Genomic DNA, 144,179 nt, shown 5'->3' with positions numbered 1-144,179 from the left:
AGGTGCTGTTATGGTTTTCTGTCTCTTTAAGAGACAAGTCGTGGGGCTGGAGAGATGGCTCAGAGGTTAAGAGCATTGCCTGCTCTTCCAAAGGTCCTGAGTTCAATTCTCAGCAACCACATGGTGGCTTACAACCATCTGTAATGAGATCTGGTGCCCTCTTCTGGCCTGCAGGCATATACACAGACAGAATATTGTATACATAATAAATAAATAAATTAAAAAAAAGAGACAAGCCATGCCCATGTCCTCCCCAGTCCGCTGAGGCAGGCTGATCTTCAGCTTCAGGCCTGAGCTTGCTGTCTTTTCCATCTTCCTCTCGGAGAGGCAGCTTCACTTTTGCCTCTCTCCCCACTTCTCTGCCTCCCCCTTCTGTCTCTGTCTCTCTCTCCTCTCCTCTTCTCTTCTCCTCTCTCTCTCTCTCTCTTTACCCCCTTCACCCTTTTCCCTCCACAACCCCTTGAATAAATATTCAACCTCACTCTGCAAGTTGTGTCTATCCATGTCTCTGTCTCCTGCCTGGCTGCCATGTGTCTCCCTGCCTGGGACCAGCCACTGCTCGGGGACCGGCAGCCATCTCTGCCTGGGACTGGCTGCTCCCAGAGCCCACTGCCTGCCACCACACAGCCCGCCACCACCATTTGGGACCTACAGCATTTCTGCTGCCTACTACCACCTGGGATCTTGCAGCATTTTTTAAAAAATATAAAAGGTGCGGTCTGCTGTCCTTTACTGGGGAAGTTGGCCACTCTGACTGCTGCTGTATTTGGCATAGTTTTCATTCATCTGTTTATTTTTGTAAAATAGTGAAGCAATGTACCAGGTCCAGTTGGACATTATTAAAACTTTTATAATCCCCATAAATAATGCCATACTTGATGAAAACATTGATGATTTAGAATTTTCATTGCATTACTTAAAAAAGGATTTACTTATTTTTATTTTATGTATGAGTGTTTTGCTTGCATGTATGTATGTGTACCACGTGAATGCGGTGCCCATGGGAGTCAGAAGAGGGCACTGGATTCCCCTGGAACTGGAGTGATGGATGATTTTATGTAGCCATGTGGGTGCTGGGATCTGAACCAGATCCTCTGCTGTGTAGTCAGTGCTCTTAACCACTGAGCCATTTCTCCAGTCCCCTCATTAGATTACTTATTGGATACATGATTTACCCTAAAATTAACAATGTGGAAACTTAAAAAAAAACCCACATGTCTTGTTAAAAGCCCAGCTTCAAGTAACTATACATATTAATTTTGGTGGTCTGAGTCATTTATTTGGGAATAGGGGATCTTAGGGCTTTGTATGCATGGTGAGTTTGTGAGTCAGGCCTCTGGGAAGACGAGCTGGGTATTGATCCAACTTGACTTTTAACCAAAGCAGTTGAATCTTGGAGTTGCTGTTAAGACCATCTCCACACTTCTTTACAGTGTGTCTGACCACTCTCCTTTCTTGGTTCTTCCAGGTTTCAGTGGTTCGAGTTTTCTCAATCCTTCGATCAGCTGCAAGAGAGAACAATATGTACTGCCAGGAAGCTTAGGATTCTCTCTGGCTGATGTCTTATTTACACCATGATTTAGCCTGGAGCTTAGGCAGGAATCTAGCCCTGGGTCCTCTGAGTGAGCATGGCTCCTTTCATCTCCTCTGTCTCGAGTCTCTCTTCTGGCTCGGTGGTAGGTTGGGCTTTGAGGGAGCACAGGGAAGAGAGGTCCAGCATGAGGTGAGTGAATGAATGCCTCAGGGAGTCTTTTCTGGCTCTGAGGCTGGAGGATTGGTCTAGGGGCTCCCGAAGAGAGAGGACCCCCTATACCTGCAAGGTCTGCCTTCTTGTGGTTGGGATAGCGGTCTTTAGGGCATACTGTGATAAGAAGTCATGAAGACGAGACACAGGCTTTCAGAGGAGTAGCATTCTGAGAGGGGAAAGGAGGCAGGACAAGGTGAGCTGTTGGAGGAGACATAGGCCAGTTAATTCAAGAAATTAGAACATTGTGGGGAAACTTAAACAACACAGAAAGGCTTTGCACAGATAATGCTTCATGCCTGTAATCCTAGCACTCAGGTGACTGAGGCAGGAGAATTGCCAAGAATTAGGAGCCCATCTGGACTATGGTCCTAGTTTGTTTTGACTGTCAATTTGACCCAGTTTGGAATCATTTGAGGAAATCTCAATTAAGGGAACATCCAGGTCAGACTGGTGTCTTGATTAAAGATTGATGTCAGAGACCCAGCCCCAGCCCACTGTAGGCAGCCATTCGCAGGCAGGTGGGTCTGGGCTGTGGAAGAAAGCCAGCTGAGCAGGAACCAGAGAACCCCCCAGTCAGCAGCATGTCTCCATGCCTCCTGCTTCTGCAGTTCCTGCTCCGACTTCCCTCATGTACCGTGACCTGAAATTCTAAGTCAAAGAAACTCTTTCCTCCCTTTGATGGCTATGTCTGGAATGAGCCAAAACTCAAGTAGATAGATATACCTGGGGAGGATTTTTCTTAATTAAATCATTTGAAGTGGGAAGATTCATCTTAAATCCAGGTCTTTTGAAGTGGGAAGATCCACCTTAAATGTGGGCCACGTCTGGTGGCAGCCTATATATAAAGGGCATAAAAAAGGAAGCTTGTTCTCTTTGCCTACTTGTCCTTGCTCTTGCGAGCAATTCATTCCTTCACAGCATTAGAGCCTACTTCTTTGGGATTCCTTAGCTATTATAGACCACCTGAGATATCCAGCCTCAGGGAATGAACAACTACTGGATCCTTGGACTTTACATTGGTAGGCAACACTTGTTGGGTTAGTGGTTACATAGCCTGTAAGTCATTCTAATAAATCCCCCCCCCACCCCATGCAGTCAGTTGCGGCGGACTTCTCGACCAGCAAGAAAGAACAACCACCACACAAGGATTCTTCTCAGATCACGCTTTATTGGAGTGCCCTTGGTTGAGAGAGAGCATGAAGCAAAGGGGGCCCGAGCGCACTAAGGCAGCTGCTTATATATGGAAATTGGCACACGGGTCGCCCTGTGATTGGCTGCCACCAACAGCTGCCACCAGACTGCATCAGGATAGGCCCAAGGACCCTTAACCACCTTGCATGCGGGAAGCAGGGGACACGCAGCTCTCAAAGGCTTAGCCAAATATGGAGTTGTTTATTTCCAACAAGACAGGATGTCGGCGCCATCTTGTAACAGCGATCCTGTCCGGCTCACTACAGTTCCCCCTTTCTTTTATAAAGACAAGCAGCTATTAAGTGGAGGGCATCAGGTCAGAGTCCAACCATGGTGTCAGATCTAAAGGAGAAGGGACTGGGACAAGGAGAGACCCTTCTCTTGAATGGTGAAGCAATTTACCTCTCCTGGGAACAGAGGGGTGCCTTATGATATTTAGGTCGAGTGGGGACCAGGCCTTTTTCCCCCCTTACCCGTCCTAGGATTCCCAGTATCCTGTCTTAGGTTGGGGGATGTCTTGCCACAAGTCACCCATCCTTGGAGCTCTTCAAATAAAAGGTATCTAGCGAGATTTAAAGTAAGCAGATCACAGGGCACCCTGTCTTAGGCCATGTGGAGTGCAATTCTTGTGCCTGGTACCATGGTATGTTGAGCTGGTTTCTACAACCTCTGTATGGTGTGTTGTTCAGGCGAGGGCTCCACAATATCTCCTGTCATTGGGCCCCTGTGTCAATCATTAATGGAAAGACTGTGAGGAGCTCCTCAAATAAAAGATATAATGATATAATTTTGGGCACCAATAACTCCATCTCCAGACAAGAAGAAAGGGCATTTTCCAAACCCAGTATTCACCTTTAGTCTGGCCTTTGGTATATCTCCTTCCTAAATGCCTACTCCATATAAAATTACGTGTGCTGCCTGCCAACAATTAGGGCAGTGTAAAAGGGATCAAAATCTAAAATTCTTAGCATATGCATTAAACCCAAACATTCTACAGCGTATGTCAAACCTTTCCCAACATCTATAAGCAGTTACAAATATCATTAGATCAATTGCAGTAAGAGCACAATGACATACATTGTTGTTATTAAATACCACCAGTTCCAGTCTCTGAGCAACAGTGACAGGAACCCCAATCTTTCCCCTTCCTAAGTGAAGAGGGGTTAATATTTTAATTAAAATGAGTTCTGTGTCCCAAAGATTAAAACTGTTAGATGTTTAGTCTGCATCTTAGTTTCAAAGCAAACCAGAATTCAAACTGCAGAAGGAGCTCAGCATTAGTGCTTCAGGGCAGGTGGGATTTCTGAGTGAGGTGAGCTGGATTCAGCTATCTGGAGCACATCCTGGCACTTATCTCAGCCAGGTCTCCCTGGACTCTTGAGGCAGAATGACACCCTGCAGAGTGGGGTAGCAGGTTCTGTTATCAGGCACTCCTCTCCTTGGGGGCAGGGAAGACAGGACCAAGGACCTCTCCCCAGTCACCTCTGGAACTCCTCTGTGGGCATCTGCAGCCTCAACATCATATCCAGCTTTTATTTTCTTTTTGGGAAAAAAGCATAAACATATCCTCGACCCCAAATATATATAGGTCGGGTTTTTTCATAATGCATTGCAAGGGCTTTTCCACCTTGCCCTAGCAAAGTTTAGCTTGGTGTTATCACGTCAGATCCGTTTGCATCAGGATCTGTTGGCAACTTTTATGAGCTGCTTTGAAGGAGCCTTGTTATGCTCCACAATTTTTTTTTATTAGCCATATATGCAGTTCTTCCATTAGAAGAGCCATTTGTAAAATTTAGCATAAAATCCTTTAAGGGATTTTTTTGCTATAACATTAGTAAAATACAGTTGTGTGAACTGTAGCAATGATCATCTGGGAAAAGATTATTGTTTTTGCCTTTGAATTGAGCAAACATAATTGTCCAGGAATCAATCTTAAAATTATCAATGAATCTATTATTTAGTATAAGAAACATTGATCATAGTCAATATTGTCAGACCACTTTTTCACCCATTTTAAAAAATATATGAAGAACTCAGGAAATTAGTTATTAAAAATTAATCCAATAAAAATATTTGTTGCAGACCCAAACTAAAAATTCTCAACAGACGAGCTTAAAAATGACTGAGAGACACCTAAAAAATGTTTAAACATAACATCCTTTAGCCCTCAGGGAAATGCAAATGAAAATTCTGAGATTTTACCTTATCCTTGTAGAAATGACCAAGATTAAAAATTATTGCTAACAATTTATGCCTAAGAAAATGTGGGTAAAGAAAAAACTCCATTGCTGGAAGTGTGTAAACTGACACAGTCATCTTTGGATCACACATCGTATTGAAAAACCTGAACAAACCAGACTCTCCCAGCAGGAAGAGAAGAACCAAAAATCCAGGACTAGCCTGATGTTCAGCGACCCTGCATCAGGAACTAGCTGAAGACAAAACCAGACTGCAATCCTGGTAACAATCCCAATAAACAGTGAGTCTCCCCAGTGAGATTATCATTGTACTGTTTTAGGAACTAGCCCAAGAGAAAGCCAGACCATATCTTGAGAATAATCTTGAGAAACAGGGAGTTTCCCCCTGCAGGTACTACTGTTTTAGGAACTAGCTGATTATGACCTTGGGAGTGGTCCCGAGGCAGGGAGCTGTCCTCCTGCGACCACCACTGGATTTTTGGAATTTATGACCCTCCCTGATCATAGGGCTGTGGCCTCTTTTCTTAAAAATTCTTTTTCCTGCCAGGCGGTGGTGGCGCACACCTTTAATCCCAGCACTCGGGAGGCAGAGGCAGGCGGATCTCTGTGAGTTCGAGACCAGCCTGGTATACAAGAGCTAGTTCCAGGACAGGCTCCAAAACCACAGAGAAACCCTGTCTCGAAAAACAAAAACAAAAAAAAAAAATTCTTTTTCCTGGTCATTTGGGGTCGAACTCCTCCCCCGCCAACCAAGGCCATGTGTGCATGACCTCAGCAAGGACGGCCTCCAGCGAGCCACCTGGGGGCCCCGCGCCATCCCTAGACCCGAGTGAAAGTTTCCCCAGCATTGGGAATCTCCCATCATGTCTATTTTTAAAAATTAGGCAAATATCTACCTCAAAACTTAGCAATACCCCTTTTGGGCCTAAATACAAAGTTGTTTAACCACAAGAACATGTGCTCAGCCTTGTTGGAGGCGTGGCTGAGCAGAGCAGCTGGGCCCGACCATTTAAACTGGTCCTGCTGTGCTTCTATGCCCTGAGGCCCACGCTGGGAGTGGCCTAGCGTTCTAGCCTTGTCGGTCCTCAAGGCAGGTCCCGTGTTTGTAGCTTTGCAGACCCTCAGTGCTGCTTGGCCTTGGAGCCACAGCTGTTCACATTCTACAAAATCTGGAGGCCTCGGTAACTCGAACCCTAAGAATATAATTCCCTTCCTTAGCATATCTTGTTCAGCAGCAAAATCCAGATCTCTACCAAGCCTGTCCCAGGATGACACATTAAGATTGCCAGAGGCGGCAAACCAAGGTGCAACTGTGTCACCTTCAGCCAAAAACCTCTCCAAAGCGCTCTGTAACAGCTCATTAAGAGCTAGAAAAATCAGGTGTGTTGTTGAAGCGCCCATTCTAAAATCCCATTCTTCCTTTTAGTTTCATTTTAAACCTTCCACTTTGGTCGTGGCTATACTTTCACTTTTATCCGTCCGCTATAGTCCACGGCCCTATTACCTCCACTCTCCCTTCTTCTACCGGCAAGAGCAGAAAACCCGCTTTTTGTTGCGGATCCCCAATCTTTACCTTGAGGATACTTTAAACCGTCTGCTTTGGTCGCAGCTCTATTACTTCCACTCTCCCTTCTACCGGCGAGAGCAGAAAACCCGCTTTTTGTTGCGGATCCCCAATCTTTACCTTGAGGATTATTTGGTGCACCCGTTGACTGCAATCAGCATACTTGGAAAGACTTACCGACGTCACCACTCCGCGTGTTGAGTTCTGAATCCTCTTCGGCCCCTCGCCTGGCGACCAAAGTTCCCGGGGTTTCGGCACCAGCTGCAGCGGACTTCTTGACCAGCAAGAAAGAACAACCACCACACAAGGATTCTTCTCAGATCACGCTTTATTGGAGTGCCCTTGGTTGAGAGAGAGCATGAAGCAAAGGGGGCCCGAGCGCACTAAGGCAGCTGCTTATATATGGAAATTGGCACACGGGTCGCCCTGTGATTGGCTGCCACCAACAGCTGCCACCAGACTGCATCAGGATAGGCCCAAGGACCCTTAACCACCTTGCATGCGGGAAGCAGGGGACACGCAGCTCTCAAAGGCTTAGCCAAATATGGAGTTGTTTATTTCCAACAAGACAGGATGTCGGCGCCATCTTGTAACAGCGATCCTGTCCGGCTCACTACAGTTCCCCCTTTCTTTTATAAAGACAAGCAGCTATTAAGTGGAGGGCATCAGGTCAGAGTCCAACCATGGTGTCAGATCTAAAGGAGAAGGGACTGGGACAAGGAGAGACCCTTCTCTTGAATGGTGAAGCAATTTACCTCTCCTGGGAACAGAGGGGTGCCTTATGATATTTAGGTCGAGTGGGGACCAGGCCTTTTTCCCCCCTTACCCGTCCTAGGATTCCCAGTATCCTGTCTTAGGTTGGGGGATGTCTTGCCACAAGTCACCCATCCTTGGAGCTCTTCAAATAAAAGGTATCTAGCGAGATTTAAAGTAAGCAGATCACAGGGCACCCTGTCTTAGGCCATGTGGAGTGCAATTCTTGTGCCTGGTACCATGGTATGTTGAGCTGGTTTCTACAACCTCTGTATGGTGTGTTGTTCAGGCGAGGGCTCCACAATATCTCCTGTCATTGGGCCCCTGTGTCAATCATTAATGGAAAGACTGTGAGGAGCTCCTCAAATAAAAGATATAATGATATAATTTTGGGCACCAATAACTCCATCTCCAGACAAGAAGAAAGGGCATTTTCCAAACCCAGTATTCACCTTTAGTCTGGCCTTTGGTATATCTCCTTCCTAAATGCCTACTCCATATAAAATTACGTGTGCTGCCTGCCAACAATTAGGGCAGTGTAAAAGGGATCAAAATCTAAAATTCTTAGCATATGAATTAAACCCAAACATTCTACAGCGTATGTCAAACCTTTCCCAACATCTATAAGCAGTTACAAATATCATTAGATCAATTGCAGTAAGAGCACAATGACATACATTGTTGTTATTAAATACCACCAGTTCCAGTCTCTGAGCAACAGTGACAGGAACCCCAATCTTTCCCCTTCCTAAGTGAAGAGGGGTTAATATTTTAATTAAAATGAGTTCTGTGTCCCAAAGATTAAAACTGTTAGATGTTTAGTCTGCATCTTAGTTTCAAAGCAAACCAGAATTCAAACTGCAGAAGGAGCTCAGCATTAGTGCTTCAGGGCAGGTGGGATTTCTGAGTGAGGTGAGCTGGATTCAGCTATCTGGAGCACATCCTGGCACTTATCTCAGCCAGGTCTCCCTGGACTCTTGAGGCAGAATGACACCCTGCAGAGTGGGGTAGCAGGTTCTGTTATCAGGCACTCCTCTCCTTGGGGGCAGGGAAGACAGGACCAAGGACCTCTCCCCAGTCACCTCTGGAACTCCTCTGTGGGCATCTGCAGCCTCAACATCATATCCAGCTTTTATTTTCTTTTTGGGAAAAAAGCATAAACATATCCTCGACCCCAAATATATATAGGTCGGGTTTTTTCATAATGCATTGCAAGGGCTTTTCCACCTTGCCCTAGCAAAGTTTAGCTTGGTGTTATCACGTCAGATCCGTTTGCATCAGGATCTGTTGGCAACTTTTATGAGCTGCTTTGAAGGAGCCTTGTTATGCTCCACAATTTTTTTTTATTAGCCATATATGCAGTTCTTCCATTAGAAGAGCCATTTGTAAAATTTAGCATAAAATCCTTTAAGGGATTTTTTTGCTATAACATTAGTAAAATACAGTTGTGTGAACTGTAGCAATGATCATCTGGGAAAAGATTATTGTTTTTGCCTTTGAATTGAGCAAACATAATTGTCCAGGAATCAATCTTAAAATTATCAATGAATCTATTATTTAGTATAAGAAACATTGATCATAGTCAATATTGTCAGACCACTTTTTCACCCATTTTAAAAAATATATGAAGAACTCAGGAAATTAGTTATTAAAAATTAATCCAATAAAAATATTTGTTGCAGACCCAAACTAAAAATTCTCAACAGACGAGCTTAAAAATGACTGAGAGACACCTAAAAAATGTTTAAACATAACATCCTTTAGCCCTCAGGGAAATGCAAATGAAAATTCTGAGATTTTACCTTATCCTTGTAGAAATGACCAAGATTAAAAATTATTGCTAACAATTTATGCCTAAGAAAATGTGGGTAAAGAAAAAACTCCATTGCTGGAAGTGTGTAAACTGACACAGTCATCTTTGGATCACACATCGTATTGAAAAACCTGAACAAACCAGACTCTCCCAGCAGGAAGAGAAGAACCAAAAATCCAGGACTAGCCTGATGTTCAGCGACCCTGCATCAGGAACTAGCTGAAGACAAAACCAGACTGCAATCCTGGTAACAATCCCAATAAACAGTGAGTCTCCCCAGTGAGATTATCATTGTACTGTTTTAGGAACTAGCCCAAGAGAAAGCCAGACCATATCTTGAGAATAATCTTGAGAAACAGGGAGTTTCCCCCTGCAGGTACTACTGTTTTAGGAACTAGCTGATTATGACCTTGGGAGTGGTCCCGAGGCAGGGAGCTGTCCTCCTGCGACCACCACTGGATTTTTGGAATTTATGACCCTCCCTGATCATAGGGCTGTGGCCTCTTTTCTTAAAAATTCTTTTTCCTGCCAGGCGGTGGTGGCGCACACCTTTAATCCCAGCACTCGGGAGGCAGAGGCAGGCGGATCTCTGTGAGTTCGAGACCAGCCTGGTATACAAGAGCTAGTTCCAGGACAGGCTCCAAAACCACAGAGAAACCCTGTCTCGAAAAACAAAAACAAAAAAAAAAAATTCTTTTTCCTGGTCATTTGGGGTCGAACTCCTCCCCCGCCAACCAAGGCCATGTGTGCATGACCTCAGCAAGGACGGCCTCCAGCGAGCCACCTGGGGGCCCCGCGCCATCCCTAGACCCGAGTGAAAGTTTCCCCAGCATTGGGAATCTCCCATCATGTCTATTTTTAAAAATTAGGCAAATATCTACCTCAAAACTTAGCAATACCCCTTTTGGGCCTAAATACAAAGTTGTTTAACCACAAGAACATGTGCTCAGCCTTGTTGGAGGCGTGGCTGAGCAGAGCAGCTGGGCCCGACCATTTAAACTGGTCCTGCTGTGCTTCTATGCCCTGAGGCCCACGCTGGGAGTGGCCTAGCGTTCTAGCCTTGTCGGTCCTCAAGGCAGGTCCCGTGTTTGTAGCTTTGCAGACCCTCAGTGCTGCTTGGCCTTGGAGCCACAGCTGTTCACATTCTACAAAATCTGGAGGCCTCGGTAACTCGAACCCTAAGAATATAATTCCCTTCCTTAGCATATCTTGTTCAGCAGCAAAATCCAGATCTCTACCAAGCCTGTCCCAGGATGACACATTAAGATTGCCAGAGGCGGCAAACCAAGGTGCAACTGTGTCACCTTCAGCCAAAAACCTCTCCAAAGCGCTCTGTAACAGCTCATTAAGAGCTAGAAAAATCAGGTGTGTTGTTGAAGCGCCCATTCTAAAATCCCATTCTTCCTTTTAGTTTCATTTTAAACCTTCCACTTTGGTCGTGGCTATACTTTCACTTTTATCCGTCCGCTATAGTCCACGGCCCTATTACCTCCACTCTCCCTTCTTCTACCGGCAAGAGCAGAAAACCCGCTTTTTGTTGCGGATCCCCAATCTTTACCTTGAGGATACTTTAAACCGTCTGCTTTGGTCGCAGCTCTATTACTTCCACTCTCCCTTCTACCGGCGAGAGCAGAAAACCCGCTTTTTGTTGCGGATCCCCAATCTTTACCTTGAGGATTATTTGGTGCACCCGTTGACTGCAATCAGCATACTTGGAAAGACTTACCGACGTCACCACTCCGCGTGTTGAGTTCTGAATCCTCTTCGGCCCCTCGCCTGGCGACCAAAGTTCCCGGGGTTTCGGCACCAGCTGCAGCGGACTTCTTGACCAGCAAGAAAGAACAACCACCACACAAGGATTCTTCTCAGATCACGCTTTATTGGAGTGCCCTTGGTTGAGAGAGAGCATGAAGCAAAGGGGGCCCGAGCGCACTAAGGCAGCTGCTTATATATGGAAATTGGCACACGGGTCGCCCTGTGATTGGCTGCCACCAACAGCTGCCACCAGACTGCATCAGGATAGGCCCAAGGACCCTTAACCACCTTGCATGCGGGAAGCAGGGGACACGCAGCTCTCAAAGGCTTAGCCAAATATGGAGTTGTTTATTTCCAACAAGACAGGATGTCGGCGCCATCTTGTAACAGCGATCCTGTCCGGCTCACTACAGTTCCCCCTTTCTTTTATAAAGACAAGCAGCTATTAAGTGGAGGGCATCAGGTCAGAGTCCAACCATGGTGTCAGATCTAAAGGAGAAGGGACTGGGACAAGGAGAGACCCTTCTCTTGAATGGTGAAGCAATTTACCTCTCCTGGGAACAGAGGGGTGCCTTATGATATTTAGGTCGAGTGGGGACCAGGCCTTTTTCCCCCCTTACCCGTCCTAGGATTCCCAGTATCCTGTCTTAGGTTGGGGGATGTCTTGCCACAAGTCACCCATCCTTGGAGCTCTTCAAATAAAAGGTATCTAGCGAGATTTAAAGTAAGCAGATCACAGGGCACCCTGTCTTAGGCCATGTGGAGTGCAATTCTTGTGCCTGGTACCATGGTATGTTGAGCTGGTTTCTACAACCTCTGTATGGTGTGTTGTTCAGGCGAGGGCTCCACAATATCTCCTGTCATTGGGCCCCTGTGTCAATCATTAATGGAAAGACTGTGAGGAGCTCCTCAAATAAAAGATATAATGATATAATTTTGGGCACCAATAACTCCATCTCCAGACAAGAAGAAAGGGCATTTTCCAAACCCAGTATTCACCTTTAGTCTGGCCTTTGGTATATCTCCTTCCTAAATGCCTACTCCATATAAAATTACGTGTGCTGCCTGCCAACAATTAGGGCAGTGTAAAAGGGATCAAAATCTAAAATTCTTAGCATATGCATTAAACCCAAACATTCTACAGCGTATGTCAAACCTTTCCCAACATCTATAAGCAGTTACAAATATCATTAGATCAATTGCAGTAAGAGCACAATGACATACATTGTTGTTATTAAATACCACCAGTTCCAGTCTCTGAGCAACAGTGACAGGAACCCCAATCTTTCCCCTTCCTAAGTGAAGAGGGGTTAATATTTTAATTAAAATGAGTTCTGTGTCCCAAAGATTAAAACTGTTAGATGTTTAGTCTGCATCTTAGTTTCAAAGCAAACCAGAATTCAAACTGCAGAAGGAGCTCAGCATTAGTGCTTCAGGGCAGGTGGGATTTCTGAGTGAGGTGAGCTGGATTCAGCTATCTGGAGCACATCCTGGCACTTATCTCAGCCAGGTCTCCCTGGACTCTTGAGGCAGAATGACACCCTGCAGAGTGGGGTAGCAGGTTCTGTTATCAGGCACTCCTCTCCTTGGGGGCAGGGAAGACAGGACCAAGGACCTCTCCCCAGTCACCTCTGGAACTCCTCTGTGGGCATCTGCAGCCTCAACATCATATCCAGCTTTTATTTTCTTTTTGGGAAAAAAGCATAAACATATCCTCGACCCCAAATATATATAGGTCGGGTTTTTTCATAATGCATTGCAAGGGCTTTTCCACCTTGCCCTAGCAAAGTTTAGCTTGGTGTTATCACGTCAGATCCGTTTGCATCAGGATCTGTTGGCAACTTTTATGAGCTGCTTTGAAGGAGCCTTGTTATGCTCCACAATTTTTTTTTATTAGCCATATATGCAGTTCTTCCATTAGAAGAGCCATTTGTAAAATTTAGCATAAAATCCTTTAAGGGATTTTTTTGCTATAACATTAGTAAAATACAGTTGTGTGAACTGTAGCAATGATCATCTGGGAAAAGATTATTGTTTTTGCCTTTGAATTGAGCAAACATAATTGTCCAGGAATCAATCTTAAAATTATCAATGAATCTATTATTTAGTATAAGAAACATTGATCATAGTCAATATTGTCAGACCACTTTTTCACCCATTTTAAAAAATATATGAAGAACTCAGGAAATTAGTTATTAAAAATTAATCCAATAAAAATATTTGTTGCAGACCCAAACTAAAAATTCTCAACAGACGAGCTTAAAAATGACTGAGAGACACCTAAAAAATGTTTAAACATAACATCCTTTAGCCCTCAGGGAAATGCAAATGAAAATTCTGAGATTTTACCTTATCCTTGTAGAAATGACCAAGATTAAAAATTATTGCTAACAATTTATGCCTAAGAAAATGTGGGTAAAGAAAAAACTCCATTGCTGGAAGTGTGTAAACTGACACAGTCATCTTTGGATCACACATCGTATTGAAAAACCTGAACAAACCAGACTCTCCCAGCAGGAAGAGAAGAACCAAAAATCCAGGACTAGCCTGATGTTCAGCGACCCTGCATCAGGAACTAGCTGAAGACAAAACCAGACTGCAATCCTGGTAACAATCCCAATAAACAGTGAGTCTCCCCAGTGAGATTATCATTGTACTGTTTTAGGAACTAGCCCAAGAGAAAGCCAGACCATATCTTGAGAATAATCTTGAGAAACAGGGAGTTTCCCCCTGCAGGTACTACTGTTTTAGGAACTAGCTGATTATGACCTTGGGAGTGGTCCCGAGGCAGGGAGCTGTCCTCCTGCGACCACCACTGGATTTTTGGAATTTATGACCCTCCCTGATCATAGGGCTGTGGCCTCTTTTCTTAAAAATTCTTTTTCCTGCCAGGCGGTGGTGGCGCACACCTTTAATCCCAGCACTCGGGAGGCAGAGGCAGGCGGATCTCTGTGAGTTCGAGACCAGCCTGGTATACAAGAGCTAGTTCCAGGACAGGCTCCAAAACCACAGAGAAACCCTGTCTCGAAAAACAAAAACAAAAAAAAAAAATTCTTTTTCCTGGTCATTTGGGGTCGAACTCCTCCCCCGCCAACCAAGGCCATGTGTGCATGACCTCAGCAAGGACGGCCTCCAGCGAGCCACCTGGGGGCCCCGCGCCATCCCTAGACCCGAGTGAAAGTTTCCCCAGCATTGGGAATCTCCCATCATGTCTATTTTTAAAAATTAGGCAAATATCTACCTCAAAACTTAGCAATACCCCTTTTGGGCCTAAATACAAAGTTGTTTAACCACAAGAACATGTGCTCAGCCTTGTTGGAGGCGTGGCTGAGCAGAGCAGCTGGGCCCGACCATTTAAACTGGTCCTGCTGTGCTTCTATGCCCTGAGGCCCACGCTGGGAGTGGCCTAGCGTTCTAGCCTTGTCGGTCCTCAAGGCAGGTCCCGTGTTTGTAGCTTTGCAGACCCTCAGTGCTGCTTGGCCTTGGAGCCACAGCTGTTCACATTCTACAAAATCTGGAGGCCTCGGTAACTCGAACCCTAAGAATATAATTCCCTTCCTTAGCATATCTTGTTCAGCAGCAAAATCCAGATCTCTACCAAGCCTGTCCCAGGATGACACATTAAGATTGCCAGAGGCGGCAAACCAAGGTGCAACTGTGTCACCTTCAGCCAAAAACCTCTCCAAAGCGCTCTGTAACAGCTCATTAAGAGCTAGAAAAATCAGGTGTGTTGTTGAAGCGCCCATTCTAAAATCCCATTCTTCCTTTTAGTTTCATTTTAAACCTTCCACTTTGGTCGTGGCTATACTTTCACTTTTATCCGTCCGCTATAGTCCACGGCCCTATTACCTCCACTCTCCCTTCTTCTACCGGCAAGAGCAGAAAACCCGCTTTTTGTTGCGGATCCCCAATCTTTACCTTGAGGATACTTTAAACCGTCTGCTTTGGTCGCAGCTCTATTACTTCCACTCTCCCTTCTACCGGCGAGAGCAGAAAACCCGCTTTTTGTTGCGGATCCCCAATCTTTACCTTGAGGATTATTTGGTGCACCCGTTGACTGCAATCAGCATACTTGGAAAGACTTACCGACGTCACCACTCCGCGTGTTGAGTTCTGAATCCTCTTCGGCCCCTCGCCTGGCGACCAAAGTTCCCGGGGTTTCGGCACCAGCTGCAGCGGACTTCTTGACCAGCAAGAAAGAACAACCACCACACAAGGATTCTTCTCAGATCACGCTTTATTGGAGTGCCCTTGGTTGAGAGAGAGCATGAAGCAAAGGGGGCCCGAGCGCACTAAGGCAGCTGCTTATATATGGAAATTGGCACACGGGTCGCCCTGTGATTGGCTGCCACCAACAGCTGCCACCAGACTGCATCAGGATAGGCCCAAGGACCCTTAACCACCTTGCATGCGGGAAGCAGGGGACACGCAGCTCTCAAAGGCTTAGCCAAATATGGAGTTGTTTATTTCCAACAAGACAGGATGTCGGCGCCATCTTGTAACAGCGATCCTGTCCGGCTCACTACAGTTCCCCCTTTCTTTTATAAAGACAAGCAGCTATTAAGTGGAGGGCATCAGGTCAGAGTCCAACCATGGTGTCAGATCTAAAGGAGAAGGGACTGGGACAAGGAGAGACCCTTCTCTTGAATGGTGAAGCAATTTACCTCTCCTGGGAACAGAGGGGTGCCTTATGATATTTAGGTCGAGTGGGGACCAGGCCTTTTTCCCCCCTTACCCGTCCTAGGATTCCCAGTATCCTGTCTTAGGTTGGGGGATGTCTTGCCACAAGTCACCCATCCTTGGAGCTCTTCAAATAAAAGGTATCTAGCGAGATTTAAAGTAAGCAGATCACAGGGCACCCTGTCTTAGGCCATGTGGAGTGCAATTCTTGTGCCTGGTACCATGGTATGTTGAGCTGGTTTCTACAACCTCTGTATGGTGTGTTGTTCAGGCGAGGGCTCCACAATATCTCCTGTCATTGGGCCCCTGTGTCAATCATTAATGGAAAGACTGTGAGGAGCTCCTCAAATAAAAGATATAATGATATAATTTTGGGCACCAATAACTCCATCTCCAGACAAGAAGAAAGGGCATTTTCCAAACCCAGTATTCACCTTTAGTCTGGCCTTTGGTATATCTCCTTCCTAAATGCCTACTCCATATAAAATTACGTGTGCTGCCTGCCAACAATTAGGGCAGTGTAAAAGGGATCAAAATCTAAAATTCTTAGCATATGCATTAAACCCAAACATTCTACAGCGTATGTCAAACCTTTCCCAACATCTATAAGCAGTTACAAATATCATTAGATCAATTGCAGTAAGAGCACAATGACATACATTGTTGTTATTAAATACCACCAGTTCCAGTCTCTGAGCAACAGTGACAGGAACCCCAATCTTTCCCCTTCCTAAGTGAAGAGGGGTTAATATTTTAATTAAAATGAGTTCTGTGTCCCAAAGATTAAAACTGTTAGATGTTTAGTCTGCATCTTAGTTTCAAAGCAAACCAGAATTCAAACTGCAGAAGGAGCTCAGCATTAGTGCTTCAGGGCAGGTGGGATTTCTGAGTGAGGTGAGCTGGATTCAGCTATCTGGAGCACATCCTGGCACTTATCTCAGCCAGGTCTCCCTGGACTCTTGAGGCAGAATGACACCCTGCAGAGTGGGGTAGCAGGTTCTGTTATCAGGCACTCCTCTCCTTGGGGGCAGGGAAGACAGGACCAAGGACCTCTCCCCAGTCACCTCTGGAACTCCTCTGTGGGCATCTGCAGCCTCAACATCATATCCAGCTTTTATTTTCTTTTTGGGAAAAAAGCATAAACATATCCTCGACCCCAAATATATATAGGTCGGGTTTTTTCATAATGCATTGCAAGGGCTTTTCCACCTTGCCCTAGCAAAGTTTAGCTTGGTGTTATCACGTCAGATCCGTTTGCATCAGGATCTGTTGGCAACTTTTATGAGCTGCTTTGAAGGAGCCTTGTTATGCTCCACAATTTTTTTTTATTAGCCATATATGCAGTTCTTCCATTAGAAGAGCCATTTGTAAAATTTAGCATAAAATCCTTTAAGGGATTTTTTTGCTATAACATTAGTAAAATACAGTTGTGTGAACTGTAGCAATGATCATCTGGGAAAAGATTATTGTTTTTGCCTTTGAATTGAGCAAACATAATTGTCCAGGAATCAATCTTAAAATTATCAATGAATCTATTATTTAGTATAAGAAACATTGATCATAGTCAATATTGTCAGACCACTTTTTCACCCATTTTAAAAAATATATGAAGAACTCAGGAAATTAGTTATTAAAAATTAATCCAATAAAAATATTTGTTGCAGACCCAAACTAAAAATTCTCAACAGACGAGCTTAAAAATGACTGAGAGACACCTAAAAAATGTTTAAACATAACATCCTTTAGCCCTCAGGGAAATGCAAATGAAAATTCTGAGATTTTACCTTATCCTTGTAGAAATGACCAAGATTAAAAATTATTGCTAACAATTTATGCCTAAGAAAATGTGGGTAAAGAAAAAACTCCATTGCTGGAAGTGTGTAAACTGACACAGTCATCTTTGGATCACACATCGTATTGAAAAACCTGAACAAACCAGACTCTCCCAGCAGGAAGAGAAGAACCAAAAATCCAGGACTAGCCTGATGTTCAGCGACCCTGCATCAGGAACTAGCTGAAGACAAAACCAGACTGCAATCCTGGTAACAATCCCAATAAACAGTGAGTCTCCCCAGTGAGATTATCATTGTACTGTTTTAGGAACTAGCCCAAGAGAAAGCCAGACCATATCTTGAGAATAATCTTGAGAAACAGGGAGTTTCCCCCTGCAGGTACTACTGTTTTAGGAACTAGCTGATTATGACCTTGGGAGTGGTCCCGAGGCAGGGAGCTGTCCTCCTGCGACCACCACTGGATTTTTGGAATTTATGACCCTCCCTGATCATAGGGCTGTGGCCTCTTTTCTTAAAAATTCTTTTTCCTGCCAGGCGGTGGTGGCGCACACCTTTAATCCCAGCACTCGGGAGGCAGAGGCAGGCGGATCTCTGTGAGTTCGAGACCAGCCTGGTATACAAGAGCTAGTTCCAGGACAGGCTCCAAAACCACAGAGAAACCCTGTCTCGAAAAACAAAAACAAAAAAAAAAAATTCTTTTTCCTGGTCATTTGGGGTCGAACTCCTCCCCCGCCAACCAAGGCCATGTGTGCATGACCTCAGCAAGGACGGCCTCCAGCGAGCCACCTGGGGGCCCCGCGCCATCCCTAGACCCGAGTGAAAGTTTCCCCAGCATTGGGAATCTCCCATCATGTCTATTTTTAAAAATTAGGCAAATATCTACCTCAAAACTTAGCAATACCCCTTTTGGGCCTAAATACAAAGTTGTTTAACCACAAGAACATGTGCTCAGCCTTGTTGGAGGCGTGGCTGAGCAGAGCAGCTGGGCCCGACCATTTAAACTGGTCCTGCTGTGCTTCTATGCCCTGAGGCCCACGCTGGGAGTGGCCTAGCGTTCTAGCCTTGTCGGTCCTCAAGGCAGGTCCCGTGTTTGTAGCTTTGCAGACCCTCAGTGCTGCTTGGCCTTGGAGCCACAGCTGTTCACATTCTACAAAATCTGGAGGCCTCGGTAACTCGAACCCTAAGAATATAATTCCCTTCCTTAGCATATCTTGTTCAGCAGCAAAATCCAGATCTCTACCAAGCCTGTCCCAGGATGACACATTAAGATTGCCAGAGGCGGCAAACCAAGGTGCAACTGTGTCACCTTCAGCCAAAAACCTCTCCAAAGCGCTCTGTAACAGCTCATTAAGAGCTAGAAAAATCAGGTGTGTTGTTGAAGCGCCCATTCTAAAATCCCATTCTTCCTTTTAGTTTCATTTTAAACCTTCCACTTTGGTCGTGGCTATACTTTCACTTTTATCCGTCCGCTATAGTCCACGGCCCTATTACCTCCACTCTCCCTTCTTCTACCGGCAAGAGCAGAAAACCCGCTTTTTGTTGCGGATCCCCAATCTTTACCTTGAGGATACTTTAAACCGTCTGCTTTGGTCGCAGCTCTATTACTTCCACTCTCCCTTCTACCGGCGAGAGCAGAAAACCCGCTTTTTGTTGCGGATCCCCAATCTTTACCTTGAGGATTATTTGGTGCACCCGTTGACTGCAATCAGCATACTTGGAAAGACTTACCGACGTCACCACTCCGCGTGTTGAGTTCTGAATCCTCTTCGGCCCCTCGCCTGGCGACCAAAGTTCCCGGGGTTTCGGCACCAGCTGCAGCGGACTTCTTGACCAGCAAGAAAGAACAACCACCACACAAGGATTCTTCTCAGATCACGCTTTATTGGAGTGCCCTTGGTTGAGAGAGAGCATGAAGCAAAGGGGGCCCGAGCGCACTAAGGCAGCTGCTTATATATGGAAATTGGCACACGGGTCGCCCTGTGATTGGCTGCCACCAACAGCTGCCACCAGACTGCATCAGGATAGGCCCAAGGACCCTTAACCACCTTGCATGCGGGAAGCAGGGGACACGCAGCTCTCAAAGGCTTAGCCAAATATGGAGTTGTTTATTTCCAACAAGACAGGATGTCGGCGCCATCTTGTAACAGCGATCCTGTCCGGCTCACTACAGTTCCCCCTTTCTTTTATAAAGACAAGCAGCTATTAAGTGGAGGGCATCAGGTCAGAGTCCAACCATGGTGTCAGATCTAAAGGAGAAGGGACTGGGACAAGGAGAGACCCTTCTCTTGAATGGTGAAGCAATTTACCTCTCCTGGGAACAGAGGGGTGCCTTATGATATTTAGGTCGAGTGGGGACCAGGCCTTTTTCCCCCCTTACCCGTCCTAGGATTCCCAGTATCCTGTCTTAGGTTGGGGGATGTCTTGCCACAAGTCACCCATCCTTGGAGCTCTTCAAATAAAAGGTATCTAGCGAGATTTAAAGTAAGCAGATCACAGGGCACCCTGTCTTAGGCCATGTGGAGTGCAATTCTTGTGCCTGGTACCATGGTATGTTGAGCTGGTTTCTACAACCTCTGTATGGTGTGTTGTTCAGGCGAGGGCTCCACAATATCTCCTGTCATTGGGCCCCTGTGTCAATCATTAATGGAAAGACTGTGAGGAGCTCCTCAAATAAAAGATATAATGATATAATTTTGGGCACCAATAACTCCATCTCCAGACAAGAAGAAAGGGCATTTTCCAAACCCAGTATTCACCTTTAGTCTGGCCTTTGGTATATCTCCTTCCTAAATGCCTACTCCATATAAAATTACGTGTGCTGCCTGCCAACAATTAGGGCAGTGTAAAAGGGATCAAAATCTAAAATTCTTAGCATATGCATTAAACCCAAACATTCTACAGCGTATGTCAAACCTTTCCCAACATCTATAAGCAGTTACAAATATCATTAGATCAATTGCAGTAAGAGCACAATGACATACATTGTTGTTATTAAATACCACCAGTTCCAGTCTCTGAGCAACAGTGACAGGAACCCCAATCTTTCCCCTTCCTAAGTGAAGAGGGGTTAATATTTTAATTAAAATGAGTTCTGTGTCCCAAAGATTAAAACTGTTAGATGTTTAGTCTGCATCTTAGTTTCAAAGCAAACCAGAATTCAAACTGCAGAAGGAGCTCAGCATTAGTGCTTCAGGGCAGGTGGGATTTCTGAGTGAGGTGAGCTGGATTCAGCTATCTGGAGCACATCCTGGCACTTATCTCAGCCAGGTCTCCCTGGACTCTTGAGGCAGAATGACACCCTGCAGAGTGGGGTAGCAGGTTCTGTTATCAGGCACTCCTCTCCTTGGGGGCAGGGAAGACAGGACCAAGGACCTCTCCCCAGTCACCTCTGGAACTCCTCTGTGGGCATCTGCAGCCTCAACATCATATCCAGCTTTTATTTTCTTTTTGGGAAAAAAGCATAAACATATCCTCGACCCCAAATATATATAGGTCGGGTTTTTTCATAATGCATTGCAAGGGCTTTTCCACCTTGCCCTAGCAAAGTTTAGCTTGGTGTTATCACGTCAGATCCGTTTGCATCAGGATCTGTTGGCAACTTTTATGAGCTGCTTTGAAGGAGCCTTGTTATGCTCCACAATTTTTTTTTATTAGCCATATATGCAGTTCTTCCATTAGAAGAGCCATTTGTAAAATTTAGCATAAAATCCTTTAAGGGATTTTTTTGCTATAACATTAGTAAAATACAGTTGTGTGAACTGTAGCAATGATCATCTGGGAAAAGATTATTGTTTTTGCCTTTGAATTGAGCAAACATAATTGTCCAGGAATCAATCTTAAAATTATCAATGAATCTATTATTTAGTATAAGAAACATTGATCATAGTCAATATTGTCAGACCACTTTTTCACCCATTTTAAAAAATATATGAAGAACTCAGGAAATTAGTTATTAAAAATTAATCCAATAAAAATATTTGTTGCAGACCCAAACTAAAAATTCTCAACAGACGAGCTTAAAAATGACTGAGAGACACCTAAAAAATGTTTAAACATAACATCCTTTAGCCCTCAGGGAAATGCAAATGAAAATTCTGAGATTTTACCTTATCCTTGTAGAAATGACCAAGATTAAAAATTATTGCTAACAATTTATGCCTAAGAAAATGTGGGTAAAGAAAAAACTCCATTGCTGGAAGTGTGTAAACTGACACAGTCATCTTTGGATCACACATCGTATTGAAAAACCTGAACAAACCAGACTCTCCCAGCAGGAAGAGAAGAACCAAAAATCCAGGACTAGCCTGATGTTCAGCGACCCTGCATCAGGAACTAGCTGAAGACAAAACCAGACTGCAATCCTGGTAACAATCCCAATAAACAGTGAGTCTCCCCAGTGAGATTATCATTGTACTGTTTTAGGAACTAGCCCAAGAGAAAGCCAGACCATATCTTGAGAATAATCTTGAGAAACAGGGAGTTTCCCCCTGCAGGTACTACTGTTTTAGGAACTAGCTGATTATGACCTTGGGAGTGGTCCCGAGGCAGGGAGCTGTCCTCCTGCGACCACCACTGGATTTTTGGAATTTATGACCCTCCCTGATCATAGGGCTGTGGCCTCTTTTCTTAAAAATTCTTTTTCCTGCCAGGCGGTGGTGGCGCACACCTTTAATCCCAGCACTCGGGAGGCAGAGGCAGGCGGATCTCTGTGAGTTCGAGACCAGCCTGGTATACAAGAGCTAGTTCCAGGACAGGCTCCAAAACCACAGAGAAACCCTGTCTCGAAAAACAAAAACAAAAAAAAAAAATTCTTTTTCCTGGTCATTTGGGGTCGAACTCCTCCCCCGCCAACCAAGGCCATGTGTGCATGACCTCAGCAAGGACGGCCTCCAGCGAGCCACCTGGGGGCCCCGCGCCATCCCTAGACCCGAGTGAAAGTTTCCCCAGCATTGGGAATCTCCCATCATGTCTATTTTTAAAAATTAGGCAAATATCTACCTCAAAACTTAGCAATACCCCTTTTGGGCCTAAATACAAAGTTGTTTAACCACAAGAACATGTGCTCAGCCTTGTTGGAGGCGTGGCTGAGCAGAGCAGCTGGGCCCGACCATTTAAACTGGTCCTGCTGTGCTTCTATGCCCTGAGGCCCACGCTGGGAGTGGCCTAGCGTTCTAGCCTTGTCGGTCCTCAAGGCAGGTCCCGTGTTTGTAGCTTTGCAGACCCTCAGTGCTGCTTGGCCTTGGAGCCACAGCTGTTCACATTCTACAAAATCTGGAGGCCTCGGTAACTCGAACCCTAAGAATATAATTCCCTTCCTTAGCATATCTTGTTCAGCAGCAAAATCCAGATCTCTACCAAGCCTGTCCCAGGATGACACATTAAGATTGCCAGAGGCGGCAAACCAAGGTGCAACTGTGTCACCTTCAGCCAAAAACCTCTCCAAAGCGCTCTGTAACAGCTCATTAAGAGCTAGAAAAATCAGGTGTGTTGTTGAAGCGCCCATTCTAAAATCCCATTCTTCCTTTTAGTTTCATTTTAAACCTTCCACTTTGGTCGTGGCTATACTTTCACTTTTATCCGTCCGCTATAGTCCACGGCCCTATTACCTCCACTCTCCCTTCTTCTACCGGCAAGAGCAGAAAACCCGCTTTTTGTTGCGGATCCCCAATCTTTACCTTGAGGATACTTTAAACCGTCTGCTTTGGTCGCAGCTCTATTACTTCCACTCTCCCTTCTACCGGCGAGAGCAGAAAACCCGCTTTTTGTTGCGGATCCCCAATCTTTACCTTGAGGATTATTTGGTGCACCCGTTGACTGCAATCAGCATACTTGGAAAGACTTACCGACGTCACCACTCCGCGTGTTGAGTTCTGAATCCTCTTCGGCCCCTCGCCTGGCGACCAAAGTTCCCGGGGTTTCGGCACCAGCTGCAGCGGACTTCTTGACCAGCAAGAAAGAACAACCACCACACAAGGATTCTTCTCAGATCACGCTTTATTGGAGTGCCCTTGGTTGAGAGAGAGCATGAAGCAAAGGGGGCCCGAGCGCACTAAGGCAGCTGCTTATATATGGAAATTGGCACACGGGTCGCCCTGTGATTGGCTGCCACCAACAGCTGCCACCAGACTGCATCAGGATAGGCCCAAGGACCCTTAACCACCTTGCATGCGGGAAGCAGGGGACACGCAGCTCTCAAAGGCTTAGCCAAATATGGAGTTGTTTATTTCCAACAAGACAGGATGTCGGCGCCATCTTGTAACAGCGATCCTGTCCGGCTCACTACAGTTCCCCCTTTCTTTTATAAAGACAAGCAGCTATTAAGTGGAGGGCATCAGGTCAGAGTCCAACCATGGTGTCAGATCTAAAGGAGAAGGGACTGGGACAAGGAGAGACCCTTCTCTTGAATGGTGAAGCAATTTACCTCTCCTGGGAACAGAGGGGTGCCTTATGATATTTAGGTCGAGTGGGGACCAGGCCTTTTTCCCCCCTTACCCGTCCTAGGATTCCCAGTATCCTGTCTTAGGTTGGGGGATGTCTTGCCACAAGTCACCCATCCTTGGAGCTCTTCAAATAAAAGGTATCTAGCGAGATTTAAAGTAAGCAGATCACAGGGCACCCTGTCTTAGGCCATGTGGAGTGCAATTCTTGTGCCTGGTACCATGGTATGTTGAGCTGGTTTCTACAACCTCTGTATGGTGTGTTGTTCAGGCGAGGGCTCCACAATATCTCCTGTCATTGGGCCCCTGTGTCAATCATTAATGGAAAGACTGTGAGGAGCTCCTCAAATAAAAGATATAATGATATAATTTTGGGCACCAATAACTCCATCTCCAGACAAGAAGAAAGGGCATTTTCCAAACCCAGTATTCACCTTTAGTCTGGCCTTTGGTATATCTCCTTCCTAAATGCCTACTCCATATAAAATTACGTGTGCTGCCTGCCAACAATTAGGGCAGTGTAAAAGGGATCAAAATCTAAAATTCTTAGCATATGCATTAAACCCAAACATTCTACAGCGTATGTCAAACCTTTCCCAACATCTATAAGCAGTTACAAATATCATTAGATCAATTGCAGTAAGAGCACAATGACATACATTGTTGTTATTAAATACCACCAGTTCCAGTCTCTGAGCAACAGTGACAGGAACCCCAATCTTTCCCCTTCCTAAGTGAAGAGGGGTTAATATTTTAATTAAAATGAGTTCTGTGTCCCAAAGATTAAAACTGTTAGATGTTTAGTCTGCATCTTAGTTTCAAAGCAAACCAGAATTCAAACTGCAGAAGGAGCTCAGCATTAGTGCTTCAGGGCAGGTGGGATTTCTGAGTGAGGTGAGCTGGATTCAGCTATCTGGAGCACATCCTGGCACTTATCTCAGCCAGGTCTCCCTGGACTCTTGAGGCAGAATGACACCCTGCAGAGTGGGGTAGCAGGTTCTGTTATCAGGCACTCCTCTCCTTGGGGGCAGGGAAGACAGGACCAAGGACCTCTCCCCAGTCACCTCTGGAACTCCTCTGTGGGCATCTGCAGCCTCAACATCATATCCAGCTTTTATTTTCTTTTTGGGAAAAAAGCATAAACATATCCTCGACCCCAAATATATATAGGTCGGGTTTTTTCATAATGCATTGCAAGGGCTTTTCCACCTTGCCCTAGCAAAGTTTAGCTTGGTGTTATCACGTCAGATCCGTTTGCATCAGGATCTGTTGGCAACTTTTATGAGCTGCTTTGAAGGAGCCTTGTTATGCTCCACAATTTTTTTTTATTAGCCATATATGCAGTTCTTCCATTAGAAGAGCCATTTGTAAAATTTAGCATAAAATCCTTTAAGGGATTTTTTTGCTATAACATTAGTAAAATACAGTTGTGTGAACTGTAGCAATGATCATCTGGGAAAAGATTATTGTTTTTGCCTTTGAATTGAGCAAACATAATTGTCCAGGAATCAATCTTAAAATTATCAATGAATCTATTATTTAGTATAAGAAACATTGATCATAGTCAATATTGTCAGACCACTTTTTCACCCATTTTAAAAAATATATGAAGAACTCAGGAAATTAGTTATTAAAAATTAATCCAATAAAAATATTTGTTGCAGACCCAAACTAAAAATTCTCAACAGACGAGCTTAAAAATGACTGAGAGACACCTAAAAAATGTTTAAACATAACATCCTTTAGCCCTCAGGGAAATGCAAATGAAAATTCTGAGATTTTACCTTATCCTTGTAGAAATGACCAAGATTAAAAATTATTGCTAACAATTTATGCCTAAGAAAATGTGGGTAAAGAAAAAACTCCATTGCTGGAAGTGTGTAAACTGACACAGTCATCTTTGGATCACACATCGTATTGAAAAACCTGAACAAACCAGACTCTCCCAGCAGGAAGAGAAGAACCAAAAATCCAGGACTAGCCTGATGTTCAGCGACCCTGCATCAGGAACTAGCTGAAGACAAAACCAGACTGCAATCCTGGTAACAATCCCAATAAACAGTGAGTCTCCCCAGTGAGATTATCATTGTACTGTTTTAGGAACTAGCCCAAGAGAAAGCCAGACCATATCTTGAGAATAATCTTGAGAAACAGGGAGTTTCCCCCTGCAGGTACTACTGTTTTAGGAACTAGCTGATTATGACCTTGGGAGTGGTCCCGAGGCAGGGAGCTGTCCTCCTGCGACCACCACTGGATTTTTGGAATTTATGACCCTCCCTGATCATAGGGCTGTGGCCTCTTTTCTTAAAAATTCTTTTTCCTGCCAGGCGGTGGTGGCGCACACCTTTAATCCCAGCACTCGGGAGGCAGAGGCAGGCGGATCTCTGTGAGTTCGAGACCAGCCTGGTATACAAGAGCTAGTTCCAGGACAGGCTCCAAAACCACAGAGAAACCCTGTCTCGAAAAACAAAAACAAAAAAAAAAATTCTTTTTCCTGGTCATTTGGGGTCGAACTCCTCCCCCGCCAACCAAGGCCATGTGTGCATGACCTCAGCAAGGACGGCCTCCAGCGAGCCACCTGGGGGCCCCGCGCCATCCCTAGACCCGAGTGAAAGTTTCCCCAGCATTGGGAATCTCCCATCATGTCTATTTTTAAAAATTAGGCAAATATCTACCTCAAAACTTAGCAATACCCCTTTTGGGCCTAAATACAAAGTTGTTTAACCACAAGAACATGTGCTCAGCCTTGTTGGAGGCGTGGCTGAGCAGAGCAGCTGGGCCCGACCATTTAAACTGGTCCTGCTGTGCTTCTATGCCCTGAGGCCCACGCTGGGAGTGGCCTAGCGTTCTAGCCTTGTCGGTCCTCAAGGCAGGTCCCGTGTTTGTAGCTTTGCAGACCCTCAGTGCTGCTTGGCCTTGGAGCCACAGCTGTTCACATTCTACAAAATCTGGAGGCCTCGGTAACTCGAACCCTAAGAATATAATTCCCTTCCTTAGCATATCTTGTTCAGCAGCAAAATCCAGATCTCTACCAAGCCTGTCCCAGGATGACACATTAAGATTGCCAGAGGCGGCAAACCAAGGTGCAACTGTGTCACCTTCAGCCAAAAACCTCTCCAAAGCGCTCTGTAACAGCTCATTAAGAGCTAGAAAAATCAGGTGTGTTGTTGAAGCGCCCATTCTAAAATCCCATTCTTCCTTTTAGTTTCATTTTAAACCTTCCACTTTGGTCGTGGCTATACTTTCACTTTTATCCGTCCGCTATAGTCCACGGCCCTATTACCTCCACTCTCCCTTCTTCTACCGGCAAGAGCAGAAAACCCGCTTTTTGTTGTGGATCCCCAATCTTTACCTTGAGGATACTTTAAACCGTCTGCTTTGGTCGCAGCTCTATTACTTCCACTCTCCCTTCTACCGGCGAGAGCAGAAAACCCGCTTTTTGTTGCGGATCCCCAATCTTTACCTTGAGGATTATTTGGTGCACCCGTTGACTGCAATCAGCATACTTGGAAAGACTTACCGACGTCACCACTCCGCGTGTTGAGTTCTGAATCCTCTTCGGCCCCTCGCCTGGCGACCAAAGTTCCCGGGGTTTCGGCACCAGCTGCAGCGGACTTCTTGACCAGCAAGAAAGAACAACCACCACACAAGGATTCTTCTCAGATCACGCTTTATTGGAGTGCCCTTGGTTGAGAGAGAGCATGAAGCAAAGGGGGCCCGAGCGCACTAAGGCAGCTGCTTATATATGGAAATTGGCACACGGGTCGCCCTGTGATTGGCTGCCACCAACAGCTGCCACCAGACTGCATCAGGATAGGCCCAAGGACCCTTAACCACCTTGCATGCGGGAAGCAGGGGACACGCAGCTCTCAAAGGCTTAGCCAAATATGGAGTTGTTTATTTCCAACAAGACAGGATGTCGGCGCCATCTTGTAACAGCGATCCTGTCCGGCTCACTACAGTTCCCCCTTTCTTTTATAAAGACAAGCAGCTATTAAGTGGAGGGCATCAGGTCAGAGTCCAACCATGGTGTCAGATCTAAAGGAGAAGGGACTGGGACAAGGAGAGACCCTTCTCTTGAATGGTGAAGCAATTTACCTCTCCTGGGAACAGAGGGGTGCCTTATGATATTTAGGTCGAGTGGGGACCAGGCCTTTTTCCCCCCTTACCCGTCCTAGGATTCCCAGTATCCTGTCTTAGGTTGGGGGATGTCTTGCCACAAGTCACCCATCCTTGGAGCTCTTCAAATAAAAGGTATCTAGCGAGATTTAAAGTAAGCAGATCACAGGGCACCCTGTCTTAGGCCATGTGGAGTGCAATTCTTGTGCCTGGTACCATGGTATGTTGAGCTGGTTTCTACAACCTCTGTATGGTGTGTTGTTCAGGCGAGGGCTCCACAATATCTCCTGTCATTGGGCCCCTGTGTCAATCATTAATGGAAAGACTGTGAGGAGCTCCTCAAATAAAAGATATAATGATATAATTTTGGGCACCAATAACTCCATCTCCAGACAAGAAGAAAGGGCATTTTCCAAACCCAGTATTCACCTTTAGTCTGGCCTTTGGTATATCTCCTTCCTAAATGCCTACTCCATATAAAATTACGTGTGCTGCCTGCCAACAATTAGGGCAGTGTAAAAGGGATCAAAATCTAAAATTCTTAGCATATGCATTAAACCCAAACATTCTACAGCGTATGTCAAACCTTTCCCAACATCTATAAGCAGTTACAAATATCATTAGATCAATTGCAGTAAGAGCACAATGACATACATTGTTGTTATTAAATACCACCAGTTCCAGTCTCTGAGCAACAGTGACAGGAACCCCAATCTTTCCCCTTCCTAAGTGAAGAGGGGTTAATATTTTAATTAAAATGAGTTCTGTGTCCCAAAGATTAAAACTGTTAGATGTTTAGTCTGCATCTTAGTTTCAAAGCAAACCAGAATTCAAACTGCAGAAGGAGCTCAGCATTAGTGCTTCAGGGCAGGTGGGATTTCTGAGTGAGGTGAGCTGGATTCAGCTATCTGGAGCACATCCTGGCACTTATCTCAGCCAGGTCTCCCTGGACTCTTGAGGCAGAATGACACCCTGCAGAGTGGGGTAGCAGGTTCTGTTATCAGGCACTCCTCTCCTTGGGGGCAGGGAAGACAGGACCAAGGACCTCTCCCCAGTCACCTCTGGAACTCCTCTGTGGGCATCTGCAGCCTCAACATCATATCCAGCTTTTATTTTCTTTTTGGGAAAAAAGCATAAACATATCCTCGACCCCAAATATATATAGGTCGGGTTTTTTCATAATGCATTGCAAGGGCTTTTCCACCTTGCCCTAGCAAAGTTTAGCTTGGTGTTATCACGTCAGATCCGTTTGCATCAGGATCTGTTGGCAACTTTTATGAGCTGCTTTGAAGGAGCCTTGTTATGCTCCACAATTTTTTTTTATTAGCCATATATGCAGTTCTTCCATTAGAAGAGCCATTTGTAAAATTTAGCATAAAATCCTTTAAGGGATTTTTTTGCTATAACATTAGTAAAATACAGTTGTGTGAACTGTAGCAATGATCATCTGGGAAAAGATTATTGTTTTTGCCTTTGAATTGAGCAAACATAATTGTCCAGGAATCAATCTTAAAATTATCAATGAATCTATTATTTAGTATAAGAAACATTGATCATAGTCAATATTGTCAGACCACTTTTTCACCCATTTTAAAAAATATATGAAGAACTCAGGAAATTAGTTATTAAAAATTAATCCAATAAAAATATTTGTTGCAGACCCAAACTAAAAATTCTCAACAGACGAGCTTAAAAATGACTGAGAGACACCTAAAAAATGTTTAAACATAACATCCTTTAGCCCTCAGGGAAATGCAAATGAAAATTCTGAGATTTTACCTTATCCTTGTAGAAATGACCAAGATTAAAAATTATTGCTAACAATTTATGCCTAAGAAAATGTGGGTAAAGAAAAAACTCCATTGCTGGAAGTGTGTAAACTGACACAGTCATCTTTGGATCACACATCGTATTGAAAAACCTGAACAAACCAGACTCTCCCAGCAGGAAGAGAAGAACCAAAAATCCAGGACTAGCCTGATGTTCAGCGACCCTGCATCAGGAACTAGCTGAAGACAAAACCAGACTGCAATCCTGGTAACAATCCCAATAAACAGTGAGTCTCCCCAGTGAGATTATCATTGTACTGTTTTAGGAACTAGCCCAAGAGAAAGCCAGACCATATCTTGAGAATAATCTTGAGAAACAGGGAGTTTCCCCCTGCAGGTACTACTGTTTTAGGAACTAGCTGATTATGACCTTGGGAGTGGTCCCGAGGCAGGGAGCTGTCCTCCTGCGACCACCACTGGATTTTTGGAATTTATGACCCTCCCTGATCATAGGGCTGTGGCCTCTTTTCTTAAAAATTCTTTTTCCTGCCAGGCGGTGGTGGCGCACACCTTTAATCCCAGCACTCGGGAGGCAGAGGCAGGCGGATCTCTGTGAGTTCGAGACCAGCCTGGTATACAAGAGCTAGTTCCAGGACAGGCTCCAAAACCACAGAGAAACCCTGTCTCGAAAAACAAAAACAAAAAAAAAAAATTCTTTTTCCTGGTCATTTGGGGTCGAACTCCTCCCCCGCCAACCAAGGCCATGTGTGCATGACCTCAGCAAGGACGGCCTCCAGCGAGCCACCTGGGGGCCCCGCGCCATCCCTAGACCCGAGTGAAAGTTTCCCCAGCATTGGGAATCTCCCATCATGTCTATTTTTAAAAATTAGGCAAATATCTACCTCAAAACTTAGCAATACCCCTTTTGGGCCTAAATACAAAGTTGTTTAACCACAAGAACATGTGCTCAGCCTTGTTGGAGGCGTGGCTGAGCAGAGCAGCTGGGCCCGACCATTTAAACTGGTCCTGCTGTGCTTCTATGCCCTGAGGCCCACGCTGGGAGTGGCCTAGCGTTCTAGCCTTGTCGGTCCTCAAGGCAGGTCCCGTGTTTGTAGCTTTGCAGACCCTCAGTGCTGCTTGGCCTTGGAGCCACAGCTGTTCACATTCTACAAAATCTGGAGGCCTCGGTAACTCGAACCCTAAGAATATAATTCCCTTCCTTAGCATATCTTGTTCAGCAGCAAAATCCAGATCTCTACCAAGCCTGTCCCAGGATGACACATTAAGATTGCCAGAGGCGGCAAACCAAGGTGCAACTGTGTCACCTTCAGCCAAAAACCTCTCCAAAGCGCTCTGTAACAGCTCATTAAGAGCTAGAAAAATCAGGTGTGTTGTTGAAGCGCCCATTCTAAAATCCCATTCTTCCTTTTAGTTTCATTTTAAACCTTCCACTTTGGTCGTGGCTATACTTTCACTTTTATCCGTCCGCTATAGTCCACGGCCCTATTACCTCCACTCTCCCTTCTTCTACCGGCAAGAGCAGAAAACCCGCTTTTTGTTGCGGATCCCCAATCTTTACCTTGAGGATACTTTAAACCGTCTGCTTTGGTCGCAGCTCTATTACTTCCACTCTCCCTTCTACCGGCGAGAGCAGAAAACCCGCTTTTTGTTGCGGATCCCCAATCTTTACCTTGAGGATTATTTGGTGCACCCGTTGACTGCAATCAGCATACTTGGAAAGACTTACCGACGTCACCACTCCGCGTGTTGAGTTCTGAATCCTCTTCGGCCCCTCGCCTGGCGACCAAAGTTCCCGGGGTTTCGGCACCAGCTGCAGCGGACTTCTTGACCAGCAAGAAAGAACAACCACCACACAAGGATTCTTCTCAGATCACGCTTTATTGGAGTGCCCTTGGTTGAGAGAGAGCATGAAGCAAAGGGGGCCCGAGCGCACTAAGGCAGCTGCTTATATATGGAAATTGGCACACGGGTCGCCCTGTGATTGGCTGCCACCAACAGCTGCCACCAGACTGCATCAGGATAGGCCCAAGGACCCTTAACCACCTTGCATGCGGGAAGCAGGGGACACGCAGCTCTCAAAGGCTTAGCCAAATATGGAGTTGTTTATTTCCAACAAGACAGGATGTCGGGGCCATCTTGTAACAGGGATCCTGTCCAGCTCACTACAGTCAGTTTTGTTCCTTTAGAGATCTGTGACCAATATAACCCCCATAAGTTTCTTTTGACTGTGGTGTTTGCCACAGAAACAGAAAGCAAACCAGAAGAGCAGCACAGTGAGTAAGAGCCAGCCTGTGCTACATAATAAAACCCTATTTCAAGAAATCAAAAAAGGGCTACGGAGACAGGAGGCTGAGTCAGGAGAATTCCTAGATGTACAAGGACAGCCAGTCTGGTGTAGACTGCGGAAGGATAAGAAAGAGATTCTGTCTCAAACAACACAGATGGCAAGGACCGATAGTGAGTTTGTTTTCTGATCTCCACATATATGACCTTTACACTGTGGCACTTGTGGGCCTATATTTACACACACACACACACACACACACACACACACACACACACACACACCACATAGAGAGAGACAGAGACAGAGAAATTGAAGAACTAAAGATCCAAAAAGGACTTTTTGAACTAAAAGTCGTAGTTTGTTAGCTAAATCTAATCCAATAGATGAGCCAGAGGAGGGAGGTCACTGTGGGGGTGACTACCCTGGAAGCTGAAATGAAGATGGAACTTGACTCAGTGAAGTCAGCAAGTGTAGGGATGCAGGTGGGAAAGAGTGAGAAATGTGGGTGCAGGCTTGAGACCCGACAATGGGAATGGAAGACAGGGAAGGAGGGAGTCCTCCCCTAAACGATAAAGGAGAGTGCCCCCTAACATCAACCAACCTCATCCTTAAAAATAAGCCAGTCAAATAGATAACTTAAAGACAAAAACCGTATGTCTAGATTCAGCAAAACTGAGCAAAAAGTGGCTTCCTCGTCCCCAGCTTGAAGCTCTCATGCATTCTCCCCATCTGTCGCCATCCTACACCAGGGAGGGACGAGCATTGAGCAGTCAATGAACTTACTATAACACATGATCACTCCTCCATTTAGGGCTCGCTGCTGGTGCCCTACAACCTATGGGTGGGGGAAAGGTTCCATGACCTCTGTCCATTGTTATGTTCTCATAGATGGTGACATCACTGCCTTCAAACTCATGTGTCCTTTCCCAACCCCTGGTAACCAAAAAAAGAAGTGTAATAAAAATGATTAATTTACAGTTGTGGCTACTTAACTCCCCCAACTCCCGAATATTTTGAAATGCGTACTGAAGAATTTGGATTAAATGAGGGTTATCTGGGATTCGAATGAGTGTACCTGGGTAGTGTGAATTGGGAGAATCTATGGAAAGGAATTTCTACATGTTGACAAACTTTGGACCATGAGCTCTGCCTCCTGTGGTCTAGGCCACCTCTGTTCAGATCAGCTATCTGGATTGAGGACTCTGATGATGTCCTGAAACGGGCTCTTGGAGCAATTGTGCCTTCTCCAGGAGTTAGTGGATGGTGATACCCAGTTTCTGCAGGTCAGGGAGACTGTGGTCCCCAGTGTTAACTTAGGACTTGAATTCCAATGGCTCTGAGGGTCAACCACACACCTGCTGTGGAAAGCAGTGGTTCCAGCGTTCGAGAGGTGGAAATGTCCCTGTGAGATCAGCCACCATTGCCTTCCACTTTCCACTCAGTGAAGTACACCTTCCCACTTGCTTCAGGGGACATAATTAATATTTAGAATAGGACAGTGCTGCTGGGTGGTGGTGGCACACACCTTTAATCCCAGCACTCAGGAGGCAGAGGCAGGTGGATCTGGTGAGTTCGAGTTTGAGACCATCTTGGCCTATGAGAGCTAGTTCCAGGACAGGCTCCAAAGCTACAGAGAAGCCCTGTCTCGAACCCATCCCCCTCCGCCCCCCCCAAAAAAAAGAAAAGAAAGAAAAACAAAAACAAAAAAAGAGAATTGGATAGTGCTGGTTTTGTTTAAAAAAATCGGTACGCATTGTTGGAGTTTGGTGACTCAGCCCATAGTTTTATGCCTCCTTTGAAAATAATGGAAATTGCCTTGAAGCAGAGAGAAAGAGCCCGTTTCTTGTCTTGTACTTCTTGTTCTTAGCTTTCCTTTTTTTTTTATTAAAAAATTTACTTTTCATTTTGTCAGGAGCCAATTTCCTCCTAAAATCATTACAGGAACCATCACCCTGGGGAGTCTGCAGAGAACCCCACACCCCTAATTGTGTTAGGAATCGTTTTATTGACAGAGCCTACCCCACACCCAAATTGGCTGTTAATGTTAGCAGAATCCATCCCACATCCAAACTATCTAAAGAACTAGGTGTATCAACTCGTGACTTCCTGGCCTAGGTGACCTGACTGAAGGTAACCTCCTGGCTACGTGACCAACACGGACCATGTGACCAACGTGAACCACGCGGCAAGAGCCCAGGCCCCTGTGCCCATCCCCCAACTCCTTACCCTATATAAGCTGTACCCTGTCTCTAATAAACTGAGGCTTTGACAAGAACCCTGCTTAGCCTCCTTCCTCTCTCTCAGCTCATATCTTCCAGATAGTGCCTCTCTGGGACCCTGGAATAACTGAACTGCCAGGCGGGTTACTAACCCTAGACTAAGTAACCCGCCAAGGCAATCAACATCATTTTGCATCCCAACCCCAGTTCCCCCTTCATCCCCTTCCCATGCCTCTTCCCCATCTCCCCCCTTCCCATCTCTAATCCACTCCTCAAAGGGGGGTAAGGCTTTCCTTGGGGAGTCAACAAAGTCTGGCATACCAACTTGAGGAGGACCAAGCCCAGCCTCCCCACATCCTTTATCAAGGCTGAGCAAAGTATCCTACCATAGGGAATGTGCTCCAAAAAAGCTAGTTCATGCACCTGGGATGTCCTGGTGTCACTGCCAGGGCCCATGCCCCAACAGATCAAGCCACATAACTGTCACTCACATTCTAGTTTGGACCCATGCAGGTTCCTCAGCTGCCAGTCTGTAGTCTGTGAGCTCCCACTAGCTTGGGCCATAGCAGCATTCTTTGTAATGGCCAGAACCTGGAAACAACCTAGATGCCCCTCATCCAAAAATAGACAAAGAAAAGGTGGCACATTTACACAGTGGAGTACTACTCAGTGGTAAAAAACAATGACATCTTGAAATTTTCAGGCAGATGGACAGAACTAGAAAAACAAAACAAAATATAAACGTCCTAAGTGAGGTAATCCAGACCCCAAAAGACAAACACGGTATGTGTTCACTTGTAAGTGGATATTAGATGTAAAGCAAAGGATAACCAGGCTACAGTCCACAACCCCAGAGAAGGTAGGTAAAAGGGAGGACCCTAAGAGTGACACACAGGGAGGCCCCAGAAAGGAAAGCAGTTAAGATCTCCTGGGTAAACTGGGATGGGGAAGAAGGGAAGGCTTAGGGGATGGGAACAAGAAGGAACAAGAAGGGGTAGGGATGGAGGGGAAAGCAATGAAAGAGATGTCTTATAGAGGGAGCCATTATGGGATTAGGGAAAAACCTAGTGTTAGAGAAATTCTCAGGAATCCACAAGGATGACCCTAGCTAAGACTCCTAGCAATAGCGGAGAGAGTGTCTGGAAGGGCCTTCCCTTTTAATCAGATTAGTGACTGCCCTAATTGCCATCATAGAACCCACATCCAGTAGCTGATGGAAGCAGGTGCAGCACTGGACTGAGTTCCTGGAGTTCAATTGAACAGATTGAAGAGGGATCATATGAACAAGTGTGGGTGGACAAGATCACGATGAAGGGAAACCTAGCTTTCTTTTAAAAAGGGTTTCACTCATTCATTTGTATGTATGTGTGTGTGTATCTATCTGTGTGTCTGTTGAGTGTATATGCAGGTATGACCATGAGCGAGGCCCATAGAAGGCGTTGGTTTCCTCCTGTATTACCCTCCACCTATTCCTATGAGGCAGGGTCTCTCCCTGAATGTGGGGCTTGTGGAAGCCAGTGAACTTCCATGATCCTCCTGTGTTCCCCCATCTTAGAGCAGGGGTTGCAGCTGTACATAGGATGTCTGGCTTCCCAAGTCCAGTCCTTATGATCGTGCAGAGTTCTCTTAGCCACCGAGCCATCTGTTTAGCCCAGGAGTTCTCACCTTTTCTAATGCTGCCACCCTTTAATACAGTCCCTCATGCTGTGGTGACCCCTAAGCATAAAATTACTTTTGTTGCTACTTCATAACTGTAATTTTGCTACTATTATGAATCGTAATGTAAATATCTGTGTTTTCCGATGGTCTTAGGCTACCTCAGTGAAAGGGTTGTTAGATCCCCCCAAAGGTGTTGCAACACATGGGCTGAGATCCACTGCCAGTATAGTCTTCCTTAGCTGTCTTTCCTGGAAACAGTTTCTTGTTAGCCCATGCTTTGGTATATTGCTTAAAAAGCTGGACCGTAGGTGAGTTTCTCAGCTATTAGCTTCCTCTGGAATAATAGCTTTATATTCCTCATTTGTTATGTTTCTTAGATTATTGCCTGGTAACTAATTTCTCTTTTGCATCTCTTGGCTACCAACTTCTTTGCATTTGCAGTGATAGGGATTCCACTCTTTTTGGCTGAGGTCACTGTTGGGATTTACGGAAGTTGTAAATGGGAAAGGCAGGGCTACAAAGGATCTGGTGTTGTCAGGGCTTGCTCTTGTCCCCAGTGGCTTCCTGTATCACAATCTCTCTTTGTTGGCTTCACCCTCCTTTTACAGGTGGGTTCCTCTGTGTGGTAGGTGATGTGGGGGCAGGTGTGCAGGCTTTATCACCCCAGCTCCTGTACAGTGAACTTGGCTGGCCTTTGTCCCTGGTTCTCTGGAGGAAGCTTCTAAGCCCTCGGAATTTCCTGAGCAGGAGATAGGAGTGTCTTTGTAATTCATCGCTGCCTGCTGGACCACACCTGAGTTTACAGCAAGGAGGTGACTCACACTTGGCCTTTAGATTGCCTGAGGGTGAGCAATCCAGGCGTGCTGGGGTGCAAGGGCCACCTGTGAGAGAGTGTGGGAAGTGATACCAGCTGGACCTCCTGGGAGCTGAGAGCCCAGTGGCTCTCACAAGCCGCTTATGTAATGCAATCCCACACACTCTGGTACTTAGAGGCCAATGTGGCCGGAGGCTGAGCCATCCTGAGGCTATGGATTGTTGTGTGTGGAACCTTCCTAGACGTCACCCCACATGTTCCCCACTTTGGTCTGGATTTATTCCTCTTAGTTGTATTAAAACTGCTTTCTCACATACAGTTTTCCTGAATTCCGTGAGGTTTTAGGTAGCTATAAAACCTGGTGGGTCACAGACATCTCTAAGTCAAGTTTTTTTCCAAATGTATTTTATTTTAACAAATAAATAATAATAAACAAATGAGCGTTTTGTCTACATGTAAGTATGTGCACCACATGGATGCCTGGTATTCACCTAGGTCATACATCACTCCACATGTCTCTTCCTTTGGCCCTGATTTTCTATTTTTTTCTATTTTTTTTATTATTTTTTAGACCTGGAATTAGGAATGGTTGGGAGTCACCATGTGGGTTCTAGGAACTGAGCCCTGGTCTTCAGTAACAGCAGCAAGCACTCTTAAGCACTGAGTTCCCCCTCTGGCTCCCAAACCTCTGACTTTTTAGTAGTTGCTGAGAAGTGTGTGGTTGGAGCAGGCCACCCCTGAACTGCAGCTGAAGCCTGAAGTGAGGGGAGAATGGGTGGACTGTGCTCTTAACCTGTAACAGGGCACTAGCACAGGATAGGACTGCTTGCTACACACTTGGTAACAGGAGAAGTCGATGTCTTTTATTTTCTTAGCATCCAAAGGAAAACTTTGATACCTGACTTTGGGCAGACCAGATAATGCTGTCACCTTTGAAACTGGAACCAACTGGGGTAGGCAAGGTAGCTCTATAGAGAAGGGGCAGTCTTTACTGAGAAGATGCTAAACAAGAAAAGCCATTGTTTTCCCTCATGGTAGACTCCGGATCCTTACTCAGCCTTCCACAAACATCTAGGTGGCATTTGTTACACCCAGATCACGGGAGTTCCCCCAAACCAACTAGGAGACTGAGTCCTTTATGTAAAAGCAAAGAGCCTTTAGTCTTTTTTTTTTTTGGTTTTTCGAGGCAGGATTTCTATGTGGTTTTGGAGCCTGTCCTGGAACTAGCTCTTATAGACCAGGCTGGTCTCGAACTCACAGAGATCCGCCTGCCTCTGCCTCCCAAGTGCTGGGATTAAAGGCGTGCGCCACCACCGCCCGGCGAGCCTTTATTCTTACACAAGTTTGCAAACTCAGTCTCTCCATGTGTGTGGACTGTATTGGAGTGATGGGAGGCCTGAGCTCAGTTGGGGTTGGGTTTTTATAATAATAGAGGTGGGGTGAGAGATTTCTAAGGTTCGGGACCCCTGATTGGCTGACATTAGGTGATCCTATCTACAATGGTTGGGACGTTAGGAATTTCCTTTGGATGGTCTGTTCCTGGGTGGTCCTGGGTGGTCTCAGTTTGTGACTTTCTGGAACCAGGCATTGCCTTAGGGCAAATGACTGAGACTCAGACCTCCATTGAGCTTATCATGGCTGGGCCTACAGCATTTATGTCTGTTGGTTCCTTGCAGTTGTGCCCCTATGGCTAGTGCTGGGTGACAGACTGGAGCAGAATGGATGAGAGCTGATTTCAAGCTGTGGAACTGAGACCCTGGACTCCCATCCCTCTTACTGATGTGGCCTCGGTGGCCACATGTTCATGCGGCACCTCCTAAGGTGGGAGATATGTCACCCATACGCGAGATCTTTATTATAGTAAAGCCAATTAGGTCTGGAAGTTGTAGTGGACTCATAGTGGGTCCCCAAAGACAGCTCTATAACTTCTAAGTGTGACCTTATTGGGAAAAAAGGTCTGTGTAGGTGTAATGGAGGAGGGTCTTGAGATGAGATTATTGTTGGTCATCTGAGTGAACCCTAAAAACCATCAGTAAGCATCATTATAAGAGAGGTGACATTTAGACTTAAATAGAAGGAAAATCGGAAGGGGCTCATTTGGGGACAGAAATGGACAGAGGGGGATTAAAGAAGGCAGCAGCAAGCATGAATATGACCAGAGTGTATTATACACATGTATGAAAATGCCATAATAAAACCCGTTAATCTGTACAGTTAATATACACTAGTAATTTTCTTAGAGAGAGAGATCCTGGGAGACAGATACAGAGAGAAAGCAGGTGTGGCCACGGAGGCCGAACCTGGACTGATATGGCCACAGACAAGGAAATATGTTCTTTCTTGATCTGCCCCAAATCAGTGTGTCCTTAGGACCACTGTGTATTTGAAGTGCTGGGATAGAGTCCTTGATCGCTTCACAAAGCCTGGGTGTCTGTGACTTGGGGCAGCAGTTTGTCCTGCCCCTCACATGTGCTTCTCTGTGTCTTTACTTCCTTCTTCCATGTCTCTCTTCTACCCCTCTCCTTCTTCCTTATTTCTCTTCCTTCTCTTCTCCATTCTTGGTTTCTTCTCCTTGCCTCTCTTCCTGCTCCTCTTTCTTCTTCTCTGCCTCTCTCTTCCATGCCGTCCAGGCAAGCGTTCTGCCACCTAGCTATACCCCTACCCCTTGTCTCTTCCTATGAGAACAAATTATTGGTTTTAGGGCTTGTATTAGTTTTTTTGTCTTGATACCTTGACAAGAAGCCACCTTAAGAAGGAAGGTTTGCTTTATTGCACAGTTTGAGGTTATAGTCCGTCACAGTGGGAATCACAGTGACTGGACCCTAAGGTTCATCCTGTTGCATCCACGGTCAGGAAGCAGAGAGTTAAGGATGCTTTTGCTCAACTCAACTGTTTTTTTATTCAACTTAGGATGCCAATGCATAGAATGGTGTCACACACAATTACAGTGGGTCTTTCTACCTCAATTAATCTAATCAATACAATTCCTTACAGATGCTCATTAGCTCTAGTTTCTTATTAATTAACTTTTACATCTTAATTTAACCCATTTCTATTAATCTGTGTATCTCCACATGGCAGTGGCTTACTGGCAAAGATTTGGCATGTCTTACTCTGGTAGTGGAGGATTCATGGCATCTCTCCCACTCTGCCTCTCTTACTCCCAGCATTCAGTCTGTCTTCCTGCTTACCTAAGTTCTGCCCTATCAACAGACCAAGGCAGTTTCTTTATTCGTTAACCAAGAAAAGCAACACACAGACAAAAAGACATGCCATACCCCCCACCTTTCAGCTAATGGGCCAAGTAGTGATTTATATAATACAGTTTCTGTGTGATTATTTAGGTTCTGGGCAGCCGGAGCAAACAAGCGGGCCCTCCTCCTCCTACAACTGTTTATAGAAAATTCAAAGTCTATGCCTGCTTGGGCATTTTCTGAGTAGATTCTGCGTCAGACTGAACATATGTCCTAACCACTAAATGCTTTCTTGGCTTCATGTTATTGGTTGGAATGTCAACAGTGTCTGACATGTCAATCTCATTTCTACCATGATGATTTGATTAATTTCCCCTTGGAGGATGTGGGACTGGGTTAATAGGTTGTGACTAACCATAGGCTCCAAATAAATAGAAGATGACAGATGTGACTTGTTTAGTTATGACACTAAACATCGACCCAGAATCGGCTTCAATGCCATTCTAACTACCCCAAAGTCTGAAGTCTTTTAGTTCAGTTAAATGGGGCTATGTTACGGTTCTTCAAATTTTGATAACTTGAATTCCAAAATGATGCATTATTTGCTCTAAAGAAGCAGAGGCATTTAGAAAAATAACAGAATTTTAAAGATTTTTTAAATATTGATTTGATGTATATTCATTGTAGAAAATGATGAGTTTTATAAGGACATTTTCATAAAGTGCATCATGTATGCTGACTGTACCCACCCCTTTCTCCTTTACCTCCTGCCATTATTCTAACGTATTCTCTGGTAGCCTCACTTTTACTTTCAAGTTTCATGTCCATGTATGATATTATATGCCCATGTAACGCCTAGGATTCCCAAGTGAGGGAAGACATGTGATATTCATCCTCGTTAGTTTGTTTAATATGATGTTGCCCAGCTGCATTCATTCCATGCAAACAGCATCATTTTGTTATTGTTTATGGCCGAATCAAATCCCACTGAGTGTTTCTACCAGGTTTCCTTCATCCTCTCAGCTTCTGTGGGATACGGAGACCGGGCAAAGAGTGAAGCTGTCAACACAGATGTACCAGTGTCTTTGTGCTTTGTTACCTTAGAGTCCTCCTGCCTGTACCCAAGAGTGCTGTATCTGGGTCACGTGACACAGCCAGCTATACTTTTAGTTGTCCCCACTCCTTCCCCCCCAGACAGAGTTTCTCTGTAGCTTTGGAGCCTGTCCAGGAACTAGCTCATGTAGACCAGGCTGGCCTCGAACTCACAGAGATCCACCTGCCTCTGTGATGTGGGAGTGTCATTTGTCTATCTGTTGCTTTCATTGGTTAATTAATAAAGAAAATTGCTTGGCCTGATAGGGCAGAATTTAGGTAGGTGGAGTAGACAGAACAGAATGCTAGGAGAAAGAAGCCGAGTCAGGCAGTCGCCATAGCTCTCCTCTCCAAGATGGACACAAGGTAAGATCCTCCCTGGTAAGCCACCTCATGGTGCTACACACATTATTAGAAGTGGGTTAAAGCAAGATGTGAGAGTTAGCCAGTAAGAGGCTGAAACTAATGGGCCAGGCAGTGTTTAAAAGAATACAATTTGTGTGTTGTTATTTCGGGTAAAACTAGCCGTGCGGGAGCTGGGCGGCGGGAAGTAGCCTGCTGCTCATACTACACCTCTGCCTCCCAAGTGCTGAGATTAAAGGCCTATACCACCACCGCCTGGCTATACTTTTAGGTTTTTGAGGAGCCTCCATACTGATTTCCACAGTGACTGGACTTATTGCTACTCCCATCAGTAATGTATAAACATCCCGTATTCCTCCAAAGATTTTAATTATTTAAAAAATAAAACTATTTGGAATACATTTTTTGGATTTATTTATTTTTTTTTGTGTTTGTGAGTATTTTGCCTGTATGTATGTGTGCATGTGTACCCTGTGTGTGCTTGGTGCTTATAGAGGTCAGACAAGGGATCAGACCCCCTGGAACTGGAGTTATGAATGGTTGTGAGGCACTATGTGGGTGATGGGGACTGAAACTGAGTTCTCTGCAAGAGCAACCAGTGCTCTAAACTGCGGAGCCATCTCTCTAGGCTGTTGTAGTACGGAGCGGCGGGCTGTGTCCCGCCACCCAGCTAGCTTTACCCGAAATAATTACACGGAAACTGTATTCTTTTAAACACTGCCTGACCCATTAGTTTCAGTTTCTTATTGGCTAGCTTTTACATATTGATCTAACCCATTTCTATTAATCTGTGTAGCCCACGAGCTGGCTTACCAGGAATGATCTTAACCTGCGTCTGTCTGGAGTGGGAGAATCATGGCGACTCCCTGACTCAGCTTCTTTCTCCCAGCATTCCGTTCTGTTTACTCCGCCTACCTAAGGGTTGGCCTATCAAATGGGTCTAGGCAGTTTCTTTATTAATAAGAAATTACTCCCACATCATTTCCCCTTTTTCTGTTTAAACAAAAAAGAAAGGCTTTAACTTTAACATAGTAAAATTACATATAGCAAAACAGTTATCAAGCAAGAATTACAGTTACAATATTTATATCTATTTTATCTTTTATCATAACTAAGGAAAACTATAACTATCTATTCATTCTTCAACTCCATCAAAGACTCCAGAAGGATATAATACTACCTAAGTAAACAAGAAATAAGAAAACTCTAGAAATGACAGAGACATCTTGCTGCCTGGACAGTCACCCAAAGTTCTTTTGTACCTTTGGGGCATCCATCTTCAGCCTTCAGGCCCAAAGTATCCAGCAGACATTTTCATGAAGCAGGAAATTCCAAAGACAGTTTAGTCATTATCTGTTGTGTCCTGTAGAATGTCTCGCAGACTCTTTCATGAGTCATGAACCCCGAAAGACCATCTCACCTTTAGGCAAGTTCAGCAGTCCTCTCTCTGCGGGTTCTCTGTGTCCATTTTATGCAACAGTCCAGGCAAGAGCAGTTTCTTGCCCAAATGGCTATCAAACTCCATAAGGATCCTCTTTGATGCCCATCTTTCTCTCGAAGTAGATTGGTGCTGCCAGGAGCAGACGTGTCTCATTGTCATGAAAAGTCCTAAGTTATTAAAATATTTTAAATGCCATATTCTACAGCCTTTGAGAGATATGAAGAATGCCTATCTGAAATATATCTCTATATATCTAGAAAATCTAAGTGACATGACTACAAACTTGACTATTATTTATGATTATCCATCAACAACCTATATTTCCTAATTATACATTACATTTTAAAAATGAACTACACAATCACACCTTATTCAAGATCAAAAATACATATACATATAACAAAATTGACCTTAAAATCCATACCAATGCAAATTATTCATACCTATATCATATCCCCCTTTAAATGTAAAAGAACATTTATAAACAATATTTTGGGAACATGGGCGCAGTTTTTCTCTCCAAACTGCTTCCTGCTGAATGGGGGCATCGTTAATTAGGCCTTTCATGGTATAACCTGTGTGCTAGTTTCATCTTAGTTGGCAGTTGAGCGAAGCAATTTTCTGAAGATGTTCACAACAACCTTTCAGGAGGGCGTGGTCTATCATACCAAATTGTAATAGAAAAAATCCATAGAGTCTCATCCTCTGTGAAAACAAAAGAAGACTCTCTCCAAAGCATCATATCCTTAGACCCAAATTTTGAAGTCATACCCTCATGATATCCGTTCTGGTTACACTTGGCAGTCCATATAATGAAATGTCTCTCTGTACTTAGCTCCTTCACAGTCAAAAATTTTAAAGAAAACACAATGTACATTATCCAGACTCTCTGTGAATTTTCCATTTTTACGTGGCTTATTTTTCTTTATTTCTTTTAATCTCTTAACTATCTGTACTCTGTCTCTTTAAAGACTTTACCTTTTTTTTTAAACCATTAACTTTATTCTCTATATTCTTTTCTTCTCTCTCTCAAGCCTACGTACACTCATCCAACACTGTGGTCTTTTATGTCTGAATCTGTTTTATTGTGAATCTGTAACATTTTTTTTACTATCCAGGAGCATTTCTTAAAATGTTAAGCAGTTCTTAAAAACTTAAGTTGCACCATGTACAGGTAATACGGTACCGCCTGTGTCCTGCCCAGTTGAAACCTTAAATGCGCTGTTTTTATGGTAATTACGGTAGTTTCTGCCTGAGACCAGCACAGTTCAGCATGGCAGAGCTGAGCCAAGCCGCTCCTGCCTCAGAGCCATTTGGTGCCCCTGAGCCACACACAGTTCCAGGCACACAGCAGTCCACATTGCCATCAAGCAAGCCATAGAGCTTTACTCCAAATGTTCCATTTAAAAGCTCTGTCTCCCACAGGAGCCAGACAGAGATCGTAATGGCGGCACAGCCCAGAAAGCCGGCATTTTAAAACAGCCAGTTTTTTCCTGCTGCTGAGTCAGGACAATTTCTCTCTGTGGCACGCCACCCACAAACAGCAAAAAGCTATCTTTTCCTTATTTTTAAGCCTTCTCAGGTTTTTAAGTGGATTTAGCCCCACGTTGGGCGCCAAAATGAAGGCGTAAGTCACAAACAATGCCACACCAATTCGGGGTTATGATTATTAGGGTGGTATTTATTTAAAGGGGAAAAAACTTACAGATCACTGTCCCAGGCAACAGCCCTCTACGCAACCAGGAAAGGAGTCTAGTCGCAGGCGGAGCAGGAAGTGAAGAGAGAGAGGAGAGGGAAGTGGCCGCTTTTTTTAAAGGGAGAGAAACCACGCCCCAATGGGCTGGTACCTCAGCGGTGATAGGCTGGAGGAGTGGGAGGACCTCCCGCAACACTAGGCCAGGAATCAATGTTGAAGTTAAACTTAAGCAAGAAGGTCAAGTACAACGGAGTCTGAGGTGGAAAGATTCCTTCAGATTCTGTACACTTCAGAGCCATCCCTGGCTCCACACCTGATTGCTACCTAAGCTTCATCTTTCCACCCACAAAGGCAGAGCTAAACTTTCTTTCAGCTCTGCTATGCTGTGAGTCAACAGAGGGACTGCCTTACAACAGACCACACAGGTGAAAGTAAACTGTGAGAACCCAGCTCACCTCCGGCAGCAGGAGCATGCTTGCCGCAGCAGGCCCTCAGGACAGAATCACAAGCAAGGGCAGACCGGGAGCTGAAACTATGGAAACAGAAACGGGGCTGGAGCTGATTGATTTCTAAGATGTACTCTTCTTCTTCCCCAGCAAGCCAGCTCTCAAATACATTGCACTGAAAAGAATACAAGCTGCAGGCTGTTCATGGACTCCTCTGGTTGGAGTCCTCGACTCCTCCCCCTGAGAACACCATGGATTTATCGCTTTTTCCATTGTCCCTTTGAGGGATGCAAGCTGAGGTTGTGGTCCTGACTGTGTGTGCTCAGATGGCAGAAGCATGACAGTCCTTCAGCAGAAGAGCGTGCCCACAGAGCCTGCCCATGGAAAAGCAAGCCGCTCTAAGGAATGGCATGCTTACGGTAAACTAGAAGAGGGCCGGCCTTGGATGCCTTCCTCGGAATGAGAACATACAGCCACTCGCTTTCTGCCAGAACAATATTCCATAGCTCAAGGAATGACATGGTTTCCCTAGCCAGGGCCTCCCACATTCAAGCCCAGGGGACTTCATGTGGCCACGACAACTGGCTTTGTCATGATAAATAGCTCATTAGTAAAAGACAGGCCAGAATCCAGTATCCTGTTTTAGGGAAATAAATCCATGTATAGAAACAAGAAACAAGCTGTTCCTTTTGTGTTTCAAACCTGAGAAATTTTAAGCAACTTAAAATGTTTCTTTTCTCAGTTTTTTTAAAAAAATAATTGTTTGACAGTCCTCGGAGACAAGGAACAAATTGCACTGATCTTATGACTTACTTGGAAGAGCCCATGGGACTGCTGGGTCTGTCTCCATGGGAGCCATCAGTAAACAAGGGTAGATCCCAGAGCCCTCTTCACGTGCAGGGGCATGGGTGCTGCCTTTGTGTGTCCAAGATTACATGCTCCCTGCAAAGTCATCTGCAAAGTGCCCAGGACACTATCAAAAGTCATCCATCCTACAAGAGCCAGGAGAGCATGGGCATGAAGAGCAGTGACAGATTTGAGAGCCACTGGAGAAAGCTTTGTACTGAAGAAAGATGGCTGTTGTGAAACACTGCTTCAAGAGATGTAGATGGAAGTTTCTGTTCCACACGGTCCCGCAGCTGTTCAGTCCTGAAGAAACACACATTAATTATAAACTGTTCGGCCCATTAGTTCAGGCTTATTATTAACTAGCTCTTACAACTTAAATTAACCCATAATTTTGTCTATGTTTAGCCATGTGTCTCAATGAGGCATTCTCATCTTGCTTCCTCTACATCAGACTGGTGACTGTGTCTCTGCCTTTCCTCTTCCCAGAATTCTCTTAGTTTCATCGCCCAGCCTATACTTCCTACCTGGCTACTGGCCAATCAGCATTTTATTAAGCCAATGCCAGTGGCAAATCTTTATAGTGCACATAAGCATTATCCCACATCACAATGCCAATGAGGGGCTTTGTAGGATCAGGTAAATATGATGAGGAAGGAAGGATGAGGAGAGACTAGCCAATGTGTAGTCAGGACTGGGATGAAGCAGGGAGTGACTGCCTGTCTGTTTCCTTACAAATCCCATAGTTCAGGTATGGATCAGATGGTAGATGCTTTTGTACTTTCTCAAGTCACAATCACTTTGCAATAGTGTGTGTGTGTGTGTGTGTGTGTGTTGAATCCACAGTCTCTACCTTATCTCTTAGCCCTTGTCTCATCTTAATTATCTGCTGCTCTCCAAATCTGCTGGGCCCTGACCAGTGTGTGTTTATCAGATCATGATTATTTACACTTCACCTAGAATAAATACCAATGATAGGGACTTCTGTCTTTACCAGGTCTTTCTTCAGACACAGAAGATCCTGGTGTCATGGAGATGATGCTAACCATTCTCGAGAGCAGCTTGACTTGGATGATTTACATAAGCCAAGTCATCCTTGCTACATCTTTGGGGAGAACAAGGTTTTGTATGGTTACCAGAGGTTTATAGGCATCTGGACAGAGCATATATTTATAAACTTTGAAGACTAAGAAAAACAAGCTAAAATTTAGACAAATAAAAGCCATTGGCTGGAAGACCTTTTCACACTGGAACAGCTGCATGACAGGCAGTTTTGGACCTGGACTGTCCCTAAGAGCTATGTATTGATGGATTTGTCCTAAGTTAGAAGTGTTATAGGTTATTAGTGAGACATTAAGTCATTGGAGGCGTGTCTTTTGAAGGGATGTTGGGGCCTGGAGCCTTCATCCTTTCTCTGTCTCTCTTCATTATGGCCATGATGTGAGCAGTTTTCTCTGTTCTGAGCCCATCAGGAAATTCTGTCTCACAACAGGTACAAACACAATGGGACCACATGACCATGGACTGAAATTTCCAGGAGCCAAAATACATATTTTTCTTTATAATCTTAATCACTAGGTTTTTGTTATGGTAACACAAACTTGATACCACACATTAGTACTTTGCTTAATTTATTTAAACAAATCAAGATGACATTTGATATCACTGAAACCTAGGAAACAAGCAGTTGGAAAGGTTATTTGTGGGGGCTGGAGAGATGCTTTAGTGATCACTCTTTGCTCTTGTAGAGAGGACCTGAGTTTACTTCCCAGGACTTGCACAGTGGCTCACAACTACCTGTGAGTCCAGATCCAGAGTATCCGAGGCCCTCTTCTGGCCTGTATAGGTACTGCACACATGTGGTGCACAGCCACACGTGCAGACAAGACACTGACATGGGTGTTGGGAATTAAACTCAGGTCCTCTACAGGAGCAGCAAGAGTTCACACCTGATGAGCGATAGCCCCCTCATCTGCTTTCTGTTCTTTAAATAGTTGTTTTAAAGTTATCCTTTGGCCTGGAATTTCTTAAGATGCATTCAAGCAAGATAATCATGATGAAATCCACATTTCCAAGGACAATCTCTGAAGCAGGCATTATGCATGCTATGACTAGCATGTGGTCTCAAAAATTTGTTTGGTGGGAAGTTAATGGATCCTAGTGGTCTAGAAGTGAGGCCTTTGGAAGCTAGTTAGAGTGATGATGTGGGATTTCCCTCTATATACCATTGGTCAATAAAGAAGCTATTTTGGGCCTGTGATAGGGTAGAATAGAGGTAGGCGGGGAAAACTAAACTGAATGCTGGGAGAAAGAAGACAGAGTCACAGAGAAGCCATGTAGCTGCTGTTATTCTTTTTTAAAAAATGCTGCAAGATCCCCGTGGCAATAGGCAGCAGAAATGCTGTAGGTCCCCAAATGGTGGTAGCGGGCCATGTGTTGGCAGGTAGCGGGCTCTGGGAGCAGCCAGTCCCAGGCAGAAATGGCTGCCAGTTCCAGAGCGGTGGCCGGAGCTGTGGCGGCAGCGGCAGGCCATGTGGCGGCAGACAGCGGACCTGGGAGCAGCCAGTCCCAGGCAGAGACGGCTGCTGGTCTCAGAGCAGTGGTGGCGGGCCATGTGGCAGCAGACTGTGGGCCCCAGGCAGAGACGGCTGCTGGTCCCCTAGCAATGGCTGGTCCCAGGCAGGGAGATACATGGCGGGCAGAAGACAGAAACATGGATAGACACGACATGCAGGGTGAGGTTGAATGTTTATTCAGGGGGTTATGGAGGAGGAAGGGTGAAGGTGGGACAGAAAGGGGGGGGGGGAGAGAGAGAGAGAGAGAGAGAGAAGAGGAGAAAGAGACAGAGAAGAGGGGAAGCAGAGAAGTGGGGAGAGAGGCAGAAGCAAAGCTGCCTCTCCAAGAGGAAGATGGAAAAGAGAACAAGCTCAGGCCAGAAGCTGAAGATCAGCCTGCCTCAGTGGATGGGGGGGAGTGGGCGTGGCTTGTCTCTTAAAGGGACCCAAACCATAACATTCCCAGGTCTTCCTTATAATAAAAAGGAGGTGCATCAAGGAAGCAGAAAAGGAAGGGGACAAGATGGCGGCGGGCAGGTCAGAGGTAATGGGAGTGGGCGTGGCTTGTCCCTTAAAGCGACAGGAATGCACAACGCTGCTCCAGGAGACAGATGCCTGGCGCTAGATGGAACTTTACCAGTAGGCCACAACCACGTAGCATTACACAGATTAATAGAATTTTTTTTAAGATATAAGAGTTAGCTAGAAATACGACAGAGTCATTGGCCAAGCAGTGTTGCAATGAGTATAGTTTTAGTGTGATCATTTCAGATCAGGGCAGCCTTCGTGAACAGGGTTAGATGAGCTCACCAGGGTGGGACACCTGGGGTGACACTGATGGTGACCCTGTTGTGGGAGACCCACACTGGCGCCCTTGCTCTGTTGCATGGTGTGCACCCTCTGCCATGTTTTCATGTGGCAAACAGGCCTTCGCCAGCTTCGTGTTTTGGGATTTCCCAACAGCCACAACTCTTGAGTTAAATATGCTTCTGTTCTTTATAAAAGTTTCAGTTTGTGATATTCTGTCATTGAAACAGAAAACAGACAAGAAAATACATGGTGGCCAGAAATAAAAATCAATGAAAGTATCTGACAGCAGAGAACTTTTTGTTAGTCAATCAAAATATATGCTGTATGTATGTATGTATGCTTATATGTATATATAAAATTTGAGGATTATTTAATCATGGGAAATGAGAAGATTGTAATTTTAAGTTCAGAAAGGTTCTAAAAGTCTTTGTTATGATCATCATAAGACTCTCTCCATTGGCCACGTGTTTTAAGCAGGCTTCCATCACCAGAACAAGCCATAGGGTGGAGGAGTTGGTGTTTCAAGCACCACACCCTTCTCCAGGTCATTCAGTCACACCTGAAGAGGTGACAGTGACCTGATAGACCCTACCATGGCACTTTACTACAGTCCTGTGATAACACGTGATACCCAAATTGCTTATTAGAAAGCAGTTCATTCTTTGGGTCACTAGAAAGACAGAATGCATATTACCCTTCTCTGAAACAATCTTTGACCCCGAAGATAAGCCAACTCTTCTCAAGCAGATAGTGCATTCGATTCCAGCTTAACAGTCTGTTAATCCATAGCAAGAACAAGAAGGAAGAAAGGTTTGGGGCAAGAACCAGTTTATTTTGATTAAACAACAGTAGACATTATCCTGGAACAAAAGGGGAAATACGAGTTCCCGATAGCTGAGAAGATGGAAAGTGCCGGCAAGGTATGGTCTTGTGCAATGGATCAAAAATTTTGACTCTTTTTTTAAATTACTATGTTCCAATTATGGTACCAAAGAGCAAAGTGGTCATGTGGAGAGGTGCTGTGGGAACTCCTTTAGCCATCAGCCTCTAAGATACCAGCCCACTTGGGCGTGGCCTCTTATACTATAAATGCCGTGCTCATTCTCTCTCCTGGCTTCTGAATTCAGTTCCTGTTCCCCGTTCCTGCAGATGACTGTGATCTGTGAGTCTACCCCTAAATAAATAACCCTGTGTTATACTCAATTCTGAGCTAGTGTGGGATTATTTTTCTAGCATCCATCATCAGAGAGGAGTGATATGTACCCTAGAGATAGCTCCTGTGGAATGACAGTCTCCTAACACTGCATACCTGGAATGATAAGACTTGCATTCACTAGCAGTACACTGGCCAAAATCACTGCAGAGAGGAGACAATAGAGCAAGAACTCATTTGGACTGTTGCATAAGAACAGTATGCAATTGAGCTCTGCTTCCTACAGAGTTACCACTTCATATGGTTATCTAAAACAAGCTTCATTAGCCTGGATATCCACTCATCCACTAAAGGATCCTTATTTTTCAGGCAGGGGAGCACAGTGCGTTATGGTAGAGCAGATTAGTGGAAAACACACCAATAGCTAGCATTCTTGAGATGACAGACACGGGCAGGCTCTCCTTCACAGAGATTGTTCCTCAGCCGATAAGTCCACCCACCAGGACTCTGCTTACTTCATCTATTGTAAATACTCATGTTCTATTCCAGAAAGACTAAGCCATTTCAAATTTGTTTTTAATGTTTAATTATATGTATGTATGTGTGTCTGTGTGGGTTTTGTGCATGCTGGCACCCAAGGAAGCTGGAGAGGGTGTAGGATTCCCAGGGACTGGAGTTATTCATGGGTGGTTGTGAGTCACCTAATGTGGGTGCTGGGACTTCAACTTGGGTCCTCGTCAAGAGTGGTGTGTTCTTGTAACTGCCAGGCCATTTCTCTAGTCCCATACTAAGCCACTTCCTATCCAACACTGAAATGGATGAAGTACCTTTGAACTCTGGTGTTGATTCTTCCAAATCTTTAAAAGAGTCTATCAAATACTCCTCAAATTGTTCACAGATCAGAAAGGACAGAAAAGTTCATTCAGCTAAGATAATAACCAGATAAGGACAACAGAAACTAGACCGATTTTTCTGATGAACATAAACATTCTCAACAAAATGCTTGCAAGTGAATTCAAGAACATATTAGAAAGATCATACATTGTGGTCAAGTCTTTTCATGTCATGAATGCAAGGCTGGTCCAACATAAGCAAATTTCTTCTTTAGCAAAGTGTCTTTCTCACCCAAGACAGAGCTGGATTCAAATACATGGCTCTAGAAATCCCGCAATGCAACTTTGCCTCCAGGAAGCAGCAGCATTATTATCCATGTTAGGAACACGTGGTGAGTGAATTGATGGTTGCTCCCCATTCCCAGGCAGGATAATGATGACAGTTTTGGAGGGGAATCACATAGGAAAAAGTAAAGAACTTAGTTTCCTTTGGGGATTTTTTTTTTTTTAATAGGATGAAAGGAGGAGGCTAGGTCTGAAGCAAGAAGCCTGTCTGGATGAAGAGACAGGTAATGCAGACAAGGTGTGTTGGACGGGGTTGCTCTGAGTGGTAGGGGCATGCTGGGGACTAGGCCTATGCTGAGTGGGAGGGGCATGTTGGAGGCGGGGCTGGTGCTGAGTGGGCGGGGCATGTTCTGGTGCTGAGTGGGCGGGGCATGCTTGGGTCAGGGCTGACACTGAGTGGGGTGCAAGTGCTGGTCCACACTCCACAGGTTTCCTCAGCATCTTGGTTCTGAACACCTCACCTTGTGCTCTTCTGTTCTTCCTCAGCCGATGTGTTACAGAAGACATCAGGTGGGAGTATTCTCCTGTAGCCTGGAATCCTGTTCTTCCAGTGACCCCGGAAGTTGCTCTTTTCTCTTGCCTCTGGTTGTTTGCTTACAAATAAGGGAAGCATCTCTAGTTAAAACAATGTCCCCAGCACTCCTCTCACAAATGAATATAAAGTTCACTGTGGAAACAGCGGAAAGACAGAAGTTGAAAAAGAAGAAAATTAAAACCTGTATGTACGTCTTTTAACACCGTGTGTATTCATTTTTGGATTTTTGCTCGAATGTGTGTTTTCTCTCACTATTTGCCCATTTCTCTATCCTCTGCAAATCGGAGAGATGACACACCCTTGCGCTGGATAGTTTATGCCAACCTGACACCAGCTAGGGTCATTTCAAAGGAGGGAACCTCAACTGGAAAAAATGCCTACGTAAGAGCCAGCTGTAGAGCATTTTCTTAATTAGGGATTGATCCAGATGTAGGGCTATTTAAATTACTGATTGATCCAGATGTAGGGCATTTCCTTAATTAGTGATTGATGAGGGAGGCCTAGCCCATTGTGGGTGATTCCATCCCCGGGTTTTTATAAGAAAGCAGGCTGAGCAAGCCATGAAGTAAGCAGCAGCCCACTCCCCCGCCATGGTTTGTGCATCAGTTCCTACCTCCAGCTTCCTGTCCTTTTTGAATTCCTGTCCCAACTTCATCCAGTGACGAAATATGACTTGGAAATATCAGCCAAATAAAGTCTTTTCTCCCCAATTTGCTTTATAGTCCTGGTGTCTCAGTGTAGCCACAGAACCCTAAAATAATCCCTATTTTCTATTGTTTAAAAGGTTTATTTTAGTGTGCGTGTGTGTGCAGGTGTCGGGTGGATAACAGTCCGAGAATGGAGTCATGTGAGAATTCTGAGTGCTTGTGAGAAAACTCCAAGAAAACAAAACAAGAGTCTTGTGACCTCAGTTTCTTTAAAAACACGGAATTGTTCTTGGGATGAGTTTGCGTGCTCCTTCCAGGTGTAGCGGATAGAGTGCATTTACTTCAGACTCTTCATTTGAACTAGCTACTGTCATTTGTTTACCTGCCTCTATGGAAAACGTGCTTTTGCTATGTACGGCTTGCCTCTGGGATTGGGCACTTTATTCAGGTGACCTCTCAACCCTCAGACTATGAATTGTTGATGCTCTAAGGTTGGCTGTTGCATGAGACTTCACTCTGCCTCCTTTTTAGGCTCTCCTCACCCAGGTCCCACCATGCAGGCACCTATGAAGCCCAGAAGAGATCGTCAGATCACTTGGGTCTAGAATTACAGGTATGAGCCGCAGACATGGGTGTTGGGAACTGAAGCGGTCCCGAAGAGCAGCGAGCACTCTGAAATGCCATCTCTCCAGCCCATAGACCTAATTTCTGCTTCGCTTCGTCTTTGTCCTGTGTGAACTCCTTGTCCTGTGGCTGCAGCTCTGGCTCTGTAGACTCTTTCTTACCTCACAAATGCTAGAAGTCCCATTCCCTGCCTGCACTTCCGCTCTGCACCCGGAGCCTTGATCTGTCAGCAGAATTAGCAGCGTCAAGTCTGCAGCTGTTTCTCATAAACCATGTAGTGACAGCTGTCGCATCTGGTTGCTGCCTCCTGGAAGTGCCTCTCTTAATTTCCACGCAATTTCAATGTTTATGAAGTGCTAGCTCTTCATGAATCTTTCTTTGATATTCTCATTTTGAAATCTCTGGACATTTACATCTCTGACAACTCTTCTTCCTCCTTCCCGTCCTCCTCATCCCCCTGGTTTTTTCCTCCTGGTTTTGGTGATAGCCTTGCAGGAATACACTCAGCACAGGCAGACCTTGAGCTATGTAGCCCAGGGTACCCTTGAGCTGGAGATCTTCCGGCCTCAGCCTGTGAGTGCTGGGATTATAGATGTGGGCCACCATGTCTGCTTCTCTGTCAATGGTTTTATCCCAAGTTTGCACTCACCTCAAACCTGTAGAGCTGGGTATCTCATAGGCAGCTTAAACAACACGACCAAAGCCGAGCTCAGTACTGTAGGAGGTAGCGTTAGGAGCCTGAAGACAGAGAGCACCATTCTGCCTTTGTTCTCCCACTAGGACCAAATCACACTGTGTGCCCAGAAGGAAGCAGGTGCAGCGGATGCTAAGTAACTAGTCTCCATCACAGCTCCCTATATGGAGCATCACATGGTGAAAGCGAGTGACTTCAGTAGAATTTAATGATGAACAACCAGGATGACAAGGATAGAGTTTGGGGAAGTCTGTGATGAAATCCACAACCAGCGGATCACGCCAAGGGAAGAAAACAAGGGCAGGCATTAGAAGCAGCGGAAGACAATCTGCTGACCCATGGAGCCATCCCAAATGAGCTCAGGGAACAAACATGAGGTCACCTAGTTACATCTCCAAAGCCTCCCGATGGGGCCTCTCCCAGCACAGGGCCTTCAGCACCCCTGCATGAGGACCCCTGAGACGGGCACGGTCCGCTCTGGGCCTGCTTTCAGTCGCCAGTGTTGCCTTTCTCCCATTTCACGTGCAAGTCTGAAAGTTTTATGCTTCCAGGTATCTGGTCATTTTCAAAGAGAATGTTTTTAACTTCTGTTTTTAACCTGAATGTATCCTTCTCTTTTATCTTTCTCTACGTTGATTTTAGATGTCTTCTAGAAATCGCAGCCCAAGAAGACAGAGAATGCTAAGTACAAACACAGCCTGGGAGCCAGTCTGCATGGCCTGTTGCTTGAGTCATTAGCTCTTCAGTTACTGTAAGGTGAGGAGGGTGGCTCCCACCAGACAAATTATTGGGCTGAACAGCTGGAAAATTCTTCTAACATCTGTGCATCTTCCCTTACCTGCCAAACAGATTAAAACAAGCTACTCTTGACAACCATCCTGAAAAATATTTAAGAACAAATTTTAAAAAAAACTTATTTTATTATTTTTTGTATATGATACATGTATGTTTGTGCCCCAAACATACATGCACTTGTACAGTGTCCAAAGAAGCTAGAAGATTCCCTGAAACTGAGTCACAGACAGTCACACGCTGCCATGTGGATGCTGGAAATTGGATATAGATCCTTTGGAAGAACATCCAGTGCTCTTAACCATGGAGCCATCTCTCCAGCCCCAGGAGGGATGATTTTTGAGCAACAGACTAGATTTTTGCAAGCACAAAGTAATAATCTGGGGGAAAATACTTTGTTTATTTTATTTGAGTCAGGCGCTTGCTGTGCAGTCCTGGCTGACTTTGAACTTGTGGTCATGTAGGCGCTAGATTGGCTTGTTTCTGAACTCTCTCTTTCTTCATCCCCACTTCCGCCACCTGCTAACTGTTCTGCCTGCTTTTCAGCCCTTTGGAAGGCAACACTCATGCAGTGATTGGCCCCTCGAGTCAAACGTCAGCAGATTTCAGCTCTGGTAGTTACACACTCGGACACATATCTTTGTTTCTTAATCTATAGAATGAGGAACGTGATGCGAACAACCCAAAATATGGGCCTACGTTTTAATGAGTTAATTCTCATAAAGCATTTCAGACGATGACCTGCTTAGCTGTGGTTGTCATTATCCTCCCCATCCTCCCTTCAGAGACGCGGAGTGTTAAACTGACTGGTTTTCTAGTTAACAGTCTTCAGTGTACAGAAGCCACGAGGGCATCTCTGGTCCTCCCACACTGCTCCCTTCCAGCACATTCTTTTGTTCATTCTTGAGATACCTCTGTCTGGTTTCTCCTCGAGCTCACAGGGCTCTTTTTGTTTTACATTTTGTCCTGGATGAGGTTGGAAGAAAGCATGCTGCTTTCCTCTCGATAGGAGCAGTTCGTGTCTGACTCCGCTGAGGGCTGAATGGACCTGCAGCTACCCCTGCCCACTGGAGCGTCTTCGTGTCTCCCTAGGGAGGTGGTGGGTGTGTACCGATGAGCCGGTGGCTGGAGTAAGGGCAGGGAGGTGGTCGCTTCTGCTGGATCATTCAGGTTCTTACGTGTGACACTTGCCTCCAGTTTCCTCATCTGTGATGTGAAGAAGCTGAGCTATTCTCTGCTCAGGCAGTATGAGGGTTAGATGAGATCAGCAACCAAGCTATTCATCCTCCCTATGATAATCACCAGGGCTGAATGGTGAGAGCCTGCCCTCCATTAGATATATTGTCATCACTGGCTGGAGTGTCCACTCAGTGCTGTAGGGAACCAATAAACGTGATGGTGGGACTCTGAAAAGTGCAGGACCTTGCCTCGGTTCCTCTGGTTCCTTAGCCGTGTAATACTTCCTGGGGCTTAGACTTGATTGTGTACTCATCTGGCCTAGCAGCCTAGGTTCCCGGCAGAACCCAGTCTCCTCCTAACCCCCTGAGTGAGGGAAGGAGCCAGTGCAGAATGTAATGAAGCCTCTCTACAGCAGAAGATTCAAGGCCACCGAGAGCATCAACTTCAGCCAAGAATCATCTCCAGAGCTTAGTGGCCCAAATGTAGGCTGGAGGTAGGTTCTTCAGGACCTCTGAGGGTTCTGTGTGTGTGGAGAAGCAACCTGGAAGATTTAATAGATCGTCTCTGGTTGGAAACTCCCACTCCAGACGAAAGCCTTTCTTGTGGCTTGTCTATGGTGTGTGTGTAATCACACATACATAGTGAGGCCAGAGGATAACTTTGGGAGTTCATCTTCACCTTCTAAGTGGTTCGAGACAGCACCTCTTGCCCATTGAAGTATACTCCAGGTTAGCTGGCCGTTGAGTTTTTGGGGATTCTCTTGTGTCTACCTCTGCTCTCTCCATACGATCCTGCTGGTTTTACACACGTATGTCACTGGGCCTTGGGGGCTAGAACTCAGGTCCTCATGCTTTTCTGGCAGTCACTTTCCCCACTGAGCCAACTCTCCAGCCCCAAACCTGTACTCTTAACTGTTAATTAGTTGAGTGCAAACCCAATGTCGGCCTGGGGTTTGGACGTTCATAAATACAACTCTCGTCTTTTAGGATCTTTGTAGTTGAGAAAAGGACAGGTGGGTGACCTGTCCATTTGTCACACAGAGCATTAAAGCTAGTGATACTAGAGTACAAGTCTCCATCACTCCACGGTGAGGACGGAAGAGCCCAGGGCTCAGGAAGGCCTCTTGAAGAAGTACACATTAGCAGAGACAGACAGCCAGTCGTTACTGGGCAGAAAGGGTGGCCACATAGGTTTATCAGATGTGGACCAGTTGAGTGCAGACTGGGTATTGGAGAAATAAGTGATGTAACAAGAAGAGATGGGGGTAGGAAAACCACACCATGACCAAGATTCATCCTTCCCCTTCCAGGTGACAGGGCCAGTGTCCCCTCTCACCCTTGGATCCTTTGTTCTCAGGACCGACTCTGTGTGTGAATTTGGTCATCCTCTCTGTGTGTCCCTCTAACATGTGTGTGCCCTCTCCCTTCATGTCTGCCTCTGTAAGAATTACTCTTCCTTCTCCCCATCCTCACCGTCCCTGTTTGGTCCTGACCGTCCACATCTCTGCTTGTGACTGCCCTTGCCTTACCACACAGCCTGGCTAATTTTGGCTGTCAATTTAATGGCGTGTCTCTTTGCCTAACTATACAGAAAGTGATCTATTTTTTTTTTTTTTCCACAATTCTTTTTTTTTTTTTTTATTTTAATTTATTTATTTATTAAGAATTTCTGCCTCGTCCCCACAACCGCTTCCCATTTCCCTCCCCCTCCCCCGATCAAGTCCCCCCCCCCCCCCTCATCTGCTCGAAGAGCAATCAGGGTTCCCTGACCTGTGGGAAGCCCAAGGACTGCCCACCTCTATCCAGGTCTCCTAAGGTGAGCATTCAAACTGCCTAGGCTCCCACAAAGCCAGTACGTGCAGTAGGATCAAAAACCCACCGCAATTGTTCTTGAGTTCTCAGTATTCCTCATTGTCCGCTATGTTCAGCTAGTCTGGATTTATCCCATGCTTTTTCAGACCTAGGCCAGCTGGCCTTGGTGAGATCCCAATAGAACATCCCCATTGTCTTAGTGTGTGGGTGCACCCCTCGTGGTCCTGAGTTCCTTGCTCGTGCTCCGTAAGTGATCTATTTTTAATACATAAGTGAATCACTTCAATGCCATCACTTTTGGGAGCCCTAAAATATTTTATATCATAAACATAGTCTGAGGAAAACCAAACATCAGAATGCAAAGACCAGACCCTACTCTGTCAGTGGTGACATATATAAAGCTTGGGTATGTATACATATATATTTAGGCTAAGCTGCATAAGGGTTTTGTTTTGGTGGAAGACAAGTGTGAATTATTTAGAGAAAGCTTGCCAACCGCTAGGCTTCATGGAGATATTGTTTATGTGTGTATGTTTATATTTTCTTCAGAACTATGCAATTTGGTCTTGTGCCTGCTTGACTGATCATGAACTAGGCAGAGCAAGCACGACTGACAGAATACACACAACTGGCAGAATAATGTGCTATGCTAAAGGTTCTTTGCATGCATAGCATATCCTCCTATTTTATTCCATGGTGTTGGAGGCTCATGACAAAATTAAATCAGGCATGCTAGTATCCAAATCCTAAAACAGAATCTGAAGCCACTCCAGTCCAAGATGAGAGATTGATTTTCCTGGTCACCTCACCCAATTCTAATGATGCAGACCAGATTTTAGCATAGACATTGCTTCAGTCTGTTAGAATGGGGTCTTGAAGTCTCTGGGATGTAAGTCACTCATGGTTATCTTGGCTCTGTCCTCTTCCTGTTCATACAGATGTCATAATGTTCTCTTATGTTGCATCCTTCTGCTTTTTTTCAGGCAGGAGAGCATCAGAAGGAAAGTTGCAAACCAAAGTTTCCTGGTTCTACTCACCAATTGTTCATGCCCCTTCATTTGTCTTTTTTTTTTCTTTCTGTATAGCCCTGACTGTCCTGGAACTCACTCTGTAGACCAGGCTGGCTATCAGAGAGATCTGTCTGCTTCTGCCTTTGGAATTGAAGGTGTGTGCCACCACTGCCTGACTCATTGTCTTTATTTGAGCAGTCATCACCATTCTCAATTTTATTATGCATCTTTTCTGCTTCTCTCAACTCACAATTCTAGCCTTACTTGCTCATCCTTGGCAATGGCCTTGGTAGCTCTCACTTTACAGAGGAAGCTCACATGGGCATTTAACTCCTCATGTTCGCTTTGTACTTCTCAGAGGAAGAGCTAGGCCTGACTATCAGGGCTAGTCATTCTATTTCCATTGTCCTTCATCACTTCCCCAGGGAGTATTCAACCACAGGATTATGTTGGGCTCTCCTCGTTGTCTGAAATATGTCCCTTCCCCTGCCTGTCACCCTCCACACATGCTCAGCTCTTCCTAAGACACCAGTGCTATCAACTGCTCTACTGTGGGTGGTCTGTTAGCTCTCTCCTGTCCTGAAGACTCTAGTATATCTAATTAATCACTTCCCTATAGAACTGTACAGAATATTAATTAATGAATGCAATGCTTGCTCTACATATCACACAGGCAGGGAACTATATGGTTGTTACCCTGAACTGAGGAGGATGACATTTATCTTGCTTGTAACCCTGGGATATCCTACTATTCATATATTATGGGATTAAATCTACTTCTTGGGGAGTTATAAAGCCTTATAGCTTATAGAAATGTCTGTGCGTAGGCTTTTTTTTAGTGACTTTGAAAGCAGAATTTCTCTGTTGTGAATTCTGGCACTTTTTCTAAGTGTACTTTTTTTTCATCCAAGAACTCAAGAAACTCATTTTGGGTAGCCTTGAATTTTACTCACTTGCTTAGAATGGGTTCTGAAGATGTACTTTATGATTAGGTGTTAGAGTTGTCATTGAGTAACTCATTGAAGGATCCTAGCAAGAAGACATTTACCCAATTTGTTTCTTATGCAGAAACTGTCCATCAGTTTGGCTGTGAAATGTTCTTCTGTGATGTACCTTCTTGTCACTGGGACGAGGTGGCATGAATCCTGCTGGCTCTGAATCTGAGGTGGTTTATAAGAGGAGTGATGGACAGGAGGCTGTTATTCATGATAGGTGGGTTGGCTTTTCCCCGTAAACCATCCCAAGCTTTTGGACCCCAAAATAAAGTTTAGACAAGGTTCTGGTGAGAGTATCCAGAGGAACTAAAGGTCTGGGGGAACAAAAGGAGTGGGTATAGGGTGGGAAGAAAGGAAGGGAAAGGAGGTTCTGGACCAAGCTCATGGAAATGCACCACAGGTAGGAGGTGGCTCTGGAAGGAGAATCGGGCTTCCTTCCCAGGAACCAGAAACCATGGAGGAGGAGCTGGGGTGTGGCTGGGTGGCAGAGTAATGGATTAGCATGTGCCTTAGATTTCATGACTGAAGAAGGATGCTAAAAAAGAAATCCCACACTAACTCAGAATTGACTATAATAAAGGGTTATTTATTTAGGGGTAGACTCACAGATCACAATCCTCTGCTGGAACAGGGAACAGCAATTGAATCCTGGAAAAGAGGCCAGATGTGTGCTTTACATCAGCAATGTATAGTAAGAGGCCACGCCCAAGTGGGCAGGTAACTTAAAGACTACTGGAGGCAGGAATTCCTATAGTACCTCCTCCTTTTGTTTAAATATGAAAGTTCTAAGCCTAATACAAAGTTATATACAATAATAACAAATATCAAGTATAAAAATTAGAATTACAACCAGCATAAACAATATCAAGCAAGAAACATGTGATAAATGTTTCCATAATTATCCTATCCTAATGAGTTTAAGCCTTGTATATAAATAACTTGGCCAAGTAATGAGACGAAAGTAACTACAACCCCATCAAAGACCCAAGAAGGGAAATAATATTACTTGAGTAAGCAGGAAGTGCAATCAAGCAACTTCCAAAATATGCAACTAATGACAGAGACAACCTGGGCGATCACCCAAAGGCCCATTTGCAATGTTGGAGCAACCAACTTTGGCTAAGGCCTAGAGTGACCAACAGACCATTTTCAGAGGCAGGAAATTTTTCAGAACTATCTTACCCTGTCTTGGCAGGATTTGAGTCTTTTTTCTTGTATCCTGCTTGTCCTGTCCAGACATTGTGAATTTTGTCAGTGTTTGATGCATGGGCAGTTCCTTGCTGAAAGGCCAGTTTTGCCAAGAAGAAAACAAACTCCAAGTGGAATGTCTTCAGTGTTCAACATTCTCTTGGGAATAGGTTGGTGATGCCAGGAGCAATTGTGTCTCACATCAACAGAACACTAAGTTATTAAAATGTCATATTCTGCAGTTCTTTGAAGTGGTTGAAGATTACCTATATATGCAGAATAAAATCTCTATGTATATAAAGAACCAGATTAGTCTAAATATAAGTATGACAAACACAATGACAACTGAACTATAATTTTTAATACCTATATAGCTTAAAGACTAAGACTTCATATTAGAATATTAAACAATCTTTAAACAACTGTGTGGCAAATGAGGACAATGATCTCAAAAATGTAAATAATATATAAGTATCTTAATCACAGATAGAAATGTATATTGCAATATGACAAATATATCCTTTCTGCATATTATAAATCAGTAACTATATTAAGAGGTTCTTTAAAATCTGTTAGCACCATGAGAATAGCATATAATCCTGCCTTTTGGATAGAATTATAAGGGTTATGTTCCACCTTACTTAATTCTTCTGATTTGTAGCCTGCCTTCCCTGATTTATTTGCATCAGTATAAAATGTATGGGCTCCAGTTATTGGAGCATCACATACAATTCGGGGAAGAATCCAAGGAATTCTCTTTATAAGATTAAGTCTATTGCTTTTGGGATAATTACTATTAATTTCTCCCAAAAAATTAGCACAAGCTCTTTGCCATGGTTCATTGTCTTCCAATAACTTTCTTATTTTATCAATAGTGAAAGGCACTATAATCTCGGCTGGGTCTATACCTGCTAACTGACAAAGTCTCAATTTACCTTTTATAATTAATTCAGAGACTTTTTCCACGTAAGTTTTTAATTTCTTACTTGGTTTATGTGGTAAAAAGATCCATTCTAAGATAATACCATCCCTCTGCATTAAAATTCCTGTAGGGGAAATTCTGGAAGGCAATATGGCTAGAATACAATTAGATTTGGATTCACCCTATCCACATGTGGCTCCTGGAATTTCTCCTCAACAATTGTCAATTCCTTTTCCACTTCAGCTGTTAATTTTCTGGGTCTATTTAAGTCTTTATCACCAGCTAAAGTTTTGTTTAAATGAATTATTAGATCAGGTTTTATCCTTATCCTAACAGCCGGTCGTAGACTGGAAATGTCTCCTAACAATCTTTGAAAGTGATTAAGAGTCCACAACCAGTCTCTCCTAATTTGTGCCTTTTGTGTTCTACTTTTCTGTAAGCCTATTTTGTAACCTAGGTAATTGACAGAACATGATCACCCACCAGAGGCAAATGCAAGGAGCTGGAGACCAGGTGGGGAGATCCAGCCCAGTGGCAGTGGATGGTCAATTTTAGGGGTCCCCAGGGATCAAGCACTTATATCAAGGGAAGAAAGAAGGGGTCCTGTGGGAGCCACTGAGGAATTTTGTAGAGAAACCCTGCTGGAACAGCAGTAAGGGCAGCTCTGAAGGAAAGTCACCCAAAAGTCTTCACCCTTTAAAAAATTTAAAATCTACAAAAGCTTAAATTCTAGTGCATTAATGTCTTCTGGACCTGGGGTCCAACTAGCAAGTTCCAAGATGGCAAGAACCAGGTCTCCCTGGAGCAGTCTGTGGAGGACTGTCAGGAAGACCCAAAGGCTGCAGGCAGAAACCCTTCTGGACCAAAGACTTCCCAGTTTCATGGAGTGTAGACACAGGCACCATTCTGATGGGGGCATGGTGCCTGTGAAACCAGAGCCTGGACTCTCTGGGAAGCATCTGGGAAGCACGAGTTGGATTCACGCAGAGTATAAGGGCTGTAAGTAATTACAAGTCCAGATGCCTTGTTTTCTCCCTGACTTAAGAATGCGGGTGTGGCGGCCTTCTTGCTGCCTCTGCTTGTGATTTCACTGCCTTGACTGATGGAAGACTTAGCCCCTTGGCAGCTTGTTCAAAGAAGATTGCTAATTGTTACTTTGCGGGGTTAGATTGTTGTTAGGGGGTTAGGCATGTTTTTGTTCCTTCTGCAGTTCCCCTTTTCTTTAAAAATCTTAGTTACATTTATTGATATGTGTGTATATGTGTGTACAGGCATGTGTGTGTGTGTATGTATGTGTGTGTGTGTGTGCATGCCATGGCGTACTTGTGGAGGTCAGAGAACAGCTTTTAGGGTTAGTATTCTCCTTCTACCATGTGGGTTCCAGGGATCAAACTCAGATCATCAGTGTTCGCAGCAAGCACCTTTCCTTGCTGAGCCATGTAGGTGGCCCCTATTATTTCCTTTCCATGTTCTATGTTCTTTGTATCTTGTAATATTATGTGATGAAAAGGAGAGAGAGAGAGAGAGAGAGAGAGACAGAGAGACAGAGAGACAGAGACAGAGAGAGACGGGGGGGGGGGAGGGAGAGGATCTACTTGAGGAAGTTTGGCCAGTGATGTGGGGCAGGTGTGGGAGGCCAGTTCAGGCAGTTCTGTCCGTATGGTAGGTTTTGAGGTCACTAAAGGAGCACTAGGCAGGCCAGTGCCTTGATCAGGTCAGTCAGCTGCAGCTAAGGGCAGAATGAATGGGACTCTTGTGGCAGTTTATGGGGCAAGCCCTGGAGGCAACCGCAGAGGGTGAGGCTGTGGACAGCCAGGAGAGAGCAGGGGGCCTAGAAACCCAGCCAGAGGAAGCGAGCATGATAAACAGGCCCCCAGTACCATGTCTGCTTTTCTGTTAGCGCCTGCTGATGTGTGGGGCCAGGACACGGGGGTTTTATTTAATTTCCATGAAGCAATATGTCACGATAGAAAAGGCATTAGCTGGGTGACACCAGAGAAGTCGCCTGCAGCCCTGTTTTGAGTGAATTTGTGAGACCCTGGATGGCACTTTTCCCATTTGTAGGTGAGGAGGTTGGATTGGATGGACCCCTTCATTATGCCTCCCAGTTCTAAGGTTGGATAATGGTAAGATTTATGATACATCTGTGAACAGGAAGTACTTCTTCAGGAACCCGTGTTTCCCCCATGTGTTTTGAGTATGAAAAACCTTCATTGAGGACAGTGTAGTATTTCGTGGTTTCTCTTATTGCTCATCAGCCAATATCCATGGTGCAGACTCAAGACCCGAATGGTGCAGTTACAGGAGAGAGTCAGAGCCCACCGGGTTCAGAGCTGACTGGAGCACATCACCAGCCCATGCGTTTTTGTGTTCTTGATGCTAAAAAACATCTAGATGATAGATCCATGTGTGTTTGTTGTGTTAGTCATTCCAGGTCTGGACATACTTTAGGTACTTGATAGTGAAACTATTATAATCATTTATTTAGTGAAATAATAGAGGGAATAACATCCTAGTATTTTTTCTTTCAAGACAGGGTTTTTCTGTGTAACAAACAGCCTAGCTGTCCTAGAACTAGCTCTGTAGACCAGGCTGGCCTCGAACTCACAGAGATCCGCCTGCTTCTGCCTCCTGACTGCTGGGATTAAAGTCATGCACCACCACCCAGCTCACCCCAGCAGTTTTTAAGTAGCTGAGGACATTTCAGCTCTTGATGCAGACTGAGTTGAGGGCGTTGGGGTGTCAGGGTTAGTGGTAGGGAATATTGTGCGCATTCCAAGTAGGGCCTCCCTGCCCATCCCTTCTCTCTTTCCTTTCCTCCGTCTGATGTGTGAAGATCAAGGTGGTGAGGAGACAGCAAAGCGTCCTCTGTACGGAGTCCACATCTGCTGCCTGGGATGCCGAGACTTCCATTGTGCCTGCTCCATAGAGAGATCTTTCCGCACGGGATGCGGAAATGGTGATGGAAGCACACAGAAAAGACCGAGGCTTTGGGTCCCTTGTGGCTCATGAGGAGCGGATGGCCCCGCTGTGGGAGACTGATGTTTACAGAGACGTGAGAGAACAGTGCCAAGCTGCACGTGGAAGGACAGTTCAGGATTTTAGTGTCTGCCGGAATCCACGGGTTCTCCGGGTGGGAAGGAAGCTGGGAGGTCGCTGCTAAACCACAGCACGTCTCACTGTTCTTAGTAACTTATCTTTGGGCATCTTCTCATGGAATCTGGCAACAGTACTGAAAAGCTGAAGATGAGGCATTTATATAAAAAAGATAAACCAGTGACTTCAAAGCTAAGACTATCTCGTCTTTCCTGCCAGAGACCTCCCAGTTTTCTATAAATGAGTCACTTGGCAATTTTGGCCATTTCCACACAATGGGAACTTTAGAGGGTTTCATTTGTGATTAGTCTTCTTCCCCCAGTTTCCTTGAATTAAGGCATACATTAGAAGGCAAGACGTTCTTTCCCTCTCTCTGAAGCATCGGTACAGCCCATGGCTTCCGAGTTCCAGCTCATAAGGCAGCCCATGGTGTGGCGACCTGCGCCTGCCATCCCTGTACTCAGGCCGAGTTTGAGCTTAGCCTGGGCTTTTTAGAAAGTGCCAGGCCAGCCGGGGCTACACAGTAAGATCCTGTCTCAAAATAAGACAATAAAAGGCAAGCAAACAACAACACACAAAAGGAAAAGGAAGAAAATAATATCTGATTAAAGCCAAGACTATACTGCAATACCTGGTTGGTCTAACCAAACTGTAAATAAGTCCAATTTCCTTTATGCTGGAGGGGGCTGGGGGACAAAACCAAAACAGAACAACAAGGCTATTCTTATCTTATAAAACATTCTAATTAAAAATAATATTTATTTATTCTTTGAAAATTCCATTTATGTATAAAATAAATCTGACCATATTCACCCTACACTTCCCTCCAGCTTCTGATGTCATCTCCCAGCTGCGTGCCTCTCATCTCATTTTAAGCCTACTGAGTCCAGTTCCTGCTGCCCATAAGCTTCTCGGTGTTGGGCCGTGCACTGGGGCCCGAGAAACATACCAGCAGCCATACCCACAAAGGAGGTTGCTCTCTTCCCACCAGGATCCATCAAATGCCAACAGCGTCTCAGGTGTGGGGACCCTAGGAGCTCCTCCATCCAAGCTGGAGTTGATCTTGTAAAGGTTCTGTGCAAGTTACCACAGTTGTTGGTGGGTCATGTTCCCAGACAGAGGTCGGGGGAGATTGGCATGGGTGTTCCATCTACAGCTGAGCCTTCACGATCATTCCTTCTCCGTGTTTTGACCAGTTATGAATCGGCCTTAACTGCTGCCCACTGCAAAAGAAGCGTCTTTGACCAAGGCCGAGAAGGGTGGGAACATAAATACTTAGAAGGTGCTTTGATAACCTGACCACTTAGCAAACAACAAAATAGGTTTGCCTCTACAGCCTCCCCAGCCATGGGCTTTGGGCTAGCGTTGCAGTACCAGCGGTAAGTTTCATCCTGTGGAGGCCTTCAGTCCAACCAGATCCACGGATGCCTCTGGCAGCCACGTCACTAATCTCTTCCACTTGAACCTGGGACCTCATTGCAAGCCGGACAGCGCATGCCACCCAGCACCAGCCCTTGCCTATTCATTTTGGCGATATTGCTGTTGCCTAAAATTCAGGCTAATTAAAACTTGGGCTCTGTCTTAAGCTCTGTGTTTGACTCTTCATTCTTCTAAAATAAAAGTAAACTTTCTTATCTGGTTCCAAAATTTGGTATGCTAGTTTCTTAAGGAACTTCAGATAAGAAAATCAGACGGAAAGAATTCTCTCTTTTAGATTAGATAAGGCTCCTATCCCACTGCCTTAATTCCGCAAATGAACAGAACTATATTTTTATCTATGCCAAACATTAATCTCTAATGTGTTCATCAGAAATACACTCCTTTAGATAGGGTGGAATCGTGAGCTTTGAAATCAGGCAACTCAGGGGTCCTCTTCAGCAATTGGGCCAGAAGGCTGATAAAGTCAGTTTATAGAGAGATATCAATAACCTTGGCAACAGCCTTGGTTGTTTGGGGGTTCCCACGGGCACCCCTTTGGCTAAGAAATTGATTAAATGTAACCTAGTCCAGGTACTGGAAGCTTCATTTGGTATTGGGAGATGCCCAGTTAGGGCTCTGTCTTCCCTGTTATTTGACAAATTCATTTAGATTGCCTCCATAGAGTATATATTCTAGGGAGCTTCTACAGTTTTAGCTCTCCATAGGACTTTCCCAAATGGTCTTACATGTCCTTCCTCGTATTTCCTCACTCCCCTGCCTCTTCCCTTCTCTGTCCTGGGTCGTCCTCTCATTCCAATCCCTGCCCCACCTCTGTGTCCATCACTATCTGTTCTATTTACCATTTCTCAGGAGATCCATCCTTTCCCCCAGTCCCTACCCTCTACCTAACCTCTGTGGTTCTATGGATTGTAGCTTGCTTATCAATGATTTAACAATGACTAGCACCCACATAGAAGTGAATACATATTGCATTTGTCTTTCCAGGTCTGAGTTATGTCACGTGGAATGAGTTTTTTCTAGTTCTATTCATTTACCTGAAAACGTCATGATTTCCTTTTAAATGACTGAGTAATATTCCATTGTGTAAATGTGCCCCATTTTCTCTCTCCATTCATCTGTTGATGCAATCTAGTTTCCCCAGTTTCTGGTTATTATGACTAGAGTAGCAATGAACATGGTTGAGCAAGTGTCCCTGTAGGAGGATAAAGTGTCCTTTGGGTAGATGCCCAAGAGTGGTATAGCTGGATCTTGAGATAGATTGATTTCCATCTTTCTGGGGAACTGCTACCCTGATTTCCATAGTATCTGTACAAGTTTGCACTCCCACAAGCAATGGGTAAGTGTTTCCCTTACTCCACATCCTCACATGAACTATCACTTTGATTTTTGCCATAATGACTGGTGTAAGATAAAATCTCAAAGTATCTTTGATTTGTAGTCCCTGATGACTTAGGATACCGAACACTTCTTGAAGTGCTTCTCAGCTGTTTGAGGCTCCTCTGCTGAAAATTCTGTTTAGATCTGTGTTTCGTTTTTAAATTGGGTTACTTGTTGTTATCTTGATGTCCAGTTTTTAAGTTCTTTATATATTTTGAATATTAGCCCTCTATTCAATATGTAAATGGTAAAAATCTTTTCCCTAGTATAGCCTGCTGCTTTGTCCAAATGGCTGTGTCCTTTGTCATACAGAAGCTTTTCAGTTTCATGAGGTCCCATTTATCAATTGTTGATCTGTGCTAACCATGTTCTTTTCAGAAAGACTTTTCCTGTGCCAACGAGTTCAAGACTACCCCCAGAATGTATTTCTGGCTTCTTCATAAAAAAAACCAGGCGTACATACACGTGTGAACTTATTTCTGAGTTTTCAATTTTATTTCATTGTTCAACACGCCTGTTTTTGTGTTATTACTACTGCTCTATGGCACAGTTTGAGATCAGCAATGGTAGCACCTCTGGTGCCCTTTTACCGTTCAGGATGGTCTTAACTATCCTGTGCATTCTTGTGGTTCCATATGAAGCTAGAAGTTTTCCTTTCAAGTTCTGTGAAGAATTGTGTTGGAATTTTGATGGCGGTTGCACTGAATCTGTAGATTGCTTTTGTTAAAATGGCCATTTTTACTATGTTAATCCTACTGATTCATGAGCATGGAAGATCTTTCCATCGTATGATATCTTCAAGAAAGACATGACACTTTTTACACTATTACTCTCTTCTAAAAAGTTTTGGGGTGCTCACAAAAGTTCTCGGCTGCTCTTGTTTTCCCATTCTTTGTCCTTTCTCAATAGGCAACATTTTCCACTTTCTTTAATTTTCCTGACTTTTAAAAATTCATATTACAAATACACAAAGGCTTTCCTTAGATCCCATGTAACAGGAGTGGTATGTCTTTGAGTAGGATACTCCCCTGGCTTTGGAGAGAAGCTGTGTTTTCATGGTCTCATTTCTTCCTGTTGAGTGAGACCTTGAATCTTCAGCCTTCATGCATATGTGATGCTCATTTTAACCTCATTTCTGGCAAACATTAACTTCTTCTTTTCTCTCTCCCTTTGATCCGCTTGTCTGATTCACTCAAGTCGCTGAGTTTTGCCTCTCTTTTTCCAAGATGTGAACTCCCCTGCTCCACCCCACTGCATGTACCAAGCTGAATGGGTGCGTCCGCTCCTTATTCCTGATCCACGACAAAGAAATGAAACAATGTTAACTGTCAGCCTGACCTTTGGCAGACATAGCTAGATGTGTTCTCTGGGCATTAGTTCTGAGCCACGGACAACTCAGTGTTGGATGCAAGAGTGCATGTTTATCAGCCAACCGCAGCCCCTTAGAGCCACCATAAGCAGCACAGATGCTTGTTTTCAAAACCACAGAAAGAGGAGTGGACAGAAGTCCTCTCCTGGGGGAAGAAGAGCCCTCCACGCCACCACCTCACTCTGGAGCACGGGGCAGTTGGCCTCACCTTTCCTTCCCAGCTCCATCAACTATTATGTTTAGCAGGTTCACTGTAGAACCCTTTGTGGTTCAGAAACCCATCAGTCCCCAGGGACAGCCACCCTCTGTGTGCCCACTCAGCTTCATTTCTCTCATCACCAGACCCCAGTGTTTTATGTTCTGTCTTTACTAAACTGTGCACACGCCCCAACACACCTACGCCGTCTCCTGCTTCATTGCGGCGGTGGCACTACTCCTGTCTGGGTGGTCACTCTCTCCTCTTTGCTTGGCTAGTGCCTCTTGGAGGCTCTTTCTGGGAGCCTCGGCGGAGTCCCATCTTCCCCCGTTCACTGTCTTTGCTGACTCCACTGCACCTCATTTGAGTCTTCAGAAAGGCGGGATGGTACAGCTGCAGAATCTTAGGAGCTGTTCAAACCTGCACTGGACCTGCTTTGTGCAGCTGCTCACACCGTCCTTGTGAGGGAAGGAGGCCCAGAGATTGTCTCCATCCTGGGAACTATTGTAGATCTTTGAGCCTGCCCATCTCTTTTTCATGGGCTCTGCTTGCTTTAGCATATCATATAAGATTAGTCACCGAAGCAGAAAATTGAGGACATGTGTGAGTGCTGGCAGGGGGTGCCCAGGGTTCAGTCACAGGCCACTTTTTTTAGCCTGGAAGACTTTGCCTAACATCATTCTTAGAAGATGAGCAATGAAGACTAACACGGAGTGTGTAACCACAATTGTTCTTTCTGCTCGGCTCTCCCTTGTGTTCACTATGAAATGGACGTCACATCACATGGCCACTTGTCGCCTGCTTCTGTCCATGTACCCTAAGGTCAGAGGGTGATTGATTGGCAGTAGACACTCTCTGAGGAGGAAGATACATTTAAAAATAAATGTTTTTTTTTATGAGAGGAGGAGAATGAAAACAATAAAATAATATCCTAGGGTATAAGTTGTAGAAACAGGGAAGCCATTATTAAGAAATCATAGGGGAGTGAGACATTTGTACCCTGTGTTTAGCACAAATGTACCGATGACGTTTAGTCACAGGCTCCATTTTACTTTTATTACATTTATTTATTTATTTTGTGCATGTAGATGTGAGCGTTGTGTGTGTGTAAGACAACTGGTGAGAGCTGGTTCACTCCGCTGTCTGTACGTCCTGGGGCTCATCCGGCTTGGTGGCCAGCGCCTTAACACACTTGAGGAGCTTTGGCCAGCCTGATTCAGGCATGGCCTGGATCCTTGCATCTCTGGGAAGCAGGAGAACTTAGATTACAGGAAAGCAAAGGCACTTTGACTCCTCCTCTACCCTGGCAGGACAGTGCTCTTGAACTGTCCTTCCCCCTCCAGGCCTCAGTGCCATACCCCAGAAAGTAGGCAGTTGGTCTCAATGACCTCAAATGTTCCTCCACCTCAGAAATTCTGTGATTCTATGACTGTGTAGACACGGCCCCAGGCCAGTCTGGAAATAAACTGTTCAATGAGTTTAAAATAAGACACGCCGACCGAATTACAAGAGTCCTAGTTGGCTACAGTCGGGATTGGCCTTTAGCTGAATTAGTAACAGGGATGTTTTATTTTTACTTTATTGTGTTTTATTTTGTCTGCTTTCCACCCTTTCCATCAGAACCCTGTCTTCCCAAGCATCCCCACCACAGGCAGGGCGAGCTGGTCCAGGCCCCCCTCCAGCTGGCAGCCAGCCCTTTGTACTGTACTCGCTCCCCCTCTTCACCTCCAATGGCTGGAGTCTCTGCACCTTTGGTTCTAGGTAGGAGTCTGGCCTCAGTGAGGGCCACCATTTGCAAAGCTGGTTCACTGGTTTTTGGAGCAGGAAGACTGAAAAATCAGCGTGGGCAGGCAGATGGGCCTGTTTCCTGTGGGTACCTTCTTTGAAACCCACCTCCTTCCTATCAGCTGAGTCCCGTGACTCCTCTGCCTTGCCCATGGCCTTCTGTAGTGAGTTCTCTGCCAGCCTCCCCAGGCTCTGAATGTCTCAGTGAGGCAGCTGGCAATGTTCCTCCTCTGGTGTCGTGTGATGTTGCTGTCATATGAAGAAGGTGTGCCCATGTGTATGGCAGCAGAAACATAAGGAAAGCCAGGGGCTCTTAAGTCTAGATGACAGGACACTGGAGAACCTGAACACTGCAGGTAAATTACCATTTTCTCTGTTCAATTCTGTTATAGACTGCGTATATTATAGCTTCCTGTTTTGAGGGTTGGGAAAACTCAGATAGATGGAGGAGTCCACATACGTGTTCCATGGAAGAACAAGGTTTCAGCTGCAGTTTGGCTTGTTTACACAGCACCCCAGCTGTATGCTGTCCTGACTCCAGAATGCTGTGCTCACAGGGGAAGTGGCGGTGTCCTCCAGCCTGCTTTGGACATTTGGCCTGCCGTAGATACTCCTGCCACAGGATTCCTCTGTAAAAGGAGACTGCTTTTGTGTTTCCCAGTTGTCCAGACCCAAATAATCACACAAAAACTGTATTAATTACAACACTGTTTGGCCAATGGCTCATATTTCTAGCTAGCTCTCACATCTTAAATTAACCCATTTCTGTTAATCTGTGTATTGCCACGAGGCTCTGGCTTACCAGTAAGGTTCTGGCACCTCTCTCCTTCAGCAATTACATGGTCTCTTCTTGACTCCGCCTACTCTCTCTATACATCTCTTTTCGGATTTCCCACCTGGCTTTATTCTGATAAGCCATTGGTCAAAATAGCTTTATCCATTAACCAACAAAAGCAACACACATACAGAAGGACATCCCACATCATTTCTCCACTTGTTCTTTCTGCTTCATTTCCTGCTTCCCTTTTCTTCCCTTTCTTAGCGATACCTATATGGGCCACTTGAAATCATAGCCCCCAGTCTTACCTGCACTATCCCTGTTCCTCTCGGCTCCTTATTCCTGTGGTATGATCTACACTATCACGTGTGACACAGATCTTTCTAAGTATCTGCCTGTTGTCTGAACTTAAGAAAGAGGTTATGTTTGGGCATCACCCAGTCTTCATGGGATCAGGTTGTTCCCCTTCTATGGCTTGCTGCAGTGTTGCTATCACCATGGGTGGTTCACCAGAGCCTACACCAGGATATGAGGCCCTGGAGACATTGCTGGCCTCTTGCTGATTAAATGCTGTGAGGCCATAGCCATTCAGAGAGAGTGGCAGGAGAAAGGGAAAGACCTGGAGTGAGACATCAATGACAGACAGAGGAGGAGACTGTAGAGGCCTCTGGTGTCCCAGACTTCAGGCTTTGCTTGTTCCCCTGTGGTATCACCAGTCCCTTCCTCCCAGCAGCTGTGGAGCCATGAAGCTGCAGAATAAGGTCACAGCTCTTGTACTCACACAACCCAGAGTGGAACTGGTTTCCATTTACTTGCAGCCATGTTTTGAAAGTGGATCATAAGGTCTGGGCACTCATGAGATGTAGCCATGATGGTGTAGAGGACTTCAAGGTCAAGGAGACAAATTTGGGACATTGCTTGTTCAACAAGAGGACTCCAGATGAACGTGGTCTCTCTGTGTGCCCAACTGTTCCCTATGCCTGTCTCCATCTTATCACCCAGCATGCAGCATTGCACTTGGTGATCCACCTAGCTCACCACTGGCTATGAGGTTTGATTGGAGTAAAGCAGGTTAGCATGAGATTTGGGATCAGACGTTTGGAGTTCAAATCTGGCTCCTCACACTTAGGAGCAATATGACATTGACCGTATTACATTTTTGTATAAATATATGTTTGTATGTTCTTGCAATATATGTATGTAGGTATGTTTGTATGTGTATTTGTGTGCATGTGTTGGCCAGATGTCAACACTGAATGTTTTCCTCAATGGTTCTTCATCTTATTTTTTTGAACCAGGCTCCTTCACTCGACCCGGAGCTTGCTAATTCAGGTAGACTGGCTGGTCAGGGAGCCTGAAGAGTCCTCCTGTTTCCACCTTCCCATTGTTAGCTTTTTAAGGTGTGTGCCTCTTTGTGTCACCGGGTACAGTGGAGTGAACTCAGGTTCCCAGGGTTATTCAGACAGCATTTTACTGATGGAACCCTCTCCCCAGGTCCTTATTACATTATTTAGAGTATTTTGTGATTCTAGTTATTCCTTCTGCTGCCAAAGCTTATTCCTGTCTTCTTCATAGGCCTATTGCGAGGATAACAGATTGGAATGCATAGAATCATTGCACCTGATGCCCATTGGAGGCCTGGCACACAGTAGGTGTTCAGTAAAAGGATGTCAGCACAATGTGGGGAACGAGAAGATGGAAGTATGGTTTGAAAGCGATGGAAGCCGCTCGTTTAGCTACTGGAAATGATGGCAGCCGAGATACAGGGACAACCTCATTGTGTAGCCCCCAAACAGGAGTGGATTTTAAGTCAGCCTTGGGCGGTCTGATCTTAAAACCAGGGCCTGGGAAATGCACCAAGTTGATTTCTGGTGATGAAGACAGGGAAAGGAAATAGATGGGGTTTGTAAACATGACTACAAACACACTTTTGGTAACCAGGCAATTTGGCAATGGGCCGTGGTCTCGAGAGGAAATTTTTTCCTTTTAAAACTAGAATAACAGCACACGGCACTGACTTCATCCAGGACTCTGGGCGTGTGTCCCAGAGGGGCCACCCTTCCCTGGCTGTGAGGCCTTTAAGTCAGGTCAGGCAGAAATGGAGAGGGTCCTGTGACTAGAGAGCACAGCAGAGGACCACCTCTGGCTGGGCTCTTCTCACCCCACCCTGCAATGGCTGTGACTGTCCCCTCAGTCTCCATGGAGGCTTTCCCCTTGCATTTTTTGCAAAGTACCTTCCTTGCTGGTGAGGGCTCGGCAGTTAACTCCTAACCATGCATTGCAGTGGATTTGTGTTCCTTCTTGTACCAGGTGTTTTGGAATCAAGGACGGGTGAACAGAGGTGAAGAAAGCCTTCCAGGGTCCACCATAACCCCCTGTGCTCAGTACTTCAACCTCCTGACCTCCCAGGTCAGGGCAGTTCATTCCTGTGGATTATGGTGTGGAGCTCGCTCTAGGTCTTCTAGGAGATGCCCCTGGGGGAAACAGCTCCTGGAGGTGCCACACCCCTTTACCCAGTGGAATTTGCTGCCTCACAGAGCATTTTGGTTCTTCCTGCTTTATATACCTTCTTTTCCTTGTCACCACTGGCCATCCATCAATCAGCCCCCCGACATCGATTGACTCACCCCAGAACCTCCAGACTCAACCTTGTGGAACAGACCAGCTAAGAGTGCCAAGGGCACATCCCCAAGGTCAGCCCCAGCTGTATTCCTCTTTTTTAGGATGAAGAAAATGCTCCATTAGCTCACGGAGTTCATTTGTGTCATTCCACTGAGCTTCTTCACGTGAGCTCATGTTGGGCAGGGCTGACCACAGACGTTCATCTTCTCCTCGCCCTGTGACCGAGAAGCTGATCGATTCCCAGAACAGCTCTGTCTGTTTATAGAGTTGGGAAGGTTTGGGCCAGGTTCCTTCGGAAATAGCCTCCCGTTCTAAGAACTGGAAATCACATTGATCTTTGAGTCATAGTTTAGACAGCCAGAGGATTTCTGGGCTTGGCAAAGCGCTAGTCTTTTCTTTTGTAGTGAATTGTGGGCCCAAGGCAGGTTCTTGGTAGAAGGGCTCTTGCTTGGTCGTAGGGTGGGTAGGACAAATCCATAGGAATGTTAGACCCTGCAGAGTCCTCGTGTGTGTTCATGAGTCTACACAACGCCTGGGAAAGAAAAGAAGCAGGGTCAGGGCAAGAGTGATATCAAAGTTTGTGGGGTGGTACCACAGTGCCCATCTCATTGCCTACCAGCCACAATGATAGCCAAGACCAGGTGCCTGTACATCATGAACTTTGACCTCTGCACATTCCACAGGGCACAGTAGAACTCTCCTCTATTGCTAAAACCATCAGAAGCAGATGCACAATCTGTGTGCCCTCTCTGTTACTGGGCACAGGGTCAGGTTAGTATGGACACACAACAAGAGCTGACCTATGTAGGATCAGCTGGCCTCAGGGTGGTGCGAGGAGCAACGTTCTTGATTTTTTAAACTTTGCCTTAGTATATCCAGATGTTCAGCAGATGCTTGCCACACAGTATGCCCTCAGTAAAAAAACAAAGGCAGAATGTGGAGAACAAGATAGCATAGTGTGAGCATTGCCTCATGTTGAGATTTGAGAGTAAACACAGAGCACTGTTATACAGACTAGCTTTACAGAGCACTGTTTTCTGTGGACTAGCTTTACAGAGCACTGTTCTGCGGACTAGCTTTACAGAGCTCTGTTCTACCCAAAGCCTGCCAGTTTCCGTCATTCGTCAGTCGCTTTGAGGAGGTCTTTCTGAGCCATGCTTGGCAACATGGATCACATGATCCATCCTTGAACCTGATTCAGCAACAGGTATGGGTGAAGACAGGGCCAGGAGGGAAGAATATTACCAGATACGGGATGGATGCAAAGGTGGTCAGGACACACGGAGATAATAGAGAAGGACGGACTGGAGTGGCTAAGGAAAATTCATATTGCACCTCTCATTGACTCTCCTCTATGGTGCCACCCTCAAGGGGACCTGCTGGAGCAGTGAGGTCAGTCATAGGCCCCAGGGACCACACAAGTTGCTTCTCAGCCCTCTAGTATTCTTGTGGAGATCAAAGAGCAAATGCAAAGGCCATGTGTAGTTGAGACAGGGTATTCCCTAGTCCTCTGTGCAAGAGCATGTGCACGTGTGTGTGTGTGTGTGTGTGTGTGTGTGCATGCACACACATAAATAGACTTGTGGATAGATACAGGTCGCTGTGGATGGTTGAAGCTCGCTGGCTGATTGGCTGGCTGGAATGACAGCAGCCACACCTCTCCTCTGTGATCCAATGCTGGCAGCTACTGCAGCCCCAGGGTGACAGTGGACAGTGATGTCAGTGATGTAAGCTGTGGTAAGGGGAGTTCTGGCTGTGTCTGGCTGGCCTTTCTTAATCTGGACCAATCCCAGGGATTTGGGTTCAGTTCTCACGGCACTGACATTATGTGTGATTTTCACAGAACGTCTGTCTGTTTGGGTTTGTCTGTTAGGATTTGGGTGATGCAGCCCGGGCAGGTGTGGTGTATTAGTGTTCATGCACCCTTCTCTGTATGTGGAGTCAAGAGGCCTCTGCTGTAACTGGCTCTACTACTGGTGATGGGAGCTTTGATCATCTGGTTAAGGCGGTCCTCTTTGGTTTCTCCATGATAAAGTTCTTTTACCCTTTGCCATTCATAAGTGTGTAGTGGGAAAGACTTCGAGACATTAGTTCTCTGTGATCTGATGATGTTGGTCATTTCTGCACAGTTTCATTGACTTAAGATGCAGAATGCTGCCCAATTTTTACTTTTATAGATGTGTCCAAGAGATTCTAGTGAGCGTGAGTGGCCTGGGGTGAGGCTGTGTAGTGACCTCTGTGCTTACTTCAAGGTCAGTCTGTGAGAGCAGGACTGGTGTGTAGTCCCCGCAGATCCTTTTGTGTCTGGTGCACAGCACAATCCAGCAAGTGAGGGGGAAAAGGAGAGCCAGCTGTGTCTCTTCTCCGAGATAGAGTTACCTGGAAAACGATGGGGATCACTAGAGACAGCCATGATGATTTATGACTATAAATTCCTAATTGTCACCAGCGAGGTGACAATTCTCTTATATAATGCATTCTTTGATATGGCAATGTGTGGGTCATGGAGGGAGGAAAAAAAGAGAGAAAGAAAGCAAGAGGCAGTCTATAGCTTGCTATATGCCCCAGGAAATAAGGACTGGGATGACTTTCTTCACCAGGTTAACTCATTCAGCAGATATTGTGGGTTTTTTTAAAACATGTTTGTATTCACTATCAACATTTTGACAAGTGCATCTTAGATCATAGCAGATATTGTTTACACACTGTGGTCATTACTTGTGCTGTTGTTGCAGAAAAATACTTGACAAAGGTAACCAGGGAAGGAAGGAAGGGAGGGAGGAAGGGAGGGGAGAAGGAAGGAAGGAAGGCAGAAAGAAAGAGAGGAAGGAAGGAAGGGAAGAAGAGAGGAAGGGAGCAAGGAAGGAAGAGGCTATTTTGGTTCAGTTACAGGGTACAGTCCATTTTGGTATGTAAGACATAGGGGAAGGGGAATGAGGCAGCTGGTCACATTGCATCCATGGTCAGGAAGTAGAGAGAGATGGATGTTGGTGCTCAGCTCCCTTCCTCCTTTTTATTAGGTTCAAGCCCCTAGCCCTTGGGATGGTGCCAGTCACATTCAGACTGGGTCTCCCTACCTCTGACCCAATCTAGAAACTCTCTCAGACACATCCAGCGCTCAGTCTTCTCAGTTGTTGGGAGTCAAGCCAATCCAAGACTTTCACAGAGGCCATGATGCAAAGACAAAGGAAGCACTAGTTCTGTGTCCTTATCCTGGGGCAAACTTTGCAAGGTCTGGTCTGGTGCTGGGACCAGGGCTTCGAGGGAGTTAAGGTGTTCCTGGGAACCTGGCTCTTCCTCTAAAGGGCAGTGGTTATTAGTTCTAAGGCAGAGGTTCTCTTTGCCAACATTGTTTAATTTAGCTTTCTGCTGATGCTGACCCATTTTTCTCCTGAAATCAGAATATAAGATGCTGCACTTCTTGACAAATTTGCTTGGCATAAGCTAAGAGCTTGTGCAAGACCTCTTGGTTCTCACTTTCTGTCTTCTTTATCTTTTCAAATCCAGTCCTCCCCCTTGACACCGTGCCATTTGGGACTCTTATTCCTGTGGGTTCTAGTCACTAGATGGTTTGAGATCTTGTCAAGCTGGCAATCCACGCCAACCGTCACGCACACCTCCAATGGCCAGGCACTGCCCTAGGTGTTGGAGACACAGTACCGGCTATGACATGCCCCTACCCTCACAGACTGCATATCTCAGTGGGGCCAAGCCAGTCACGGTCCAGCCAACAGTGATGAGCTACAACCCCCTCCTGACCCCACACCATGGGTTGGTCCCAATGCACACGCAGCAACAGGCACCATGTAGAAGCCCCGAGTGAGGCAAGGGACACTGGAAAAGGAGCCCTGGATAAGGAAGAAAGCTTTGCGGTTCAGGGACTCTCATGAAAGTGTGTTGCTCACGGAAACTTCTGTGCGTGTGTTGGGAAAACTCACACAGACTGTTTTATTTATTTATTTATTTTTTTGATTATGTATTTTATTTTTAAAAATTTTTTTGTTTTATTTATTTATTTTATTTATTTATTAAAGATTTCTGCCTCCTCCCCGCCACCGCCTCCCATTTCCCTTCCCCTCCCCCGATCAAGTCCCTCTCCCTCGTCAGCCCGAAGAGCAATCAGGGTTCCCTGCCCTGTGGGAAGACGGACTGTTTTAAATGAATCTAACGAGCCAGTTTAGTTTGCAAACCAGCCTGCAGCAGGAGAACCAAGATGAGTGCTTGATGTTTTCTGACTTGAAAGTGAAGTCAACTCTTTCTGTAGGGGCCAACTTTCCAGGATGAAATTAGTGCATTCAGGATAGCGAGTTAGTTACCACAGTGCTTGTGTGTGCACCGTGATTCACATGAGTTAGTTACCACAGTGCTGGTGTGTGCACCGTGATTCACACGAGTTAGTTACCACAGTGCTGGTGTGTGCACCGTGATTCACACGAGTTAGTTACCACAGTGCTGGTGTGTGCACCGTGATTCACACGAGTTAGTTACCACAGTGCTGGTGTGTGCACCGTGATTCACATGAGTTAGTTACCACAGTGCTGGTGTGTGCACCGTGATTCACATGAGTTAGTTACCACAGTGCTTGTGTGTGCACCGTGATTCACACAAGTTAGTTACCACAGTGCCGGTGTGTGCACCATGATTCACATGAGTTAGTTACCACAGTGCTGGCATGTGCACCATGATTCACATGAGTTAGTTTACCACAGTGCTGGTGTGTGCACCATGATTCACACGAGTTACCAAAGTGCTGGTGTGTGCACCATGATTCACACGAATTACCACAGTGCTGGCGTGTGCACCATGACTCAGATGAACAAAGCGTTTCGAGTCACATCTACCAGCCAATGGACATCCTCAAAGTGAAGCGAGGGATTGCAGTGTTGGTGGTACCCATGAAAAGCAGGCATAGCCCTGAGATGCAGAGCTGTACTCTGGGAGGGGTCACGGTATGTCTAGAATTTAGAAGAAAAGGTCACAGGCTAACGACTGTTGAGCATATTTTTTCTATCCACTTTGCCAAACATAGCCAGAGAATCTGCCAGTTTGCTCATGTTCTTTCTTTTTCTTTTTTTTTTTTGAGGGGTGCAATGAACTTTATTGATGGTATTCAAGAGAGTAGGGCTCCCTAAGCCCCCTCCTGCTATTCTGGGGGTCTGGGATGGAAACTGTGAGGGAGATGCTCAGTGTTAAGGGTTAGTTAGGCCAGGGACTGCTCAGCAGCCGAGGACCTCTCTCTTGCTGTGTCCTTGCTGGGATGGGTGGTCCAGGATGGGCTTCTTACTCCTTGGAGGCCATGTAGGCCATGAGGTCCACCACTCTGTTGCTGTAGCCGAATTCATTGTCATACCAGGAAATGAGCTTTACAAAGTTGTCATTGAGAGCAATGCCAGCCCCAGCATCGAAGGTGGAAGAGTGGGAGTCACTGTTAAAGTCACAGGAGACGACCTGGTCCTCAGTGTAGCCCAGGATGCCCTTTAGTGGGCCCTCGGATGCCTGCTTCACCACCTTCTTGATGTCATCATACTTGGCAGCTTTCTCCAGGCGGCATGTCAGATCCACGACGGACACATTGGGGGTAGGAACGCGGAAGGCCATGCCCGTGAGCTTCCCGTTCAGCTCTGGGATGACTTTGCCCACAGCCTTGGCAGCGCCAGTGGACGCAGGGATGATGTTCTGGGCAGCACCACGGCCATCTCGCCACAGCTTCCCAGAGGGGCCATCCACAGTCTTCTGGGTGGCCGTGATGGCATGGACTGTTGTCATGAGTCCTTCCACGATGCCAAAGTTGTCATGGATGACCTTGGCCAAGGGGGCTAAGCAGTTGGTGGTGCAGGAAGCGTTGCTGACAATCTTGAGGGAATTGTCATACTTGTCATGGTTCACACCCATCACAAACATGGGTGCATCGGCAGAAGGGGCGGAGATGATGACCCTCTTGGCCCCACCCTTCAAGTGGGCCCCAGCCTTCTCCATGGTGGTGAAGACACCAGTAGACTCCACAACATACTCGGCACCGGCATCCCCCCATTTGATGTTGGCGGGATCTCGCTCTTGGAAGATGGTGATGGCCTTCCCGTTGATGACAAGCTTCCCATTCTCAGCCTTAACTGTGCCTTTGAACTTGCCATGGGTGGAGTCATACTGGAACATGTAGACCATGTAGTTGAGGTCGATGAAAGGGTCATTGATGGCAACAACGTCCACTTTGCCAGAAGTGAAGGCAGCCCTGGTAACCAGGCGTCCAATACGGCCAAATCTGTTCACTCCGACCTTCACCATCGTGTCTCTGGAACGAGGCTGGCACTGCACGAAAAGAAGCGGCTGTCTCTAGAACAGGGAGGAGCAGAGAGCCGCTCATGTTCTTTCTTGAAGCATGCTTGAGGCATTGACCGACAGATTGTTCTGCTCCCCACTGTACTGTTGACAGAAGAGGAACAGGGTGCCCAGAGTGTGGCTATGGGATCCCTGCATTGTGTTCTCAGAGTGTTTGCTGCAACCCCGCTCATTCTCCCAGTCTGTGGAACTTGTCCTCTCTACTGTCCATGGCATACTCTAGCCAGAGGAATATGAGCACACAGTCCTGCCGGCTTTCTGTGCCCATGTGTCACTTTTATTGACGTGTAGTCACTCTGCTTCTTAGTCCCCAGTGCTCCACTGTCCACTTCACACAAAGGCGATGGTCGCTTCTCTCAAGGGTCCTTGATTCCCCCTTCCCTTTACACGCTCCTTCGTTTTCTCTGTGTGAATCGGATTCATTCTTTAAGGCTGTTTCTACTCCCAGTTTCTTTCTCAGCTTCTCAGGTGCTCTGGGCAGGATATCATTTCTAAGCATTTTGTGTGTGTGTGTGTGTGTGTGTGTGTGTGTGTGTGCCCGCCCACAATGACAAGACAATGGGCTAACGGTTGCATTTCCAGTGATAATGGTTTTTTCCACGGTAAATATCTTCTGATTTGTTTTGTATCTGAGATCCGTAGCATTCTTAACACTGAAGAAGAGATTGGAAAAGATGAGCCAAATGACTGTGGTAAAGGAGGGCTTGGGCCTCCCAGGGGAAAGGTCTTCCTGGTCATGGTGATGTCTTTAGAGACCATGCAAGACTCTTAGGAGGACATTGCATGGGTGGTGACAGTCAGCAGATATGAACAGGTGCCCAAGCCCCTCAACTCCAGCTAACAACAGAACTTAACAGCACTGTCCAGCTGGTACTAGCTTAACATATGTGCAAAATTCAAGAAATACAGGGCCATAGAGGCTTGAATCAGGGTTACAAAAAGCCACTGAAGCCAGCTATGTGGCAGATTGAAGTTCCTGTAAAGAGGCCCCGAGTGACTGTTGAGTGAAGGTGGGCATGGGGAGCCCAAGTTGCAGTAGAGATCCCAGAATGCTGGAGACACCAGGATCCTCAAATGTCTGCAGAGGGAAGCTTCAGGCATGGAATTCTGTCAGCTCCAGAGAGAGGCCATGTGTGCTCAGGTGACAAAGCTGGAGGGGTGGAGTGACCCACAGATGCTGGAGTCCAGATGGTTTCATCATGAGTCCCAGATGCCAGACTGAGAGCTGTAGGATTGGGGGTTTGCCCTGCTAGCTTTTGGTATTGCTCTGACCCCTACCTTCCCTTGTTCTGCCTCCTTTCCTCCATTTTGGAATGGGAATGCCTAGTCTGTGCCACTGTATATTCATCATACGTAACTTAGTTTTTGATTTGATAGGAACCCCCAGTTAAGGGGTTCCCCGAGTCCCAGAGGAGACTATGGGTTTATATATTTTTTAACAATGCTGTAACTATCAGGACTGGGTACTTTTAGAGAGGGTAATATGGGCTGAACATTAGAGTTTAGAGTCGGGGAGTTGAATGTTATGTTTAAAAAATGGTATGCTTTGGTGTCAAGTTGATAAGCGGTAGACTTATGATGGGTAATCTTTATTATCATCTTAGTAGGTTTCAGAACTACTGAGAAAACAACTACCCAGACCTGTACATCTCTAAGGGCATTTCCAGAGAGGCATAACTAAAGATAAAAGACCCACCCCAAATGTGAGCAACATCATCCCATGGGTTGGGATCCCAGCCACAATAAAAAGGAGAAAGTGTGTAGAACAGAAGGGTTCAGCTCTCTGCTTCTTGACTGCAAACCCATGCGACCAGTTTCCTCAAGATCCTGCTGTGGTCAGTTCCCCGCCTCGTGGACTGTCTTTTCAAACTGGGAGAAAAAAATAAAATCTTCTTTCCTTAAGTTGCCTTTGTCAGGTATTTTGTTATTACAATGAGAAAAGCAGATAATAGAACAGGGAAGAAGGAAATTTGCTTCAACATTGTAACCTAGCTCCTTCAAGGTGACTCAGGGGTAGAGCACTTGTAGCCAAGCCTGATGACCTGAGTTCTATCTCTGGGACCAGCATGGTGGAAGGAGAGAAATGACTCCCCCGAGCTGTCCTCTCTACGCGTGTGTCATGGAACGTGCAAATGCACACACACACACACACACACACACACACACACACAACACAACGACACAATAAACAAATGTAATAAAGAAGAGGTCATATGGGCTGGAGAGGTGGCACTTGTTGTTTTGCAGGGGATCCAGATTTAATTCCCACATGGTAGCTCACAACTGTCTATAACCACAGTTCAGAAAACTGGAACCCTCCTCTGACCTCTGTGGGAACCATGTGCATATGTGGTGCACTTGCACACATGCAATCAAAACACTCATACACATAAAATAATAAATCCAAAACAGAGAGAAGGGCTGTAATCCAGAAGCTCTCCCTGGACTTCTATCTGGATGGATCTCCCTGCACACTGCAGACTCTTAAGTCTGTAAGGCCAACTTTTACCCAGTTATCAGCTAGCTGGACAGCCATGCTGATCTGAGGCTTGCAACGGTCAGAGAGCCAATACCTTAAAATAAACTCTCAGCAAAAAAACCAAAACCAAACCAAACCAAAACAACAACAACAACAAAAACATCTATTGGTTCTATTTCTTCACAGAGTCTTGACTGGGACACCTGGGAAAACACAAGGACATAAGGACAGAGCAGATGGTCCTCAGGGACAGGGACAGGGACAGTATGATTCTGAGATGCCTTTCTGTCTGGAACCCTGCTTTCACACCGACCACGGGGCAACATGGCTTCTAGACATGGAGAACAGGGTGTCTGCTGAATACTTAGAAACTTTACAAGTTTGTCTGCTGGACACAAACTTCCAGCATCTCTAAAGGTCTGCTGTCCTGGGAACAAGGGACCAAGAGAAATGTTCTTTTCTGTGTACAGTTTAGATGGGACTAAGATTTTATATAGATCTGGCTAGCACCGGGTTATGTGAGGAAACACTGATCTACATTCCAGGCTACAGAGACGATGCTGAAAATGCTGGCAGCTTGCACACCCGGCACCATGCAGGTGCTTTATGTGTATCATCTCTGGTAATTTAAGATAAAAAACATTTGAGTTTTGTTTTGTATAATAGTTTTAGGTTTATAGTAGAGAGTATAGAGCTCCTGGATGCCAAGCCCCCAGGCTCTCCTGTTGTTAACCTCTCGCATCAGTTTACCCCCTTTGTCACCTTAGATCAGTTGATACTGATGTATTGCTGCTAAGTGAAGTGAAAGGGTTTCTTCAGGTGTCTCTCTGTGCTGCGTGCCTCTTTGAGTCTTGATGACACAGTATCATATAATCATGTCACTGTCACTGAGAGTACCCGTGCTCTCATTGAAAATGAGACCTTGTCTGATCTGGAAATACTTCTGATGGCCTTTGATATCCAGTTTAGCTGTCATCTGCTTCTGAGAGGGGAAGCCTGCATCCTCCGAAGCTCCCCAGGGCCCCTTTTCAACCTAAACACCTTGGCTTAGAGGTACTGTCTCCCACTGAAACCCTGATAGATTCACCTCCGGGGCAATTACCTCCAGACTGGCTCAGCCTGGTCCACCCAGAGTCCACAGCAAACTGGTCCTCTCAGTCCGTTCTCCTTATCTTCTCATAGACTGCTGTAGAGACCTCCTGGGTGACCAACAGCCTGGACAGTAGACATCAGCCTGGCTGTGAGTTAGGTGGGGATAGGATATGGTTTTTGTCTACATAATTGCAGATGAGTGAGCCAGAGAGACGCAGAGATTTCTATAAACTACCTCAGAGGCCTCTAAAGACATCTGTGCCTTTCCTCCACACTATGGCAGTGAGGAATCAGGACTCAAGCTTCCTGTCGGGGAACTATATCATAAAAGTGTTCTTAGGTCACCTCAGGGCATGCCTGGCCCATTATGATGAGAGGAGCAGGCCCTGATAGTATAGGGAGATCTCCTGGGAGCGGAGTTGAAGTTTCTGGTCTGAACTAGGACCTTAGCTTCTCTTCCCCTTTCTGTGCTGCTGGGAGGGGTACCCTGAAGTGTCTGACAATGAGGTAATGGTCAAGAAGCTGTGGGCACCACGATGCCTGGCCAGACACTATGGGTGGAGCAGAGCTCGTACTGGCTTAGCTGTGATTCCCAGAGTCTGGTTCCCCGAAGGAAAAAGCATCACTTCAGAGTGGCTGGCACACTCCTGGAGACTCCAGTAGGAGTCCTGGCTCTCTACTTTCTGCAGGAGCTAGGGCCAGGGAGGCCCCAGACAGACAATTCTGAATGGCCCACCCTGCCTCCGCAATGTGCCCATTTTCTCCAGGCAGCAATGGGTGGGGCAGGGGCATCCTCTTCATTCCTCTGTCTCCTGTTCCAGGTGCCTGACTTGGGGCAGGTCAACAGGGGACACTGGATGCCGACCCCCTCAAGTCTAGTATCCTGGAGTCCCATTGTATCATAGTTCCATTGCTTAGTGGCTAACCAGGCTTGGAATAACCCACTGAGAACACATGCATGCCAGATGCCTTTTGGAGGTGCAGCTCAATTAATTGGGAGTCAGCATGTCTGATTAGTCTGGGGTCAGAAGCTCACTGAGTCAGCAAAAGTCTGCAAAATCTAAAAGGCGAGGAAGTCCTTCTGAAGAAGTGGACGGTGTTGGCCACAGCGTAGTGTCTGTCGCTCAGAGTGCCCCTAGGACCTTCCTTTAGCACACGCGTAGCCTGCTCCATGGGCACTGGAGGTCTGAATAGCATCCTAGGAGCACATGGGGAGTCTAGGACCCCGCTGAACAATAGTAGCGATGAAACTGCCTCTGCTGTCACACGCTGTGCCATTTGCTCAGGGGAAATGACAGGGGAAAGGAAAATGGTGGGTGCGCCTCTTCATCTAAGGACTGAGATGCCACCTAGAGTTGGTGCCCACGGAGCCACAGAGTTGGTGCCTCACCTACAACTGACTCTTTATCTTGGAGCACGTGAGCATCCATAGATGCCAGTGAACATGCCAGACGCCTCCTAATGCTGCTTCAAGGGGCGCAAGCCGCTCCTACCCCCAGGGCGCTCCTGCTTGCCCTTGAGCTTCCATCCAGCTCATTCTGAGCAACTCCAGCAGGGTGTTCAGCGTGGGCCAGAGGAAACCCAGCCAGCCTCACAGGGCCATGCACTGTATGTATACTGTGACACAGGACCCAAGAGTTTCGGGAGGGGACATTTTTCTCTGTGCTGCTTTGAATCTGACAGATTGTAAGTTTCTTTGTATGCATTTATGTTTGAGAAACATTCCTCTTAGAGAAATTGCCCCTGCACCACTGCTGGGTCCACAGGATAGCCTTTTGGTTGCATTAGAATGTGACTTAGACCTCTCCACAGGTTTGGTTTTCATCACAATGAAATTCACCTTATAGATACTCGTTAGATTTCTTTTGGTCACTTTATTATAGAAATTTGAAGAGGAGATTAATAGACCTTAAATTTATTATGTTGTCTCAACACTTACAAGCATCTTTTTTATTTGTAGGACATTGTCTGGCTTCTTCTTTTTCATAGACATAGAAATTTATCTAATGTGCCTTTGTGTTTCTTGGAAAGGAAAACATGGTAGTTTGTAAGACTGAAGCCTCTGAAAGCAGCGTGAGGATTTGAGAACCGTCTGAACTCAGGGGAGTTGGACTTGGAGCTTTGCTCTAATAAACTCAAAGTTGTTGGATTGGTTCCTCAGCATTTTTCTGAAATCTGCGTCTTTCCCGAGGGTGAGGCTTACAGAGACTCATTGGAGAAGGATGCTAGTATGTGGAAGATGAGGAGTGGGGATTTTTGCAGTACGGTGTCACTGCTTAAATGATGGGACCAGTCCTGGTGGTAGTGGTAGAACTATAAAAATAAAGGCAAGGACAAGGTAAAATGGTGTTGGAGCACGTTTCTCTGTTGAGTGTAAATTTTAATCCAACACTCTCAACACTCACACTCTCAATCAAGGTTACACAGGAATCACAATCTTTAAGACTTTAAACACGAGAGGCCCCTTTTTAAGTGGCAGTCGCTCTCCAGCGTGCATTGGAGGCTTTCCCACTTCCTGTCAGAGGGACCGATCCTCATCTAACACAGTTCGTCCAAGTCTCCCATGGTTTGGCGCAAATGGCTTTTTTCCCCAAGGAAAAGAAATTCAGCCCTTTGAATATACAAGGAAAGAATTGTTTTTGATTTTTTTAAAGATCGAAAACATGAAAAAGTAAGAAGTATATCTCTGTTTGACCTTGAAAGCTTGCCTAACATGACAAGTTTGACTGTTAGAGATGACTGCTAACCTGCATTTCTTAATTACCCTAAATAGTTTATAACAATAGATTTTAAAAATTATGAGGTTTGTATTGCATTGTTAAATAAAGTGCATAAGTACAATACCTTAAGCAAAATTAGAAACATAAATATAGTATAATAAAAATAACCTTAAATTTGTATCAATATACAAAAATCCCTAGCAATGTAAAATATTTAAGACTAGTAGTTGCCTTTTAAGTTTAAAAGTAGATCTATCCTCTCATTTCTATCATTTCTATATCCCCCCATTTTCTTTTCAGAATGAGATCCCTGAATCTAATCTTCTTTGCTCCCTGACCATGACCAACAACAGCTTGTAACCAACCCCCTAAATGATGACAAACGCCCACAATCTATTGAATGACCAAAAATCATCCACCCCACCTTTTGGGAACATGGGCAATGTGTTCTCTAGACTGCGTCTTATTGTCTGAGGGTGATGGTATCTCTAGAGGACCCTGAGAAAATTGGATAATGATCAAGTCCTGGGAGAGCTAGCTGTATTAATTTTTGTTTAGTCTCTGTGTGATGGGAAAGTGTAGAGCTTATCTGAAGTACTGGATAGAATAGTCTGTGAGGCTGGACCATCTCAACTAGCAGCTTTGAAGTTGTTTTTGATGCTGAATTTTGAGGAAACTACAGCAGAGGCATTCTGAGAAGTTGGATCACCTGTGCTACTTGTCTTCATTGATGTTTAGTCTTTTTCTTCTGAAAACACACAAACTTTTAAAGGTAACATATCTATCTATCTATCTATCTATCTATCTATCTATCTATCTATATCTGTATTAACACAAATATGGAATGTGCTGTGTACACAAGTCAACTAAGGTTTTTTTTTTTGTCTTATGTTTGAGCAGGTAGACAGCATCTGCTATCTTTATAGGTCTGTTTGGACTGCATAACAAAACCTCCATCCATGCCATATGAAAAGATGGCATGTAATAATAAGTCATGAGGACTCTGTTGCCAATAAGATTTACAATGTCTCCTCCAGTCTCAGAGCTGTTCGCATGTAGAGGGCTCAGCACATATGTTACCTGTCTATGTCACCTGTCATGTCTCCTCCAGTCTCAGAGCTGCTCCCATGCAGAGAGATCAGCACATATGTTACCTGTCTATGTCACGTGTCATGTCTCCTCCAGTCTCAGAGCTGCTCCCATGCAGAGGGATCAGCACATGTTTCCCATCTTGTAGTTTTTTTGTTTCTTTATTTATATTTTTGTTTCCCATGGAAGTAAAGACAGAGCCTTTCCCCCAACATAATGTATTTTTTGATTTTCATTCTGAAGTTCAGAGATTCTAAAAATATAGAGGTTGGTTTAATTTAACAGTTTTCATAGTCCAATATCTTTAAGCAGCTATTGTTTTTGTTCATTAGCATTTAAACAATTTGAAGTCAACAAAACACCATACAGAATGCAGACACCCAGTGTATTTCCCATCTTTATGTAGCTTTTCCCTTTTATATTCCTTTACTCCCTCTTTAAAGACTTCACTTTATTACTTTTAAACTATTGATTTATTTTTATGACTGTCTATGCCCATTTTCTTTTCTTTCTCATCATCTAAGCACATTCTCAAGTATACTGTAGCTGTTTAGAGGTTTTCTCAGTCTAGACCTGACTTTTGCATATCTCTAGCCTTCTCTGACAATGTGAGTCAAACCTTAAACTGCTTAGCAGTGCTTAGACCATTTGCTGTTTGTCTCTGCTTAGCACACAGCCTGGCAACTGACTACTCCCTTTGGGTTGGTGAGAGCAGAGCCTCATGCCTGTAGGCCCTTATCTGGAGCAGCTCTATCTGCCCCAGCTCTGGTAGGCACGTCTACCTACTCTCCTGCCACTGGGTAGCATACTGCCTGATGCTAATAAACTCCGTTCAAGTGCTCACTACCAGGGCTTCTTAAAAGAGCCATGCCTCTGTACATTGTGAGCATAGGGGCTACTCAGAACCTTTTTTATTTTTTATTTATTTTTTGGCTTTTTCAGGCCCTATGTGGATTTATGTGTCCCATGTTGGGTGCCAAAAATAGCAAGCTTCCTTGTTGGACTATCTTCAGACTGCCAACCTGCAAACAGTGACACAGAGACTAATTATTAATTATGAAAGCTTGGCCTTAGATTAGGCTATTTTTTTCACTGACTCTTAGAACTTAATTAACCAGTTTGTATTAATCTACATTCTATCATGTGACTCAGTTACTTCTTCTTAGCACAGCATATCTGGCCTGCTCCAAGTCTGCTGGTGAACTCTGTGCCCAGGTTTCTCTTTTGAGTCCCACCTATACCTTTTGCCTAGCTATTGGCTGTTCAGCTTTTTATTACACCAATCATAGCAATACATCTTCCCAAAGTATCAAATATCCCGCAGCAGAAATCTGAGACGTAGAGCACAGAGAGTATTCCTTCGCCCTCTGGGAGTGGGGAGCCATGAAGCCATGAGACGTGATGCACTAGATTAAAGCAGAAACAAAGAAACACTGTAGAATCTACAGACACGTTAACTCAGGGGGTCATTTCAACAGCTTGTAGTTTATGCATCCTTCTAACAGGATACAGCAGAAGAGAGAACTAGAGAACCTGAAGATTTTTCAGAAGGAAACATCCTTAGAACACACAGCAGCAAAAGGCAACGACAAATGTTAGACCGAAGGAAGACATTGCTTTAAAGTTTGTTCATTTGGATATTCCAGCGGAGTCCTGGAAATAATTGATGTTTGATAAAAATAACGACTGAGGATTTCCCCCTAAAGGCATCTGGATGGACAGACTTTAAAGCTCCAGGGATTCTAGGAGAAACAAGTGAACAACGTTATAGTGAAACTTTGATTCCCTCAAAGGTGCCATCAGAGAGGAAAAAACAGTCGCTTTAAACATGCCCAGGCTGAGGGTGTAGCTCAATGGTACAGTACTTGCCTAGCATGTGTGAGGTTATGGGTTTGATCCCATCACGAAAAAGTCATAAAAGAAAAAATAAAGACAAAACTAATAGTAGGTGTTATTAGTAGGTATTATCTGGACAACAGTGGGAGCCAGACTGACGCCGGAGGCCTCAGTGCACAGTCTTCAGCAGAGCCGAGGAAAATAATTGCTAACCCTGACTGTCACCCTCAGTAGGAAGATTCTCAAGTAGGTAAAATACAGGCGTGTGCAGACAGCAAACCAGGGGTTTATTGCCAGAAGACTCCAGAGAGAGAACATGAAGACAGTTCTTCAGGCAGAAAAGAAAGAATTCTAAGTAGTTGGTTAGAGAGGGAGGAGAAATGAAGAGCAAAGGAAATGATGAGGTATCAGCAAAGCCGAGAGAACCCCAAGTTTATAAAATGACCAACATTTTATGGAGTGTGTATGTATTCATTTGCATGTGTGTGTGTGTGTGCTTGAGTATGTGTGTGTGCATGTGTGGATGTGTGCATGTGTGTGTGTGTGTGTGCTTGAGTATATGTGTGTCCATGTGTGGATGTGTGCATGTGTGTGTGTGCATGTGTGTGTGTGTGTGCTTGAGTAAATGTGTGTACATGTGTGGATGTGTGTGTGTGTCTGTGTGTGTGTGTGTGTGTGCATGTATGTGGGCACTGTCAGAATGTTGGATTTATCATTAAGCTATGATAAGTTAAATATCCAGGGTGACTATCAAAATACTGTAAAAATGTAAAAAAATTTAAATAAATATGGAATAATAAAAATGTTATTCCAAAGGAAGACAAGAAAAGAGAAAGAAGATGAAGAAGGGTGCAGAAAATAGCATGCTATAAAATAGTTTAAAGCTAAATTTATCCCCAGTTAAATGTAATAGATTGCAGACTCCATTAAAAGAAAATCAAAGACTTTCATTCTTGATTAAAACGCAGAGTTAAATGATGCTCTCTTCTCAAGACTCATGCTAAAATACGAGGATAAAAATGTTTAAAAATAAAGATCAGAAGTTATACTGGATAATCATCCGCCAAAAGAAAGCTGGTAAAAATATCATGACTTTAAGGCAAAAAGTTACTTAAAATAAGAAAGTCATTTCCCACTGTTCCATGAGAGTCAGTGGCTCTTTCAGTAACCAACAGAACAAGCAGGCAACATTTAAAAAGACTGAAAAATATTGAGAAAGATGCTTAGATCTGGCTAGGTAGAGATGCTCGCCTAGGCACACCAAGAGACAGAGAACACATCCACAATGCTCCACTTGAACCTTGCACAGCTTGACCGTACACTGGGCACTGAAGCAAGCACCAGTAATGTCAAGGGATCAAATGACGGAAGACCTAATCTGACCAAGTTCAACAACGGAAGGTCAGTGTATAGTCACCACGTGTCTAACAACTAAGAAGAGGGAGAGCCAGTTTCCATTAAGGGTGTGGCCCTGGTGGGTCAGTCATGCTATGGTGGCTGGTTAAACACCCAGCAGTGTATAGAAAGCACAACTGAATGTGTTGTAGTGTTAAAAAAAAACTCAGAGAAACCATGAAATTGAGGAGGATAAGGAAGTGGGGTAGATCTTGGAGGGGTTAGAGAAGGAATGGGGAGTGGGCATGATAAAAATACATTATATGCGATTCTCAAAATAAACAAAATATTTTAAAAAGGAAGCACATCTCAATAGAACATAACCAAAGAATAAAGCGCAACCAAAATTCTACAATATCAAAATGCACGGAATGCTGTACTTTAGGGGTTTTTTCAGTCTGGAATGACATTTTAAAAAAGGATACAGTATTAAAAAAAAGTTATTGGGCTGTTTCCATCTGAAGCACCTGCCTGGAAAGCTAAACACAAAACAAATATAGAAAAATTAGAAGGATGGAGGAAAAATAAGAATAGCAACTAACAAAACAAAAGGACGCCAACAAAGCTGAAGTTCTGTTTTGTTTTTTGAAAAGCAAAGGAAAGGATAAAAGATGATTGAAACCGATCAGTTAAGACATGAAACAAGAAGCACAAATGGCCAGTGCTGGACGTGGCAGAGAGAGATGCCAGGAGAGGCTTAGCAGGTAAGGGACACACTGCGGGAAGAAGTGTCTTGGGCCACACATTAAGGGTAAGAGTGAGTGAGGGGGGATGATGGGAGGGGCCGTCTCCATCCCAGGTGGAGAGAGCTGCTTAAGGCTGAGGCCAGGGCCTGATTCTTGCCAACGCGGCAGGTGAGAGGGTGTCCTTAGGGGACAGTGGGGCAGGGTCTGGAGTAGCCAGCAGGGTCTTGCTTGGGAAGAGAAAGCTGAGGAATTAGGATGATATCATGAGAACCAAGAGCAACCTCAGGAGACTGGTGGGGTGGGGGAGGAGGGGACATGGCAGACTCATCCTTTAGGCTATCATTTTGGGGACAGTCATGAAATGGGGGTGGGGTGAGAGGTGGTTGGAACCTAGGGAAATCAGTGGTGAGGCAAGTATGTCAGGAAGGAAGAGGGCTTGGACCAGGCAGTGAGATGCACTATGGGGGACAGCTTCCGGCAGCTACAAATGAGGTCTAGAAAACAGCCGATAGTTAAAGATTAGGGGCTAATGACAGACCTGCAAATGGGGAGAGGAAGATGGGATCCCCCCAAAGAAGAGGGTTTCAAGAGGAAGGATGTCAAAATGCTATGTCTTATGAGTGTCTGGCAACCAGATCCGCTGGTGGCTTCCAGGAGGCGGGAGAAAGGGCTCTGTGCCCTTCGTGGATTCTAAGAAAGACCTAGAGCTGTCGGAGTCATTGGGGTTGGAAAGCTGTGGACAGTGGGGACACAGACTTTTAAAAGCTAGAAGAGGGTTGGAGGGAAGGCTTAGCAGTTGAGAGGGGATTGAAGCTCTTGCAGAGGACCCAAATTCTGTTCACAGTGCCCGCATCAGATGGCTCACAGCCACTTGTAACTGCAGGCTAAGAAGATCTGGCGTGCTCTCTTCTGGCCTCCACAGGCACCCATACATAAGTGTGCAGACAGACACATGACACACCCACACACATACGTAAAAAATTAAACAAACCCTTATTCCCTTCTATTCTCCCTTCTTCCCCCACTCCCATGCTCCCAACTTTGTCAGGCGATCTTGTCTATTTCCCCTTTCCAGGTGGATCTATGTATGTTTTTCTTAAGGTTCACCTTGTTATTTAGCTTCTCTAGAATCATAGATTATAGGCTCGTTATCCTTTGCTTTACAGCTAGTATCCACTTATGAGTGAGTACCTACCATGTTCTTCTTTCTGGGTCTGGGTTACCTCACTCAGGATGTTTTTTTCCCCCTAGTTCCATTCATTTGCATGCAATTTTCAAGAAGTCATTGCTTTTTACCACTGAGTAGTGCTCCATTGTGTAAATGTACCACACTTTTTAAAATCCATTCTTTGGTTGATGGTTGTTTCAAGGTTCTGGCTATGACAAATAATGCTGCTATGAATGTGAGAGACACATTATGCACCCACACACATAAGTAAAAAATTCAAACAAATCCTTAAAATAGAGAAGCTGTGGCCCCATGCACTTCATTCTTTGCATTCCCCACCTGAAAGGTAAAAATCTGATTTTGTTCTTTGACTAAGGTTTTCTTTTTTTCTATCATTGAAACATCACCTGTTTATTCCAGTATATAAGGGCATAAGGTTCAAAGAGAATGAGCTAGATAACCCTGGAAGTCACATTATTAACCGTGTATTTATTTGTATCAGCTCTTTTTCCACCAAGAATTATACCCGAAGTACATCACAACACAGTCATTTTCTGAATTGCTGCTAGTTTTTTCACGAGTCTGGGATGCCTAGAATCTTGTTTAAAGCAAAGAGGTACAGCTACACCTGCCCCTCAGGGATTCAAACTTTAAATCAATTCAGAAAATACTTCTTGACTCTCAGCATGAGAAAATACTATACCAGAGACAGCATTGAACAGACATGACTCTGACCTCAAAGGACTACTTACCTCAAAGCTACCAGCAGCTCCATAAAATATAAAACTCAGTGCTTATGATGCATTCATGATAACATAAACATTTTTAAAAACAATCTTATCTTACATGTTAATACCAGTCCCCTCTTCCTACTGGTCTCCCCTTCCCCCATCTTTGCCCCTCCCCTATCCACTCCTCAGAGATGGTGGGGCCTCCTCAAGTGATGTGGCTGACTTTGTTGACTAAGGTTTTCTAACTCTGCCAAGGGCTCATTCTTCTTAACCTCCTACTAAAGACTACTAGGGAAATGGTTTGGAGCCTCCCTGATAGTCTGTGCTTACGTTTCTGGTTACTTCATCCATCACAGAAGAAGATAAGGAGATAGATGTTTTTAAGAATTGCAAAATGGAAGAGAGATAAATTTAAAGCATCCCCCTAAATTGTTATTGCTCACAGATTTTAAATCTGAAGTGGCCTGTTTGCATGCCACACTGGTATTTCTTTTGATTTACAGATTTTGATTTCTGTAACATACTATAATGGAGAAATGCCCGAGCACATGTTTTCTGTTAAAGGGCTTTAATTCCAGAAGTTTCCTCATATGCTGCTCTCAGACAATCCCCCAGGACGGGTAGGAGCTGATCATCTTCATTGTTGTGTTTGCATATGAAAACATTTCAGGTTGCCTGTGGTAGCTTAATTTTGCCCTTGAGAAGTTTCATTATTAAAACATATCCATCTCCATTTTAAATCACACAACATTTTAACAACGGGTCTCTCACCTCAGTCTACCTCCTGTGGCTGGGAGGTCTTAGTCAATCTTTCTGCGGCCATCAGCCAATAATTCATTTTTGGCAGTCTTTGAGAACCACTCTTCCTTAATTTTTTTCCACCCCTTTTCTTTACTGGAGAAAAGCTGTTTAGAGGGCCCTAGCGTGTGTTCAGGCATATCTGCTAACACCCTGGCTGTTTAGAGGCCCTACTGTGCATTCAGGAATATCTACTAACACCGTGGCTGTTTAGAGGGTCCTAGTGTGTGTTCAGGCGTATCTACTAACACTCTAATGTTTTCTTGCTGGACAGTGCTAGAAGTGAAATATTTCAAAGGAATGATGGAAGTGCTGCTGCTTTCCCAACGAGAGCTGGAAAAAGCACTGTGTGCTTAGGCTCTATCGATATTGCTTTAAGTCTGAAATTATTACGTCTCAAATGTCATTCTGAAGTCAGAGACTGCTGTGCATAGCAGCTTCGGAGTATTGCAATTCCTCTCTGCTGAGGACTGAGGTTCTGCTCAAGGCATGGGGAGGAGAGACTGCCTACCAAGGATCCAAGAGTTTACTTCCTGGTATGGGTAGCTCTGGCACTGAGCACAGCCCCTGCCAAAGGCTTCCTTCCAACCATCTCGGTCAAGTCCTCATTAGTGAGTGGAAGTGGAGGAGCGGGCTGCTGGTACCCTCTAAACCTGATGCAGGTGGCTCAGCAGGACATGCGTCTTGCCTGCCTGCAAAAGTACCAGTTTCTTGCTCTTTCTCACTGGCTGGAGGGGAGAGATGTAATTCCTGAGCATAGAGGTGGTGCCAGAAAGAGGTTGAGTAACTCCTTAGCCCAGATCTGAGTCCAGCAAGGAGATGCTAAGGTACGTGGCCTTGATGGCAGTCAGAGACCCTGGGGGAGCAGGAAGCTGAAACCCAGGCTGTGTTGTTTGTTTACTCATCCATTTCTATCTGACTTTGTGCTAGCTTCACCAGAACCATCTCTGGATGCTTGGGGTATCTGTCTTACAGCGAGGCAGACATCAGATGCCTCACCACACAGCTAACTGTGCTATTGTTGAACCATCATGAATTCCATGAAGGAGAGTTCCAAACACCATGAATGAGAATAACAAGGGGTCCTTGTCTACCCTGATTTTATAGAAGGAAAGACCAAGGATGACCTCTCCAAGGTGGTAACATGGGCCAGAATGATGAAGATGAACGAAGGAGCTGGTCCCAGCAGGGGGAGCAGAATATGTGAGATCAGAGTGGTCACATCCCTTGAGGAGAGGAGGGGACTGGCTGGGATCAGGTGCACAAGAGACTGGTGATGGAGGGGTGGATGGAGCAATGGGGCTGGTGGTAGAGGCAGAGGAGCATGGATATCTGGGTGCAAGTCCCTCTGCTGGGGCAGGCAGGAGCTCTTTTTATACCAATGACAGGGAAGCCATAGCTTGGTTTTAAGCAACTGAACACCAATCCTGGCTCCTCTGTGTGAATGGGTTTCACTGTTGAGGGGTAGGGTGGATGTATGGGAGGGGCCCATTTATGGAGTCAAATTTCTGCCCTCTATGTGACCTAGCCTCTATCTATATGGTTTCCTGCCATTGATACTCACCCTTTTACCATGGTCAAGGGTATGGGAGCCCATTGATCATATTGCAAGGGGACTTTGGGCGATTCATTTTCCAGTCTGTTTTTCCTACTGCCCTGGTAAGTTGAGAATGAATGGAAAGAGAACATGCAAATTGAACTAAAGTCAAGTGATGGTCTTTACACTGCTAAAACTTACACGACACCCTTCTCTGTTCATGTCTAACTACCTGGGAAGGGTGAGTCCTGAACACAGCAGTAGCTGCAGGCTGAGCATGGTCTAGTGTGCAGGTCCCCAGGGACCACACAGGCACAACACCTGGCACTGAAGAAGACACCACCCAGAGACAGGACTAACTCTCCTTAGGATCCTTGAAGAGTCTTCTGCGGCCATAGTATTAAAGTTTCTCTGCTAAAATAAGAGTGGTTTTGCTGTCACCAGCATTAGACATTCCTAACTACAGATCTCAGGGCCCTGTGGGGTCAAGTCTGTCTCAACAGAGCCACTGCCCACCAGACTTGGACTTAATTTGCCCTGCTGTTTATAAAGAAACAGGAGAATGAGTTGATGAAAGTATACTCTCCCTTTAAACAAAGAGAGAAAGGGGAAAGAGAACCAGGCCAAGGTTCCCCCACCCCCAGGGAGGGAAGATGGGATTATTTAATATGTGTCTGTATAGGGCTCCATGTGAAGTTGGAGATAGATCATATGTCAGTGGCCATTGGGTTAAACAATTATGTTATCAGGCAGGATTATTTCTTTTCTTTTCTTTTTTTTTTCGAGACAGGGTTTCTCTGTGGCTTTGGAGCCTGTCCTGGAACTAGCTCTGTAGACCAGGCAGGTCTCGAACTCACAGAGATCTGCCTGCCTCTGCCTCCCGAGTGCTGGGATTAAAGGCGTGCGCCACCAGCGCCCGGCTCAGGCAGGATTAAATAGCATTTGAACACTTTCCTCATTTTGGTTAGCAATATAGCCTAAACTTCAAATACACTATCATAGTCATAGCAGAGTTATGCATGGACCAGTGACCGTAAAGTCTCAGCTCTGTGTCCCTGGATTGATCAAGCTTCAAAGACATTGATGATCTAGAGGACAAGACCTAAAAATGTTGGAAAGACAGTTTTTAAGAAAAGACATGTCTTTCAACCTCCACATAGGGAGTTTCCAGAAGGCAGGAGCAAGAAGAAGCACTCCTGTATGACCAGCTCCCTCGTTAGGTGTCCTATGGAGGCTCCTCTATGCTACCAGCTCCCACATTAGGTGTCCCACAGTGGCACTTCAGGTACCATCAGTTCTTACATTAGGTGTCCCAAGAGGCTCCTCTGTACCAACTCCCATGTCAGGTGTCCTACAGAACTTTCTACTCATGGGCTCCAGAACTTTTGGTGTGCCTTAGCAACAGAGATAAATTTAATTTGTTGAGGGCTTACTCCTCTTTGGGAACCCGTCTTCTTGGGTCACCATCCTCCTTTTGACCCTCACTCTCTGATTACCATGTTCTCTTACATCTCTTTCTCCCCAGGCACGTGAGTCACTGCTGTACCCATCTCTAGTAAGTTCCCATAGGCTGCGGGCTCCTTTCTCTTCCCTGGATATTAAAGATCTCAGCGGGAGCTTTGCTGTCCTTGCTCTGTGTGAGATGCCCCTGGTTGGGTTAGGATTGTAGGTACTGGTGTCGACTGGTAATTCACTGGAATCAATGGAGAATAAAACGACTTGTTCTCAGAAGAAGGCTTTCCTTTAAAGCTTTGTTATCTGTCATCTATCTGTCTGCCCCTCTCTCTCTCTCTCTCTCTCTCTCTCTCCTTTTGAGATAGGATCTGGAACTTGCTATGTACATCAGTCTGGAACTCAAGAGATTCACTTGCCTCTGACCCCCAAGTGCTGGGATTAAAGGTACATGCCACCATAACTGGTGTTAAAGTTTACTCTTAAAAATCAACTGGACACTCCATTCCTTAAAACAAACTTCTCCCTTTGAGTCCTCATGTCAAAAGAAGAGTACACAACTTTGCCATGAATTAACACATTGCAGTTCTCAGGGTTCAGGAGCCTAAGCATCAGGATGGGCTCCGTCTTTCCAAGGACAGAACCAGAGCCCAGAAGAGAAGGTTCTTCATTTGTGGCTGTCCCCATTCCAGGTTCCTCCTTGGAGTCCTCTGCTTCCTGTCAGTGTTCGGAGAAAGGTTCACACACTTCAGAACTAAAACAGAAGTTTCCCTTCTTTGCCGTTTCCCCGAGGCTTACTGACGTTGAATTTTATAAGGTACTTTGAAATTGAGGCAAGTTGATCTCCCGGAGGGGACACACGTGGATCCAACATGCTTCCCTCGGTGGAGAGTTCCCATCTCTGCATCACCCTTCTATGGGGAAACTTGAAAGTTAGAGCTTTGTGGGGACCTTTGACCTCGTAGTTCACATCTGTGCAGCTTTCCACCACTCGACTACACTCAATGTTTCATTTGGGGTTGGCAAGAAACTTTAAACATGCCCCATCTTCAAAGCACGTTTATGACAGAAAAGAGGGTCCGCTGGGGCTGTGGGTTAGATGTTGTGGTGACACTGAGATGTGGCAGAACCCTTAGATTCTAGGACTTAGAACATGGTGCCTAGTAGGAGGAAGTCAGGATACTGGGAATGCACCCTCCTCTGCTCCCTTCCTGCCACACACACCTCACCTCCTATTCTTCACTCTGACCCCTCACCATGATGGGTCTGGCTCAACACAGGCTCAAGGCAACTGAGAAAGCAGACCATGGACCGAAACTCTGAAGCCTGATTTTTAACTTTTAACTCCTACATGGTAAAGAAAATTGTCACATCTGTCTTTTGACATTCTTTGAGAACTGTATCATGGAGTCATATGTGGAATTTAAAATATGTTTCAGAAGAATGCATACGATCCCATTGGCTGTTGCTCAGGGATTCATAAAGGTTGGTTTCTATGTAGCTGAGGCTACCCTTGAACTTTTGCTTCTCTTGCCTCTGCCTCCAAACTTCCTGGATTACAGGAACCCTGTCACCACACCCACAGCTAAGAGGGTTATGCAGGTGTCCTTTAAGTTCATTTTCAGTGGTGTTGCTCCAATTGTCTATATTTGAGATTTTCTCCTATTTTTTTTTCTTGGAGAGATGGTTTAGTGGTTGAGAGCACTGGCTGTTCTTCCAGAGGTCCTGTGTTCAATTCCCAGCAATCACATGCTGACTCACAACCATCTGTAATGAGATCTCTTGAGAAAGAGACCTCATCAACTTAGACCATGAAACCCAATATGGACAAGTTCAACAGAACTGCCATATCTGGGTTATCCATGCAGGCTTCAGCATCACCAGGGCATACATTTAATTTCATTCATTTTTTCCTTGCCTCTGTGTTCATTGTGTTTACTGATGTCCTCATCTGTATATTTTCTCATTTGGAACTGACAAACTCTTACCATACATACTTAATCAAGTTTGAAATTTATCAATATCTTAAAGTTTTAGCTTCCACCCTGAACAAAGATTTTAAACCAATTTCCATTTTTAATTTGCATTCTATAGTGCCCATTATTTAAGAGTTGTGCTTTTTATTGAATGATTTAAACACTGCTGTTACTTATCTAGACCATTTGTCTCATGTCAACAGTGCTCTTGCTCAGTTGCCCTTGGGACACTGACGTTTCTTCTGGTTTTATTTTCCTTTGCCCTGACCTAAGTCCTTTTGAAACTTCTTTGGTGAAGTTATGTTGGAAGGACATTCTTCCACTTTGTTTATCTGAACATGCTTTTATCTTTGTGGCCTGAAAGGTCATTTTTGTCAGGTGCCTAACTTAATATTGGGTTAACTCAGTTTTTTTCTAGACTCTGAGTATAGCCTTCCCCTAGCTGTCATGTGACTATGTAGTCATCTATTGTCCCAGTTGCCTTGTCTTTCTTGTCAGTTTCTGTTCACTATTGATTTGACTCTTTCACAGTATTATTATGCTTACATGTGAAATTTTTATTACTTATCTCACTATATTCATTGTGCAAATCCTTTATTGTGTCTTTCATTGGTTCTAGAAAATTCAGCGATATCTTCAGGTTTTGCTTTATCTACATTCCCTTTCTTCCAACTTTCTAGGATTCTGATGAAATCTATTTTCAAATTCTTGTTTAAAAATTAAAAAAATATTTCATTTTTATATTTATAAATGCTTTGTCTGCATGAATGTTCATGAATCAAGTACATGCGTGGTGCTTATGGAGGCCAGAAAAGGTCATCAGATTCCTTGGAACTGGAGTTACATCTGTTTTTTTTTTCTGCCATGTGGGAGTCCTCTGGAAGAGGAGTAGTGCTCTCAATTGGTAAGTGTGATATCTCTAACCCCTCTTTGACATTTTTAGTACTACTTTTACACTTTAATTTTTGCTGTCCTGTCTCCATTGCATAACTAGATTGGTTTTTCTGAGATTTGCCTTCACATTCATTCATTTTGCTTTGGGTTAGTGTCATTAAAGAAATTCCACCAAGAGCCAAGGTCATAAAATAGGCTCAGAGTTCTATGAATGTTATGCTCATGAAATTCCAAGAAATGGTAAAAAGAAAAACAATTAATTTTTACTCTCTATTCCAAGAATTACGAATATAGACAACTGGTCTACCCTCCTTCCACTAGCTTTTAGAAAACAACTTGTCTAGATAGAATGTTCACTTCCTAATTTAACTCTGAATGAAACCCTGCTCTCTCCTTGGCAATACCCTCCATATTCAGATCCTGTATCATTCTCCTGTACCCCTGGTTACAGTGCATCCAGGCATTGAGATGACCATCTCAGACAATAAAGTGTGCTCTTGTGGGTGATGCTTATCTGAGTTTTCATTTTGAATTCCCTTTACAAACTCATTTGTTACAGAAATCTTCTTACAAATTCATGAAAAGTCTCTTTTTCATTAATTACCATTACATACATACAAACCAATATTTCCAAACATACAAGTACAACCCACTCACTCTGTATAATGTCACTTATATGTATGTTTTCAGGGCTGACCATTTGGTATTGGTAACTAATTGGTGTGCTCTTGCCTGGGGACAGCTGTTTCTCTAGTTCTCAGCATTTCTTAGCTACGTGTAGTTCTTTGTATAAGGTTGAAGCCACATGCTCCACTCCTGCCCACAGCAGGAAGTCACAACCAATGAAAATGTGGCGTTGTAGAGCCCGTTCTCAATGGATACATGGAATAAACATTCCTACACCTAAGTCTCAGAGAACATGGTGGAAGAGAGGTCTGCAAGATTGTAAGAGCTAAAGGAAGAGGGCCAACAAGCAGCCCTCATCCAACAAATTGACATGCCAATGTGGTGAACTAAATTCATGTAGAACCTGAGAGGGCTTGGAAAGGAATTCTAACACACAAAAAACAAAGTTTAGATGCATTTTTTTTAAGCTGATAGCTTGCTGCTGCTCTATTAAGAGAGGTTTTCCTGATTCAGTAGTAGCAGGAAAAGAGCTGCACTGTTTTAAAAAGTCAGCTTTCTGGACTGTCCTGCCAGTGCAAACTCTGACTCTTTCAGGCAGGAGGTCCAGTTACAGAACATTTGAATGGGGTTTGTGAGCACACTGCTGCAGCTTGCTTAATGCTGGCATGGACTGGCTGTGTGCCTGAGAATGGGGCTGTGGTCATGGCTCTCGGAGGTGCAAGCTGCTCCACCATGCTGGACTGGGTGGGCAAGCAGGAAGTACCATATTTGACCTAGTAATGCTGCAGCTTAAGTTTTAGAAAGTGCTTAATATTTTAAAAAGCTCTCCTGGACAATAAAGAATTACAGATATGCAATAAAGACAAATCCAGATGGAAAAGAACTCTAAATGAGCCACAGTATGGGATAAATGTACATAGGCTTAGAAGAAAGAAGAAAAAAGTATAGATAGTCATAAAATAAATACTTAAAAAGGGCAAAGTCTTTAAAGACACAGAGTACAGATAGTCATAGATTAAAAGGAGTAAAAAAAATAAGACATGTAAAGATGGAATATACACAGAGAGTCTGTACTTACAATGTATATTATTGTGTTTTCTTTAATTTTTTATGGCAGTGAATGAGCTAAGTACAGAGAGATATTTTATTGTATGGGCTGCTAAGCTAAACCAGCATGTATATTATAAAGGTATCATGACTTCCAAATTTGGATCTAAGGATATGTTGCTTTGGAAAAAGGTTCTTCTCTTGTTTCCATAGAGGATGAGAACCTATAGATTGCTTCTAGACTGGTGTGACCCCCTGAAAGGTTGCCGTGAGCACCTTCAAGAAATTACTTCACCCAACTGCTGACTGAGATGAATCTAGCACACAGGATACACCATGATTAACAGTGCCCCCAAATAGCAGGAAGCAGTATGGACAGAACTATGCCCATATTCCCAAATATTGTTTATAATTGTTTGTTTACATTTAAAGGGGAATAAGCTATAGAGATTTGCATTGGTATAGATATTGGTTTATTGGTACAAGTTTTAGGTCAATTTTGTTATATGTATATTTCTGTTCTTGATTAAGGTATTGTGTTTGTGCAGCTCATTTAAAAATGTAATGTATAATTAAGAAATATAAGTTAACATATAATCATCTATAATAGTCAAGCTTGTAGTCATGTTAGTTAGATTTTCTAGATGTATAGAGATATATTTCAGTTAGATAGGTATTCTTCAGATCTTTCAGAGACCTTCAGAATATGGAATTTAAAATGTTTAAGAACTTAAGACTTTTCATGACAGTGAGACACATTTGCTCCTGGCAGTACCAGTTACTTCAAGAGGAAGATGGGTATTGAAGAGGCTTTTTATGGAGTTTGTTAGCCATTTGGGCAAGAAACTGATCCTGCCTGGAATGCTGAACTGGACATGCAGGAACCAAAGAGAAATAACTGCTGAACTTGCCTAAAGGTGAGACCATTCTTCAGGGTTCCTGCTTCATGATAGAGTCTGCCAGACATTCTGCAGGACACAGAAGAAAGTGACTGACAAACAGTGACTGACAGGTAGACCTGTCTTTGAAATTTCCTGCTTTATGGAAAAGTCTGCTGGATACTATGGGCCTGTAGGCTAAAGATAGATGCCTCAAAATGGGACAGAACAACTTTGGGTAACTGTACAGGCAGCAATATGTCTCTGTTATTTCTAGAGTTTTGGAAGTTGCTTACAATGTACTTCCTGTTTACTTAGGTAATATTATATCCTTCTGGAGTCTTTGATGGAGTTGAATAATAAATGGTTATAGTTTTCCTTAATTATGATAAAATATAAAATAGATATAAATATTGTAGCTGTAATTCTTGCTTGATAACTGTTTTGTTATATGTAATTTTACTATGTTAAAGCCTTCCTTTTTATTTGAACAGAAAAGGGGAAGTGATATGGGAGTCCCCTCTCTGTGCTGTGATTATCATTAATGAATAGAGAAACTGCTTTGGACCTATAGCAAGGCAGAACTTAGATAGACAGGGAAAGCTAGGCTGAATGCTGGGAGAAAGAAGGGCAGAGTCAGGGAGACACCATGGAGCCGCTGCCAGAGTCAGACATGCTAAAACTTTGCTGGTAAGCCTCTGTCATGTGGCGATACACAGATTAATATAAATGGGTTAAATTAATATGTAAGAGTTAGCCAATAAGAAGCAAGAGCTAATGGGCCAAGCAATGATTTAAATAATACAATTTCTGTGAGATTAATTTGGGGCTGAGCAGCCAGGAACCAATAAGCAGCCTCCTTACTACAGGCTTCATGAGGAAACGTCTACTCTTTTAAATCTTAATTTTTTCCTCCCCCAGTGGGCTTGTGCTTCGAACTCTGGGAGGCTTGGAGTCCTTGTGAAGCATGGTCTAGTTGTTGGGATTGGGACCAGTACATATACTGAAGATACTTAAATATATACCTATCCCTGGCCACAGCCTGCTTTTTCTACTGCCGCATGTCTATCTCTCCATCTCATGTTTCCTCTATTGTAGATGGCCAATCACAACCTGCTGTCATGGTCAGCTAGTCCTGCATGCATGCCTCCTCTTGCCAGGGCAGAGGGCCACCCTCTGACTGTGAATGTAGGTAAGCCTTTCTTCTCTTGGACTGCTTCTCACAGCAAAGGAGAGAAGAGGCCAACACAAAGCTTGAGCATGTTATTCTTGTTTCTTTAAAGGCATGCTCACAGCAGCTTCTCTCCTGTGAATTTGACCCTCAGCTGTGAGTACGTATTTGTTTGACTTTTATCTGTGAGACTTCTGGGAGCCCAAACTAGTGACTACTCCAGAGGGGATTTGTCAGCTGATGCCTCTGTTTAAAGTTCACCCCTCCCCCCCCCCAAAAAAAAATTCTGTTTCCAAAGACTTATTTAGAGCAATTTGTGTCTTTGGAGATGTCTCTGACTTTCCTGAGCCTAGCAATATAAAAAAGCCAACATTAAGGCCATTCTTGAAGGGAGGAGTAGTGTGGAGGGAGAAGTCTTAGTACTGTTAATGAGGTCCCATAAACACTTCCCTCCTCTGCCCTGGGCCCCTCAGATCAGTTAAGCCCATAGATGCTGTCCCTGTGGTGTGCTGTGAGGGCCAGTGCTGAACTATAATTACTCCCTGGTGATGTCCAAGTGGACAGCAGAGATAAAGAGAGCTGCTTTCAAAGCCTGCTTTATTGAACATTCTTGGAATTTCTCTCGAAAGGTCATAGAGAAGGACGTGAAAAGTTTCCGAGATGTCGAGCCTAGGAATAGTGTGGAAATGCTGAGTTAATTGGCATCTGCTTCTGTCTAGGGCAGATTTTAGACTGTTCTGAGGTCAAATCCTTTGTGATTCTGAAGTCTTCTATGTTGGAGCTAAGTATAGAGCGTTAACACTGAGAGTCTAGGAAGAGATGTCTCATTTATTTTAAGCATTGTATGTACTGAGTAAAAGGTCTGCTATTTAAAGCTGTTTCAATGTGGGCTGGGGATAATGCCTTAGTGGTAGAGGGAGAGCAGGAGAGGGAAACAGAGATGGAGACAGAGAGAGAGAACACAAATAATTTGATCTCTATCCAAATGTCTTCAACACTTTATAAAGTTTTGTGATCAGGCAAGGTAGCTTGGATGGCTAAATTGTAATAAGTGATGTCAATGTAATCTGAAGAAAACAAAAACCAGTAATGACAGATGTGCATCACGTAAACCACACCATCTTTTCTGTTAGCAGAAGCTTTTCCAAGTTCATTTATACAGTGACTCTTGTTACTTTGAAAAATATGCATTTCAGGAGTTTCTGAAACGTGAGTCCACTTCAGAGTCCTTTGGTGCCAGAAACACTGTTTCTTAGATCTATTCTGTTCCTCCTGTCTGTGACCTTAAACATTTCCTACACATTTGCTTTTGAGACAGGGTCTCTGTACATAGCCCTGGATGGCCTGGAACTCCCTATGTAGACCAGACTGGGCTCCACCTTGTAAAGATTCACTTGCTTCTGTCTCAAGTGCTGGGACTACAGATGTAGGCCACTATACCTTCATCTGGAAGGAATAGGAGTGAAGAGCTATAACAACATCATAGTGGAGACCCACTGCCAGTTAAAATCATTTATTATTGCTATTGTATATATGTGTGTGCGCATGTGTGTGCATGTGTGTATGTACACATGTGCATACATTTGCCCTGGTGCTAGTGTGGAGGGCAGAGGACAACTTTGTGGGTTCAGTTCCTTTCTTTCACCTGTACATGGTCCTCAGACTTGCATCACCAGAGAGCAAACACTTTCACCCACTGAGCCTTCCTCCTGGCCTACTTACAGGTTTTAAAAATTCAGAACATAAATGTCCCAGATAAGAAAAATGAAACAGCCTAGATGCCCCTCAACCAAAGAATGGATAAAGAAAATGTGATATATTTACAAAAGGGAGTATTACACAGTGGTAAAAAATTGACATCTTGAGATTTGCAATCAAATGGATGGATCTAGAAAAAACATATTGAGTGAAGTAACCCAGACTCAGAAAGACAAATATAATATGTATGCACTCATAAGTGGCTTTTGGTCACAAAGCAAAGAAAAATCAGTCTACAGGCTACAATCCCAGAGAAAATAGGCTTCAAAGAGGACCTTAAGAGTGACATACATGGATCTACATAGGAAGGTGAAAAAGACAAAATCTCCTGAGTAAATTGGGAGCATGGGGATCACAGGAGAGGGCAGAAATGGAAAGGGGAGGAAGGGAGGAGAGTAGAGAAAAATGTATAGCTCAATAAAAACAATACAAAAAGAAGAAAAGAGAAAAATATTAGCTTTTATATTAACTTCTCATACTATTTATCGCTTTGGGAAAGCCAATGATGGAGTGATAATTCATTTGATTAATTCAGAATGCAAATCTTTTTTTGCACTTCTTTTAAAATGATGTGATTCTTTTTCTAGATATTCATCTTAGTTCAGGCTGCTATGACAACACACCATAAGGCTGGAAGTCAGATGAGGCAGAGTTGATTCTGGCAAGCCCCAGACTGCCAGTTCTCTCTCTATCCTTACATGGCGGAACATGAGTGAGGACCCTTTCATGCCAGCACTAGTCCTGCTCAGGGGGACTCTACCCTCATAACCTACTCATGACCTCTCCAAGATCCCACCCCTGAATACTATGTTATTGGAGGGAAGGATTTTCATACACTTGTGGTTTAGTCTTAGTTTCAATCTGTAGGGGCTAAAATCACATATGAGAGAAATCTTTGTGCATGTCTGCGAGGGATTCTCTGGGTTAGGTTAACCGAGGTGGGAACACCCACCTTTTTTTTTTTTTTTCCAAGACAGGGTTTCTCTGTAGCTTTTGGAGCCTGTCCTGGAACTAGCTCTTGTAGACCAGGTTGCCCTCGAACTCACAGAGCTCCACCTGCCTCTGTCTCTCAAGTGCTGGGATTAAAGGCATGACCCACCACTGCCCAGCAAGGGAACACCCACATTAAATATGGGTGGCACCACTCCTTGGGCCGGGGAGCTCCATAAAAAGGAGAAGTTAGGCATGCATAAGCATTCATTCCTGATTCCCAAGTGCAGATGCCCCAAGCTCTGGCCATCACAACTTCCTTGCCATGTGTGAAGGTTTGAATGAAAATGGTTCCCCATAGGCTCATATGTTTGGATGCTTGGTCCCTACTTGGTGGAACTGTTTGGGAAGAATTAGGAGGTGTGGTTTCATTGAAGGAGGTATGTTATTGGGGATAGGCTTTGAAGTTTCAAAAGACTTGTGTGAGTCTCAATATGCTCTCTGTCTTTTGTTTGTGTACTGAGAATGCAATCCACAAGTAAAAGGTTAAGCTCTCAACTGTTCTTGCTTCTATGTCTTGGCTCCACCATCATGGACTCTAACCCTCTAAAACTGTAAGCACAACTAAATGTTTTATTTTATAGGTTGTCTTGGTCATGGTGTTTTGTCTAAGTAGTATAAAAGTAACATGCACTGTATGTCTTTCCACTCCCTGAATTTGGCTTATTTCATTTAACTATGATCTCCAGTTCCAACCATGTTCCTGCAGATGACATGTTTTCCTTTTTATGGCTATAAATATTCCTTGTTGTGTATGTACCACATTTTCTTTACCCATTCATCTGTTGGTGGACATCTAGGTTGATTGCATTTTCTCTTTAGTTATATATCTCTGTGTGTATCTGTGAGTGTGGATGCCTCCAGAGATGGGAAGAGGGTGTCCACTGCCCTAGGAATTATGGGTGTTAACCACGAGATGGGAGTGTTGAGAATCAAGCTTGCTCTTTTTGCCTTAGAGTGGAAGGGTCAATGTTAGCAATCCTAAGTACTTAGCTTAAGAGGCAAAGTGTTTTCTCTGTTCTTGTCTTACTTTGCCTGTCTGCTCTATGATCTTCTCCAAGTTAAAGCCTTAATATTTTTCAAGAGTATCTTCAGCAACTTGCATTTCCTTGTGTGTGTGTATGTGTGTGTATGTGTTTGCTGGGAGTCTGCTGGGCTGTGACTTGGAAACAGATATGGTGTCCTACTCAGTCTTGATAGTGTGTTCAGGTGCTCACCTAAGAATGCCAGACTAGAAGCTGGAAGCAGTGTTCCTTCCCAAGACCTGTTAGAAAAGCTGAGTGCTTGAAGACAAAATCTGCCCTCTCATGATAAATGTCCTGACTGTCATGGGACCCAACAACTTGTGCCCTTGTGGTGGACCGGAATTGGCAGGTTAAACTGTGTTCAGATTTTCTCATGTGGCAAGAGCCACACTCTACACTGCTAAGTATGTATTACTTTCCTATGAATCAGATTTTCAGTTTCCTATGAAATGGCAGGCTGCCAAAGTCTCTCCCAAGTTCTTAAAGGCCGAGGGTCCTGGGAGCTTGAGCACACTGGGCAAGTTCCCCATTGTCTTCTGCAGAGACCATGTTTACCATGACAGCTCCACATTGTCACTTATGCCTCCTCATATTCCATCCAGCCCTTTCCTTCTTCAAGGCCAGATATGGCCTGGCCTTTGTGTAAACTCTTCCCAGCTGTCTTGGGCCTTTTCTAAACTTCTTTTCATTGACAATATCTCATGATTATCTCCAAAGATGGTTAATAGCTAATGTGCCAAGTATCTTAGCTTTTTAAGTAATTAAAAATTTTTATTTTATTTTTTTTCAAGACAGAGTTTCTTTGCGTAGTCATGGGTGTCCTGGAACTTGCTCTGTAGACCACTGGCCTTGAACTTAGAGATCCACTTGCCTCTGCCTACTGCATGCTGGGATTAAAGGTGTGCCTCCCCCTGGCTAACAGTTTTATTTTTATTTTTACACTCTGTGTGTGCCTGGCTAGGGTGAATACACGTGAGTGCAGGTGCTTGCAGAGTCCAGAAGAAGGTTTTGCATCTCTTAGAATTGGACTTACAGGTAATACTAAGTTGCCTGAAGTGGAGGTTGGATCTGAACTCAGGTCCTCTGCAAGAGCACTATAAGCGTTTAGCCCTTGAATCATCTCTCCAACCCCCTTTGCCAAGTATTTCTAGTTTATATCAGTTCCAAGTAGGTGGTAGGATTTGACATCACTCTTCTCTTGGAATGGGCTGTGTCCTTGTGATTGACTTTGGCTGATGAAACATAAATGGTATGTACTTTTTCTGGATGGAAAGAGTAAGAACCTATGTGATAGTCCCTACATTATTTCTCTGGCACTTAGAGTAGGTTATTGGAGATTATCTGCGTAGAGACTCAGCCTACACTAAGTGACAGTGGTAAGTGGAGCACCTGCCAGTTTATGTTAGATGTGGAACAAAGGATTCAAATTTGTTTAAGCCACTGTCTTAGTCAATGTTCTATAGCCATGAAAAGACACCATGACCAGGGAAATAATAATAATAAAGGAAAGAATTTAACTGGGGTTGGCTCACAGTTCAGAAGTTTAGTCCATTATCAGCATCATGAAAAGCACGGAGGCAAACAGACAGATGTGGTGTTGGAGGAGCTGAGAGTTGTACATCCGTTTCCACAGGCAGCAAGAAGAGAGAACCACTGGATCTGGCTTGGGCTTCTGAAACCCTAAAGCCCACTCCCACTTCTTCCAACAAGGCCACACCTACTCCAACAAGGCCACACCTCCTAATCTCTCTCAAGTAGTGCCACTCCCTAATGACCAAGCATTCAAGTTTTGAGCCTTTGGGAGTCAATCCTATTCAACTACAACAACCACCAAGTCTTAGGGCTCTTTGTTACTTCTGTGTAAGAAACAGCCTTCCCTGCCTGACTCGGGTTGTTTCCCTGCTCTTGTGATGCAGCAAGTTAAACTGCCAGTTGCGAGGCCAATGAACTAATGTATTTGCTTCCCTTGACTTCTTTAGTTCGGCACAGGTGTTTTCTTTGGAAGCCCTGGGTTCACTAATTGGCGATGATTCTATATGCTACGGAATGATGAGACCAAACATAAACTTTTTTCTTAATCTAAAAGACTCTGAAGGGGGGGTGGGAAATCATTGTTCTCAGTGACTCTTTGTTTTTCTGTCTTTCTTTTTTATTGATTCCTCGTTTTTCTAGCAATTAGCTGTCAAGGATATTAGTTCAAGGAAAGATCGGTACAAGGAAAAGTTTTGCCTAGATAACTATACCACACGTTTATCATCATGCTGGATCGCGGGGGGAGAAGGAGGCCCAAATATTTGCATAGGTGGTTAGGAAACACAGGCTGTTGGCTAATGAGCCGTGCTGCGCCTCCGGACTTGGACACATTCTTGGCTTCTGTTGTCAATGGCGCCTCTCCAGGGCTTACTTCCCAGTGATCAGCTTTCCCTGGATGCCAGATGCTCCAGCTCACGACCAGGGCCACAGGGAGGAGCCCTCAGTGCTTCCTGCGCTGGGTGGGTTACAGCCGCGAGGACGGGACTTGCTGGTGAACTGCTTGCTAGTTGAATTGTCTAATTTATTATTTTCTTTAAATGCTGGGTAAACTCTCTTCATTGGGCAAAATGAAAGGCCACCCTGGTCACAATGAATGCCCTTGGCTTTCTGATGTGTTTCAAGGTCAATTCCAGTCCAAAGAGCTGTGGCAGCTCTCCCCGTCACTTCCGTCACCAACAACCTGTTAAGAGAAAATATCACCCCGAGGAGGATTTTCAGAGTTGGGGAACTTCCTACAGCACGGTTTCTCCCAAGACCATTTAGATGTGCTGCTTCCCATGATCACACTAGGTCAAAAGTCCAGGGCTCCTCCAGCTTTAGATGTATTTACTGCTTCCACCAGGTGCTTGGACCCTTTCTCTGGGGGTTCATGTAAAATGTGCTGGACAGAACTGTGATGGGAAGTTATGATCTGCTCTTCTAGGAAGTTGGGCTACGTAAATCCCAAGGGCAAGGACTTCGGAGTAACCCGAGCTGTGGGCTGAGAGCCACCAAATATCCTTTCTCTTTCACGTCATCCTGCAACCCTCTCCTGTACCCAGGCCGCAGAGCCTTCTACAGGACCACGTCACTGTCCAGGACACCTGACCAAAACGGCTATAGGGAGAAGGGTTTGCCTTGGCTCACAGTACCAGAGAGCCATTCCATCAGGGTGGAGAAGGCATGGCTGGAGGAGCATGCAGACGAAAGAGAGAGCAGGACAGGAGCCAGTTTGGACTATGACCTTCAACAGATTGCATCCACTGACTTGCTTCTGTGAGGTGATCTCCTAAAAGTTTGACAGCCTTTCAAAATCGTGCTGAAGCTTGGAACCAAGCACTCCGAACATCTGTCTGCAGAGAACTTTGAGCTTCAAAGCACAACACTAACCATTTGGCCACTGGACGCCGCATCTAATATCCGCAATTTCTAAAGAGGGATGGGCCGTGGAAAATATCTCGTTTGTGGGAATCATGCAGATGGAGCAAGTTGGAGGGTAGGAAATATTTCTCAGAAGAATGTAAATACTTGTCTGCTCACTGCCCAAAGCAGTAGGAAGAATCTTTATACACTGCGTCTGTCTTCCTCAGGTTCGTCACCATCTGCTGTGGTCTGTTTGTGACGCTAGGATAGAGTGTCACAGATTGCCTAAGAATTTAGAAAGAATAGACATCATTTCTTCATAATTCTGGAGGCCAAGAAGCCCAAGCTCAAGGCAGTAATACCATGAGGGTGTTATGAGTCTGTCATTCGTGGTGGAAGATGGAAGGGCAAGAAGGGAATGGGGAATAACGAGGGGAGATGGGGAAAGGCAGAGGAGAGAGAGTGGGAATGAGAGAGAGGAGATAAGGGAGCGGGTGTGAAAGCCAGAGTCCCCAAATTCTTATTGTTAGGGCAAAACCACGCCAGTAACAACAATATTAACTTGTTCATGAGGGTCCCATCTTCCAGCTCTGTTGCATGGAGATTGTGTTTTCAATATTTGGTTTATGGAGGACATATTCAAGTCATAGAGGTATTTCCACACCCCTGCCTGTTTCGGTCTCTGCAGACATGGAAACATATCTAGTTTCTGTGGTGTGATGTCTCTTTTTTCCCATGAAACCCAACTTCTGTGTGAATACTGTTAACCAATCAAGCCTTATCCAGAAATGTGGCCACCTCTTGCCTGCTGACCATTCAGGTAACAAAGTTAACAGGTGTGCACAAGTGCACACGTCACCCACAGCCAAGCACGCAAGTACACACGTCACCCACAGCCAAGCATGTGCAAGTACACACGCCACCCACAGCCAAGCATGCGCAAGTACACACGCCACCCACAGCCAAGCATGCGCAAGTACACACGTCACCCACAGCCAAGCATGTGCAGTACACACGTCACCCACAGCCAAGCATGTGTAGTACACACGTCACCCACAGCTGCTACCTTCCCAGAGCTCTTGATAAATCCAGCCAGAGCTGCCCTCCCCAACACCCTCCTGACTTTGGAATCCCACACAGTACCTGCAGCTGTGGTGGACTAGACTTCCCCTGCACCCTCACCATGGAAACAGAGCAGATGCTACCTTCTAACACCCACTGCTACGAAGGAGAAAGAAGTTAGGCACCCAGAAGGCCCTGCATTTTCCCCATTGATCCACACTGCCTGGCCTTTCTCCTCTTGTTGACACTTTGTGACTCCTCCTCCTCCCCTGTACCAATCACTCTGCTCTTCCATACTCTCTGAAGCCTACTTAGAGCTTGTCCCTCCTGTGGGTCAATTTGTACCCTTCACTGTAAAGCCAGCATTTGGTTATGAAGGTGGACCAAGCCACCTTGGAAGTGGTGGCTGCTCATGTGCCCAGCCTGTGATAGGTACTTTGGTTGAAGTGCCAGTCTTTGGTCAAATGGGCTGTGTCTTGGTAGCAAAGCTAGTCTTCTCTGTAAAGTGCAGGGACCACGATGCTCGCACAGGAAAGGGTAAGATCATGGTAAGACCCAGGGCTGCTCCGGAAGGCCAGGCCTAGAGGCTGACAACAAACAGCTGGAGCATGTAAGGAAAGAGAACACTCACACAGGCTTTGATTTTTGTTTCTTTTTTCCCCGTGTAGCAGATCCCAGTGCATCTTCCTTACCCAGGTTTGTGTCATGATGGGTTGAATCCTCTGAGGAGGGGTTGTGGTGACTGACAGGTGAGAAAGCCCCACTGAACCAGACGTAGGCATCTGTAACACTGCTTCAATGGGACTGACTCTGGGTTGAACGAAAGAACTCTGGTGCCAGCTCCCCAGAAGGATTCCAGGGCAAGCTCAGAAGGCTGTAGAGAGAAAGGAAGAGGGTGAGAATTGAGGAGGTGCAGGGAGCATCCCACGAGGAGGCAGCTTGGCTTAGGGAGGCTTATGGGGCCGAATGACAGACAGAGGCAGGCTTTGCTAGATGCCCGATGGTTCAGCCTGGGCAGCACTGCCTAATAGGCCAGCTGAATGATGGCAAAGGTACCCCGAAGTCCTAAGCATGGGAACCAGGCCAGAGCCCCGTCAGGAAGCATCCTTGCCCCCATAGGATCTTTAGCTGTCTTGACTAAGAGAAGACACTAAAGGAGGGAGGCAGAGGAGAGGATAAAGAACAGGACCTGGGCTCCGGCCCAAAGGGGACATGTCTGCTGAGTAAGGGCCATGTAGCAAGGGTGGTGTTCAGCCAGTGCTCAGGGCAGTGCCTCCTGCAGAGGACATGCCTGATGCATACCCTTTGGGTGAACCCACAAGTGAGCCGCACATGCCACTAACCCAGATGCACCCCAGAAAAGGGCCTGCTGCCAAATGGACTTGGGACAAGCGCCAACCATGGGTTTCTTTTCAGGAATGTTCAGGTCTTTAGCAAGGTTAAAGTACTGGGAAGCCTGAAGCTGACTCTTCTATGATTTCCTTAATCTCGTGTTTCCTTTCTGACTGAGATGTTTTCTGTTCCCGGTCCTTGGTCACTGCTCCTCCGATGTCAGCCACTAACATGGGGACAGCACGGCTCCTGGGAAGGATGGAAAGGACACGTGGAAAGCACTGGAATCCAGTTGTCCGAGCCCCGGGTTCACCAGGGCATAATGCTATTGGGGGAAGGAAGGTTGGGTTCACAGAGAGGGCGAGTGCCTGTCTGTGGGGAGAAGGAGAGTGACGGAGTCCTGCCTGGGGAATCTGGACAAGGACACTGTCATGGTTGGATGCTCAGTTTGTTCAAGAGTGAGTGGGCCTCGCAAAGCTCTCACACCCGTGGTTCATGACATGTGATCTTCAGAGATCCAAGGCACAGGTTAAAGACAAAAGTCGGTTTATGCCAACTTTTATCTAATTCCTTCCCTCTTGCCATCACTTTTCCACTTTCTCCTTCCCACTGTCCCTTCTTCCTTTCTTTCCTCCTTCCCTTTCTCATCCACTTCCTTCTTCTTTCATTTGCTTCCTCCCCTCTTCCTCTTTACTATTTCTCTCCTTTAACTACCCCCCCCCCCCATGAATTCTTAAGGTTCTTAATTCTGTGTTAGTTAGCTTTGCTGCCATGGCTGGCAAAACCTCTCATATGACCAAGTTAGAGGAGGGAGGGTGTGCTGTAGGAAGTCTTACAGCCAGTGGTTACCCGCCCACTGGGGCGTGGCCTCTTATATATACCCTTGGAGAGCATGCATCATGCCTTTTTCGGCCTTTCTTTTCCGGTTGTGGGATTCGGTTTCTGATCTCCCCGTTCCAGCAGAGGACTCTGATTTGTGAGTCTACCCCTAAATAAACAACCATCTATTTCTCAATTCTGAGCTAGTGTGAGATTTCTTTTAAGCGTCCTTCCACAAGGGTGCGTTTCTGCGGTTCTCTCTGTGGTTTCACATGTCTGCCCATTGTCTCCTGGCCACACTGTTTGGGGCTTTCACGTACTGGTAGCACCAGGCATCATGGTGACAGTGTGTGGTAGAGAAGGTGGCCAGGAAGGAATCCCCCTCTCCCCGTCAACACCTCGAGCTGTTTATTTCCTTCCACTAGACCTTATTCCCCAACCCCACTGTATGCACCAGAGCCAGAGGCCAAGCCTCTCACTTGTGGGCATTTAGGGTGACAGTGTCTGCCACAACTCTAGCAACCCTTTCTGATAAAGTGGCAATCATGAGAAAGGCACCCTTTCTGTTTTCTCTAGCTCCTAATGCGTCCTCATTATTATGGAGGTGATGAGGACAGTGTTTGGAGCTATTGGCAAGAGGTTGGGGATACAGATCTCAAGTTTACATGAGTAGCAGAGCAGCAATAAATGAAACAAACAAACAAACAAAGGCAGTCTTATTAACTCCTCAAATAGTACATGGTACATACATACCAACATCTTGGTTGCATATAAAAATTGCAGGGAGGTGTTAAAAAATGCATATTCCCAAATCCCATGACAGAATCCGAGACTTCAACTTTAAACTTTAAACCATTTTTAAGCTCCCTAGAGAACTGAGCTCTGGTGTTTAGAAAACCCTGTATCTGAGAGACCGCTCTGCCCACTTGGGCTGTAACAACATCTTGCTGTTTCCCTGTTTGTTTGCCCTACGGACTGGCAGGTAACAGACCCATCTGGGGTGGAGGCTCAAGCACCATATTCTCAGTCAGGAGTAAGCAGGGAGCTCTGCTGTCCTGTTTGGTGGCGCTAGTCCTTAACACTGGACTTGAGGCTTCAATCCTGCTCTGAGACTTCTATCTGCTCTGCCTGTGAGCGACCCTGCTCCAAGGCTCCATAGACAATTCAGAAAATGCCTGTGGGGGTGGGGGCTCAGTGGTTAGGAGTGCTTGAAGCTCTTGCACAGAATACAAGTTCGGGTCTCAGCACCCACATTGGGAAGCTCATAATTGCCTGTAATTCTAGTTCTAGAGGATCTGACGTCCTCTTTTGGCTTTCACGGACACACACACAAACACACACACACACACAAGTAAATAAATAATAAGATAAACTTCAAAAAAAGAAAAAGAACAGAATGGTCCTGCTTCAAATCCCACGTTCTCCAAGTGAGCGTTCCTGCTGAGTGCTTTCAAAGCATCTGTCCTTGCTCCGAGGCAGGCTTTTATTGCCAGCATCCTCCTAACTGACACTTCATCTGGGGCCCCTTGACTTTGTTGTACGCTTCGCCATCCATGCAGACCGTAGCTGCTCACGCAAAGTAACTCATTAGTGTGACTGCCCGCAGAGCCTGTCAGCGCTTTGGATCACTGCACAATGGCAGCCTGCCCCAGCAGCGCCAGTGGGTCTCCGGGAGGGTCCTTGCAAAATCAGAACACGCGTCAGTGTTCTAAAGGGCACATCCTCCTTTGAGTTCTCCGCACCTCCTGCTGTAGCCCAGGTAGGAAAAGAACCCCAGCAAGGCCATACACTCCTTTAAAGGGACAGGCTGGGGAAGGCTGACCGCTTGTGTTTGGAAAACATGAGCAGTCACGGACATCCTTATGGCAGGGTTTCCTGCACCAACAAGACTAACCTTTGCTTCCTTCCCCTCTTTTCCCCCTTCTCACTTTCTCCCCCTCCTCCCCTTCTTCCTCCCCCTTCTTTCTTCCCCTCCACTGCCCTCCCTCTATTCCTTTTCTTCCACTTCCTTCTCCCACCTTGTCTTCCTCTTTCTTCCCCCTCCCTTTTCCTCTTTCCCCTCCCCTTCCTTCCTTCCTTCCTTCCTTCCTTCCTTCCCTTTTCTCCCTCCTTGTCTATCCTTTCTTCTTTTTCTCCTTTCCCTCTTCTCCCTCCTTCCTCCTCCCTTCTTTCCTTCTCTCCTTCCTTCCCTCCCTGCACTTTTTCCTTTTTGTCCTTTTTTTCCCAACCCTCCATTCTTTTTTCTCTCTTCTTCCCTCTGTACTAAGTGTCTATGAGGTGACAGGTATTGCTGTAGATTCTGAGCCAGTCATAAAGACAAAGCCCAGTTTAGTGGATGCTTTCAACTGTCCACAGTGTTCTCAGATGTCTTTAGAAAGAGACCTAAGAATGATCTAAAACTCTCATCAACACAAAGCAGTCTTAAGGTGGCACAGGATGTTTGGAGCTATTTTTTATGATTTATTTTTTAAGTGTGTGGTATGTGTGTGTGTGTGTGAGAGAGAGAGAGACAGAGAGAGAGAGACACAGAGAGAGACAGAGAGAGACAGAGAGAGTGAGCGCAGGTGCCCATGAGTGTTCGTCTGTCTGTATATATATAAGTGTAGGTACCCATGAAGGGTCAGAGGAGAGCAATGAGTCACCTGGTGCTGGAGTTACAGATGGTTGTGAGTTCCCTAAAGTGGGTGCTGGGACCCAAACTCAGGTCCTATGCAAGAGCAGCAAGCACTCTTAACTGCTGATCCAACCTTCTAGCCCAGCCATACTATCTTAAACTGTAGACCCTTCTCTACTCTCCTCTGTTCAAGGCACAGGTCTAGAAAGACACAAGACACCTGGTTTGCTGAGGCACAGTCCTTTAAGGGATGGCAGTGGTCAGAGAGTCTCCTTTGGCTCTTACATCTGTCCCTCACCCTGGTGCTCACAGGGTAGCATGAGGAAGGCTAGGTGACACTTGGCACACAACGGCTCGTGTTCTAGAAGGGCATCCTGGAGCTTGAGAACCCAATGACAATAAGATGTCAGTCCTTCCTCTAAAGGGAAAAATTGTGGTACTCTGGCCTCTCATTCTTCCTGTTGGTCCAAACAAACCAAAGCAGCCACTCAGTCTAAAGTGAGAGTAAACCCAAGGTCCAGGACTGAGATGCTGCCCACCCAGCCATCCTTCTTCACACGCCTACGACTTCTAACTTCTTCCTGGTCCCTCTGGCAGGAAATGCATGCCTTAGCATGGGTGCCAACCTGGGCCCCGGCTGTGCTTAGTGGACCATGGCTCACAGTTTCACTAAGCTTGCAGCCTTTTTTTTTTTTAATATTCCTGGAGCCAGTTATGATTTAAAACATGTCACAGACTGTAAACAATAGCAACGAAGAAGACTGTAAGACAGAGGAAGTTCACAGAGCCTGAAACCTTGGCGGTTTCTCTTTTTACAGGACAAGTTAGCCAGCCCCACGTCAGAAAATGACTGAGTCACATTGTTGGGAAAGGCAATTGTGGACCACGGCAGCCAGCCTTCCCTGAGGTTAGTGCAGGAAGGCTGAGGGAATAGGTCTTCTCTTTATTACTAAATTGTTAAAATTACATGTGTTCATTTATTTTGTATTCTTATAGGGTCAGGGTGTGCATGTGCTATATTAGGTATGTGGAAGTCAGAGGATAAACTGTAGGAGTTAGCTTTCTCATTCCACTCTGAGGGTCCCGGGGATCGAACTCCCGTCCTCAGGCTTGCCAGCAGGTGTCTTCACCCATATAGCTATCTTGCTGGTCCCTACCTTTTCATTAATGAAGACTCCGGCATCCTTCTCTGGCAGTAAGCTGACCACGTGACCTAGAAAATGCAAGGCTCTCAGGGTACCAAATGTGCTCACTATGGAAGAACACATCTTCATGAGTTTAACTTAGAAGAGAATAAAACAAGACAATGAGAACCACCGTTCCAATTATGAGATTCAAACGCACTGGGGACCTCAGCTTGCCCCTCTTCCAGCTGAGTGCAGCCGCAGCCTCAATCAGGCTGGAGAGGATGTTCTCAGGCCTGGGGAATGAGTCTCCCAGTGCCAGGAAAATCATGCTCCAGTGTCTGTGTATGCAGAAAACTGGCTGGACCGAGGCCCCTACAGATGTCCTCTGTGTCCTCCAGCGTGGGAGCGTTGCCGAGTCTTCTCTCCTTGGGCTACGCGGAGCTCCTGTGCCCTCGTATTCCTGCAGTATCTTATCTTTGTGAACATCCTCTGTTAATAAAAGATAAAAGAGCTCGCTCAGATACTTCCTGCCCACTTAAAGCATGTTCTCAGAAATACTGGAAATTTGGAAAATAATTTGAGAGTGCCGAGACAGACTTTCAAGAGACTGTGGGATGATTTTGGTGTCTCCAAGTTGTTTCTTGGGCTGCCTCTAACCTTTGGCCTTGCTGTCTGGACAGCATTTTAGTAACAGAGAGCTTGGTCTGCTCCTAACTTGCTCTAACTAAATTAAGAATCTCCCTCAAAGATGTAAAGATGTAAATCTTTGCCTCTTGGAAGAGATCTGGCAGTTTTAAATCAGAGGATCTTACCACCCTACACATGGGTTTGGAGGTGGAGGGGATAGGGTCTTGCTGTGTGGTTCAGTCTAGCTTTGAACTCAGATATCCCTCACCACACCTGGTTTAAAAGTGGTTTTTAAAAAGAGATTTGTTTTATTATCTTATTTTATGTGCACATTTGTGTTTTGCCTGTTTGTAGGTATGAGCACCACATGTGTGCTAGGTACCTGTGGAGGTGAGAAGAGGGTATGGGTTCCCTGGAGCTGGAGTGACAGGTGCTTTTGAGTCACCACATGGGTGCTGGGGATCAAATCCGGGTTCTCTGGAAGAGCGGCCCGTGCTCTTAACCACTGAGCCAGCTTTTCAGCCCCTGACGTCTCCCCAGACTTTGTTCCTGGGGTTTGCTGTTGTTAGGTTATTTCCAAGATGATGGGGGTAGACCGTGGGACTATCTCAAGGTTCAAGTACGTGCAAATGGATACGATAGCTGTGATGTCATTGGCTGGAAGGGGGCCCTGGCCTTTTATTTGCAAAAGCTCCCCAGACCACTCTCCTCCGTTTCAGGGTGCCAGCCGGAGGCTTGCATTAGCAGACCGGTTTATCAGGCAGCATTGACATGAAAAAATGCATTCTGTCCAAAAGCCCTGTAGCCCATTCTACTGGGTAGCCCTTGTTCTGGGGGAGTCTCCATGTTTACATTGCAGGTTTAAATTCAGTTCAAACCCAACCCTGCCCCCTTTAAAAAGACGGCATTTTATGTTGACACTTGAGGTCTGGGGCCATGCTAGTATCCCAGGGCTACACTGCTGCTGGGGTTGTGTCCTTCTGAGGGACCTGCACTGTCACCTGGAGCAATGGTGACATCCAGACCTGGCTGCTAAGGAGGACCATGTCTGGGTCCATGGCCCGAGTCCTGTATTGCCACCAAAGATCATACAGAAGCCCAGAGTTGGGGCTGAAACCTGAGGCCTTAGTGGTGTCTGGGATCTATGCGGCTGCCAGAGTCATCCCAACCTGAGTGGCCAGTTCTTCTACCCAGAGCCGGGATGCCATCCAGGTCCAAGTTACTAATGAGGGTCATGTGTTGGTCTGTGGTCCACCTGCATCTGTCTGTGGTGTCTGTGGCCCATGTCACCTCAGGGAGCCACAGGAACTATGCATGATGAAATCAGAGGTCCATGCTGAGTCAGCTCCGCCCAGGGAAAGCTGGCCCTGCCTCTCACTGGATGCTCAAGCAAGAGAACTGGCCTTTGCACTCGGGAGAGGTGGCCCCACCCCTCAGCTCAGGTGAGGGAGAACCGATGACCCTGATGGCATGGGTTTAGGGGTGCACAGGAGTTAAGAGAAAGAGAAACTCTCAGCAAGAAGGACACACCCAAGAGCTTGGGTGTGGGTTCCTCGAAGGAGAGCCAATCGGTTGTCTCAGCATTATTCAGTCCAACTTGAATGACCCCGGCACCTCACCACAAGGGGCCAATCTTAGAAAGGGCAAATGGTACTCTGAAGTTTACCACTGAGAGCTTCCGACCTCGTATCTGTTCAAATATTCCTGACCCCACGCAGCGGGTCCAGGAGGCAAGGCCAGCTCTTGTGATAAAAGATTCTATTTTCTTTCAGGGGAGTGAGTCTCTTTCAGAGGATTTACCTGCTGTGTTTCTCTCCACAGTGTCTATTTCTTACTATAATGTCTGATTTGGTCGTGGTCTGGTGCCATGCCCTGGGCTCCTTGTCCAGGTACAGTGGGCAGGTTAGGTGTATCCAATACACTTTGACTCAGGACATTTTTATTTTTGAGTGAATTTATCAAAACGTTATCCCATTGTGAGTCGGGACCACCATTTAGGAATCACCCCTTTGAGAGTCTGTGAGCACCTGACAAACAATGCATGAATTTGTATACCCACAAGAGCACTAAGACAAAAGCTATGCTGGACCACTGAGTATCTGGCAAGGATTTCTTGACAGTCTTTGATGCTCGAGAGAAATCCAAAGCCCTGCTAATAAAGAGGCTGCTTTTTGGAGCTGGGAAGATGACTCAGCTCCTCCAGAGGGCCTGGATTTGACTCCCAGCACTCACATGGTGACTCAAGGCTATCAATAACTCTACTTCCAAGTGATCTGATGCTTCCCTCTGGTTGCCACAAGCAATAGGCCTAGACAAGGAATAAAGACATAAATGAAGGCAAAATAACCACACACACACACACACACACACACACACACACAAATAAATACACACAATTTAAAAATTTAAAGGTTAAATCATAGTTTTAATACAAAAATAGGCTGCCACAGATAAATATATTATGCACGCACGCATTCGTGCATGTGCACAAGCACACACACACACACACACACACACACACACCTTACATCCTGTAGTCACACACACACACACACACACACACACACACACACACACACACACACACACCATGTTGTTTTTACATTTGACTTTGCAGTTTTGGTAATCCTTGCCAGGATCTGATTTTATTTTAGCTAACATATACAACAAATTGCTCATTAAAGAACAACAGAAATCATGGAAAGATTGAATCTACTCCAGAAGTATGCATTGCCTGTTCAGTTCTGGCCAGGGCTTGGCGCAGGAGGGGCTGCTTTGGAGAGGCGGCGATGATGCTGGTGTCCGCAATGAGCTGTTGTTTTTGTACACTCTTTGTAGAAGGTCCCTTTTTTTTCACTTTTATGCTTTGGAAAGATCTCTTCCATTGTGGAACTCTGTATTGTGCATGAAAAGGAACTGAGGCTTAGCTCCCCGAAAGGGCTGTGTCTATCACAGTCAGAGCGTCAGCCAGTTGCTCTAGTCCTATCTGAAGCTGTCTGAGATTGGCTGCAAAGGGGACCATTTTTTCTGGGATGGAACTGAAGGACCTCCGGAGCAGGTATGACTGATGGAGCCTTTAGGGGAAGAAACCTTGTGAGTGACTGTGTGTGATGTTACTTCATTTCCTTCCTGTGATAGAACCCATAGCTCACCCATTTAATGGCTTCTCTCAGTTCAGTAAGTGTTTATTGAGCTTGAGTGCTGTTACTGGCCGGGGTATTCTAGACAATTGGAAAAGATTGCTAAATAAACATTGTTCCCTGGGGGTACTGGCTGGGGGACAGGGATTGTCCTGGAGACATAAGGGAGGGGTTTGATGAGGAGCTGAAAAGGGTTTCCTGGCAGAACTTGCATTCTGGGCCTGAGACCCGGTCTGGGCATTGTACCACAGGGCCTGTTCTGGAGAAGTAGGGGTAACAGTATGGCAGGGATTCCAGGGGCAAATGGGGAGGGAGAGAAATGGGAGTCAGGGGATACGGAGCAGTGGTTCTCTCTGTAGATGGCCTCCTTGGCTGCAATGTACCCATCTGGGCCTTGAACGTCTTTGAACATTGAGCCTAGAAAGTGTGTGTGTGTGTGTGTGTGTGTGTGTGTGTGTGTGTGTTGGGATAGGGTAGAGGGTAGTTCCTGAGCAGGTGTACATCAATTAACCTAACTCAGAAACATGAAAGAGACCTTTCTTTGGACCATGGTTTAACAGGATCACAACAATCCTAGTGTCCTCATAGCAGCGTCTGAACCCCACCTCCCTCCCTCCTTCTGTGAACCTCATGCTTCTGAATCAGGACCCTTGTTTTGTAAAAACCTCAGACTGTCCTCTGGCTGCCTTGACTTCCTTTCCCCCTGAGACACCCCTTGCCAGCATCGCTGAGAGCAAGCAGCTGATGTGCAGGGTCCTCTGGGCCCAGAGCACAGGGTTCTTGGCTGCAGGATCCAGCCAAGGACACTCAGTGCCTGTCAGCACAGTCTTCTCCTGTGGTCAGCTGTGCCTGTCCGCACAGAACTGTGCAGAGAGGAGAGGACACAGCACAAGCCTGGTGTTCAGAGACGGAAAAGATGACACTGAGCACTGTGGTGACCGCCTAGCTGTGCAGTGAGTGGCGTGGCATCACGTTGGGGTTTCTTCCTGAGAAATGGCTCTGAGACCTGGAGGATCTCCCGGGGCTGGGGCAAACAGCTCCAGAGGAAAGAAGAGCTTCTCTTGACTGTTACCATGTCAGGGCAACAACAGATTCTGTGAATGGGAAGGGCTTCTGTCTGGGAACGGGCGCATGTATTTTCTCCTGGGTATTTTGAGAGATGAGGGTGAAATGTAAATTGCATACCGCTTCCAGGAAATGTTTTTGGAGTTTTGTAGCCTGAGACTTAAAAACTTTCTATTCTTTTGTTTTGGTTGTTGTTTTATTTTGTTTTTTGGAGACAGAGTTTCTCTGTGTAGCCCTAGCTGTCCTAGAACTCGCTCTGTGGACTGAAGCTGGCCTTGAAATCAGAGATTTGAGATAGGGTTTCTCTATGTAACAGTCCTGGCTTTTCTGGATCTTGCTCTGTAGACCAGGCTGGCCTCAAACTCACAGAGATCCACCTGCCTCTGCCTCCCAAGTGCTGGGATTAAAGACGTGTGCCACCACTGCCTGTCAGGAGAGATGGTTCAGCTGTTAAAGTCTAGGCTCGCAACCAAAAAATATAAAACTTTCTGTTCTATTGTGAGGTACTTTTGCTCCCTCACCATACTATGGGTTTTCAGGAGTGTGTGCAAAAGTATATGTACAAGATTAGTTTTTCACAGTATTTTTAACAAAAGCAAGAAAAATTGATGGCCGTCTAATATGTATAATGGGTAAAATATTTACGGCATATGTAGAAATAGGATATTGTACATCCATTAAGATAAGGCTTACAAAGAATCCACAGTGGCAGAGGAAAGTCTTTGGATATGTATTTAATTGTAAAGTTCATGATAAAAAAATTATACAGTGTGATACTAAACTATCAAAAGTTACCTGTTGTAGATAAAAACTGAGAAGAAATATGTGTTAAAGTATATTTCTGGGTCATGTTACTGCAGATTTTTTTGTTTGTTTCTTCTTTAGAGACTTTTCCTAAGTCTCTAAAAAAAATATGGATTCCCTTTTCAAACAGCCACAAAACAAGCCTGCTTTATTTTTAAGTGCTGTGTCCATACACACACACACTTATCCGATCACGGGTTTGGAATTTTATTTGGAAAATCTGGTTACAGTAAATATAGGTCAACAGCTTTCCAAAGACTTTTTAATTGGAGACTGAAAAAACATCTTCAAAGTAAATGACCTCCCAGGCTCTATCTAGATGGGAGGGAAAATAAAAACGCAAAGAAGTGGGGTACGGCTTTCATCATTCCGGGATCAAGGGCCTCCTGCTCTTGGCTTAGGGTGAAACAGGGTGGGGTGTCTTTGTTTCCTTTCTGAGACTTAGCTCCAGGGCTGTTGACTGTTTAACTCGTGGGAAACAGCTTTTCTTACCCTTATTCTCTCTCTCTCTCTCTCTCTCTCTCTCTCTCTCTCTCTCTCTCCCCACCTGGGATTTGCAGACCAGTCAGATGGGACAAAACAGCAAGCTGCTCCCAGGCATTGCCCTTTATGTTGAAGAAGTGACAAACAAAAGGTTTTCCAAGATAAAATGACATAAAAGTGTCATCATGTGACACCTCTGTGTTAGTCACTGTTCTAAGTGACTAAGATTATAAGAGAAAGAGAGAGAGCATTTAACTGGGGGCTTGCTTTCTGTTTAGAGGGTTAGTCTGTTATAATGGCAGGGAGCATGGCGGCATGCAGGCTCGTGTGGAGCAGTAGCTGAGAGTAATATCCTGATCCAGAGAGAGAGAGAGAGAGAAAGAGAGAGAGAGAGAGAGAGAGAGAGAGAGGGAGGGAGGGAAGGAGGGAGGGAAGGGGAGAGAGAAAGTGGGTTTTTGAAAACTCAAAGCCCACTGGCAATGGCACACTTCCTCCACAAGGCCACACCTTCTTATCCTGTCAAACTGTCGCCTTCACTGGTGAGTAAATGCTCAAATTTATGAGCCCGTGGGGCCCTTCTCATTCAAACCACTAGCCGTCTCAATCACCCGAGGGTCTCCTGACAGTGAAAGCACTGATCTTCTGCAGTCAGAGTGGTTGAGACCCAGGAGCCTGCATTTCTGTCCAGCTGCCCATTCTGCACCATGCGGCTCATCCCAGGAAAGGACCAATAAGATGCGCAGCTGTCCTGAAGACCACTAGGAGGCCGCAGAGTGCAGCCGTGGTTCTACCGACTTCTAACACTCAGTGTGTATTGGTACCACCCAGAGAGGCCTGGGACAGCAAAACTTCAGCTTGGTCCTTCCAACCAACATCAGCTGGTATGAAAATCAGGATGACAAAGCTAAGGCAGGTGTTTGCATATGGGTCAGAGTAAGATGGCTCCTGCTCGGTAGACCAGTGACTTCCTGACTTCTGGTGCATTGTGTGGGTTCACAGACTGACCTGGGCTCAGCTGGGAGGAGGCAGGGACAGCAGTGGCTAGATAGACTGACCCAGGAGAGGACTGTCACTGTCCGTTCCAAAGGCCTTAGCAGGAGGGTACAGCCTGTGGTAACCCTGTGAGGGTACAGCCTGTGGTAAGCCTGTGAGGGTACAGCCTGAGGTAAGCCTGTGAGGGTACAGCCTGTGGTAACCCTGTGAGGGTACAGCCTGTGGTAACCCTGTGAGGGTACAGCCTGTGGTAACCCTGTGAGGGTACAACCTGAGGTAAGCCTGTGAGGGTACAGCCTGTGGTAACCCTGTGAGGGTACAGCCTGTGGTAACCCTGTGAGGGTACAGCCTGTGGTAAGCCTGTGAGGGTACAGCCTGTGGTAAGCCTGTGAGGGTACAGCCTGTGGTAAGCCCATAGATGCAACCTGAGGCTTCAGGTAGAAGTCTGCCTCTCTCTGCCTTACCTATGGCTTTCCTGACTTGTATTTTCTCATGGAACTAAAAGAAAAATCTGTCTACAATTCGTAGAACATTAGAATTGTGTGCGTGTGCGTGTGTGTGTGTGTGTGTGTGTGTGTACACGTGTGGCATGCTGCATGTGTGGAAGGCAGAGGACGACTTGGAGTCAATGATTTCCTTCTGTCATGTGAGATTATTTTTGCATCTTAGCATTCCATCCTCAAGGACTGTCTGCCAATCATCCTGTTCTGTCTCACAGCATTATCTTCATTATTTCTTCACAGCCATGGCCTTTGAGCTCTGTTCTTCGGAACCATAGAAAGCAATGGTTTCATCTCTGCTGGGTGCATTTGAAATTTTTACAAATTTTCTAGTAATAGCAAGGCATGTGTCCAAAACTTGGAGGAAACAGAGACTTTTAAGCAATGTTTTCTAAACATGGTAAAATTTCTTATCTGATAAACCAATTCCACAAAACCACATTGTTCTTGAGTGAATTTTAGAATCTCAAGAAGGCAAAAATACATACAAGCACTAGATAATCTTTTTCTGTCCTTTCTCGATGCTGGCTGAAGACACCCACCTGCTAATCTAAAACAGCCATTTGTCTGTAAAAGTGTATTGACATGGCTGCTTAAATTACAGCCTTTCTTCAGGTTTATTTTTATATCAAATTCTTTGTATTTACAGCTTGACCTTTTTTTTCCCTCAGGCAGTTTCTGGTAGTAGAATTTTAAGGACAGATATAATCACACCCAGCTGAGTGTCTACCCTACAGTTTCATGTGTGAACAAAGAAACTGATATATATATATCACAGATGTCTGTATTAAGAAATTGATTTGCTCATATAGCCATCTGGTTATAGGTTCAACCTTTAGGTCAACTTCAAATGGTTGACATTTATCTTGCATTGTCTGTCTTCTGCTTATCACCAGATGGCCCCTGAATGTTACAGAGACACCCACATAAATCTCCACCACTGTATTAGTTAATCAGTGATACCACACCAAAAACTTTTGTCAGCTCAAAGTGTGCCATTGGGCAGGAGACATGGGTGAGAGGGTAAGGGGATTGCTGCTTCCATGTGAGAAATGGAGTTTGGATTCCCAACACTCACATAAATGTCAGGCTCAGCTGGCAGCCATCATAAATTCTAGCACTCAGGATAGAGCAGAGGAACAAGCTGGTTAGATGCATTGATCAAATCGGTGAGCTCTGAGTTCGACAGAGAGACCCTGTCTCAATGAATACTGTGGAGAGCAATTTACAAAGACTCCTGACATCCATCTCTGGCCTACACATGCATGCCCACATACATACAAGTGCATCCCCATATATGCAAACAGGCATTGATACACATGTGATGTAGGAAATCCTGCTGTAAATGTGTTGCTTTTATTGGTTAACAAATAAAGACACTGCCCTTGGCCTGTTGATAGGGCAGAGTAGAAAGAGGTGGGGAAAACTATATTGAATGCTGGGAGAAAGAAGGTGAAGTCAGGAGATGCCATGTTGCCCTGCCAGAGATAGACATTGGAACTTTACTCGGTAAGTCACAGCCTCGTAGTGATTCACAGATTAATGGAGATGGGTTAATTTAAGATGAGTTAGCCAGAAATATGCTTAATCTATTGGCCAAACAGTATTGCAAATCATATGGTTTCTGTGTGATTATTCGGGGCTGAGCAGCCAGGAACAAACAAGCAACTCTACTACACACATTCACACCATACATATACACATGCAAAATAAATAAGTAAGCAAATAAATAAGTAAATGTGCATGAATATACAGAACATTTCTTTTACCACTTCCTTTGATTCTTGTAACATGAAGGCAATGGCCCTCAAATTCAAAGACTGCTGGGCCAGTGAGTGGGTCCATTGCTTACAGCATGTTTAGAGTGAGCACAATAAATGTAATTACTATTATGGTTATTCTTTCACAAGTACTATTTGCTCAGTAGACAGTTATTAGAACATGTGAGGTGTTAGACAATGTACTAAATGCTGATGACAAAATGATGACCAACCTTCTTGTCCATTAGAGAAAGCAGATTACTTTGGCAAGGGAAGTAACTAATGAGCAATGCGAGATTTGGGTATTGGCAGTCAGTCACTGGATAACAATCAATCAATAACAACATCCCAAGGAACATGGCTAGTGCCAGGTCTCAGGAGGGATAAAACCTAAGTGTGAACTGATCAGTCAATACACCACAATGAACACAAAGGACCAGAGGCTCAGAGATGAAGCAGAGGCTAACACTGCTAAGTGAGAGCATTGTGACCCACCTCGAGGGGAAGATATCAGTGTTAAGTTTCATACAGGATCTCTTCTGGTGCTCTAGTCATGAAGGGATCCAGGGAAGGGAAATCCTGCCCCTTATATGTGAAAGGACGGAGTGGGCAAAGACATAGGAGAGGATGCAGACAGGTGTGTGGGTCTAAAATGTGAGATGGCAAGGGGCTCTGAAAGGAAGTAGACAGCTGTCTATGGTGCCTTGCTTCTATCCCTGGGGTAAGGAACAGGCATGGGCAGAAGCCTGGAGGGAGGGGTTGCAATCACAGAGCTCTGTGACAAGAATTAGCACCTCACCTCTGGGTACAAATGGCCAGAAATTGGGACACAAGAAAAGAGGGACAGAAGCAGGAGATGTTTGGAGGAGGGAAGGCCAACCCTGAATTCAGGCAGCATCATTCCATGGCCCGGAGTCCTGGAGAAATAACCAGGAAAAGAAGGAAGAAGCAAGCAGAGTACCAGCATTCACTCTCTCTGCTTCCTGACTGTGGATGAGCCGTGACCAGCAGCCTCATGTTTCTACTGTCATGCCTTCCCTACCATGATGGACTGTTTCCCTTTAAACCGCAAGCCAAAATAAACTCTTCCTTTTACACTGCTTTTTTTGTCATAGCCACAAGGAAAGTAACGGACACATTGTTAATCTGCGGCTCAGCTCTGTCACCAGGAATCTTCAACTGCAAGTTCCCAGCTTCCCTTGCCTTTCACCATGCCCCCTTCCCCATCACCACCTCAATTTCATTCTCTGTAGATGCCAGCTGCATGCCAGATACAGAATCAGGTTCCGGGAAGCACACACTCAGTGGTGTGGAATTGTGTTTTCTGATGACCCTATGACATTTCCTTTTTTTAAATTTAAAACAGAGAGAAAGGCTATCACAAACAATGTTGCTATGAACATCGTAGAGCATATACTTTTGTTGTATGATAAGGCCTCTCTGGCCTGGGTCTGGAAAAGCCTGGGATAAAACCGGACTCTCTGAACATAGCGGACAATGAGGACTACTGAGAACTCAAGAACAATGGCAATGGGTTTCTGATCCTACTGCACGCACTGGCTTTGTGGGAGCCTAGGCAGTTTGGATGCTCAACTTACTAGACCTGGATGGAGGTGGGGGTTCCTTGGACTTCCCACAGGACAGGGAACCCTGATTGCTTTTCGGGCTGAGGGGAGGGGGAGGGAAATGGGAGGCAGTGGCGGGGAAGAGACAGAAATCTTTAATAAATAAATAAATTAAAAAAAAAAAAAAAAACAGAGAGAAAGGGTGTTTTCGCCAGTACAGAGAACTGTTTTTCCAGACAGGGATCATGTTGGAGTGAGAAGCCAAGTCAGCATGGTCTGAGGGCCTTACCTTGCTGGCAGTCTCTGCCGAGGACACACTGTCTTTGGGGGCTGAACCCAGAACCTCATCAGTTATGTGGGTGCTTTGAGCTAGAGCATGCCATGAGGTGAATTTGCTGTGGAAAACCTTTGGGTTTAGAACCCCACCCCCACCGTCTCCATGCTTCATCATGCTTACACGTGGATCTTTTTATGCATCTGGTCAATAGTTTATTCTCAAGAATGTGAAGTCATTGTTGGCTGGGGAACCTTTGGCATTTGCTCTCTTAGATCCTGTGTGAGCATTAGCTGTCTAGATTTCTTGAGTCCTTGGGGCTCAGGGTTCATTTCTGAGCGGGCAGGTGTAGGAGAATGGAACTCTGGGTAAATCTGGGGATGTGAGGAAGCCTCTTCCAGACTTTCCTGTGGGGTTGTCATAATTTATAAACATGCTATTTGTCTGTTGCGTGCATTTTCTAGAATGCCTTCTGTCCCTTTTTACTTATTTTCCTTCCTCCCTACAATCTTAACCACCCTGGAAGGGGCTGTGTGTGTGGCTAAGATAATCTCTTGAGGAGCCTTTGGAGACTCTGATCTCTGTGGCACTTGCTGGGAGCAAGGCCCCAATTTTAGGGCTACACACAGGCATACTATAGGTGGGTTTGAATACACCTGCCCAGTGGGTTGTGATTGGTAGCCCTACTGTGATCTGATCTATATATAGTGAGATATCTCCAACTGCTTCCTCCCACAGGCCACACCTCCCACTGCCTCCTCCCACAGGCCACACCTCCCACTGCCTCCTCCCACAGTTCACACCTCCTACTGCCTCCTCCCACAGTTCACACCTCCCACTGCCTCCTCCCACAGTTCACACCTCCTACTGCTTTCTCCTCACAGGCCACACCTCCCACTGCCTCCTCCCACAGTTCACACCTCCCACTGCCTCCTCCCACAGTTCACACTTCCCACTGCCTCCTCCCACAGTTCACACCTCCTACTGCCTCCTCCCACAGTTCACACCTCCTACTGCTTCCTCCCACAGGCCACACTTCCCACTGCCTCCTCCCACAGTTCACACCTCCTACTGCTTCCTCCCACAGGCCACACCTCCCACTGCCTCCTCCCACAGTTCACACCTCCTACTGCTTCCTCCTCACAGGTCACAACTCCCACTGCCTCCTCTCTACGGGTCACACCTCCCACTGCCTCCTCCCACAGTTCACACTTCCTAGTGCCTCCTCCTCACAATTCACACCTTCCACTGCTTCCTCCCCACAGGTCACACCTCCACTGCCTTCTCCCACAGTTCATACCTCCCACTGCCTCCTCCCCACAGGCCACATCTCTCACTGCCTCCTCCTCACAGGTCACATCTCTCACTGCTTCCTCCTCATAATTCACACCTCCTACTGCCTCCTCCCTACAGGTCACATCTCCCACTGCCTCATCCTCACAATTCACACCTCCTATTTCCTCCTCCTCACAGTTTATACCTCCCACTGCCTCCTCCCACAGTTCACACCGTCCACTGCCTTCTCCCTATAGGTCACATCTCCCACTGCTTCCTCCTCACAGTTCACACCTCCCACTGCCTCCTCCCCACAGGTCACACCTCCTACTGCCTTCTCCCACAGTTCATACCTCCCACTGCCTCCTCCCCACAGGTCACACCTCCCACTGCCTCCTCCCCACAGGTCACATCTCCCACTGCCTCCTCCCCACAGGTCACACCTCCCACTGCCTCCTCCCCACAGGCCACATCTCCCACTGCCTTCTCCCCACAGGTCATACCTCCCACTGCCTCCCTGCCCACAGTTCACACCTCCCATGGCCTCCTCCCCACAGGCCATACCTCCCACTGCCTACTCCCCAAAGTTAAACCTCCCACCGCTTCCCCCATAGTTCACACCCTCACTGCCTCCTCCCCAAAGTTCATACCTCCCACTGCTCCCCCCCCTAGATCACATCTCCCACTGCTCCCCTCACTGCCTCCTCCCCACAGTTCACACCTCCCACTGCTCTCCCTCCACAGTTCAGTGGCATACTCCTTAGTCACAGCCAAGGTCGTAAAAGGTCAGAGCAGCTGCAGTCCCCTTGGGAGCCAGGGCCTTTCTCCTTCAGTGCAGAGGTAACAGCTGAGGCTCTGCTTCAAGCTCATCATAGGGCCAACCAGAATGCTTAATTTTCCTGGGGATAAAAGAGAAGGGGACTCAGAAGAGGAGGGAGATGAGGAGGTGAAAGAGAGAGAGAAGGAGAGGAAGAGGGAGGAGGGGGGCAAAGAGAGAGAGTACACACACACATATGTATATGTACATATATATCTTTATATCTATTTCTTTATCCATATCTGTATCTATAGCTATGTATCTACACACACACACACACACACACACACACACACACACACACACAGAGATATTAAATGAGAAAAGATGGCCTACAGCCATAGAAGGTGGAGATTATTAAAACTGAGTTCAAGGTAACATCCCTGAGTTCTGAGAGCTTCACAGTTTTCCAATCCCATAGGACTTTGGAGTCAGTCAGTGGTACAGGTTGCTCTGGATCTGGGGACATGGATGATGCCCTCTGTCCCAGGATCAATAAGAGAGCTTTGGTTAGAAACTTCCTTCAACAAATGCTCTCCGGTTCCCATGATTACCTCCCACATCAAGAGGAAGATCCTCCTTGCTAGGGGTGCTCCCCTCCAGCAAGACTAAAAGGGATTTCACACCCCAGCAGACTTTATGGGGCAGGTAGTGCAGATGAATGGCCCTCTTCTCTAAGACAGAGGACTGGAAAGGGGATCCGGGTCTAGTAGGACTTTCAGGTTATATTTGAATGTCTGTGGGGATTTTCCGTTTCTAGTGCTGGGTAAACCAATTTCTACCTTTGCGCATTACTTGATGGCCCCAGAGGCCAACTTTATCATCCACGCCTCAGTGACAGCCATCATGGCTCACTAGAAAAGAAACTGCCAAGTCTGCTTGACTCTTATTTTTTTTATCAGTTGTCTTACACTCAAATAATTTTTAGTTCCTTAAGATTCAGTCGCTCTGCTTGGCCATCTGGTCAGATCTGCTCGCCGCTGGAGAAGCATTTTTCCCATTAGCAGGTAGGCGGGTCCAGGAATGTCCTCAGTGGGAGCATCGTAACTGGGATGGAATCTTTGCCTGTGACTCAGTCCTGCAACTTGAGTCTCCTGGGAGAGGCTGTTGATTTTGGTGCTGGAAAACATCCTAAGGAGAGCAGTCCAGGGCTCAGCTGCTCTCCGCACTGAGGAAGGCTTTCCCTGCACCCAGAACCTGGAGCAAGAGACCAGTCATCACAGGTCAGGAGTTCTGGGAAGAAATCTCCTGAAAGAGATCCCTTAAGAATTTCTTTCTTTCTTTCTTTCTTTCTTTCTTTCTTTCTTTCTTTCTTTCTTCTTTCATTCCTTCCTTCCTCCTTCTTTTTCTTTCTTCCTTCCTTCCTTCTTCCTCCTTTCTTTCTTTCTCCCTCCCTCCCTCCCTCCCTCTCTTCTTTCTTTCTTTCTTTCTTTCTTTCTTTCTTTCTTTCAACAGGATTTTTATCTGTGTAGTCCTGACTGTCCTGGAACTCACTCTGTAGACCAGGCTGGCCTCAAACTCACAGAAATCCTCCTGCATCTGCCTTCCAAGTGCTGGGATTAAAGGCATGTGCCACCGCCGCCTGGCAAGTTTGTTTGTTTTTGAAACAGATTCTCACTGTAGCCCATGGTGTCTGGGAACTCATCATATAGACCAGTCTGACATTACATTTCTAGCCATCCTCCTTCCCTCCTTCCCTGAATGCTGGGATTGTAGGCACAGACTATCACACTTACTCTAAGACTTTAGAGATTCTAAGACTTCAGAGACTAATCTGAAATAAGAAGAGACTGAGAACTGGAGGGTGAATGAAGGGATGTAGAAGAAGAAAGTTAGAGAGGGGAAGAGGGGGAAATAGAGGGGAGAAGAAGAAGGAGGAAGAGGAGGAGAAGAAGAAGGAAAAGGAGGTGGTGGTGGAGGAGAAGAGAAAATGAAAGACACATTGAGGAAATGTAGTTTCTCAGATGCATAGCTCAGAGAAAAGCTGGCTCGTACCTCGTTCATTGTGCGCAGTCTGGTCTGCTCAGGTCTGCGCAGGGGAAGGGAACAATTCTAGGCAGACCTTGTGGCAACCCACCCCAAGCTCTAACATTCACCCTGCCTACTTGAATTCCCAGGCTTTCCTTCTCAGACATTGACAATAGACCTGGGAGCCTCTGACAAAGCCAATCCGCTAATAGGAAGCATCCCAGCTCCAAATCAGCAAGCCTCTTGGTGAAAGCGTCAACTGCCAGATACAGTCTTCAAGGCCTGCAGCCAGAGCTCGTGTTTCCACCTGGCTGGTTCCCGTACATCTGGAAATGTGTGCACTATTTATTTACTTTTGGGGGGCGGGTGTTGATATAGAAGATCAGCTTTTCAGGCACTGTTATCAAGTAGCAGCTCCAGACACTTCTGGTTGGAATTACTGTCTGCAAAACCCTCCGAAAATGGCTGCAACTGTAGTCAATCACATTCATCAATCAAATCAAGCTAGGCTCAGAAAGACAACTATTAGAGGTTTCCTCAAAGCTGTGGTCCTTTAAGTTTATATGGACACATATGTATAGACTAGATGAAATTGAAGTGAGACTGTCCAGGGGAACTAAAGGGATTAATTAGAGAAATTAGGTAAGAAAGGGTGGTGGTGGAGGAAGAATAATAAGCTTAACACACACACTGATGAGAAAAAAAAAAACACCCTCGACATTCTCAAACCTAAGTAGAAAAACATCAAGTCCTCAAATTTTAAAAGAAACTGATAAATGGTGAACATCTTGGTATTCTTTGGTTTCTAAAGAAAGAACCATTTTTCCACCCTCTCTGCTGGGCTGCGATCTTCCTGGGTGAAAGAGCTGGGCATGATGTTTCTGAACACTCCTGTACCTGGCATGTGGGCAGACAGCAGCGATGCATGCCAGTGAGTGGCAGGATATAGGTGCATCTCACCGTTCACTCGACACAGTAGTGGGCAGGCCGAGGAAAGGCACAAGGCTTTCATGGAAGGGCTACACTGGGGGCATTAGGGTCACTCATTTTGTCTGAGCTTTTTCTTTATCTTAATTTTGTGTGTAGGGGTGCTTTGCTTGCATGGATGTGTGCCCATCACATGGGTGCCTTTTTCCTTCAGAGGCTGGAAGAGGGCCTAGCATCCCCTGTTGCTCGAGTTAGAGATCTTTGTGAACTGCCATGTGGGTGCTGGGACTCAAACCCAGGTCCTCTGTAGGTGCAGTAAGTACTCTTACCCACTGAGCTGTCTCTCCTGCCCAGCAGGGTCACTCCTGACTATGAAGGCTGGGGTAGCTCTGCCCCTCTGTTGTATAAGATGTTCAGAGACAGAGGAACACAGTGAGGCCTGCCTTACGTGACACTGGATGAATGTCCAGGCCCTGCGTCTGTCATCAGTGACTGGGGTTAAGGTCCTCAGGTCCCAGCAAGGTCAAAACAGAGTAGGTTGGTCTTCGGTTTCTCTTTGTTGGGGTTTTTGGCACATGCAGGTATAAAGGGAACTGAGAGATGCTGCTGACTCTTTACTGCTCATGTGTCTGGCTGAGTTTCTAGTTTGGGAAATGGAGAGGGTGTTTTTCTTTTGAAAATTACATTTTTACAGACTTATGCATATAATAGACACCCAATTGAACAATTATTTTCTAATATCTCAGAGTCATCCCACTTGATAGATGGCCTAGAGAAATAAACAGATTTAGGTGAGCTGGTTTCCGCTTTAGAAAGCTCCATCTTCCAAAGGGAGACTGAACAGGGTTTAACTGATGTGCTCACAAGTCCTGTGTCAGGGAGCAGGAAGCGCTGGGAGGGCACAGCTCTGTCTGCCTCTCTGGGAATTCTCCTATCTGAACGAGGGCTCGGCCCACAGAACACACTGGGCTTGATGGACAGCTCTAGTGCAGCCCTGAGCCCACAGAGGACACCGGGATTGATGGGCAGCTTTAGTTAGTGCAGACCTGAGCCAATGGCTGGAGCTCTGGATTCTTTGAAAGAGGCTCAGACGCTACTGAAGGACATGGCATCACCAGAGGAAACAGAGGACCTTTAGATTCCAAGGAAGGTTGCTCCTAAAGATAGACATCAAGATCCTGACCAGTCCCAATGTCCTAGAGCCTCTAGTTCCCTTGTTCTAAAGTTTATATGTAGAGGAGTCCATGGCTTCCCACCAAGCCACCCCTAATTAAATCTGAAAACTTAAATGAAAATTACGTATGTTCAATAGGTGGTAACTGTTAATGTTGCCTGTGTCTTTAAGGTTTTTTATTGTTTTGTTTTTTTTTTTTTGCTGTGGAAAAAGAGATCATGTATCAAAATCTATATTCTAGTTTGGCAAAATGTACAGCAGGTAAAAGGGGTTTGCTGCCAAGCTCAACAACCTGAATTTGATAGTCAGGACTACCTGATGGAAGGAGAGAACCGACTCCCACAGGCTGTTCTCTGGCCTCCACACGGGCGCCAGCCACGGTGTGCTTACACAAACACACACAATAAATAAATATAGAAACAATTTAAAAAAATCTGTATTTTCATTTTCCCTGTTGTTGGATTTGATTTACATTGATCCAGAGTCCAGAGTCCCTGAAAAAAAATCCCTCCCCTTTTTGAAATTTTATTTTTCATGAACTGGCCTGAGTGAGAAACTAACCAGATTCACGTCTTCTAGGAGCAATGTGGGCCATAGCCCCAGGGGTTGTCTTAGGAGCTGCGCCCAGCTCTGCCAACGAACACCCATCCCCAGCTGCCCCCCAAGAAGGCAGAGAAACCAACACCCATGTACAGGGAGCCCTGGCTCCTGGGTGTTTTCTGAATGGGTTACCAGAATGAGATTTTCCCAGCTCTGCAGGCTCAACTGGAATGCTTTATAGTTTGGCTCTAAAGCCAGACTTTTCAACCCTGGAAAAGCAGTGACCATAATTCTTTGATAATATTTTCCTAACATCCACTAAGTACTGAGAGGAAGTTAGCAGAGAGCAATAAATTGTGGGTTCTCATTTACATAAGCCCTTCCCCTCCTGGTCCAGAGCCCCCCCCCCCAACTGTTCACTAAACTGGCAGAGTGGCCTTAGGCAAAGCCTTTCCTCTTGGCCCGTAGAGACCCCACAGGAGCGTTGGAATGCTGAGCTAAGCCGTGTACCTGCAACACTGAGGACAGCCCCATGCTCTGAGGGATTGTACAGACCACTGCTTTTATTGCTCTTTTGGCCAGTGCAGTCTTTAGCCTCGGTTTTCACTGCTTGCTCCATTTTCTGGACCCAACAAACTTTTTTTTTTTTAAATTTATTTATTTATTAAAGATTTCTGCCTCCTCCCGCCACCGCCTCCCATTTCCTTCCCCCTCCCCCGATCAAGTCCCCCTTCCAACAAACTTTTTACCTAGTCTCAAAATCAGCTGTCCTTTCAAGTCCTGCCACAGGTCCTGGGTCCTTTGACCCCGGGCAAGGAACCAGACTCTTCAGCTCCTCTGGTCTTTGAAGTTGAGACCCAGACACCTCTCGGTAGGGAGTGTCCTTTCACTTCTCTTTCTAAGGGCTGATTGACAATGCAAAGTCACTCATTTCTTGCCAAGGTTTTGTTTTTTAATTTCGCTTCTGGCCAGAGTTAGGGAAAAGAAATCAACCAAACAAAGGAAAATGTCCTGGCAAAGAACCTTCCTCTATGGTCAATATGAGTTCACAAGTCCTTCTTCAAATTAAACAAGACATGAAACGAGGAAGACAGTAGGTGATACCTAAGTGAGTTTGCCCATAGTCTAGGCCCTGGTCCTCCTCTCAGCCTTAGTATCTTTCAGTCCCCATAACAAACACCTGTTCCTTAAGCTCTGAGAACCAAATAGCTTTTCTAGCCCACAGTTCCAAACACTTCCACAATCTTCCAAGAAAATAGTTCAAGGCATAAAAGCCATTTGATCAGGTCTACCACAAGGACAACCCCACTTCTGATACCAATTTCTGATTTTGTTATTTGTTCCTTTCCCGTTGCCGTGACAAGAATTATAACCCAAAACCACTTAGAGGAGGAAAGAGTTTGTTTGGCTTGCGCTTCCAGTCCATATATCGTCCATCACTGATGGTGGCAGAGAGTCAAGGAAGAACTTGAAGCAGAAACCGCAGAGGAATAATGCGTGCTGGATTCCCCACCAACATACTTAGCTAGCTTTCTTATATAGTTCAGGACTTATTGCCCAAGGAATGTTGCCTCCCATAGTGGGCTCTCTTATATCAACTAGCAATCAAGCCAACCATATCTCAACATATCCACAACATATCTGATCTAGGTATTTTCTCAGTTGAGCCTTCTCTCATATGACTCTTGGCTCTGTCAAGTTGAAAATTAAAGCTAAGCAGGACACCCACTGTGGTTGTTTGGATGTTTAAACCTCAGTTGGTAGAACTTTTTGGGGGAGAATTAGGAGGTGTGGCCTTATTGGAGGCAGTGTATCACTGGGGATGGGTTTTGAGGTTTCAAAAAGCCCATGCCAATCCCAGCAGCTCTCTCTGTCTCTTAGTTTTTGGATCAAAATGTAAGCTCTCAGCTACTGCTCTAGTGCCAGACCTGCCTGCTTGCTGCCATGATCTCTGCCATGACAGTCATGGTTTTTAACCTTCTGGAAGGATGACTGGTACGGGACAATTCTATATTCTGTCAGTTATATTTTAAATAAACGCTGATTGGCCAATAGCCAGGCAAGAAGTATAGGTGGGAAAACCAGACAGGAAGTAGGGGTGGGGCAATGCGAACAGGAGTATTCTGGGAAGAAGGAAGCTCCTCCCCAGTCCTTCTCAGATTACAGAAAAAGGAAGATGTGATCTGCCCCGCTGAAAAAGGTACCAAGCCATGTGGCCAACACAGATAAGAATAATGGATTAATATAAGCTACAAGAGCTAATAAGAAGCCCGAGATAATGGGACAATCAGTTTTATAACTTATGTAGACTTCTGTGATTTTCTTTGGGGGCTTACTGGCTGTGGGGACTGGGCAGGACATAAACCCCAACAAGCCAGCCCTCGTGTTACAGATGACCCCCAAATTAAATATGTGATGGAGGAAGGTCATTGGCTAATAAAGGAACTGCCCTGGCCCATTTTATTGGTTAGAAGATAGGTGGGAGGAGAAAACAGAACAGGATACTGGGAGGAAGAGGAAGTGAGGTCAGGGACTCCACAGCTCTGCTCTCTTGGGAGCAGACGCCTCAGCAGAGACGCCATGCCCCGCTCCCGGCATGAAGCTCCGACCCAGGATGGACTAGGCTAGAATCTTCCCGGTAAGACCGGTTCTCACAGATTATTAGAGATGGGTTGATCGGGATGTGAGAATTAGCCTGTAAGTGCTAGAGCTAAAGGGCCAAGCAGTGCTTAAAAGAATACAGTGTCTGTGTAATTATTTTGGGGCATAAGCTAGCCATGTGGGTGGCCAGGTGTGGGGGACGCAGCCCTGCCGCCCCATATTACTACATTTGGCGCCCAACGTGGGGCTCGAACCCAGGACCCTGAGATTAAGAGTCTCATGCTCTACCGACAATTATTTCGGGTAAAGCTAGCTGGGTGGCGGGACACAGCCCGCCGCTCCGTACTACAACAGAGTGGCGCCCAACGTGGGGCTGGTACCTCAGCGGTGATAGGCTGGAGGAGTGGGAGGACCTCCCGCAACAAATATGTTCTTTTATTAGTTACCTTGGTCATGATATCATATCAAGAGCAACTAAGACAGCCTCTAAATCTAATTAGTGCTGCCCACAAGTGCATGCATGAGTGTGGAACCATCCACCAGAGCATGGGAACTCTACCAGTGGCTACATCCTCAGACAAAGAATGATTCTTCCCTACCCCACAGAAGCTACCAACTGCTAATAACTCCTCAGGAAGGAGTGGGGCCTGGACAGCACCTCCCCTGCTATGGCTAGAGTTTTGGCTGGCTTGAACTTGTGCAGGTAACCACAGCTGCTGCTCACGAGTGCAATAGCCGTGTCATGTCCAGATGACAGCATTTTGATCTTATTCTTAAATGGCCAAGATGTAAAATGTGGCTCAGAGTCCCCTCTAGGCAGCTGGACCAACAACAGGCTGATGACTTTGTATGTGAGGAGACTCAGCTTGTGTGCCTATATTGCAGTCTACAGGAGTAGCTGCCAATTGCTGGCTAGTATTGAGGCCAGCAATTTAGATAGGCCTTTAATAGAGATAAATGCTCCCACAAGTGGCATGAAGCTGGGAGAACACCCTCATCTTGCAGGACTCCCATATGTTTTGATAAACTGTCCAGTTACTAACCCAGTGTGGTAAGAGTGAAATGAGATGAATACCAAAGTTTGCCCTTTGGTGTTGTTAAAAATCAATTGTTAGCCAAGTTGTGGAGGCTCATGCCTTTAATCCCAGCACTCAGGAAGCAGAGCCAGAGGGAATCTCTGTGAGTTTGAGGCCAGCCTGGGCTACAGAGTGAGTTACAGGACAGGCACCAAAGCTACATAGAGAAACCCTGTCTCAAAAAACCAAAAAAAAAAAAATCAATTGTACATATGTGAGATAATAACACAAACAAAGATTTAAAAATCTTACTTGTCAAAAACCACTGGGTACAAAAGGGTTTTGCACCTTTGCGATGTTAGACTATAGTGATCAAAGCATAGTTTGCAAGAGAAGATTGCGGTGTCTCCCTCCCCTGTAGTCTTAGGTCACGCTTACCCTGTATGGAGTACAGTGGTCACATGCAGCTGGTATATGGTGAGAAACTACAAACCTTACCATAAAATCAATAATTAAAGGATATGGATGTGAACCTGGAACAGACTCTGTAGAGCTGATAAAGTCTCTTTGCTGTCTTTTGGGGGAGGAAAGTACTCAGAGAAGCTTCGCAAGAGGCCGCCATGGGAGAACTTGTAGTCCTGCGCTTCTCAGACACATCTGCCCAGCTGTGGTCCTGGGGGATGCTGCTGAGAACTCCCGAGTCATTCCCCAGAAAAGTCACAGCCGTTTTACAGTTTCCCAGGATGTTTATGTGCATGGACCCTGCTAGGTGCAGAGACCATGTGCTGAGAACACCTGTCTGGGAAATAAGGGACAGAATGGGGCAATGTCACAGACTGCCATGGCACCAGCAAACACACAGACCCTCGCTATCTTAGGACGTTAGATCCTTCTCCTTGGAGTCCCCGTCCATTTCCGTCTGCCTGGTTTCTCTCTTCAGATGAGCAAATGTCACCACAGACATTTATTGACATTGCTAAGGATGAAGGGAGGCTTCACTTGGTTATTTCATCTGTCTCTTCACCTTCAGAGTGAGGTAAAGAGTCTTGGAAGCTTGTTTCTTTAGTTCTTTTTCTGTTTTTTTTTTAAAGTATGCTTGAGTGTTAAGACTATGCAACATTTACATACATGATACCCACAGAGGCCAGAGGAGGACATCACATGACCTGGAAGAGGGTAACATTTACATACATGATACCCACAGAGGCCAGAGGAGGACATCACATGACCTGGAAGAGGGTAACATTTACGTACATGTTAGCCACAGAGGCCAGGGGAGGGTATCACATGACCTGGAAGAGGGTAACATTTACATATATGATACCCACAGAGGCCAGGGGAGGGTATCACATGACCTGGAAGAGGGCAACATTTACATACATGATACCCATAGAGGCCAGAGGAGAGCCTAACATGACCTGGAAGAGGAGTCACAGACAGTGGTGAGCCATAGGGTCTAGGAATTGAGCTTGGGTCCTCTGGAAGAGCAGCAAGTACTCTTTCCCACAGAGCCATCATTCCAGACCCATATATATTCAAACTTATTAATATTTATGTGTCCAGTCTGTGTGTGCCGTGTTTGTGGATACCTGCAGAGGACAGCAGATCCTTGGGTGATGTAGGAGGGTCATCTGTCTATGTGTTACTTTCATTGGTTAATAAAGAAACTGCCTTGGCCTTTGATAGGCCAGCCCTTAGGTGGGTAGAGTAGACAGAATTGAATTCTGAGAGGAAGAAGGCAGTGAGGCAGATGCCATGAAGCTCTGGCCCAAGATGGACGCAGGTTAGAATCTTCCTGGTAAGCTACCACTTCGTGGTGCTACACACATTAATAGAAGTGGTGCTACACACATTAATAGAAATGGGTTAATCAGGATGTGAGAGTTAGACACTAAGAGGCTAGAGCTAATGGGCCAGGCAGTGTTTAAAAGAACGTAGTTTTCGTGTTTTTATTTCCAGGGCTAAGCTAGCCTTGCGAGAGCCAGGCAGGACGAAAAGCAGGCCTGCTTGCCTCATCACTACAAATGGCCCCCCAGCCCGCTGTTCCTTCTACACTTGGGAGCTGAAATTACTGGTGGTTGTGACCTTCCAGACACCAGGGTCTGGGACTTGAACTCAAGTCCTCTAGAAGAGCAGCAAGTGCTCTTAACCGCTCTCCATCCTCTTACCCTTAAAAAAACTGACCTATGTTTTCCTTTCGTTACCTCCTCTCCTCTTCCGTTCTTCCCTTTCCTTCTTTTTTGGCTGTATTTCCTCAAGGAAAAGTAAAGAATGCAGTGGCAGGGATTTACAGGGATGAGAGAGCGTGGCCAGAGGGAGGCTGGGAATAGCCAGGGGCCCTTCCCACTTCTCCTTCTCCCCTCCATGGTCTTTGTGCCCCCAGGATCCATCTGCACACCAGAATTCTAAACATCCTGAGAAATTAAGATGGAAGTCTCCACACTGACTTCATTGCACGGAACATTTGAGTATTGGGGAATCTGTGATCGTACAGGTACTTGTCTTGGTTAAGGTTTCTATTGCTGCAGAGAGACACCATGACCACAATAGCTCTTATCAAGAAATATTTAACCGGAGTGGCTCACTCACAGTTTCAGAGGTCCAGTCCATTATCATCATAATGGGGAACATGGAGGTAAACAGACAGACCTGGTACTAGATAAGAAGCTGAGAGTCCAACAATAGGAAGTCAACTGAGACACTGGGGGGTGTCCTGAGCATAGGAAACCTCAAAGCCCACCCCCACAGGGACACACTTCCTCCAACATGGCCATACCAACTTCAACATAGCCACACCTCCTAATAGCGCTACTCACTACGCTTTTTAGACAAGCTATAATTTCATTAGGTATGCATTAACCCACATTGTAACTGGATTTAGTTGTTGCCCTTGTTTTTACCAACAGGTTATTGATTTCTCACATGGTGTTCCCTTTGTGTCTTCCAGAGGAAATGCAACGATGTTGTTGCCAGTGTGCAAACAGCCCATGCTGTTCACACGTTTGGTGATAATGCTGCGTGGTTGTCCCGGATCACAGCTTTATTTGTGATCCTTGGAACCAAGAACATGGGCTGCAGAGTCCGCTGCCGAACACGAGTGGAATCCTTGCCTCACCAGCTAGGTATGTATCTTTGGGTGGCGTCTAATCTTCTCAGTAGCTCAGGTTAGTGCTGTACAAAATGAAAACGCTAAGATAGTTCAGGGCTTAATGAGGATTAATCAAGGCAGCTTCTGTGAAGCACACAGCCCAGGCCACATGAAGAATGGTGGTATTTTAAACACCCACCTTTTGGGGAAAGTTGGTAAAGCGTGCAGAGGACCCGCCTGAGTTCGTAGATGCCCACCCTCGTCTGACTGACACTCCTAGGAACTATGCTAAGAGACGAAAGGGTGATAAGTTCACTGGGAGAAGCGGAAGCCCGTGGAGCCTCTCCAAAAGTCTGATTCCCATGAATATCTCACAAAAAGGGAAGAGAAACAACTGGCCTTAGGCAGTTCATTTATTGCCAACTTCTGGCTTTGCCCCACATTCTCTTGACTAAACAAGCGTGTCCCAATTTGTATGGTTGTTTTAAATGCTGATCAGCCTTCATTTTGCTTATTAATGTCAGGTGGAGTAAGCTGCCTTAACCAAATACACGGTTCACTCCTCCAGCCTCCTAATCTAAGCTTAATCCATTCTGTTTTCCTGGTCTGTTTTCTTGCTGACATGAGTATGCATAGTTTTCCTGCTGGGCAAGAACCTAAGGTAAGAGAAGTTGTGGCAGTGGCTGACATGGAGTGGCCAGCCCTTGCGGTGTTGAGGGCTTTCTTTCACAATTGTGTGTGGTGTGTGAGTTACTGCCAAGGTTTCCAGGGCTGTAGCACAGATTCCAAGACTGTCTGTAGTGAGAAGGGGAACCTGTAAAAACACCAGTCATCTAGAGAAAGAGTGAGTCCTGGCAAGGGCTGGGAGGAGGGGCCTAATCTTCTCATGCTTGTG

This window comes from Microtus oregoni, unplaced genomic scaffold (assembly GCF_018167655.1).
Source record: "Microtus oregoni isolate MIOR12 unplaced genomic scaffold, Mior012 000033F_ref0000390, whole genome shotgun sequence".
Classification (NCBI taxonomy): Eukaryota; Metazoa; Chordata; class Mammalia; order Rodentia; family Cricetidae; genus Microtus; species Microtus oregoni.
This window is presented reverse-complemented; position numbering follows the sequence as displayed.